The sequence below is a fragment of the Astatotilapia calliptera genome, chromosome 15 (assembly GCF_964374335.1).
Source record: "Astatotilapia calliptera chromosome 15, fAstCal68.1, whole genome shotgun sequence".
Taxonomy (NCBI): domain Eukaryota; kingdom Metazoa; phylum Chordata; class Actinopteri; order Cichliformes; family Cichlidae; genus Astatotilapia; species Astatotilapia calliptera.
Genome location: NC_137436.1, coordinates 19,191,602 through 19,335,780, shown reverse-complemented (window position 1 = coordinate 19,335,780; position 144,179 = coordinate 19,191,602). Strand labels below are relative to the sequence as shown.

General features: G+C 38.1%; 2 protein-coding genes and 1 long non-coding RNA gene across 4 annotated transcripts; 2 read left to right on the top strand and 1 right to left on the bottom strand.

Annotated features, from left to right (window-relative positions):
- Positions 1 to 12,094: 12,094 nt before the first annotated feature.
- LOC113006472 (sterile alpha motif domain-containing protein 12-like) lies at positions 12,095 to 17,969 on the bottom strand. 2 transcript variants are annotated; one of them, XM_080289546.1, is made up of 5 exons: positions 17,840 to 17,943; positions 14,141 to 14,224; positions 13,554 to 13,680; positions 13,277 to 13,417; positions 12,095 to 13,012 (listed from the first exon to the last, which is right to left on the bottom strand). In XM_080289546.1, exons 3-5 carry the CDS (start codon positions 13,672 to 13,674, stop codon positions 12,996 to 12,998), a joined length of 279 nt encoding a protein of 92 aa, XP_080145672.1. In that variant the 5' UTR covers positions 13,675 to 13,680; positions 14,141 to 14,224; positions 17,840 to 17,943; the 3' UTR covers positions 12,095 to 12,995. The 2 variants fall into 2 exon arrangements, with proteins under 2 accessions (XP_080145672.1, XP_025998250.1); XM_026142465.2 differs by lacking the exon at positions 14,141 to 14,224 and having other exon boundaries at positions 17,840 to 17,969.
- Positions 17,970 to 26,889: 8,920 nt separating this feature from the next.
- Positions 26,890 to 30,011, top strand: LOC145420602 (uncharacterized). Its single transcript, XR_013901929.1, has 3 exons — positions 26,890 to 27,247; positions 27,973 to 28,103; positions 29,408 to 30,011. It is a non-coding gene; the product is annotated as an uncharacterized LOC145420602 (long non-coding RNA).
- Positions 30,012 to 33,568: 3,557 nt separating this feature from the next.
- scara5 (scavenger receptor class A, member 5 (putative)) lies at positions 33,569 to 137,649 on the top strand. The gene is made up of 12 exons (XM_026194496.2): positions 33,569 to 33,779; positions 39,068 to 39,185; positions 49,166 to 49,294; positions 77,258 to 77,457; positions 78,162 to 78,340; positions 78,423 to 78,549; positions 78,637 to 78,805; positions 93,624 to 93,704; positions 99,410 to 99,517; positions 107,414 to 107,479; positions 118,131 to 118,319; positions 137,372 to 137,649. The coding sequence occupies exons 2-12, from the start codon at positions 39,074 to 39,076 to the stop codon at positions 137,503 to 137,505; spliced, it is 1,494 nt and encodes a 497-aa protein (XP_026050281.2). The 5' UTR covers positions 33,569 to 33,779; positions 39,068 to 39,073; the 3' UTR covers positions 137,506 to 137,649.
- The last annotated feature ends 6,530 nt before the right edge of the window (positions 137,650 to 144,179 follow it).

The following is a 144,179-nucleotide window of genomic DNA, read 5'->3' as shown; positions in this document are numbered from 1 at the left end:
TCTTGCTCTTAGTTCCTGTGAAAACTGAAGCTATAGGCGTACATCAATCTGACGGCAGCAGCAAAAAACAGTTTTTTTCTTACAGAGGTTGACGCAAACAGGGGACTGAAGAAGCTCACAAAATGCACCTAGCGGCACATCTATACCTACACTGATAGTATGCCCTATTTGTTGAAGTGTAGAACCTACACTGGTTTTTTGAGTCCAAGCTGACTGACCTCGGAAGATGACATTGATCTTCCTCGCTTGTTCTAGATCTTGCCAACTAGAGTGTCTTCAGCGACATTATAGTCAACATCAGCAGATACTTTTTAAAGACAAAATGTTTGTGACTATCGTGACTATCCAGAGTTGGGACAGGAAGCAGAGTTGTAATCTTACATGCCTTTCTGCAGCTTTTCTCCCCCTGTTATCCTCCCCAAACCCCATCCCCTTTAGAGACCGTGTCAGCTCCCAAACAGACAAAAACAAAGTGAAAATCAACAAAAAATGACTTTGACATAAAAAATAACAAAGAAGGAACAATACAGTATCCACATCTGCCCCAAAGAGTAAAACAGTGAAATGCAGATTATTAAACTTTAGGTCTCTTTTCCAAGTCTCTATTAGCTCATTATTTAAAAATTGACTAACAAATCGATTTACTCTGCCTTACAGAAACCTGGTTACAGCAGGATGATTATGTTAGTTTGAATGAATCAACACCCCCGAGTCATACTATCAGAATCCTCGAAGCACAGGCCGAGGGGGCGCTGTTGCAGCAATTTTCCAAACCACCAGTTTTAATTCATTTGAAAGTCTGATGCTTAACCTTTAATGGATTACACAACAGTGGAGAGTATATTTCATCACAGTAGATGTTTTTCTGAAATTGCTGTAACTAAGTTTAAGAACATTATACACCTATTGTTATCATCTCTCATGTCTCATACATACACCACATACAGCAGGGAAGCTACCTGAACACTATTCCAACAGAGGTTGACTATCGCATTGTCTTACTGTAGCTCCTGTACAAAAGAGAGCCTCAAATCAGAGGTACTTGACTTCCTGGTATAACTTTGAAATGCACACCTTAAAGCAGATGACTCGTAAACTGGAAAGGAAATGGCATGTCAAAAATTTAGAAGATCATCATTTAAGAAGAAGAAGAAGAAGAAGAATCCTTTCATTGTCCCACAAGGGGAAATTTGGTTGTAACAGCAGCAAGAAAGACACATATACAAACAAACTGTACACAAGACACAGAACAGAAACATACACAATTTTTACATATTTACATCAAGGAAAATTTAGCCTAGAAAAATAGTTTGCTGCAGTGGTTTGTATAATATCTGTCTAATAGACTCCAAATTATTCATGTAAATGGACAGTCCTCTTCAAATACTAATGTTAATTATGGAGTTCCGCCTGGTTCAGTATTAGGGCCAATTCTGTTTACATTATACATGCTTCTCTTAGGCAATATCATCAATATATTGATGAGGGATTTTTTTTGAGACTTGTTAACACCATAATCTTATTTAGATTTTAGGATGTACTTAAACTGTCTAATTGTGGAAGTTTGGCTGCTTTAGTTACATTTCTTGCAGTCTTTTGTGTCTTGCCACACCTCTTACGCTTTGAATTCGGGTGGCTTTAGTCCCATTGCCACAGGCATGTTTGTGAAAGAAACTTTAGAATGACACATTCTTTAGAATCTAAAGCATTTAGGAACCGCAGCAACTCAGCCATAAAGCTGAAAACCAGGTAAAGTTACACAGCAGTGTCGCAGAGGGCAATAGTGCGTAAACGTTGCCAACACACTGACTCAACTGAAGAGTTCCAACTCTGCCAATAAAATCAGCACAAACACTTCGCAACAGCAGCCCAAATGTTATGTAAAAGCTTATTTCAGCTTTATTTATGAACCACCAAAACACAAAAACATGGCAGATCAACAGGATCAACTACTCTCTTCAGCTCTTTTGAAAGTGAAAGCAGGGAACTAACATTAAGCCAGTAAATGTATAAACATGACCAGTGTCACTCTCATGCATATGAACTCCATTTTTTTTATAATTATTCCTTCGTAAACAAATACTGTGATCTTTAAACTATTCAATTTAGTTCAAGGATCATAAGAATATATACATATCCATCTAACATTTTGAAGTATACATCATGCTGATGTCTGCTAAATAATGCTCCCACTGCTTTGCCTATGTCATATTTATGTGGTAACTGCAGGTGATGTTGTATCTCTATTGTATAGACTCATGGGAAATTAGGCAAGTTGCGCAAGAAGATACCATATTCTGAAATTTATCTTAGATGACTCTGTAACACAACATGGACACTGACACCAGACTTCAGGGATTTACTTCAGTTAATGCATGTGGTAAGATAGGAACTAGGGGGATGTGTCACACCTTTTTAGGCATGAAAAGGCAATTAAGCCCATACCCCATCCATATACTCTAGCTACTCTTACGCTATAGGAGTTGTCAAGACCATGTTCTGCTTTTAGAGAAAATCCTTGTTTAAACAGAGCTACAGGTACAAGTGATGCAAATCCCCTGCCTTTTTCTGCCATGTCTGAGTGAATGCACTGAGACCTCGTTTCTTTCGACTTTGAGGTGACTGTTAAGTTGAATATTTTCTCAGATAAATGAATCCCCTCACTGCTTCCTCATAAAATATTTTCAACATTAATGGCTTGTGATGGAAGTTGTAAATTCAAGTTAAAATGAAGCAGCCATCTTGAGGTTTTGGCATTTCAATTATCCACAACACCCTGCGCAGTACACTCTGTCATTCTGTCAACTTTAATGTTTTAATATTCTGTTTTAAAGCCTGCTCACAAACACACACACAAGCACCAATGCAATACATACATATAGTGCACGTACTGCACCAACACAAATATTGATTTATACTCACAGCTATGCCTCAGCGACTAACCAGACTAAAATATTTATGTGAAGTCAAATGAGTGACGGTCTCATACATTTTCAAGTGAGTCTGAGAAGAGGGATAATTTAGTAGGTAATCCATTTGAGGAGCAAGCAGGCATTTGGAGGCCATGCATCACAATACTGATGTTAACTATAATGTTGGATCAGCTTGATCAACACAAGAGCTACAATTACACTACTTTCATTTCACACTATTATTAGTTGTTCTTTTTACATTTTCTTTATCCAAACTATGACAAAAAAAAAAGAGTATTAACAGTAACCAGAGCATTTGGCTTCCACATGATGATTAAAAGCATAAGCATAAAGTTTAGGCAGCTGGATAGTGTAGTGGTAACAGTAGCACCTTTATGCTTAATAGGCTGGGGTTCAAATCCTAAACTTGAATTTACATAGCGGTTACTTATGCCTTCACTCATGATATTTGAACTACTTCAAGTATCATTGGTTAAGTGACCAAAATGATACAGTGAACACTCTTGAAGTTGTGGTTCAGAGTTCGGATTTTTAATTGTAGCACTGCTTGACACATAGCATTTCAGTACAGTACATATATGTTTTTACCTTTACATTTTTTAATATATTTTTTGAGCTGACTGAAATGAAATTAAAGTGTTTGGGGGCATATTTAGGGTTTAAACTATATAAATAGACATTTAAATACATTTTTTAACCACATTCGAAAATCAAGGTTTTTCACAATTCGCAGGTGCTCTAGGAAACTTTTGGGGTCGGCAGTACAGGGGGACCCTAGTCCTTTCTAATATAAATATAAACTACATAATAAAAAAACCTAACTGCTTCTGTGTTCGTCACATAGGAAGAAAATATGCATTTATGCGAGAGAATCCATCACATATGATGGCATTCATTCCTAGAAATCTAATTCAAATAAGAAAAGCAGAAAAAGTATCGACCAGTGAGCAGAACATAATAACTAAAGCCACAGGAGGTAACCAGAAATAAATGAGCATAAACACAATACATCTCCACTCTCAGCCCCCTCCAACCATAAATTAGTCTTAAAAACAAATGAGCATCGGTTCCAGCCAAGAAACACTTATTTAACTTCCACTCACCGTAATTAGCTTACTCCTCATGTTCTCTTTCATTTCCTTTCTCAATGTTTTCTCAGTTTTCTCACCAGCATCAAACTTTGCAGTATGTTGTTTGAAAGCTAAGGGCTGATTGATTGCTAGCCAAAGCTATAACTTTAGCTACTATACAGTCAGGCAACTTTAACAAAAACACTGATCACAAGTGAAAAGACTATAAGATACTGTTACCTGATAATAGGCAGGTAACAGTATCTGTGGTGGATGTGGAAACTTTTTTGTGTGGAGTCTGCATGCTCATCCTGTGCCCAGTCCACAGTATAAAACCATGCAGGGATTGATTTATGATTATAAATTGTAAATTTGAGCTTAACTTGTTGTAGGTATCTTTGAGATGTTCTTGTGATGGACTGATCACCTGATCATTCTCGCACTGTGACAGATGGGATAGACTTTCTCAACCCCTAATGAAGAAATTGGCTTGATGCTTTATATTCATTTCTGTTTTTGTTAGCCTTCTCTCCTTAATAACTGTCTTCACCGCTCTCATCACTATTACCTTCGGGGCGATCGTGGCTCAAGAGTTAGGCGTTTGTCTCATAATTGGAAGGTTACCGGTTCGAGCCCCGGCTCCGACAGTCTCGGTCGTTGTGTCCTTGGGCAAGACACTTCACCCGTTTCCTACTGGTGGTGGTCAGAGGGCCAAGTTCAAAATGACAGAAACCACAGGCCAAGTCATTAAGTTTCTGGCTCAAACATTTGAGATAATAATCCCACATTTTGACTCATGGATAGCAAAAATGTTGTTTTTCTGGGGCAGAAACAAGCATCCCTACTGAACTTAATGTACTTGTTTTTAAATCAGAAATTATGCTGTTGGTAGCATAGCTGTTGGAATAATTTTGGTTGTAGATTCCTGTTAAAAAACACCCGGGACAGGTCCCTTCAGAGGATCAAAAGATAAATGTTTGTACTAAAATGCACCCCAGATGATGGAGAGCCACCATCTGTCATTCTGAGAACAGTTTTTTGCATTTACTGTTTGATTTTTTTTTGTTCTGATCAGAATCGCCCCTATGTAAGGTTCATTTAGTGAAACATTTATGCTCTTTCTGTGGTTATTCGCACAAAACGTAAAGGCAGCAGGAGTCCATCCTCCCCACTTTCATTGCCCTCCCTCCCTTTTTCACTCCATTGCTTCCAATACAGAGAAGATAAATCAAGTGCCACGAGTCCATTGATGTGAGGGGAAATAGATGGGCCATTTGTTGACAAAACTCATTTTCCCACTTCCAGGTAATAAAGTACACTGTGTTACTTTTTTCTGGCTCTAGCTGGAGGTTTGCCACCCCATCCGCCTTTCTTCCTGTGTCACTCGTTTGTCTTGACAAATGAGTGTGTTCGGTAGCAAGCGGTCATGCTGACTGAACTTGTGCACACACACAAACACACACACACACATCCAAACATTTATGTTCTGTCTGGCCATGTCTGAGGCACCTGGTGTAGCTGGTGAACAGGTGCGCTCTGCTAATAAACTCCAACACACCAGTGAATCTGCTTTTATTTTGCTGTCTCTATTATCCTACTACCTATTTCTCTCCCTCTTTGTTTATTCTTAACCAGAGGCATTCAAACTCTAAGCCAAAGATTTGATTCCCATTCCTCCATAATTAACTCCAGAGTTTCCAAAATCACATCTGAATCACAACATGATTTAGCTGTTACAAATACCAGTGTAATTAGAACAAACATTAGCATCCATCAGTGTCAGTACATTTCAACAGTGTATACGAGGCGTACATAGGAAATGTCATCCTGCTCCTCCTGCCTTAACACTATTCTTTGTTTTGTTTTGTTGTTGTTTGTTTGTTTTTTGTCCATGCATATCCATTGTCACCTGGAGGGGTGGTTTGAATGAATGTGTAGACAGTTTACTGGTTACAAGCCAATGATCACTGCTGAAATACAAAAAGTCTCAGGAGGGGGAAGCTTGGAGGGGGATGTCTCTCTTTCTGCTGTAATTCGATTGCTAAGAACACAAGTTTGAATCCAGAGGAAAACAAATCACTATGAGGGCCACAGCGGAATAAAATTAAAGTTGTTTATGTATGTGCATGCATATCAATAATAAACATCAAGCGCCACGAGAGTGCAAACCTCCACCAAGGCAGCTCTCTCTCTGGGCAGTAGTTCTATATTAATTCATATATTAATTATATATGTTAATCTTTAAAGTACTTTAAAAAATTTGCAGTAAAAATCAAACAAAGGTAGGATGACAGATGTTTACTCTAATTATATAAACATTATGTAGGAGTAGGAAATGGATAATAGGTACCGATTTGTAAATATCAACATGAATAACTTGAGCTTATTATATAAAATTATACTGTAGTATATTTCTAACTAGCTAGGAAGCTCATTCTGTTTAGCCTGACAATACTTTCTTTAACAGTGTAACACATTCTTGGGTCAACTTGTAAAATGTAAACATGAAGTCAGAGCTCAAATATTACATCATATTTGGATGCCACTGATAATGTGATATCCCCATATGAATGATTTCCTAAATGTTGTCAATACAAATAAAGACAGCAAAATTGTATGCATAGTTTAAAAAATAAAAGACATTTTATGAATGTTTGACCTCATTTGAACATGAACATGAGGTCAGAGATCCAAAGCAACGTGACATTTAACATTCCCATATATCATTCCCCACATGCCTGCATGTTGTCAGTGCAAACAATGGCAGTATGAAACATAGTTTTAAATAGCTCTGTATAGCCTAATTATAATTTGACCTTCAGATCAATATAATGGCCCGAAGAAGAAGAGGTCAGAGGTTAAATGTGACATGATCTTTTAAATCTTTATAATGATGCAATCATATCAATTTTGGACCAACAAATCATGAAGTTAAGACCTCAGTGGATGTAAGCCAGGTTTTAATAGACTATTAACATGACCCCACTCTACACCCCTACAAAGTTTTATCAGAATTAATTCAAAGTATTTTAGTTATTTTCTTTACTAACAGAATGATGACATACAAGCAACCACTACCAAAAACATAACTTCCTTGGTGGAGGTAAAAACTTTACAGGGTCAAATGTTTCTAATCCAATCTCTGATTAGAGTGTATACTTAATAGAAATGTTCTTTTGCTTTGATATCTGGGGAACCACACTGGGCTTTCAAGTCCACAGTTTGCTGAGAAGATTAATACTAGTCCCATGTCTGTGTGCTAAATATGAAGCTGGAGCCAGAAGGGGATTAACTGGAGACTGGAATCAAGGGGAAGGAGGTTAGCAGCCATAGTTTTGGCAGTGCAGCACCAACCAAGGGGATTGTCCAGATACGGTTTGCATTGAATAGCTCCAGTTTTTGTGCTATAGTTCAGTTTGAATAAACAATTAAGAAAGATGTAAAAATCTCGGCTTTTATAGTGCAACTTTAGTAATTGTAATATTACAATTCAGGCAGAAAATAGGCTAATAGGTTAATTCCTTGTTTTTTTAAGCAGATAGGCTGAGCTGACCTTCATATGGCTCTGGCTCCATTTCTCTACTAAAGGAAAATCAAATCAAATGCATAATCAAAATTCCCTAAATGTCAAACTGTTGCTGTAATAAAAATAACTTTTGGGTCTTCCTAATGTTATTGTCTTCTCCAGGGTAGGGTCAGCTCTGCTGCAGCCTCCCCCTTATAGCTGGTAGAAATAGTTGTGCTTAACAACTTCGTATCAGGATTTGACACCTCTGGGAGCTAAAGCCTCACTTTCCAAAGTTACTCCACCACCTACGCATTCTGCACTCTCACTGGAGAGAGGCAACAAATAAATGTATATTTGAAAGCAGATATTTGTCAGGCATCATGTTTCACTTTTTGTAGCTCTACGGTTGTTTTCCTGGAGGCTGTTGTGGCCAAGTAGTAACCTTATAGGCAAACACAAACTGAGGGAATATTTAACAAATGTGATGTGGTGTTTTGTTGCTGTCAAGTGATAGTTCCACTTTTATTGTAGAAAAAAGCTGCATGAGCACGAAGCAGTCCTACACACACCGGGCAAGATGTTTGGATATATGCACACTTACTGCTCAGATGCATATTTTCATTTACATATGCCAGAGTGTGTAAACAGAAAGCAAAAGGTGGTGTTTTTGTGCAAAATTTCAGAAGAGCAGCCGTTCTGGTTTTTACTCTCAGGTAACCATGCAGTCCTTTATGTTCTTGATAATTCAGAAAGGTTTTTTTTTTATATGAGAGTACAGTTTCTCCACAATATTTGTACAATATTATTCACAGTCAAGCATAACTAATAACACTAGCCAGATAGTATGGAAATGATGCCTTAATTTGCACAAGTTAAAAGCAAAAATCAGAAAAGCAAAGTCAGTATTTTACACAGGGAATATATAACGTATGTTCCCAATGTCCCGCACTGATCAAACCACCCATACATGTACCCTGCATATATACAATGAGACAGGGTTTGGTGGCTGCACTGACAGCTTGAGCGTTTGTCAAAGCCAGAGTTTTAACCCACAGTTGGTTTACCCTGGAAGGATACCAAACATCATTCTGCTTGGGTAGGCCAACACTGCCTATGCCACTGAGGGGTTGTAGCTTCATGAGTGGGCGTGGCAACATGTAGGTTGGCAACAATGTTGAGATGAGTCAAACATTTACATAAATATCAGAGAATTCCCATCAGAACTTTGCAACTGCATATAAAATAGTAAACTGACACAGTTACAGTATAATCTGCATAGATTGCAGCGGGAGTTACCTCTAGGAATAAATTAGTTAAAGCTGATGATAACACCATTGTTTTATGACTTTTCTACTGAGCAAACATGTTGTATATTGTCTCTTTGAATTGTATGAGTTTAATGTCAATTAGGTTAGCTTTTGCTAGTAGCTAACAGCTCAATTCCACTACTGTTGACTGTTTTGGCTGATAGCTAAAACGAAAGAATAAATAACTCTCTTATCCATAAATTGTTCACAAAAAAGTAGGCTGATGTTTAAAGATATGTTGAATGCCAGTTTTCATAGCATAAGACAAACATAATATGACAAATCACTTGTCTCAGGGCGTCATACTTAGAGCTGGTAATGCTGGCTTCTGAATTATTGCTGTTTGTATCTCAGCACTGCTGTGAAGTGAGCAGCAGATTTCTGTCATGACCCTCTGAACTTACAGTGAACTTCTCTCTTTTTCTTCCTGTCCGAGTGGCCTGCTGCTAACTCATTTTTCTCTCACAAAGTATTGATCTTTCTCTACCCGCTGCAGCTATGAATAAATCACACAAACGTGACAAAGGGACTGCTGTGGCTGGCAGACGCTGAAGGACTGAAGAGTAGGAGGAGGCTCTCAGCTATAGTAAGTTTAAACTGGGCTGTTTGAAGCAAGAGACACCCGGTCGCCATAACAGCTGCAGTGTTGGCTTGGTTAGATGGAACAATGGGGGAAAACATTAGACATTTTTTAATATAACAGCTGTGCTTGAATGAGGGTTAATTTCTTGTGGTGCTTCTCTGTAAAAGAAACCATCACCAAGTGCTAGTAAATCAATTCAAGCAGGCGTTTTCACATTTTTACTTTTCTCAGCATGTTTCATGGGAATAAAATCCAACTGGATTTATCTATAGATGAGGTGGGATGACTTTGACATCAGTGACTTTATTCCTGCCTGAAACACATAGAAGGGTAATCTTTCGTGCATATTATTACAGCTGCAACTTCTCTACTTTTTCTCTATGATTATTTTATATTTTGACACCATAAGTCATTTTTAAAAGCAAATGTCTAAGTAATAAAATAGGAAAAAAAGCCACCCAGACAGCAAGATCTCATAGTTTTTACGTCATAGGCCTGGGAGCTTGACAGCAGTATCTTTGCTGTTCCTAGAGCTTCTGGGCAGACATCTTGGATATCATTCCGGAATTCCTCTTCTTTTTTCTTGTGTTTCTGCTGTCTGAGATATTCACTAAGCGCATAATCAGTTGTGCCCATCTTCCTGATATACTAATGGATCTTTGCCATTTCATCCTGAATAGTGGTTCTGACACTCACTAGTCCTTGACCTCCTTCTTCCTGCCCAGCGTACAGTCTCAGGGTGCTGGACTTAGGGTGAAACCCTCTGTGTATGGTGAGGAGCTGTCTCATTTTGATGATGATTTCTTGATTGCCCAGATCTTGTTCTTCCCATTCAGCTGACTCCTCAGGACTTGTCTTATTCTCTGCAGGTATTTGATGGTTGCGGCTTTCCTAGCGTCCTCTTCATGGTTTCTATTTGCCTGTGGGATTCCCAGGTGCTTGGAGCTGTCTGCAATGTCTGCAATGTTGCGTTCTGGTAGTTCAATCCCCTCAGTTCTGACTACCTTCCTTCCACTTATCATCAATATCTGGAGCATCATCTGAAGCTTCAACAAGACTGGATATGGGTACTGATATATATCAGTATTACCCACAACAAAAAAACACGATGATAAATATGTGTAAACACGGAAATTGCGATTTAATTTGAAAAAGGTATACAAATCAGATTATTTTACCTGCTTTATCAAACATATATAAGAATATAAGTAGATTCTTTAAAAAAAAAAAGATTTTGCATTTTGATATTTTCCACCAGACTTCTCATTTTGGTGGCCCTGTCACCGGGGTCAGCTGTGTTGTTTATCATCTGCTTCAGTCTAGCAGAGAGGTGGATTTTTGTTTGTGCTGAGTAAGCACTTCCACAGCCACGCCCTGCCAAATCAAATGTCACACCATCTCCTGGGGTATTAATCACACTCCGACACACAAACACACACTGTCGGGCCCAGAAACATAAAGAAAGAGAGAGGAAAGGTCACACGAGCCCTCAAGTTTTCATAAGCATTTCATGCCTTTAAGAGTAGTATTCAGTCTTTGCATTCCAGTGTATGAGTGTATACGTGTAATTACATACATACTGTGATGCTGAAGTCTATACAATGCTATCATCTTTTTGACTTTTAACTGATTTTTTTTATTTTTACTTTTTTAAACTAAGATTTTTACTTTCAGTTAATTAAAAAATTATGCATAATTGTGTTTAAAACAAGGTTTCGTTGACAGTCTTACGTTAAGGGACTGTGTGCTTTGCCTTACTGCCCTTTCAAATCCAGCGTATACAATTTCAAAGCCTATATTATATCTTTCTTCAGGTGAGAAACAATCCTACCTCCCAAATGATGTTTTTATTCTGGAATTTTGATTGACATTTTTTTCTTTCCATTAAAAGTAAACTACCATAAAAATGTTAGACTGTTCATTTCTTTGTAGCTCCCCTTCCTGGCAGTGTGGTATCTGCTTTAATCAGCTCAGTAGGTTATAATATTAGATAATAATACTAATATAATACATAATATTAGCATCCTGGATTTGATCTTAGATCAGGTCACAGTTTCGTTAAATCACACAGCTGCTGAAGGAATCACAAGATATTAAACAGGACTGATTTAAAGTCTTGGCTGCCTTCATCCCCCCATTTCTATGCGAAAAACTATATATAGCCTAGCTGCAAGCAGTAGCCTATTACTATCAATGCACTTTCAGATGCTCAAGGAAAATGCGCAACTGCCAAGCAGTGAGAGGTACAACCACACTGCTGCGATATGTAGAGAGGAGCCTGCTTGCAACAATTATTTTCAAATGTGTTAATGCGTGACTGCAATTACAGATCAATAGATTCCAGCTAATCATAATATATCCAGGTTATACCCATGAAGGTGACACACCTATGATTATAGCCTTTAGTTTTAACAGTCCTGGGTCTTTCACAGCGATCTGTCATAGAGGGATTTTCCACACAGTAAAAAGAAGATTTTTAGGAGGAACATGGATATTAACAGGCTGCAGCTGTAAAAACAGAAATTCCTTACTATGTTTACACCATAGTAGTCTTTACCAAAAAGAGAAATGATTAACAAAAACACTTTAAATTCAGTGCACCAAACAACAAAGAGATGGTCAGAAGTAGGAAACTTGTGCAGTCTTAGCGATGCCTACAATACACATTTAAAGGAGGCAATCTCAAAGTGGCAGTCGCTTGAAACAGATTTAATGAAACTGCATCATCACAATCAAATCCAGACAAACTGACAGTTCACTTCAAAAAACAATGAACTTGAAAGGAAACAGCAGCACACCAACATCTGGTTTGTGAAAAGCAATTTTAGTCAGAGAGAAAAGCAAACAACATGACAAAGTTTTACAGCTTTGACTCAGCTCTTCTGATCAGACGTGTGAAATGTTTAACCTTTCCACCCAGGAAATACTGAGGATAAGCAGTATCTGTTATTAAAATACAATCTGTTCCTATTTTGAGAGCAAGCTACCTATTACAATACTAGTAGGATGAAAATGTGTGTAGGATTTGATATTTGTCATGGGGTCAAGAAGGTAAGTAAAAAATCTCTCATAAATCCACTTAAATTTCCTGAAAAACTGCAGTCAAAAACACAAATTTAAACCAACAAACTCAACAGAATGCATCCCCTGGGAAAATCGGTGAGCAGATTGTTTCATTTTGGCTTTAAATGATCTGCTGATTGGCTTATATCCTAAACCTCTACACATACTGCGACTGCATATTTGGTCCATAAAAACTTTTGTTCGTATGTTTTATAATGCCATGGTTGGCAAACCCAGTGCAGGGACAGAAAAAACACGGAGATTAATGGACAGTAGGATCAGAAAAAGCCACTCAGACAGAAACTAATCTCATCCATCTGCACAGGTCAGATTTCACACCGGAAATGGGTTTCCTTCTCTCTTCATTCCTCATCGATCCTTCTTTCTATTCACTTCTTGTTATTTCCATCAATTCCACCTTTCTGTCTCCTTCACGTGGATGAATGGATGGTTGGGAAATTCAAAAAAATAACAAAAAGTCAGCCATGGTTCTGTTTTTTTCTTTGGCTTTCTGAAGATTTTCACTGTGATTCATGGAGAAAGAAACTCTGGAGAGTATATAAGAAAGCAAATAAAACAAAAATTAGGAACTATTTTCAGGAATTAAAATGGTAATACTCTTAATTCTTTTTTTTCTTTGAACAAACTTAAATTTATGACTTAGTTTTAATTAAAATGAATCCTGCACCATTGTTTCTATGCATAATTGTTGCATTCCAACAAATATGCCCTTATCAATGCAACTTTATGACTTTTTTATTACATATATAGTTCAGCCGTGAACTGAAGATGAAGTCATTTGGCAGGCTCACCAGAGCAGATGTCACTAAGTTCACTGATTTCTTCCTGAACTTTGAGAAGAAGGAGGTCCTGCAAAATTTCCTGCTGCTGCTTCTCATCTTCCACCCCAAGAAGCTTCAGCTGATAGTCCTTTAGTCTCAGCAACACACGGCCTGCAGATTTAAACAGGATCCCAGTGATTTGTTCAAGTATATAAAAAGAGATTCAAAATAATGCGAGGAAAGCTAATAATGACTTGGCCTGTTAAATTCCTGCCACTGAAGCAGGAATACCATGCATGTGTTGTACCTGTTATGTCATGTTTGATTACGGCTTTGTGGAGTAGGGTCATCTTAGTCGGATACTGTTCCTGAATCCACTCCAGCACTTCTTCCACTGACCATGATGATGGCCCCTTTGATAGTCCCATCGCCCTCTGATCAATAAAACATAAGAAGAGAAATTAAGAGAAGTGCAGAAAAAGTAAATGTTTAGCTTTTTGTCTTACAGTACAAAATAATTCACTGTACCAAATGCAGTTAAATTCAGTCTTCACACTGAAGAAAGAGACAAATGCATGCTTGATATTACAGCAACATCTCTGTCTGGCACTAACCTTTACCAATTTGTGAGGCAACATTTGGGCTCCATTACATTACAGATTGGATTTTATATTTGTATTTTATATTTATTTACGTTTATATACGGTACCCAGTTCTCAGGTTATCTTGTTCTTGTTCTTGTTGTTGTGGTATCAATTTGAAAATCTTACATCACCTCATTCTCGAGTTCACAAACTTGGGTGTCCACACCGCCCACCTGCTTGGCAGGGCAATGACAATACCCTATCAACCTTTTATGGCTGAGTGGTAAAAAATCTTAAAAACAGAGTTTACCTTAAAATATGATGTGGTGAGGGCTCGTGTACGTGGATTTGTTTGTCACAATAGGCTGCAAATGTTCACACACGCTCTGAATGACTGAGAATGAAAAGAAATGAGGGGATTTTCTTAAAATTGTGTGGGCCCCTAGACACACTGGTGACACATAATTACTCTAAAAAAATGAAAATGGATTTGACATGTCTCCTTTAAAAGCAGAAAATAAGCTCAGCAAGTCAGCTGCCATCACTGAGGACATGCAGACAACCCTTAACAACAGCTCAATGAAGTTTTGCTCCTGGCACATTAGCTGAGGACATTTTTGTCTGCAGTAGACCTTCAAATGTGAGAAAATGTTATTTTCTCTTGATATTTGACGCTCTGGATCACCTACTGGCTTCACATAAGCCTATTTTCCGGTGATTAATTCAACAACCCCCTGAACATGATGACAAATAGTTTTGAATGGCCGATGGATTCTTGTACTGCAAGGTGAAATCAACCGAGTATGACACTAAGAGGTCAAAAAAAGTTGTGCACTTTTCAAAAAGCTGCCTTCTGTTCATTTGGCTTTTTTCCTAGCCATATCCTCCTGGGCTGCAATGTAATAGGGCAAAAATTGCTAAACAGTTGATGTGACCTTTTCAGCAGGCCAGTCTAGTTATTAGGTTGTAAATATAGGAATGTAATTTCCTGAGTTAATTAAGAGGGATGCGTGATTGGCTGAGGCGGTAACGAGATCCCAGTGGAGTAATTGACATACAGAGAGTGACCGAGGTAAAAAGACAGCAAAGTTCCCTTCAGCGCCAGAGTGAGCTGAGAGTAAAGAAATCTAACTGAGGACAATAATGTGGGTTTTATGCCTGAAGACAGCAGCTCTTAAGCCACACAGCTCCTGAATTGGGCCCCAGTGGTTAGATTTTATAGTGGCATAAAATGACTGTATATACAGCTTGTCTTATTTGCTCTGAACCATTTCATTTAGTTTCATACTGCCAAGTTACAGCTAAACCAGGACCTGTAAACAAAAGCAATATGCAGTGACAAGCAAGGTGGAAAATTGGATTTTTGTAAATTACTGATTGTGTGCAAGACTTTTTTTCTCTCTCTCTAGCTGACCAGATATTTTTTATTATTCAGCTCCCGGCTTTTGCATCTAGTATCACCATTTCATTGAGCTTCAGTTTAACATTGTTAAACAATGTGGACCGTATGGCTCGATCCAAGGTCCAGATCAACATCTCATGCGCTGTGACAGGTGTCTGCTGTTTTAAGAATATAAGATTCATACACGGATTATCTACTATAAATACTTTTATAGACCTGTCATGTCTTTTTCTGTCCTGCACTTGTTCAGTTTTCACAAGGTTTTTGCAAGATTTTTTAAGGATTGCACACCATGCTGAGACATGCCAAGTTTTTGGAAATTACATAATGATGAAGGAGACTTTTTATACGGACTCACTGTTCAGACTTTTTTAAAGTAGGTCAAGATTCTCTCCAAAGGATTTGTTTGATTTCCAAGTGCCTCTTTAGCTCACTATGCCCCATATTAGCAATACCCAACTTCTCCCAACAGACAGTTTACTCAGGCGCAGCGCTGATTGTAGATCATGTGCACTGGTAGTTAATTATAGTTTGCTCCAGACAAAAAAACTGAATCACTTTCACCCTTATTAACCTTTCATTTGAGGCCTTTGATGTGTCATGCTGTCATAATTCCCATTGTTGAGGAACTTCACAGATGGACTGAAGTTTCCTTTGACCATCTGAGGTTTTTTAGTATTTCTTAGGGGAAATGAGTGTGTATGAAATACAGAATGACTAAATATTAGATTAAAAATTACAAATTGCAATCATAATGTAACATCACTGGACTCACAGATTTAACTGTTTAACTAACACCCATGAAAATCCTAAACTCTGTAAAACTCCCATTAGTACCCTGTTATGTGACAGCTTAGCTTTGAGCAGTGCAAGTGAGGTTTGCTCTCTAGCTGTATGCCCTCACTGATCTGCGAACACAAGCCCGTGTGCCGAACTCAGCTCAGGTGAAGCTAGTTCTCATGTAGCCTCAGTTTGTTAGCTTTTCAGACAGTACTGAATGGTCTTGTTACTCGGTAAGTTAGTCAGCACTTTGGTCAACCTGTGTTGTTTTTAAATGTCCTCATAAATAAATAGATTGAATTGATTGATAGATCATTGCCTATTTGATGTCCATAGTCCATATTAGTGTTAATAGTTGTTTTACGTTTTGTTATGGTGTAACATGTATGGGAGTCCTAGACGTTTTGTTTGTTTTATACTGTAATAGTCATACTGCAATAATTACACTGACATTATTAAAGCGAAACAATTTTAATTGCATGAGTTTACAGCTAATGTAGTCTACAGCATAACATGTGGGGAGAATAATCAAGCATATTGTTTTGTGTTGTACTATTTCACATGCATCATGTTAACTGAGTACTTGGCTCTTATTCCCAAATAGGTGTGCATCACACAAAACCTAACTCAGCATATACTCTATACATCCAGACTCACTCTACCAATCCTCCAAAGAAAATATTTTTCCAGCCTAATTCTATAGCTTTAACTCACTGCAATTAGTGCATGTTTAATTTCCTCACTCTGTCTTGAGTGTTGATATCTTCCCAACCCACAATGGCATGCAGGAGATCTTGAACTGTAAATTGATGGACGACTATTATCTATATCTTTAGTTATTTTTTGGTGTCTGGAAATTGGCTTAATATATAACAGGATTTCATAATATATCAGAGTTGATCTTAAATTTTAGACAGACAATCTTTACATTCAACATACTAATGGTCAGAAAACGATTGCCTATTAGTATCTATATGCATACATTATGTTTCTCTGTATTTCTTCTTGGAAAGAGAGCCTGCAGATTTATGCCAGACCTATGATATTATGATCAAATACAGCAAGGAATAAAGAAAACGTCAATGGTCAAACACACATACACAAGCTGCAGGCTGCAGCATCCTTCATACATTGTAAATATAATCCTACCACCTTGTGGTGTCTTGCAGAAGTACATCTTCTCCTGAACAAGCTTTAAAGTTTGTTTTAGGAAGAAATAAGTGGTCCAACTTTTCCATAACCTAGTTCACAGAGATTTCAGCTCTCTAATCCGCAGCTTTGCTCCATTTACATTATGCAATGCAGCCGTTTCGGTTCTTTATTCAAACAGTTGGCGCTTTATTGTGTGTTTTCTTTCAGCAAATGGTAAAGCATGCCCTAAAAACGCACTGAGAGTTTTGCACAGCATTGCACAGATTCATTATGCATCACCTTGCCAAAAAATATTTACCGCTGCAGTTTTTCTCAGCTGTGTTAAAGCTCAGCAGAATACGCAGACTGGTTACAGTGTTAAAATTTTTACTTGTTTTAGGCGCCTTTTCTTGTTGACAGGCTGATGCCGAATTAAAGCAGTGTACCTAAAGGTTATGTACTAATTTGTACCAGCTTGGTATGTATGTCTGAATTTAAGAGACCTCAATTAAGCGTATATGAATATTTTGAGTAGAATTTGGGCTGTTGTACAGGACTGAGCCCAACCCATCGACAACAACTGTCTTTCAACAACGTCAAATAGCTACAACAATACTGTAGGTAAGCCGCTTTAACACTTGGTTATCTACACAAACTTTATGTAGGTGTTTAGTTCAGTAGGAAGTTGATATTTACCTCCAGCCCGCTCCCGTTCGTAACGTTTAAATGGCGACCCTATTCGTACCTTTACTGAAGTGTTACAGTAGGTAAGTTCATTTCACAGGCCCCGCCCATTACCCCTGCCACGTGATGCATTCAGGTGCCGTGGTAACATGTGTTTGGTACATAATGCTGCATACTATTAATGAAGTCTGTAGTATTTCCAGGTACACTGGTATCTGTGCATTAAAAAGAAAACATGTATACCTAGCCCATTTATTTATATTATGTACCGGTATGGAGTTAATATGGTTCACAGACAATTAGCTGTGAGGCCACCTGTCCTGCAAATCCATATTTGTTAACTTAATCCACTGCACAGAAGTGTATTCATCTATTTGCAGAATATAATTTAATAGTGATAGTATAAAAACTACATTGCGGTGGAGAAAAGGACAAAAGAGGGCCTCATAAGCAGTCTGAGATCCAGGTCTTAGATTTTTGAGTGTACAAGGTGCTCCAAATTTTCGCAAATTACCGCACAGTAACTGTCATTAAAATTCATCTTAATCTAGAAATAAAGATGTATACAGCTGCAGTTTGTGGCTGCACATTTTGGTATGTAAAATGTGCTTAACATGACATTCTTTACCTAACTGATAAGTTCCCCCGACCTTCCCCTATTTGTCCAAATACTCCTTTTTTATTTATAGAACTATTATTATTATTATTGTTATTTTATATACGTTACATAATTAAGCTTGTTATATTATACTCTAAGAAATTACAAAAAATAATTATGTTTTATTAACTGCTTCCAACAGATGGCGCTCGTCTACAGCAGGTGGGAGTCATCTTCAGCTCGGAGCTTCCCAACTTTAGGTGGAGCAGCCTTGTGGTCACGTGACGTTGTTACGGGTATATTACTAATTTGAGTGTAGGTTATTTTATTAGTTTGCTCTGCTCTACAGATCTGCTAACTCTTTTCATATCACTGGCAGAGGCTGGGCAATTTCGCCATTACTTTTTTGTCGTTTTAATGATACTCTAAATGAAGAAAATTTCACTTGAATCTGCATCTGGCTCATCTGTCATTCCCTTGAAAAGGGACGTTATGTAACATGTATATACAGAGGATCCCTAGTATGACGCACATGATTGTATAATTAGTGTGATAATAAGTTAATGCCATTTCTCCCTTACCTGTAGAACTAACTAACTATGACTTTTCGACGTTGCATGTGTTTAATTTTTTATTGCTATTAGGTTGAATGACAGTTTAATTGCTGCATACAATTAATTAGAGTGCAGTGCCACAAACGGACAGGAAACCCACACATAAAGGAACTCATCCATCAGAAAATCGTTGCTTTGTGTTTCTGCTGTTATGGAAGTATCTCTGCTTTTAATTTGCCCACAAAAATGGGCTTATGTTTCACGCAGTTGGCTGAACAATGGCATGGGATGTTTGCCTACTATGATGCTTTCAAGGGCTCCAAGTTCAGACTTTATCAAATAAAATAAGCTGTGAGCATTTATTTCCATTAATAAATACCATAGGGGATGTTTCTGTTCATAGTGTTTTGTGTTTAATTGTAAAATGAGTGGAAGGATGTGAAAAAGAAATTATGTTTCAGTCAAAAACTTCGGGCGAGCTTTTGTATTTAAGTAACAAACAAAGTATTTCTTTGTTGCTCAGATGAGAACAAAGTAAAGATGTTTGGCCATAATCCACAGCACCATGTTTTGGTGAAAACCAAACACAGCATGTCAGCATAACTGTCAAGCACAGTGATGGAGGGACGATGTTTAGGCTTGTTTTGCAACAACAGGACCTTGGTACCTTTAAGACATTGAGTTAACCATGAACTCAAAGCTTGGCTTAAAATGGTTCATGCAAGAGGAAAATGACTTATTTTAACATCTTCTGATAACCCGTGGAATTCGGAATTCTATGTTAATGGGGAAAAAAATCCAAGAATTGCAGTCAAACATTTGGAGAGTAACCCCACCAAAACAGCTTTGGGAAATATATGACTAATCCTAAAACCAAAACTGTCATTCATTGAGCTTCTTTCTTTATTGAAAGCACCACTGAGTTGTTAGTAAAGTGCATTGTACCCCTTACAGGACTTCTGTATAACAATTTTCACAATATAATTTGTGCTGCATGTTATAGCACCATAGCCTGCCAGCCGAACATCTGAAAATACTGTTAAGCAAGCAACACGCATAACAGGAAATCTCCTATATCTCCTATATCCTATATATAGAGAGAAACTATGCCTCCCTATTTTTCCATACAAAAACATTCTGAACTCATTACTAATTGTGTCAAACTTTTTTTGCATGACAGCATTATCATTTTTTGTTTTTATAAAAGTCATGCTCACAAACAACCAAAGAAAATGTGAGTTACAAAGATGTTATTGCACTTGTGTAATATCCAACAACATCATTACTGAACATAAAAAAGTCCCATATTTGGATACACATGTTTGTACAGAGCAGAGTTTTGCAACTCAGTCAACATCAAAGGTTACAGTACCACAACACAACAGGTTGCACTCAACACACAACACGCCATGTTATTACTTCAGTAAATGAGACCTCCCATGATTATTCTGAAAATAAATAAATATGGATTTTAGTTTGCACTTAGTCTTGGGATATGGTATCAGAGTTTTTATTGAAGTCCCAAATCCCAATAAAATGTATTGACCTTTTTAATGCATTACGGGATTCCAGTATTGCAGTTTCCAACATGACTCAATTTTGGGAGGAGAATGCTGAAGAGGATGAGGAGGGGAGTATTATAATATTGTCCGGCTCCTAGTTGGCTCAGAAACTGCTCACAGGGTGGTTTGTAAATTATTTGTAGAGATACCTGGCTGTCTCAAGCAAACATCTCAGTCACTGTGTGGTATCTGCAATTGTAAATGCATGTAATGCATTAGTAAATCTTGACATACATGGTGGAGACAACCCACATGAATTTTTCAGCTTTGCAAGTTTGAAGAGTAGGAACCAGCTGTCGGGTCCGTGGCTGTCTTTCCCCCCCCTTTTCTCTCCATGTCACTCTAATTAGTCAGAGGCATGCGAAATTTCAACAGAATTAGGATTGCTTCCTAAATGTATGCCTGTTTTTTACATTATGGATGAAGGTGAGAATTTGCTCTTCAGTACACATGCACATGTAATTAATCAATAATTGAATAATGTCGTAATGGTGGCAACAGTCTGTTGGAGCTCTTTACAAAAAATTTACAGGGAAGCTCATTAAATAATCTCACAACAGTAAAAAAAAGGAAAAAAAAAAGATGCAAACATAACCTAGGTCAAATTCAAATTCAGATTTTATTTGTCACATACACCATCATACACAGTATGACATGCAGTGAAATGCTTGTTGCTGTGCAATGCCCAACCATAAAACTACAGTAAAAATTTACAAAAAAAACAGCAATAATAGTTACATAATAGATTTTAAAAAATGAACATCAAAGAAAGGTCTAAAAGATATAAGGAATAAATTAAGAATTTAGCCTAAGAAGTAAAGTCTGGACTAAGAATTAGAGTTAAATTTTAAAATAAAGTGTGCAAATAAACAGTGTGCAAAGGTCAAGACAGAAAGTTGTTTTCCCGTTTACTTCTATACTATAGGAATGAAGTCTTTTTTAGAACTACAGCTATCGCCATCTGGTGGCCTTCAGATAGAATAGAGATTTAAGGCACTTTCACATTGGCTAAATTTTTCCAACCTGACTGCTTTATCCATGTTTTGTGAGTGTTTTCTCATATAGCAAAATAAGTATATGTGCTTGCAGAGTAATGCTTGTTACATTGCAAGTAAATTGTATAAATTAGCATTAATAGCTTGACAGTGCAGTTGCAGTTTTCATCAGTTAGCAAAAAAAGTATTGTTACCTCCAAATGTTTCCATTAGACAGACCATGTTTATTTTAGAAACAATGCTCAGATCAAGCAGACTCTTTCTTTATTAGGTGTTAATGGTGTAAGGGCTAAGTTCTATGCTTTTAATCATTTAATCATCATTATTATCAGCTTCATTTACCACTGTCTTGCTTATTCCTTTTCCTCTTTTTTCACTCCCAGAAGGACAACTCCTCTTCATTTTTGCTGAGTGGTTTTTGGTTTTCTTGGTTTTCTTCTTGCTTGATGGGACCAAACCACTTCTGATATGTTCTACCTTAGCATTTAAAATTGAAAAAACACTGAATTACATTTTTATTTTATAGCAATCTTCCCTGGGTAATTTCCTGTTTACTTGCACTATTGTCATATAGAAGAGGAGGATTCAAAACCTGGACTGGATTTTCCAACAACTAATTTACCATGATTTCCAAAGAAGGAAGCACACAAATGATGTTGCTCCTCTCTGTGCTGAACTTATTAACATTGTGTGTCTCTAATGAACTGGATCTATGAATTATGTGCAGTGATATTTAATTCTATTGCATGCCATGGATCATGCACATCCAATGGGACTCATGGGATTAAGTCTTTAGCTGTGCCCATATTCTTCTACTTTGTGGATTTTTAGTTTTCCTTAAACAGACCCAGTGATTTTATCCTTATTGTTTTATCTGGGACTGTTTGCAAACATCTCAGAGAGAGGAGACACCAGCATCTGAACAGAGACTCAAACCAGCAACCTGCAGCTCCCTGCTTGGCTGCTCCAGTTTTCTCCTCACTCATGTTGCCCACCAGTGATTTCTAGCTGCCCACCCACACAGCAGGCTAGAATATGCGCTGAGCCTCAGCACCCAATACTTGGACATGTTTTCTTTATTAAATAATGAACCAGACCCCAAAAAGTAAACAGCTGTAATTGCTAGGCAACGGGAGCAGCATTTGGTGATGCAGCACCTGACATTCCTGACCATGTGGGCGGAGCATGCATGGAATGGAACGTTTAGTAGAACTGTGCAACACAAGCACTTAGTTCCAGCATGTTTCATTGTATCCAGACACAGCTAGAGACACATCTACAGCAGCATCTCTGTGCAGGACAAACGACAGTTGACGAAAAAAACTTAGAAAACTTCACTTCACTCCTCTACAAAACGTTGGTTCCTTTGTTTAAAAGGCCAAAATGAATCAAGGGAGAACGAGAAGAGGATCGGCGAGTGCTTCACCATACAATACAGTACAGCTGATTAACCTGCAAGAAGAATTTCAAATGATGCAGGCTGAAAATGTCAAATTAAAAGAAGAGGCAGAAAAATCAAGAGGAGAAGCTAAAAATTCAAAGTTTGAAACTGAAGTAGTATTGCAGGAATTACTGCATGTGGGTCTCAAACTTAAAGGAGAGAAAATGGGAAAACAACAGGCAGAAAACGAGAATGAAAACATGAAGAAAGAACTGTTGGAAGCTCAAAAAGCATTGGAGGAAGAGAAAAGCACAGCACAAGAAGCCAAAAATAAATATCAAACTGCAAAGAAGGAGGCAGGAAATGTGATGCAGGAATTACAGGAGGTGCAGGAAGCTTTTGAAGAGGGAAAAAGGAAAATGCAGTTGGAAACACAAGAAGCTGCAAATGTAACGGCTGAAGCTGAAAAACTAAGGAAGGAATTACTGCATGTAAAGCAACAACTTGAAGACGAGAAAAATCGTAAACATGAGGCAGAAAATGAGATTGAAAATATGAAGAAAGAATTGTTGGAAGCTCAAAAAGTGTTGGAGGAAGAGAAAATGAAAATACAGGAAGCAAAGAAAGAAATGGAAGATACAAAGACTTACACTCAAAACATGAAGAAGGAACTGATGAAAGTGAAAGAAGAACTTGCAGAAGAGAAAATTGAGGTGAAGGTATTCAAGAAAGAAATGACCGGCTCTGCGGTGACCAAGAAAGACTGCAAAGACGCACTTAAAGAAATACGAAAGGACAAAAAGGAAGCTAAAGAGCTCCTCAAACAGAAAGTGAAACTGGCCAAACAGCAGCTGAAAGAAAAATTTAAAGATGCCGAGGAGCAGCTCAACAAAACCTTAAAAGAACTGAAGGCAAAAGAAAAAGAAAAGAAAGCCGAGGACAGGAGGGGATTCTGGAGCAGACTGCTGAGAAAGAACTGACCCAGCAGCATCGAGTTTGAGGAGATCAATAGTTTCTTCCTCCTCTCTCCACCTTTCTTTCACCCCATCCTTCTTCTTGGGATGTTTGTTTGTTTTTTTAAAAACTCTAATCTAAATACATGTACTGAAATACACAAATAAAATTGCCATAACTTGACCTCATGTTGCCTGCTTCTTTTCTTGTGTGTCTGTGGATGTAAAACAGTAACACACTTTCTGCTCTGTGTGTCTTTAATTGTAAATAAATGTTTTCATTTTAAATCGCAGTGCAAAAAACTTCTGCTCTAAATCTTTTTGTTTAGCAAAAAGCTTTTTTTTTTGCCTGTTGTGGAAGTTTTCCATTTAAATAAAGCTGCAGACGAGCGGTGAGCAGTAGCTAACATTCTTTAATCAAAACACACAAAGAACAGACAACCAAGCTTGATGAAGTCCCTGCATGACCGCGGGGCAGACGGTCAGCAGAGTCTCCCTGAGCCTAGCATGGCTCTCAGTTAAATACCTTCTCCAGGAACTAAAGGCAGTACACAGCTGTTTCACACCTTAAGGTTCACACTCACTTGCTACCTACCAGAGTCCTCGAAGAGACAAAAGATTCTTCCTGTGGAGTTGTCTGCTTCCCCCAACTTGTCTTACTGTATGAGTGTGAGTGTGAGACATGTTAAAATCCAGTGGCACCAAGGTATAATACAATAAAATAATGTGATTAATACATAAGTAAAAGAAATTCCTATGCATGCCCCTTCCTGATTTCTTATGTTTTAAAATAATAAAAAATGAAAATTTCTACAAAATCTTTTAAACTGAAGTGATTCATTCTTCTGCTACTACTTATCTCTGGGAATGTTCAACCAAAACTTGGTCCTGATGTTAATCCAAGGTTTAACACTCCTGCTGATTTTAAATCTAGATCAGGTCTTGGTTATTCACCAGACATTATTGTTTTGTCTGAAACACAATAAAATCTTTATCTGGTGATAGTACTGGTATAATGGTTCCCCCACGAAATGACAAGGCTGACATTCTCAGTTGCTTTACTGAGCATTTTATAATGTCTGGTACACAAATTGAAAGTCTTTCTTATGAGCACTCCTGAGCTGCATTCTCTGATAATTTTATGGCTAGCCACTCCTTTAATTTTAACCCAAGCCCTAAAACATTTAGATACTAGAAAACCAACAGGCCCTGACAATTTGGAGATTTCCTTTCTAAAGCTAGCTGCTGATTTTATTGCCCACCAGTTACTTATCTTTTTAATCTTTCTTTGGATACAAATAAAATTCCAACCATATGGAAGTCTGCTTTTCTGTGAGGATCTGTAAGTTTTAAATAATTATTGGCCAGCTTCTACATTATCTGCTTTTGTTAAAGTTCTGGAAACTCTTTTTAGTGAACAGCTGAAAGATTTCCTGACTGTAAATAAGATTTTAAGTGACTTTCATCAGGCTTGAGGAAAAATTACAGTACAACTACAGCAGCCTTAAAAGTGATAAATCATCTAATCGATTCAGTTGATAACAAGAAACACTGTGTAGCCCTTTTTATTGATCTAGCCAAGGCATTTAAAGCAAACACTTGTCAGTTCAGGGTTGTCTGAAAAAACTGTTTCAAAGTTATTTATCAGGCAGGTCTCAGTGTGTACAGGTAGGAGTCACTTCTAGCTTGCTTAATGTAACCAAAGGAGTGCCCCAGGGCTCTGTTCTTGGGCTGCTGTTCATTTTTATGCTGATGATATGGTGATGTACTCTTCTGCACACACTCCTAGCCAGGCTATCTGTCAGCTTTAATCAGCTTTCACAACAGTACAGCCTAACCTGTGGGATTTAAAACTTGGTTTGAATGCTGACAAAATTAAAACGATGACGTTATAATAATAATAGTAATAATAATAATAATAATAATAATAATAATAATAATAATAATAATAATAATAATAATAATAATAATAATTTATGGCTTAAATTGGCATTGAAACACTATTTGGCGACCTATCCTCTTTTGTGCACCAAGTTTAAAAGCACAAATAAATAGTAGTATGTTTACACAGGCCTATATGTAATTTTCTCTTTAAAAAAAATGTTTCCAGGTGTCCCAGTCAACCGGCTATTTTGAGCTGCAACTGATCTCCGTGGAGAATGTAAACGGCGAGTTGGCAGGCGGGGAGTGCTGCGACGGCCCCCGGAGCTCCCAGGACCTGGGCTGCACTGAAGACGAGTGTGACACTTACTTTAAAGTGTGCCTGAAGGAATATCAGATGGAGGTGGCCACCACTGGCTCCTGCACGTTTAGAGCTGCATCTACGCAAGTTCTCGGTGGAAATTTTTTTTTGCCAACAATAAATCCAGTAAAATTGATGACGCTAACACGATTGTCATTCCCTTACTGTTTGCTTGGCCGGTGAGTATTTCCTGCTCCAGTTACAGTGCATCTGGAAAATATTCACGGGGTTTCACTTGTTTCACATTTTGTCATGTTACAGCCTTACTCCAAAATGGGTTAAATTCATTTTCACCTCAAAATTCTACATGCAATACATAATGACAGTGTGAAAAGTTTGCATGAAATTCTTCCAAATTTATGAAAAGCAAAACCCCAAAATTTAAGATGTATATGAGTATTCATAGCATTTGCTTTGACAGTCAAAATTGAGTTTCCGCTGATAATTTGTTTTCAAATTACCTGTGGTAAATTCAGTTGATTGGACATGATTTGGAAAGGCACACACCTGTCTATATAAGGTCCCATAGTTGGGAGTGCATACCAGAGCACAAACCAATCCATGCTTTGTCCTGTGTGTAGACAGGACTGGCACATGAGGAATCAACCTAAAAAAAATCTGAAAATCTCAAGGAAATTGGTATATGCCATAATGGGTATGTAGCCACTGTTATAATATCATAAAATATAATGTAAGGGGAAAAATTATTACATAAAAGAATTTAAATAAGAAGACAGATCAATCTTGAATCTTCATGTAAATGTTAACAACATAGACATGTCATGAGTCTGCAGAGCTCCCAGATCCATGGGGAGTGTTACATGTTAAGGACCCAGATAAAGAGTCTGATTTTTTTTTTTTAAATTCTTAAACAGAGTGATTGTGTTGTTAAGCAAAAAGGAGTTGCTAAATGGGGCATGTTTATATAGCTGTTCATCCCAAATTTGAGTGATGGTGAAGGCTGTTGTGACTATATCATTAAATGGGCAACACTTCAACACTTCGTTCAGGAACACATGTATGCACTGAAATATTAAGTCCTAAATGTCATGTGACTGGTTGTTTTTCCTTTTCCTCAAGCGGACATACACTTTGACTGTAGAGGCCTGGGACTGGGACAACAACACACACAACAGTAAGTCAAAACTTCACATACATCCAATGCAGTTTATATTGCAGTTTCTCAATAAGATTTGCTTATGACCAACACTAAAACATTCATCTGAGCTTGTCAGCCATGTCCACTCACTTATCTACATTTTTGGTTTAAAATGTGAAACGACCTCCAAACTGATGACCCATTCCTATGGCACAAATAGACACAAAAACCTTCTGTGAGATTTAATTTATAGAAACAGTTTCTAGAACCCAAACATTTTATTTAGTACGTCTTGATGCATTCTCAATCATCCAAGTGACTTCTTCAGTCTCAGCTGACTGACCTGCAGTCAGCTGAGACTGAAGAAGTCACTTGGATGAGTGACGAAACGTTTCTCCCACAAAACACTACATCTAGATGAACAGAATCAACTTTTGGAGATTTTATTTAGTAAGACACATGGACAAAAAGAAAGGATCACAATGTTGATATTTATCTTTATTTTTTAATAACCTACAGATTTGTTTGAGATGTTCTGCTGTGAGCTTCTGAGAAGTCATTTAAAAGCTTTGTCAAACAAAAAAGAAACACTAAAGAGGGTTTATTTACCTCTGTTATCGGTTAGCTGCTATTCTGGATCACGATCATGTGGAAGTAAGTGAGGAAAAATAAACACCAGATACAGAGCATTAGAACAAAGAAGAGATTTTAAGGCGATGACAAAGGGAATGTATTCATAGTTACATATTTGTGTTCGGCAGATGCAATTATGGCTGGCAGGGAGAACTTTGTAACGAATGTTTGACTTATCCTGGATGTGTCCATGGAACTTGCAACATGCCCTGGCAGTGCAACTGTGAGATGAACTGGACAGGTCTGTTTTGCAACAGAGGTATGACTAAAAATTTCTTACATTTTAATCACTTCTCTGCCAAAACAGTATGGTCCCTGCTTATTCAGTACTCGTAGTAAAATAACAATGAAAAATAACCAGTAAGTCAGTTGATATCCACTAAAACAAAATGGAATGACTTCAGTATTATCCAATTCTCCAGTTTAAATGTAGATATAAGCATGTCTTCAGAGGAGAAAAGGGTAGGATAACTCAGGGAATACTATTACAAAAGTACAAAAGAAAGTTACAAATAACAATTCAACACTGTGATTGGCAGGCATTGCATCTTTTTTAAAGAAAAAAAGATTTCTGTGGGTATATCATGCAATTTGACCAGATTAAAGACCCTTAGAGAAAAAGGTTCCAGTTCTCCAGTTCATGCAAATGCATAGAGGTGGCATGCTTTACATCACTCCATCCAAGGCTTTGCACTGCACTTGATAGTTTAAGGTTTGGATACAGCTGCTCGGACATTGAAACCCATTCCATGAAGCTCTCTACGTATTGTTTTTGAGCTAATTTGATGGTTACATGAAGTTTAAGGGGCTATAGCAATTGACTGCAGAAAGTTAATGACCTCTGTGCACTAAGCATCTGCTGAACCCACTCTGTGATTTTACATAGCCTACAATTTCACTGTTGAGTTGCTGTCATTTTCAGTTGCTTCCACTTTGTTATATTTAATCCCCTTTTGTATTTCCTATTCTGCCCTTCCATTCTTGTCTCTTTGTTATCTGATGTGTTTGTGTCAAGAGTTCAGTTTGACCCCCTTTGACAGATTTTGTTTACACAATAACAATCAGCTGTCTCAGGTCATTTAACATGGTTGCATTTCCTGAATCACGATCACGTCTACAAGGCTGACATCCAGTTATTTGAGCAGATCAGTTGCAGAACTATGTTACTGACACAAATGGGTGCCAATCCAGTCAGTGGGTTTCATTAAAGCTCTTTATTTTTGCTCAAAACATTGCATTTAGTATGGAATGGGGATTTTGTTTTCTCTCTCTGCTGCTCCATTTAAAGATGCTGATCAGCTCCAAGTGCTCTAAACACGTGTTAATTATTGAGATAATATTGGGATAAATAAGCATGTTTATACATGTTTTCGTGTTTTAGAGTTTGAATTCAATCTAGGAGAATAAGACTTGAGGAGGAGGAAACGAGTGGCATTTTAAGACTGTCTCCTTCTTTCCTGTCTTAGACACATTTTAGAAATGCATTTAATATCAACTGTTTGGAAAGTATTTTCTATTGAAGAGTATTTTGTACTTACATGCTTTTTCCTTTCACTATTTCAGCAGCAGTTTCACCTGACTCAGCTTAAAATCTATAAATCAGCTCCAGACTGTGCAGCCAGCAGACCAAGTGACAAGTGAGCACATTGTGCTAGTTTAATCCTTTTTCCGTAGTCTCCCATGATTTCAAATCCTTTAAAATTTGTCTTTTAAATCCTTATAGCATCTCCATTAATTACACATATCTTATTCATGTATAAGCCAGATATTCACGTCTTTATTTCTCCTGGGAAGAAGCTAGTCTTATTGCTCATTCTTGAAGTGTACATAACTATTGCAGTGCACCTTTGCATGTGTTACCCCACACCTCTACACAGCAATTTAAATATAGCAATATGAGAGAACAATAAAGTGTATGAAGTGATTTATGATTGAGCAGAAGCTTTGTTTTCTTCAGGACTTTGATGGTTTTTTTGAGTGTACATATTTTTCTGAGGTTTCCATATATCATAATTTGAGTTTTTCTTAAAAAGTGATCATTTGTTTTTTTCAGACCATCTTTTTAGTTTTGTCATTTCTTGTGTCGTGACCTGCAAAAGCTGTTGCAAATTCTCTCCATGACAAAGAATATATGTATCATCCGCAAATAAAAATGAACTTCGACATATCTGCTGCTCTGCATGTATCATTTGCATATAAGATGAAGAGTCTGAATGTTGAAGAGTCCCTGCTCTCTAAATGCTTTTCACCCAGTCTAGCGCCACCCCTCTAATACGAGGTCTTTCCATTGTATCATTTAACATCTTGTCATCAAATGTGTCAGAGGTTGTTTTCAAGTTAAAAACTCCTGCCGCTTACTTTGTTTCATTGACACAATTTGTAACTTCTTTAAATAATTCAGTTAATGCCATGGATGTTGATCTGTTTGATCTAAATCCGAAAAATCCTGGTAATATTTTGTTTAGTTATAAATGTACACCGTCTATTAAGTATTTTTGAATAATTGTGGGAGTAGAGAAATGGGTCTGTAATTTGTGAACAACAACATATATGTGCTGTTACTGAATATTTACTTATTACCTATGACTTATCAAAGTTTTGACTCTCACAGGCTGCCAGAGATTCCTGCAGGCTTTCGTGCCCTCCACCAGTATGGCCTTGAGAGGTGCAGGTGCTATTAGTCTTCCAACATCCTCACGCCAAAAATAAGAAAAATCTCAGTCATTTCTCAGTGAACAGAACATACATAGACTGAAACATACACAGATTGAAAGCCAGAATGTGTGTCTCTGGCATTGGAGCTGAATGCTTTTTATGTCCAGCATCCACACCAACTAGCTGACTCTGATGCAGTTCATCAATACAGGATTTAATTCATTTTAAAAGTTTAATTAATATTGCAAAAACAATTTAGCTACACAGAAATGTAACTTATGTAAAAGAAAAGCAATATTATGGACAATGGAAAATCCTATAATCTATGATTATATACTTCACATATATTAGAAAACAAGAGGGAAAGAAAATACATTGTTTTAGCCCTCCGAGTGTTAGCAAGGGATACAAATTGTGTTTATTGGAGAATTGTTCAATATTAACATTTCTCAGCAAACTATGCATGTCTTTACAAAACTATTTAAACTAATTCAGCACTCGCAGACCCTCTAACTCTAAAACAGAAACTGAATTTGGTTTGGATTCCAAAATTGACCGACATAGATGGAAGTGAGGCAGAAAATAAAATACCAAACTGGAGAAACTTTAAAAAAGCTTGTTTGCAGCTAAAATTACACAGTTTTTTGTTTTGTCTATATCATGTTAGTATACATGCAGTCACTTTTTAATATCTATAACACTTTAAGACACAAACTCAAATGGTAATTGTGTGTATAACACTGTTGTTCATGTGTTAAAAACTGAGAAAGACCTAACAATGTAACAATGTAATGTATGAATAATATTCTTAAGTTCAGCTAAGGAAACCCTGTGTCGCAAAATGTTTGATGCATGTGAGTCAAACCTCAGAGACGAATCCAATATTACTCTGATTTTGAATGCTTGATGTAGCAGTTGAAGAAAAAGAAGCCAGTCCCTGACTGATTTTAGGATATAGTTCAGTCTTATCGGCATTTAAAACAAGGAGTCTCTTGAGCAAATGCAGTTTTCTCTGTCCTTTCTTAAAGTTCTCTTCCATTATATGACCAGTTCAGCTTATTATTAAAAGAACCCCCAGGCACTTCTCAGAATTCATCTCAGTGTCTCTTCACTGGATGTTCTCTGGTAAAGGAGAAGGTTTGTACCTGCAGCAGTCGTCCACCAACTTTTCCCAGCACTGATCTGGAGATGGTACTTCTGGCACCAGTTCACAAACTCAGTTTCAGTACTGAACGCAAAGAGAATACAGGTAAACACAATGCAGTTTCTAAAAAAAGTGAGTGCCCCCTAAACTTAGTAACTGGTTGGACCACCTTTAGCAGTAACAACTGCAGTCAGGCATTTGTGATGACTGGCAATGAGTGTTTTACAGTGCTGTGGAAGAATTTTGGCCCACTCATGCAGCCATATTCAAGGGTTTTTGAGCATGAACCAGCTTTTTAAGGTCATGCCACAGCATCTCAATCTGATTCAGGTCAGGAGTTTTACTAGACTTGAAAGTCTTCATTTTGCTTTTCTTAAGTCATTGAGAGGTGTATTTCTGGTGTATTTTGGATCATTTGGATCAGAGGCCAAGTACGCTTCAGCTTGAGGTCACAAGCAGATGGCTGGACATTCTCCTTCAGGATGTTTTGGTAGACAGCAGACTGCTGTTACCCTTATGCCAGATGTAATGACACACACGCCTTCCAAAAAGCTCAACTTTGTCTCGTCAGTCAGTTTTTTCCCAAAATCTTAAGGAACATCAAGATTTTTTTCAGCAAACCTAAGATTTACATTTCAGTTCCTTATACTCAGCAATGGTTTTTGTATTGCAACTCTGCCACGCAGGCCATTTTTTCCCAGTCTCTTTCTTATGGTGGAGTCATGAACAATAACCTTAACTGAGGCAAGTGAGGCCTGCAGTTCTTTGGATGTTATTCGGAGGTCTTTGTGACTTCTTTGGTTAATTTTGGTCAGCCAGCCAATCCTGGGAAGGTTCACCACTGTTCCATGTTTTTGCCATTTGTGAATAATGACTCTCGCTGTGGTTCGCTGGAGTCCTGCAACTTTAGAAATAGCTTTATAACCTTTTCCAGACTCAGAGATGTCACTTACTTTGGTTCTCATTTCTTCCTAAATTTCCTTGGATTGCAGCATGATGTCTGACTTGCAGGTTCTATTTAAGTTTAAGATTTATGATTGAGAGCAGGTGTGCCAGTAATCAGGCCTGGGTGTTGCTAGAGAAATTGAATTCAGATTTCCAAATATGGGATACGCCAGTTAATTTATGCTAAAATTATGGGTGTTGGGGTGGGGGGTCACTTTTCCACACAGGGCCATGTAGGTTTGGATTTTTTCCCCTACTACTACTTTTAGAAACTGCATTTTATGTTTACTTGTGTTATATTTCTCTAATATTTAAATTGTTTTGTTGATCTGAAACATTTAAGTGTGACAAACATACAAAAAATGTGAAATCAAGTGAGCAAACACTTTTATTATCACTGCATTTGTTCATTCAGACATAAAATGTTTTATGTATTTAGTGTTGAAACGAGGCAACTCATCCATGGTGCTAACTTCTGTCTCCAAACCACTCAACATGAGTGGCTTGAGTTGTTTACAAAGTTATAGGGGCATGACAGCAATGGTTTGGACATGTACAGAGGAGGTATTGTGAATAGCAGCTCCATATTCAGCATACAAAAGATGCTGAATATGGAGCTGCTAGTCAGGAAAAAAAGAGGTAGACTGCAGATATGAACGATGATGTAGTGAAGGGGGACATACAGAAGGCTGGTGTGCCAGATGAGGATGCAGGAGATGGAAGACAGAGGAGATGAAAGCAGGTGATTTGCTGTGGCGACCCCTAAAGGAAGCAACCAAAAGTGGAAGAAGATGGGACACAAACTCACTTTGTTTTATTACCTCCATCCCACAGAGGGCGCTCGTGTACAACAGGTGAGTGTCATCATCTTCACCTCGCAGCCTCTGTCCCAGCTGCTCGGCAACTTCAGCTGGAGTTTAGTGATGGTCACATGACGTTGTTATGGGTATATTACCCCAAAATGTCACAGTTTGCGCTCCACTACAGAGCTGCTGCCTGTCTCCGCAGCACTGACAGAGGCTGTGCATGTCCCTGTACTATTAGAAACTTTACCGATTACTTTTTGTTTTGTAGTTTTCATTATTTTTTTGAGAGCTGAGCCACTGAAAAAAGGAAGCGGGAGCAGAATTTTGAGGGCAATTATGAAAAACGCGGAGCAGTGAATTTTATTTCCCGTTGACAGCTGAAAAGGTGAGACAGGAGGACTCGTGCTGCTTCTCTCCTTCAGGATGTCGCACAGGCTTAGCATTATCTGAGAAAATATGTAACGAATTTTGACTTAAATATGCATCTGTCTGGTCTGTCATTCATTTGAAAAAGGGTATCATGCAATGTGTACACACAGAGGATCCCTAGTATAAATCACATAAGTAGGCTCTCGGGAAATCTGCGTAAGAGTAACAGATTTACCAAGGCTTGGTAAGTTAATTAGTGCGTTCATAGGTTAATGACGTTTGTCCCTCATCTGTAAAACCACCAACTGGGCTGTTTCGACCTTTGTAGAGTTGCTGATTTATTGACATGTGTTCCACTTTTATTGCTATTAGACTACTAGGCTGAATTGCTGCATACAATTTATTGGAGCTCAGCGCTACACAAGGACAGGAAACCCACACTTAATGGAACTCATCCTCAGAAAATTGTTGCTTTGTGTTTCCGCGGTCATGGATGAAGTATCTCTGCTAATTAACCGAGAAAAATGGGTTAATGTTGCACACGGATGACTGAACAATGGCGTGGAGTGTTTGCCTTACTGTGACGCTTTCAAGGGATCCAAGCTCAGATTTTATGGAACAAACTGAGCTGTGAGCTTTTGTTTTGATCACAGGGATTGTTTTTGATTGTAGTGATTATTTATTGCGTATTGAAAAGCAGTTTGACATTGGGTGTTATGTAATGTTTTGAAAATATATATTTATTCCAATTACACATGCACTCATTCATCTCTGTCGATGTACTTAGACTGTCAGGAGAGACCACACGCGTCGTGTCCCTCTGACCTCGCAGATGATCAGATTCTCTGCTGAGGGCAAATCTCACAGAGCGACAGTGCATGACAAGATAATTGCTTCCTCTTATGCTACTAGAATTGAGAGTGGTCTGCCTGCTGTGCTGAGTGAATTCCCATTCACTCTTTGTGCATTCATCTTCAGTGAAGTTGACCAGAGCAGATATTATAAGAGACACACAGAGAATCCTGGATTGAAATCTATGGAAAATCAGCAAAAATAAGAAATATAAATTCCACAGGTTCAAGTCAGTAAATGCTTTAAGTGGTGCTTATCATGTTATTTGAATGGTGATTCAATACAAATCACAAAACACTTGAAAAAAGGTAATTAATTAAACAGTAAAGATAATTTATGTGTTGTTTCAAAATAAATGTCCAAATAAATCCCCTGGCTGTTGCGGAGACAGTCATGATGGCAAGGTAACTAGATTTGTTTCTATTACTTTTATCAGACCCAACAATTTGCTATTAACAGCAAAGCTTTTCATTTTCTTTTCATTCAAACTGTGGCCAGTAGGCATGTAATTAGTGGTCTCTTTACATTTTGTTGCCAGGTGCATTATAGACCCAGAGCCAAAATACAATATAGACATACTATAGTGATTATGACAAAACAAATGTGCTTTGGAATCTGCCCTGCAACCAATCACTTAAGCAGGTACTGGTCACTGTTATGACACTACGAAGACATTTTTTTTTGTATTGGTTGAAAGAACTTGCTGGATTTTAGATTTTTTTTTTAATGCAAAAGTGCTTGTCTAAAGTGGATTTACAAGATCTTTGTAGTTCAAAATGAAAAGCAGTATGATTATCCCGTGGGAGCTAACATCTTTTCCCCCAATATATATCTACTTAAATGTAAGATGATTCCCAAAACAAGCCTTTTCACTCATAATTGTGGATGGTGTTAGGAGGATCAAGTCTGTGTATTGAGTAGATGTGCCCCTGATCCCAATCTCATGGAGCAACAACATGGCATGACCTGGTTACTACTTGAATTTTCTCCTTTTGGGTTAGATCTGAGCCCTGCCTCAGCAGAATGTGCAACAGGAAGTAGACAGGATACCAATGTGCTTTGCTACTGTATTAATTCGCCAACAAGTACCCGCACTGTTCTCACATGGACATCAGACATCAAACAGACTGCAATTTGGAGCTAACAACAGGAGGGCCGCGACAACGGCCATTTTTGACGTTAGGAAATTCTCACATAAATCTCTATTTAGGATTCTTTGATTGCTGTTTCTCTGCTCTAATTTCTCTGTAATTACCTTGTATGTGTACCACAGAACTCTGAAAATTTGTCTTTTATATTACTATAATACACAAAATCTTTGTTGGTTTGCATATACAAGAATGTCAGGAATCAACCAATCAAAACTGGCAAACAGGCATGTTTTAGGCCACTGAAGGTTCTCATCTATATCAGATATGATGTCATCACACTTTCTAGCAACCACCTATAAATGAACACCTTATGAAAGCATTGTAGCCTTTGAATTTCACAACACTAACATCTTAATTTGTATCCACTGCAACGTGCATGTTTATATTATAGCATCATTTTGTTGCCTAGCAACCACATAATCAGCGATTAAAACACACACAGTAAACAAAACTGTAGTATGGGCATGTGTGTAGCTATCTCATTCATTTCATGCTTAAAATTCTCTAATATTCATGTGGTGTTTATTTTAATTAATTTTTTATGATCAAATCCAGAAAAAACAAAGGTCTGTAGTTGCAGAGCTGGAGAGGTAAAACACTAACTGCTTGGCTTTCCCACCATCCTCTGTTGGCACTGAGCGATTAAAAGTGTTATATCCCACCAGACGCAGTGTAATTAGAAGATAACTCTCCCCACACGCACAAACACATGTATGGGAGTGTGGAGTTTTTAGTGGAGTCACCTAGCAACCCTAATGGCTTCTGCCTAGTCTTAGTCTAAATGTCAACCTGACCCCCTATCCTATCTTTAATGAGAGACTTGACTGAACGCTTTTTAATGACTTTCTCAAATACTCACAGATCTGCCACTAGGGTTTGTGGAAGTTTAAAACCCACGACTCCGTACTACAGCAGATTTCATTTTATCCCTCCGAGGTGTCTGACATAACCTCTCTATCCCTGTCTTATTTGTCCTGTGTTTCCTTTTATATTATTCATATTTGGTTTGCCTTATGCATACTGTGGGAAACCCTGCCCAAGCTAGAAAAGTAAACATGCTCGACGTAAAGTAAACAGTCTGGTGAACGAGTTCATGCTATTAGAACCTAAACATGCATGCTAATAAGTTCCTCGTTTTATTTAAGTCCTTAAGACTTAAATAAAATGTAAACCTCTGTGTGCTTTTATTAAAACTGAGTTACACAAGAGGTCATGTAACTCAGCTGCTTGATGACACTGTCAACCTGGTGCTCAAGGTGGGATTACTGCTTCCAAGAGAAGGATCTACTGGAATCCATAAATAAATCTGTTAAAATGCTCTGCATTCCTCACCTTGGGTATTTGAGAGAAAATAGAAAGTCAAACAAAATGCAGTAATGAATTTTGCTAATATAATTTTTTACATTTCACAGTGTTAGAATTTTTTTCTTCGCATTTTCTTCTTTAGTTCCACCAATATATTTGGAAATATTGAGCAGTCTGCCGGATTCTAGTTGTTCAAGCTCAAAGATACACTTGAGCTAATGATTAATTAAATCATTTATTTTTAATGTTATCATAAGTTATTACTCTTCAAATTATTGCTGGAATCTCAAATTAGAAATGGTAGTGTTCATATGATGCTAAACTGGCTGTAATCCCCAGCTTAGTTACTGGTAATTAAGTCATGTTTTCAATCAAGGGTTAAATTGGAATTACAACATGGATCCTTCTCATTCCAAGTACTTGTGTTTACCTAGGTGTCTGGAAAAAATGCGTAATTAAACAGTGATTATTTACTGGTTACAGTATTAACATGTAAGTGAAAACTTAATTGTCTAATACAATCTAACACAGTACATTCCCATGTTTAAAACTTGCGTTGTCACATGTTTAAAGATATGAAAACAGCATATGTGTAAACTGGAAATCTCTCAACAGTAGTATCCCATCTAACCAAAAATCCAACATCCAGAAAGTACAGAGCAAAAACTGCTTTTTATTTTTGTGGGCAAAATTTCTTGTTCTGCTGCCACTGCAGACTCAATATATTTCAGAAAGTGGTTGTTAATTAGATACACTGTTCATCAGATAATTTATAAAATTGAGTATGGCTACCAGCTCTATATTTACTCACTTACCATTTCCACTTGGGCTGACATTCAAATACTCCACCATGTTTTGGAAAACTGGCACAGAAGTTAAACCAAATTGCTTGAGAAGCAGAAGTCACTTCCACACACTGCTCACTGCCAGTTGGTATGAAAGGTGAATAACTCCTTTTCTCATGGCCTATGACTGACCTTTCATAATGTTTTATGTGTTTTCATTCATACCTTTTCTAAATGTTGCTTTCTAAAAGCAAAAAGACTAATGTAATTGGGCTGAAACATGACTTCTCTCCATCTCTGCTGGCTGAGGAAACAAATCGCATAACACTGGCTTAAAGACTGCCATATCATAAGCGTTTCCTTCTGTTTAGCTTGGAAATGTGTGTTTATTGTTGTTTAAAGCTGATCAGCGCTCCCACAGCTGCTCTACCTCATTCGCAGTAATAGAAGGCAGTAGCTCACACTTACTTTTTAAGGACCACCTGTACTTGTGAGATGCTGACAGTGTGGACTGTGTAGAAAGAAAGATGGAAGTTAAAGTCAGATTGTGGAAATCTATGGGGGGAAAAATGTCGACTCCTTTGATTCATGCCCTCAGTAGACAGTTTGCTGTTTACTTGTAGTCAAAAGGTATGATAAAGAATGGTCTGGTTTTGTGCATGCCTACCTTGTGATTGACAAATCAATCCTGTATGAGCATGGCTCTTTTAGTTTCCTACTAGCAGAAATGCACTCTGGTTTCAACACACAAAGGTGGCAACAGAAAAAGCTTCCCACTGGGACTTCAATAACCAAAAGGTGACTCTAAGGTGGCTGTGCCCATATTTTGCATATAGACAGTGGTTGACAGTCACTGAAAAAGTACATTCAATAACTGCAACCATTGCAGTCACAACGTAAGTAGTGAAAACTGTACATTTAATCTTCAGTTAACATCACATACTGTTTTTAGGATGAAGAAGCTGTGTCTCTGCTTGAACATTGTATAACAGCATGGTTTCTGAGCAGATCATTTTAAATATTAGCATTTGAGGCTAACCAAAATAAAATACTGAAATGTAGCTAATATACAGGAAGCGGACTGATCCAGATTTTGGTTTCCATGTGCGTGTAAACTCACTCAACATTAGATTAAACTTTCAAATATTTATTTTGGTTTTAGACAGATTACAATCCTAAAATAAGCATATGTATTTTCTCTGTTCTCTCAGGAGGAGATGGAGAACAAGGCCATGTATCTGAGCACAAATGAAGAGAGAGAGAACGTCTCGCTTTATGAAGAGGCCTATGATGGACACAACTTGTCCAAACTCAACCTGTGTGATGAAGGTAGGAGGAATAACTGAGCTGTGAAAGTGCTGAGTTGAACCCAAGGCTTGCTGCTTTAGTTCTTTTAACTAAAATGCAGGCTTTTTCCAAAGGAACAACCTCGATTTAACCTCCCAGCGCACCCACTGCATGTCCTGCTGCAATAAGTAGGTGATCACAGATGTTTGTAGTGAAGGGTGTTCTCTAATGACAAGGGCAGCTCTGAAAACTTACCGGAAAAAGCAGGAAACAAAATGGAAAAATAACTGATTTTCAGGACCTTTTATTCATATATATACAAAAGCCACCCACACGCTGATAACAAAGACCGGATCTGTCAAGTGCGCTAACACACAGGCACAATGCTGTCACCCTTTGGCTCTCACGCTGCTCTCACTGTGGTCATCTATAGAAGCCAGAAATATCCAGGAGCAACATCTGTATATGTGTGTAAATGCAGGTGCAGCTGAATGAATCCGCAGTTGACCCTGTGGTGGTCTCAGGTTTCAGTGCAGGAACGGCCAGTTTGTTGGGAAAGACTTATTAAATGTCAACTTAAGAATTTGTTGACATTTTAATGGAAAGTGGACAATGGCCGTACAGATCAGAAACTGTCCTCGTCCACTTTTACTAATCCAAGAACACTTTCACACCTCATTCAATTAAAGAGAGCATTTCTACCAAACAGTTTTAAAGCACAAGACTGACAGAATTTTAAAAACAGAGGTTAAATTAACCAGGCAGATTGCCCAAAACTCTAGTTTCTCAAATGACAGCTTGAGACTAACTGCTACACACTTACATGTTAAGATGCCAAACTTTTACTGAAACATGCTCTTTGGCTGCTACTCTTCATCTTTGGGACAACTGAACAGGGGGTGATTTGTTTATAACACGCCTATTTAAGTTTCAAGTTTGGCTTACAGTTAACATTAGTGAGGTGTTGTTACTTTAAGTAGTGAAAACCAAAACGGGCAGTTACAGTTGTTAGCTGTGTGGTAAGCTTCACCTCAGCTTATTTATTTAAGTCACACAGACCTAGAGATGGTTTGGTGGCTCCTGGCAACAACCTGTGACTAGGGGAAAAATGTGTATTTCCTAACTGGCTAGCGAGTGGTTGCTGTAGGTTGCTGGCTGACTCCAGATAAAATTAGTCACAAAAGCTATACAGTCTTTTGGCTTCTCTCTTTAGGGGTCACCACAGCAGATCTGCCTCCACCTCACATTATTTAAAATATCCTCCTCTGTCACAATAAACATTTTCCTTTTCCTTTACATTTCTGTTAAAACTACGTTCATGAACTCTGTGGTCTTCCTCTTTTTCTCCTCCCCTCCCATGACATATTTTGTTTGGGATACCCACCATCCCCGCTCTGTACATGTCCAAATCATCACAGCATTGTCTCTCTCTCTTGATCTGAGCTAATCTCGTCCCTCATGCTCACTCCCAACTAGCAGATTGCTGCAATCACCCGTAGTTAGACACTGACTGGTCTGCAAACACTTGCCAACTGCTCACTAAGTGCTAACAAAACTGTGAAGAGTGTGAAGCCACTCAGAAACAGGGAATGTTCACTTGCATTTAACATATATCAAAAGTTACATCCTCTTTGTGACCAATTTCACCCACTGACAACAACCTCCAGCAGCCATGGAAAGGCAAGTGGTTGCTGGAGGTTGGTGATTGCCAGAGATACACTAACCGGTCTCTATCCCTGTGTGACTGAAGCCTTACAAAGCTGGATAGAATGTACTCATGTTTATTGTGACAGAGGAGGATATTTTAGATAATGTGAGGTGGAGGCAGATGATCTGTTGTGGTGACCCCTAAAGAGAGAAGGCAAAAGAAGAAAACAAACGTGTAGCTTTTGTGACTGATTATATCTGGATTCAGCCAGTAACCTACAGCAACCACTCGCCAACCACTCAGGAAATACACATTTTTCCCAATTTTTCTCTGTGGAAGGCATTTGAAACATTTGTTAATGTAGTTATGTGATAAATAATATATCTTGTTCTATCATTAATTCCACTAACAGCAGAGCTGATTCTATCCTGTCCTCCAACCCACGGGTCAAGGTGTTCCCGGGTTATCAATATCTGTGATAATTATCTGGGCACAGAATGCCAGAGCTTCCTCAAACATAACTTATTTATTTCCTATCAATTGTTTAATTTCTATTAATTACCTTGGTCATATCACACTGTGTTGGTTTTTTTAATAGTCACAAATAGTCACTTGTAGCACATAAACGATTGGTTTTAAAGGGACCATAATGATAACGCTGTGGAGATAACGCTGTAGGTTATCGCCACAGGCTAAAGATGGAAAAGTCATCAGCATCACTAATGGAGCAAATTTTGCTGACTGACTGGCCAGGTTACATCCACAGATGACTGGTGTACTGGACAAGAATTTGAGGCTAAATTATGCTCTGTTTATTTGCTGTTTATGTATCAGAATAACTATTTACTACATTTTTATACTTTTGAGAGATATTCCCAGATCACAAAGGTAAGATAACAGAGGCGGCAAGTATTGGAAAGTCTGAGTGCTCTTAATTATGTCATAGTTTGGCTGTTTTTGTGCACAGCTGGGATTCTTGGTTTGTGTCTTTGGCCGGCCTTATCTGTGGTTCGTCATATATAAGAGAAGCCAGTGTGTCACTGCTTCCCCAGTTAATCAACAAAATCATCGTCAGAAAGCTGAGATGCTGGGGTAAAGTGAAGATTACTAGGGCTTTAATCACTAAGAGCACCGTAAGCACAAGCTAGCAGGGCAGTGAGGAGGGGACACATCAGGCTCGAGACCAGAATAAAGCAACTGAGCCTAGCGCGAGCACACCCTAAAACTGGATTTTTTTTTTTTTAAACAGCACAAGATCTAGCAGCAAATTCTCTACAAAAAATACATAATGCAAATATGATTTACAGAGAAGAGTCAAAGTTAACACAGTTTACCCAAGCAAATGGAACATGCTAATTTTAAATGATGTTGTCATTCATTGAGGGAAAAGGTTATCCAAAGCTACCTGGCTCTTTGTGAAAAAAGTGTTCGCCTAGAGGGAAATAGCAAAGACCCAGCAAGAACCACAGTCAAGCAGGAATAACTGGAAATGCATCTTTTCACATAGCCGTTTTGGCCCACTCTTTTACGCAGAATTGTTTTAATGAGTCCAGCGTTATTGGAAGGTTTTCAAGGATGAACGACCTGTTTAAGGTTATACCAAAAAGCATCTCAACCTGGACTTTGACTAAGCCACTCCAGAACTGTCGTTTTGTTTTTTAGAGCCATTTGTTTTATTATTGTTGAATCATGAACCTTAACTGAGGCAAGTGAGGCCTGCGATTCTTTAGATGTCGTTCTGCTTTTTTTGGGACGTCCTAGATGGGTTGTCGATGTGGTCTTCGGGTAATTTTGGCAGGCCCGTCACTCCTTGGAAGGTTTGACACTGTTAGAAATTTTCTCCCTGTGTGTAATGGCTCTCACCAATGTTTCACTGAAGTCCCAAAGCCTTGGAAATGGCTTTGCAATCATTTCCAGACCGATAAATGTCAGTGACTTTGTTTCTCAGCTGCTTCTTTCTATGTTTCTTTAGATGATGTGATGCTTTTTGAGGTCTTAGCCTGCCTCATTTCATCAGACAGGATCTATTTCACTGATGTTTTGATTCAACAGCTCTGCCAGTAATCAGGCCTGGGTGCAGCCAGTGAAATTGAGCTTAGCTTTCCAAAATTGTGGTTAATTGTTTAATTCATGATTTAACAATGAGGACAAACCCTTTTTCACAGCACTGTAGCTGCATTTCCTTTTCAACATTTGCTCATAATCTATAAGCACAACCTAATCTACTTTTATCCAGTCATAGAACGGTTATAACACCTCCACCAGCTCGACTCAGGAGACATTATGTATTTGTGTTGGAGAGTCTCTTTTATTTTGGAAGAAAAATCCTTGCTTGGTGGTCTTATAATTTAAAGTGTCATTAAGTCCCCCCCCCCCCCCCCCACAGTCTCATGGATGATTAGGAATTATAATAGCACGCTATTATTAATTTGACGTTCACATGTTAATGGTTAAACGTGCAAGCTTAGAATGGGGTCTTTAAAAAAAATCACCTGTCAATTACAGAGACCTACAGAGTGCCAAGTGTTTATGGAATCTGTTATACTTGCCAGACAGCATGTGTATTTGATCTGGAAAGTTACATTTAAAAGAACAGCAAAATTCAGCCATTTTACCCAAGCGCGTGTACATACCCAGACTCACACTAACTCAGCTGGAAACAAACAGATTCTGTAGATTTGTCAAAATCAGTAGGATTTTTTTGTTGCTTCTCCAAGTTTACTAATAAAGGAAAGCTCAAAGTTTGCTAATTCCAGTCTAATCTGTTTATTAAACAGTGCTGTATGCTAACAACATATCGCCAAAGACACGTGAATCAAAAACATAAAACAGGACGATAATATCATTTCCAAATGAGTCGAGTTACTTACTGACTGGCTTCCTTTGCTCTCAGATGTCAGTTGAAAAAGAAACACTCTTAGTTAAAGTCACCAACTCAGGCTTAGATAGTATTCTTTTTTTTATAAAACAGCCAGTGCAATGTAATCATGCTGAAGAAAATCATAAATGTAGGAGTTTTTAAAAGACAGTGTGGTAAATAAGATTAGCTGTCTTTTTTTGGTCTCCACCACCTGTGCTTACAGTAGCCTGTGAAGCTTGTGAAAGGGGGCAACTAGTCTAGCTTAGTATAAAGACTGAGGGGGAAAAAATCTGGCTGTCCAAAGTTTAATTATATGCCTCCTACTACCTCTAAACTGTTTATTTAAGTCATACAAGCCCAGTTAAAGGAGTTACAACTCATTTCTTGTGGGGAAAAAACCGTCACATATTCAATTTCCAGTGTTTATGCTAAGTTAATCACCTCTCTTGCTCCATACTTGCATAATATACAAACATACACACATGTATGCCATGGAAACGATTTTCTCATCTCGTATACATCCCAAACTGTTAAAGGTCCAGTAACGCATGTCTCACAGTCACGCTGAAATGTTTGATAATGTTTCCCTCGTGATACATGTTGTTATGAAAATGTTTGCTGAGATTAAAGAGCGTTACGTGTCATTGTTTTCAGTTTAGTATTCCAACATCACTTAAAGAGGCAGACTGGCTTAGAGGACCATTTTGGTTTCTATACACTCCAACTATGTGACACGTACATACATCTAAGCCAGCTGTGTTTGTCTAATGCTGGAGGTGTGTGTGTTCTTCATCATAAAGTGTGTGTGTGTGTGTGTGTGTGTGTGTGTGTGTGTGTGTGTGTGTGTGTGTGTGTGTGTGTGTGTGTGTGTGTGTGTGTGTGTGTGTGTGTGTGTGTGTGTGTGAGAGAGAGAGATGGATTGTCACGGTCCAAATGAAACCCTGCTGCAACATCATGACTGTTGACAGGAAGATGGACTCTCATTATAAACTCGTGTGAGATTTTTATCACAGCGTTCATGTTTTCCCTCGGATACCTACGGCCTTTTTCCCAAGACATTTCGGATCAAGCAAGATCGGTGGAAAGCATGCCTCTGTACCCTTTGGAGACTGACTGATCCATGTATTTGATACAGTTATGTCGTCAAATGTATTTAGGTAATCAGATTCTGAGAAATCATAGCAAATTAATCCCATTAAAGAGATCAAGATAATGTTAACATTTCACATTTTTCCATGTGGTTTATCTTAATAAGAATGTTTAATATTTAGCTGTAGTTTTCCGCTTTCCTCTTGATATGTAAAACAGCTGTCCACAAATAGCTTTTCCCTCTTGATAAGAGTTGGAAACTTAAGTGCATTTGTAAAACGAAATATATGCTTTATTATACTAGGCTTAACTATTTTTTTTACTATAAATGGAAATTGCTTATATTTTAAATAAGGCAATGTAAGCATTGTATTGTTTATTTGTCCATACTAGTTGTATTTTAGAACCTTTCTAATTTACCAAACAACTTTGTGTAATATTAAAATTAATTATCCAGACAGTGAACAGAAATTAAGAGTAGCTAGCTAGTTTAATTTAATCAGTTCAGTGCTGGCCCTCAGTGGCTTTAATTCTGACTTCTTTATGAAATCAAGAACTTATTTTCCAACAAAAAACAAAAACCTTACATTTCAAATCAGAAATCTTGCTTCTGTATTCTGTTCAGAAAGCTACTTACAATCATAGCCACTTCACTGGTTGTCCAACCCAGTACTAGAAAGAGGCAATCTATTGCATAAATGCGTGCTAACATTACACAGTAGCTGCAGATTTGTCAGATGCACATCATGATATGAATCAGCTGCTCCAAAACCTCCCGAAGGTTCTCTAATAGACTGAGAATTGTTGACTGTGAAGGACTGTGTATGATAGCCTCCTGGAAACTACTATTAGAAGTAGTGCTGCTCATAAGCATTAGCAACAAAAAGTCACGTATGCTGTGACATTTAAACAATGCTAAATTGGTACTAAGGGACCCAAAGTGTGCCAAGACAATATCACTAAATCACCATCAGCCTATAATGTCAGATGTTGCTATAAGGCAGGATGAATCAGTGTGTTTATACTTTTCTGACCCCACTATCTGAATGTTGCAGCACAAATTAAGATACACAAACCAGGGAAAGTTTTTTCCAATCTTCAGTTGTTCAACATTGGTGATTCTTAGCGAACTGTAGCCCCAGTTTCAAGTTAGTTAACAGGGGGTCATTTTAACCCTGTGTACATGCATAAATACAGTGAGTTACTGCCAAGCATTGGCTGAACAGATATTCACATTAACAAGCAGTTAAAATTAGTAGTGCAACGGATCACGGTTGATCCGAAATCCGAACCGATCCCACTCCACGGTTCGGTACGCACGTGATCCGAAGATTCGAAAAAGAAAAGAAAAGTATGTGTAAGGTGGCGTGGTGGGTCTGTCAAGCGATAGTTATGGCCAGCGCTAGCGGTCCAAGTGGCGGAGCAGAGGAGTTTGCGGCATTTAAGCAGCACTTTGCTGCCCAATCCGACCGGGCTAAAGCTATTACAAAAGCTACTGGTGTTTAGCTGCAGACGGGAGGCCATATTCCGTTGTGCAAAACAAGGGGTTTAAACTGTGATGAACGTGCTTGAGCCACGCTATGATATCTCGTTGTGCGTCCATTTCAGTGTGACAAGGTCGTTCCAAGCATGTATGAGCAGGAGAAGTATAGGCCCTGTCTCAATATGCGTACTTGTGCGTACTTGCGTACTCGTGATACGTCATCAGTCGGAGACCAAGTACTGTTCCAATTCTAAGTACTCATCAAGCCGAGAACGCGAAAAAGTCCTGGATGTGTTCTCGCTCCGCCTGTTTTATCGAGCATGCATCGGTGGTGACTTGTGTGGACTTGGTACAGCTAAATATCCCAGAATGCATTTCGTCCAAAACTCAAACAATGGCGGACAAGCGGGGCTGAAAACTTTTAAATATTACTCTTTCTGGGTCACAAAATAAACTTTTAAGTTATTTTCAAGCGAGAATGTAGCTGTGTAAACTTCAAATATCTGCTCGATTTATCAAGATGTCATATATTTCCAAACGTGCTCCGATGTTTTCGGAGACGTCTGTGACCCACCAGCTCCATAGCAGACAGCGAGGTCGAGGATCACTAGAGCCGGCGAGAACAGCGGACTCCCGGCACATCGTTTTCAAACCCCCCACGGTCTTTTCGCTACTCAGGTTAAACAAACCCCAAACCCCAGCAGCTGTCTATTGTACTAAAATAAAAATAAAGGCGTTCTAACATCACATCTGCTTGTTTTTAAAAGTTATGGCTGAACTGTCCCAGGCATCTTCTGTTGCCCTAACTACAAATGGGTGGACCTCCAGGGCAACAGAAAGCCACGTGACCATGACCACTCGTTATATCACAGCGGAGTGGTAGATACAAAGCCCTGCACTGCCCTATAGATTACATTAGATTAGATGAAACTTTATTTAACCCTCGGGTGGGTTCCTCCGGGAAATTCAGTTTCCAGTAGCACAGCACCGACAGAAGTTTCAGAATGTGAGCAGAAATATACCATATATACACATATATAAATACAGAGTATACAAAAGAGATAAATAGAATAAATAGGAATAAGAATACAAGGGAACAGCACATTTCAAGTATTGTGAGTTTATTACACCGTTGGATATTAACAAAAACTATTGCACAGTGAAAAGGCACTACAGCTTACTTGTTCCCCCCTCCTTTGTCCCCGTTTCCCCTCCCTCTCCCCTCCAGCGAGGAGTTAAAAAGTTTAATGGCGTGTGGGACAAAGGAGTTTTTAAGTCTGCTGGCCCTTGACTTTGGGAGAAGCAACCTCTCACTGAACAGACTCCTCTGGTTGTTTATGGCCGTGTGCAGAGGATGCAGAGGCTGCCCAGCATGGTCCATAATGTCCATATTGCACCTTAATTTGTTTTTATATAAGTGTGTGGAATGAGTCTTCAGTTGAATGTTTTTTAATAGGCAAAAAATACTTAAATAAGTAAACGGCGAGTCGAATTTTTGTCTTTTTTTTCTATTTTTGCTGATCCGGAAATTGATCCAATCCGTGACTTAAAACCGTGATCCAATCCGAACCGTGAGATTTTTGATCCGTTGCACCACTAGTTAAAATGGTGTACTTAATGAAGTGCCCAGTGAGTTTATAGTCATATCAGCTGCGCTTCAAATCTCATAATTACGTCTTGTTGTTTCCTTGAGACAAAAATGACTTTATCTGTGTGTAACACAATAATCTTTGAATTATACGTTTAATGTCTGAAGAAAACACATAATTCTCTTTTCTATTCCAATATCTGATGAAGAATGTGACTCCTTAGAAAATCTCTTCCCATCCTCTTGACCTAAAAGGAATGTTCTCATCAGCAACATCAACTGCCTCATTGCTGCTTCCTGCCAAGCTGTCTGACACACACACAGATGTAGAAGGGAAAAAAAAGTTCATTACTCATAAACGGTGCTGTGTCAGTTTTATTAAGACTAATTCTCAAACATCTGTTTGACCTTGAGAGCAGTGCTAAGTGCTGACATGCATTACAGCAAGAGCTCCTTAGTGAGACCATTTGTGCAGTTCATGCTGTGTAACGTAGTCCACTCAGATGAATTCCCTTATAGGAAACTTTGTGATGTATGTGTGTTATGATGTACTATAAGTTTAAATTTATTAACTGTTTCCGTTGTAATAACCCCAATGTTTCCAGATATGATATAAGGAATATACAAGTAATTTCCATCAGCATAACTTTGTGCTGAACATTGGGGGGGGGGCAAGATCTCTATTTTGCTGGTAATAACTGAAATGAGTAAAGAAAATCAACAGCCTATTTATACAAGATAATTCATAACTTTATTGGGGGGGGGGGGGGGGGGGGCGGGTATATTGGTTGGGTCTGATATTTGGGGGGGTCAAAACCCCCCTAACCCCCCTGAAAATTACACCCCTGGTAATTTCCAACCAAATGTAAACTTGTCATCATACAATTAAATGGTTTTGTAACCAACTTTTTTTAATTGTTACTTAATACTACTAAATATCACTATTTTCACAATTTTATTGGCAACTTCTTGCTTGGTTGGACCTTGAATGAAATAGAGAGCAGCTTTGTTTTTCTGTTTTTGCACAGGCAATATTATTATGGAGTATTATGCAAACGTGATCAAATACCTCTTGGGTTCAAAATGAACTTTCAGTTAGCGTGATTGCTGAGTTTTGGGCGTCATTCAGAAGTTCAAAGAGGGAAAATATGGATGTTGGGAATCTTGGATTTTCTTTTACAGTTATTATCAGCAATAAATCTGATTTCCATTATGTTCACTGACTTTTACCTCTGTTCTTTCACAACGTAAGAGACATTTAGCCAAATTGTTGTTCTTACTAGGAACAACCCATGGTTAATGATTTCGTTCAGAATGCCATTTGCTGGTATTTATAGTAAATCCTTCTTTTCAGTTTCTACAAAGCGTCGCAGGAAGCAGGACCAGTGTTGCAGCCATCTGAACTCCCTCTCATCTATCAAGTACGCCATTGTTTTCCTCTACATCCTGGTTCTTCTCACCATATTTGGACTTTGCCTTGCAGGTAAGGTGTGTGTGTCAGTGGATGACTTTGACAACAATTTATGATGTTTAAGAAGCTCTTAGGAGCCTCAAAACAGACACTGAACAGTGATCTAAGAGAAATCTTTAAGTCAAAGGTTCAACTTTATCTCTTATGAAATCAGTTGAAAGCTATTAACTTCAGTTCAAGCCACTAACACTACATATTTTGATAATCTCCTTATAAAAGATATAATAAAAAGAATGACATAAGGTCACATTTTTCTGCCTCCGTCTCACCCTACCCTTTATATCCTGTTCTTTCACAGCAATCCTCTGAATGTCCTCTCTAACAACATCCAAACATCTTCTCTGGTGTATATAGTCTTCCTCTTCTCCTCAAGCCTGGCAACCCCACATTCATTATTCTTTGCCCAATTTTTCCAATATCCCTCCTCTGCATGTGGTGACCTATTGTACAGATACTCAAGATACTGTGTTTATTTGGAAACTCTGTTCTATTGGAAAAACTGAGAGTTTTTCCTGTGGAAGTTGAGCAAATCTGCACTCCTATAACTCCTGCTGTGCTTTTGTTCTGATGTTTTGCTTGTGTGCATGCAACGAGGTGTTTATTTAAAGTGAAAACCGTTTAAATAACACAGAGAAGGCAGTTTTGTTTGTTCAGCTCGCATGAATAAGGTTTGTGACTGACTGGATATCAAATGATCTTTCAGCTGTTCTGGATCAGTTTTTCCAAATGCTTTTGCCAGCTGAATTCAACTACACTTTTGCACCAACCATTATGTTTCAAATGCAATACATCCTCATAAATGGCAAAACAGTTTGTTTGTTTGTTTGATTGCCTTCACATTTGCAAAGACAGGATCTCTGCTCTGTATAAAAACCTGCAAAAGTCAGTTTTGATACGTTTTTACATGTAAAGAAAAAAAACTTGCTTTCTTTAGTCACGGAGTAATTTGTTAATTTGGGTAAAAATAGGCCATCTTATAAGTTTGATGACTTAAGAAGACCAACCTTTACTATGTTTAGCTGTTCTTCTGTTTTCTTTGTTGTGGAGTGGAGTACACATCTGCTTCAGACCTTTCTGTAAAGTCAGATTTTCTTTGCATATGTTCATTATCATTATCATTGGCATCAAAGTCATAGTAATACTGGGCTTTTAATCATTTCTTGAACAGTTATTTTTCCAAAAGACATAGAATGATTGTACACCGTACATCTTTAAATATTTAAAAAAAAAAAAAAAAAACACGGATTGGGTGCACAGGAATTTCTTTTGGAAATCCGCAGAGGTTTAAAAGTAAACATACAGGGTCAAGCATATATTGCCTACTAACTTTTTGTTAAATTTGCCTTAGAGAACTGCTCGACCGGATGCTTTGCTAGTCATCAGTACACTTCTGGCATTATTTTTGGGGGATATTCTGACCTTGACAAAATTGTTAGTTAATTAAAATTAGTCTGTGTGCTAGCAGACCTGGCTTTTGCATAGTCTACAAAATCTTCAGCTGGGAGATCTAGGATTTGGGAAGCCCATTCCAGAAGCTTAATGGCTATTTATTAAAAGAAACAAAGGAAGGAAATTCTAAGGATCATCACCACTTTGCCAGGGTCATAAAAAGACCCAATCGGTTACACTCAGATCAAAGGAAATTTCTTAGGATGCTCAGAAACAATGCAAGAACCATCAAGGCTAAACCTGCCATGAACTGTAAACTGCTGGAACACCAAACTAACTAGAATGAGTCTTTTATCACCGTAGCCGACCACGAAAGAAGCCCCTGCCGTAAAATCCACATCTTAAAGCTTGACTGAAACACAATTGGCTGCTCCAACAGGACAATGAACTGACAGGACACCTATTAACAATGGTTTTGGAAAAAAATAGCTTGTAAAAGTTGGGTCCATGCCAACAAAGATCAAGTATTCAGTCAGAATTATGCCAGAAGCTTGGTGATAGCTCACAAAAGCATTTGGTCAAGTTGTAACTGGTTAAATCACATTTAAATAAATATGAATATAGAAATTTTGTATTTAAAATGTTAGTACCAATGGCAAGGTTGCATTGGTGTTTACTTGGTGTGGCAGAGGTGGACATTTCAACAGATATGCTGTTTGCATTTAATTTGTTGCTTATAGATAATCATTTACCCATTAAATTTGATTAGTTTTCAAACACACTAAATTAGTATTACTTAGTGAGTCACTATTTTTATTGCTTTGTTTGCTTGTTTTGTTTTTTCATATTAGATGAGCAACTCCACAATCTTCCCTTTGTCACTGAAAAAGTTCTGCAGGTTGGTAACGGCTGCTGTAGATGAGACACATTTATCCTCAGTTTGTAGAAAATCTGACAGAGAGGAAGAGAAAAGTAGAGCGTAACAAAATGTGGCTGTAATGTCTTGGACACATGAAGGAAGTGATTTTATTGTCCGTCATTTACTCTCTGTCATGTAGATTTAAGGTTGAATTATAATGTAGGACACACACACACACACTTACACACTTACATCATAGAAACCCATTTAGTTAGCTTTAAGTAACACTTCGGGATGCAGTCTGAAACTACTCCCTCTTAAACTGTCTGATCTCGTTAAGAACTGAGAACATGCATGCACAATATGAATGAGCAGTCATTTGAAGTACAGCCAATGTCCAACAAAGTCATGATGCTGATTTTATTGCCTCAGTTCATTTGACAAAATTTGATTTTTAGTTTGTACAAATGTTTTTGTGCCAAATATAGTATCAGTTTCTATAACATTAATGCAACTTTTTCTGTCATCTTCTAATCAGAGTTGTGAAGTCATTTTTTTCAAATGCAATATAAAGTTGACCTTTAGCCCTCTCCGGCGTCTCTGCTCCTACTGCAGAACTCGACACATGTGCGACAGGTTTAAACCTAATTCCCACATGTGACAGCTCTTCTAAAGAGATAAAGCAAGACAGTGATTTCCTTTGACCTGTATGGTTCCCATATTGCCATTAATCCACAGCTGTGCGTTTGCACAGAACTCCACTATATATATATTCTGGGTGATGATAAACAGCACCACCTTTGAACTGGAGTTTCAGCTTTTTTTATTTATGACATTGTATCCTGTTCTTAGCTGGCAACTGATGTGGTCTTCTGTGGTAAAATGTAATCTTACAGCAAACAAAGAAAGTTTAATTTTACCTCAGATGTTGCTGGATCCCATTTTCTTGAAACTGTAGGTTATTGTGCTTTTCTTGGAAGATAAACTCATGCACAAGCTCAGTGCTGTTCTGTAGCACACCGATTATCAAATTTACTTAAAACGAAGAAGTTGAAACTAGAATCCCAAACGTTTCTCTGGCAAAAGGCTCTTTCATGTTTCTTCTGATGAACAGCCAGTGACCATCATTGGTACAACATGTAGCGACGAGGAGAGATTAGTCATTCCCTTACTCACCAAAACATCCTCCAAGCTTACAAAGCTAGAATTGTCTTAAAAGCATAACATGTTTTCATGATCGGCACAACATAAGCGAAACAGAACAGTGGAAATTTGGACGTGTGAATTATGGGGGAAATTAGCATGAGCTGTTGTGACTTCATATCAGGCAGTCCTGTAATAAATTCCAGTATCTTCTGAGCTGTAGTTCCACCTCCTCCTGGTTAATTTGCCGGTGGAAAAAAAAACAACCCACTGGCATTGTGCCACAGCGGTCACATGGCCAATTCATTTGTATGTGTCCGTGAATGAGACAGCCTTTAGAGGTGTGTCTAACTTTATGACTGTTACCTTCTGTGAACCCTGCTGTGGCCTCCTTATAAATGTCAGCTCAGCCATAACAGGAGAGGAAGATACAGACAAACAGAGACTGAAAGAAGTTGTGAGTGCAGAGGAATAAGGGGAGATAAAGAAGATAAAGAAGAAGAAGCAACAGATCAAAAAGTTTGCTGTCTGGCTCCAAGTCAGCAGGATCCTGGCGGAATCGACTGCTCACACTAATCCTAATTTCATTTCAAGGCACTGCTCTCTCTGAGCCACCCACTCATGCCGTAACCACACAACTGATGCCATTTAATAGATGTGGCTCTGTGTGTATTCCCAGGCACAGAGATGTAGTTAAGAGTTTGGAACTGCTTTGCTGTTGTCACTGAGGTATTTAGTTATTTAAAGCTTTTAGATGAAGTTGTTTTAGAAAAGCAATCAAACCAGGCTTTTCAGACGACCTCTCCTAAATTAAATGCCGCCATCCAAAAGCTAAGTGGCTCCAGCTAAGTGTACGGGAGGCCCCTTTGCAGCACACATACACCAAGTGCACGTACAGACACATTCAAAAATGCTGCCAGTTTTCTGTGCAGTCCACATTCTCTTGTTGCTTGAATTCTCACTTGACTTTGGCTTCTCTTTTTTTTCCAGCGCTTATGTTGCCTTCTTGGCCTTTTCCCTCTGAAACAAAAAGCCTCCACTGTCTCCTGTGCATTCAGACACATTTATATTTGATTTTCTTCCGGACTCATTATGCATTATGCCTTGTCATTGAAAACATCTGCATTATTGTCATAAGTATAATGTAGTGTCTTCTGTGTCAGCGCTTCTAATTCTAAATCTTACATTTGGACAAGTGAATGATGGAAGGGTCGCAAACAGAAACAGAGTCGAGTAAAAGCCAAATGAAAGAGGATAAAAGAGCCAGATGAATCCTGCTCCATTTATTATGTGGTGAAGAGCTGCCTCGTCAGTTTTTTACTCCTACAAGGTTCCATGCAGATAGCAGAGACCTCTGTCCCCGCAGCATGAGAGAGATGGGTCTGCCAAAATGTCCAGACTTTTAGCAGATCAGAGAAGTATGTTAGAGAAACCTTTGTCTATGTGTAGTCACTTATTTTGACTGACATGCTTCAAGAGCAGGGTAGATTCTTGAAAGACATGCTTGCCTTTTGAGCTGAACTTGGCTAATGTGAATGTATGTCACTCTAAATGGTGCCAAGATGGGAATTGATTTTTAAGACTTTTGTTCCCAAAAGTCCAAAGAAGAGAGGGTTGTGGAGAAGTGGTTCTCAACTTGGGTGATGTGACCCTCGGCCAGATAAATTAGAGCGCTTTCCACATCATTAGCAGGATACTAAGGAGAAACTTTCTCTTTCATACATATTGCAACATTTAATTTATTTTGACTTATTTCCTGTCTTTCTTTTCAGGTTCTCGTCTGTAAAACAAAAAGTGTTAGAAAGTGTCCAGGTGAAAAGGTCCCACCTTAAATCCCACACATACAAGAAAGCTTAGTTAACATTTTAAGAATGGTTAGGAAACACAGTTATTCTTAAAAGACTTAGTCCTTGGTAGGAACTGAAGGACCCTAAAGCAAACAGTTCTGTGGTCATAGTATTTTAGAAATAGACCCATTAATGATCCTTACTTGACTTTGAGAAGCACTGATTGCATTTGTAAGTTTTCGAAAGATAAAAAGAATGAGAATGAACATAAAGCCATCTTGCATTCTTGCTAAATAGTGTTAAAAAAGTGGGGAAAAAATATTGATCTTTTCAGAAATCTTTTTGATTTTTACTGTTTTTAATTGTCTGACATGTAAGACATAGGCAGCATATATCCTCAGAAGAAACCCTCTTTCCTCTGTGTGAAGGACTGGGATGTTTTTGGTTGCATTTTGGCCAGACAGTGCAGCAAATACCTTGCTCTACATCTGGAGTCAGTTCTTGGCTGACTTCAGATGCACCTAACAAACACATTTAATAGCTAGAGATTGGCCCATATATGGACTTGCAAACAGAACCTAAGTTGATAACTGTCAGGGTGTTTGAGACAAGAGTGTTATGCTTGTTATGCATAATCTCTGTTTATGAGCTTGATAGGTATCCGACCATCACTGCTTACTATCATACGCACGACCATGAAAAAACATTGCAGAACTGCTGTATGGCATATTTCTGGGTCATTTGATTAAGGTCAGTTTATAATTTTATTGCATGCACTAGTTCACTATTGCAATATATACAACAGTTCCTACAGCTGTAGCATTTAGCATGTACTATATGATGGAGAATTGGCATAGATCATGAAAACTGAGTCATATTTTCCAGTTGGTAAAAAACATGGAGCTCACAGGTTTCCCTCCAGTGGTCCCGTTTTCCTTTGCTAGTTAACTGCTGGAAAACATGATGTTATGTTTGTTGTTTTTTCTTTTAAGCCATGAAATCTTGCAACAAGAGTTTGAGTTTTTTCGCTGATACTGTTGGTACTACACAAGCATGTTCTTGGCAAGTGGAAATGGGCAATAGGCCTCATGTCCTGAAACAGCTGTGGTTTATTTTGGTTTTTCGCCTTTATATTAATTGGGTTTGGTCATGGTTATGTTATCATAATTTTGTGTTTTGCATCAGTTTTCCCTGATGCAGCTAAATTGTGCTTGGCCTTAAAGAAAGTAGATTATTGATGGAAAAATATCAACTGACAGCTATGACCTGCAAGCAGAGGTTTGCCTTGGAATGAACATTGGAAAACTGGACAGAATTTATCATGATCATAAATCAACAATGTTAAAATATTTTGTATTTTCATAAAGTTGCTTTTCACGACAGAGCGACTATCCTTTATAATCATAAATCATTTCATTTAAGTTTCATGTTAAAAGTAATGTTTTGTTTCTGTGTTATCCATGGCTGTGCAAGATCACAGATACAAACAGTGGAAATGAGCTTCCTTCAGAGAGTAGCGGGGCAGTCCCTTTAATGATAGGGTGAGGAGCTCAGTCATTTGAGAGGGACTTGGAGTAGAGCTGCCAATCATCTACATCAAAAGGAGCCAGTTGAGGTGGTTTGGGCATCTGGCTAGGATTCCACCTCAAGTCCTCCCAATGAACTAGTGGCGGTGGCCAGTGAGAGGGAGGTCTGGGCACCTCTGCTTAGACTGCTGCTCTCTGTAACCTAAACCCAGATAAATGGTAGAAAATAAACTGACTACTTTACTTGCCTACTTATTTTAGTGTGTAAGTAGCTGCCTGGGTTTGTGGAATACTCACAACCTCCAGTATGTTAATTCATGTTTACAGGCATTAATTTAAATTGTAAATTAAATTTTTATTGATTTTTCATATTCATGAAAACTTTTTTAACCCACCCAGTGTTTTATGTAATAAGTCACTTTAGTGTTCACAAAATTAATACTTTCTATGTTTGAAGTGCAAACACAGCTTTATGTTGAACTTAATTATTTTATCACCACACCTGAGACCACAGTTCAAGTTGCAGCAGTTAAGACTTCTTTTCAAACTCTGTTTTATTCGTTGGCCCATTAACCCATCCTGTCTGGGTAAAATATTTGCTACAGACAAGTCATATTGTCATGGACTTGCTGTGTGCTAGGCAGGATGTAGGACCCAAACGCAGGACTCATAACTAAAAGAAATAAAAGAGGCAGCTCTATTTTGTCTGTAAATAACACACTTCAAATACAAAAAACTAAACTAGACACGACGACAAGGACTAAAATACGCAGGCAGGATAACGAGAGGATGGGGAACAGGTGGAAACACAGCTGGAACTAATCAGAAATAATGAGACAAGGGGAAAGCAAAACTAGACCCACTGCACACAGGACAGGGACTATCAAAATAAAACAGGAAACACACGGCAGGAACAGAGGCACGGACTTGACACTGAAACGTCAGGAACAGAGGGAACACGGAGCACAGGGACAGGAGTCACAAAGTGCGACATGAGATACGAGTGACTGAGGAACAAGAAAATAAACATGAAGACAGAACTAAACCTACACTAAACATGAGGGGCACACGAACAAAACTCAAGGGTCATCGACCCAGAACCATGACACATATACATCCTGTTAAAATACTTTATTTACAAAGTAGTGCTAACACAAAAAAATACATGGCAATTTCTATCCATGAACCACAAACGTATACAAATGTGCCTTCTCATGACTCTATTTGATGTTACAAATATTTTAATAACATTCAAGCTCCTGTGATAGTTGCTGAAAGTACTAGAATGAGTTTAACTGTGATTAAGGATTTCTTGTGTGCTTTATCCAACTCACATTTTTCTGTGTTGAAGGTCCCTTTCTATTCTGTTTATAGCCGCATGTTTTTAAGTCCTCCATATGAAGATATTTTTGCCCAAATTTTTCTCCTGCACTAACATAAATTGTGATCTGTGGGACACAACTGAGGCACAGGATGCCAAAAACCTGACCGTTAAAAAAAGAGAAAAAAAAAACAGTGACCGGCTCTTTTTAGCCCAACCACAAGCTTTAGATTACTTTAGCTCTTCTGAGGATATTTAAAAGACACACTCGTAATCTTTATTATTCAAGATTTTTTAAAAAAACTGCCTTTAATCTAGACCATATGTGTCAGACTAAGTTGGTCAGTATAAAAACTCTCTGAGGGTAAATCTGACACCACAAACTGCCACTCCTAGCAACTTTAAAGACAAACTTTAAAGGTCTTAAATCCCTTTCTTGTGGAAACAATAAGCATTCTGGCTGTGGAAGATGAGGTGTTTCTGACCTCAGTCTGTTTATGTTTTACACGTGTAAGACATACTGTTCCCAAACACACATCGCATGCAGGAGAGTAAAACCTCCATCACATTGTACATAGTTATGACCGCAAATAACTACATGAGTAGAAACATAGTACATTTAAATATGTAATAAACTTTATCATAGTTATAATATAAAACATGCATAGTCTTTCCAAATAATACCACAAACATATTTGGATATAGAGTACTATACACTTACAAAAATGTATGCAGTAACTAGTGTGTGTGGAAAAGTGTTTGCCCTCTTCCTGGTTTCCTAGGTTTTTGCATATTTGCCACAATTACATGTTTCAGATCATCAAACAAATGTTAATAACGGACAGAGATAACCTGAATAAATGCAAAATGCAGTTTTAGGAGGACGATTTCATTGTTTAGGGTGAATAGTTATCCAAACCTACCTGTTCCCGTGTGAAAAAGTAACTGCCCCTCTTGTTAAATCATGCATTAAATGTGATTAACCAGAGTTCAGTTTCACTAAACACACTCAGACCTGTTAAATCAAGAAACCACTTAAATAGAAGGAGATGAACCTCCCCAGGAGTGACCTCCAATTACTCCAGGAGCACACTGACGACTCATCTAGGAGGTTGAAAAAAACTCGAGAACAACATTAAAGAACATCAGGCTTCACAAGTCTCAGTTAAGGTCTGATTTCATGATTTAACAATAAGAAGGAGACTGAGCAAAATTGGCATCCATGGGAGAGTTCAAGGAGAAAACCACTGAAGAGCAAAAGGAACACAAAGGCTCAATTTACATTTACCAAAGAACATCGTTATGATCCCCAAGGGTTTTGGGAAAATACTCTGTGGATTGACGAGACAGAAGTTGAACTTTTTAGTAGGTTTTACATCTGGTGTAAAAGTAGTATTTCAGAAAAGGAACATCATACCAACAGTATAATATGGTGATGGTAGTGTGATGTCTGGGGTTGTTTTGCTGCCTCAGGACGTGGAGGACTTGTTGTTGTAAATGGAACCATGAATTCTGCAGTCTACCAAAACATCCTGTAGGAGAATATCCGTCCATCTGTTGGTGACCTCAAGCTGAAGCACACTTGGGTTCTGCAGCAGGGCAATGATACAGAACACACCAGCAACTCCACCTCTAAATGACTTAAGAAAAACTGAAAAGTTGTGGCATGACCTTAAAAAAGCAGTTTGTGTCTGAAAATCCTTCGATGTATCCGAATTACAACAATTCTGCAAAGATGAATGGGCCAAATATCCTCAACAGCACTGTAAAAGACTCATTGCCAGTTACTGGAAACACTTGATTGCAGTTGATGCTGCTAAGGGTGACCCAACCAGTTATTAGGTTTAGGGGGCAATCACTTTTACATTTAAAAAATAAACACATTCATTTAGAAACTGCATTTTGTGTTTTCTTATGTTATCTTTGTATGATATTTAAATTTGTTTGATGATCTGAAACTTTAAGTGTGACAAACATACAAAAAAATAGGAAATCAGGGAGGGGGCAAACACTTTTTCACACCACCGTACGCATGTATCTGGGATTTACACACACTCTGGGTGCCCTTAAATTGACTCTAAGAACATAAAGCCTTGTTCTAATGAGTTGCTGTTCTCTGGCCATGGCCCTTTGTGAAGAAAAGAGTCTGGAAATGTTCCAGCATTCTCAGTAGGAGTCCATTATTGAAGGAGCACGCACACCCGCACTTGTTCAGACCAAAGAGGAAGAAAAGTCAGTCAAGACGAGGAGTCCAAAAAGTCAGCAGATGACCTTATTCAGAGAGTCAGACACAGGCCATTAACATGTCAGGGATAATTGGACCAGATGTCTTTCTATTCTGTGTCCTTTCTGAATACTGCAAAGAACTTTTTTTTTTAGTTTATTTTGAGGCAAATACATCCAAGAAATCCAGTAGTAATGATTACTTGCATAGTTGCATCGATATTAATTGGTGGGGTGTAAAATTACTAAACAAATTATATTTATTGCACTTTAGCTCATTTGTTTGCAAGTTTTGATTTCATTTTTATCATGAAACATGGCAAACATTACTGACAACAAAGATAAATCTGCCAGCTGCAAGTGAGTGTCTGTGATATGCTCTTCTGCTCAAAAATTAAGGAAACATCATCACAGTATAACAAAAGGTCAGTAAAATCTGTTCAGTTAGGAAACATAAACCACTGTGATTCGATTTTGCCTGCTTTGGTGCAAATGAAAATGGCAGCACTGGAAGTGTACTTTTATACTGAATAGTTTTTCAGGCGATGATCACATCGAGATTTTCTTTTTGCCTAGTTTGGCTTTTGGCTAGTATCCTTGTCATCCTTGTTATCGTTGTCAAATGGTACCTGCAGCCTATTCAGGTTGCACAGGTAGTCCAGATCCTGATCTGAGTGTCTCACATGTACTCACAAATAATTGTGCTGCACCAGTGAACTCTAACAGAATAGCAGTAAATGACTGGGATAAGAATATATTAGCATTTCTGTGGCATCTTAGACTTACTATATAGACACACTTGTTATATAATATTTATATTGTGTAAACTTACCTTCTCACAGCATCAGTCTTGTTTCATTTTTTGGTTATTGTGTGAAGCTGCAACTCTGTTCATGTTCATTTTAAACAGATCTTCTATGAAGTATAAGGTTTTCATGGTGGCCCTGGAAATGCAAATGCACTGCAACTTCAGAAAACAAGAGTAAATACAGAAGTAATTCAAAAGCACAGAAAACAAAGTAGAAGGTGAATAAAATACAAAGGAAATAGAAAGAAACTGCCACAATCACAAAACAAAAAGGGAAGTGTTTTGGGGAAGGATAATGTGATCAAAATGAGCTATATTTTTCTTAAATTATACATTTATTTTTAAATTCCTTTTATTTATTTAACATTTGATTTATTTTCTATGTTCTCTTGTATGTAAAATATGGGTTTGATATTTGCAAATCATTGTATTCGGTTTTCATTAACATTTCCATTAACTACACAGAAAATCTTTAAAAATCATCTTTTTTAATGATTAGTTGTTCAGGCCTTACTGTTTTTATCTTTTAGAAATGTCCAGATGTCATGTCCAGATGACAATCTCTCCTTGTAAACATGTAGAACTTTACATGTTTACAGTTCAGATAAACAAGGTCGAGAGATGCAATAAAATGAAACACCGCAGTGTGTAAGTGACTCCAACACAAATAAAAACACCATGCCTCACTCCTGCTTGTCTCCATAAACAGCTATAGGGATTTTATAAATCTGCTGCAGTGGGAGGGGGGGATAAAGCTTCAGGGATTTCAGAGTACAATAGCAGGCGTCCAAATTAGTCTTCTACGTGTCTTTTTTCTGTTTTACTGGCAGACTAATTAAGCAGCAACAGATTCCAAATAGTTTTATGCTCATAAACAAACACACTGCATGGGTTTGATCTGTCTTAATGCGTGCTGGAGCTGATGTCCAAAGAGGCACACTTTGTACAGTTATGAGAGCTGGCACCCAAAAACTGAGTAGTTATTAGTTTCCACTGTGTTTGGTTGGGCGATAGCTTGGAACTAAAGTTTTAAACAAAGGATGGAAAAGTGAGCAAAAGCATGTAGATAGCAATGTCTTTAAAGTTGCAATCCACAAAATTTGATGTTAGTTTGTTATAACCAGAGACTGTATGGAAAAGGTGGATTTAGTCACCATGATGTAAACCAATGGGGCTTCACTGGAGCTGGAACTGACTATATTATGATTAGGGGGTTAAGTGCTAAGTTACAAGCTAATGCAAGAGGGAAAAAATAACTATACACTTGTTCCAAGTTGTTTGCCCAACACCCTGGTCTTCTATCAGTCACATGTCAAAGAGCAGAGGTCTATCACAATGTGCGTGAACAACCAGAAAACCAAAAAAGAATAGTAACCTCTCAGTTTCAACTCAAACTTGAGTTATTGTTAACTGGATATACATCCTCCTAAAACGTAGGCCCTGTACAGATTTCAGTGAAGCAAAATTAATCCTGCTTCCTGAGGCAATAGTCAACTGGGGCCACAATATGGCAGTAAGCTATAAGCTTTATGACAATGCTGTGTGAGATCAAAAGAGAGAGATCACTTTCTTTGGCATGTTTTATGATTTCTTTTTTTAGATTTCACTAGGCAAGCACTGCCTGCCTTGCTTGCCCTGATTGGATGATATCTGTCTTACCTAGTTTGCATGCTGTTAGGACTTTTCTTCATTCATGTAACACCATGTTGATCAGAAAAATAACACTGATCTGTTGGCAAGAGTATGTTGATAAACTGCACTCAAACCACACTCAAACCTGTCTCTCTAACAAACAACTCTAATGTTGACCACAGAAATGCTTGAAATGTGTTGTTGTTTGGTTATCATACCTCCCACTTTGTGTTTCAGTGTGTCTTACGTTTCCTTTGTTCTAAACTGTTTACTGCCAAACATTTAGTATTTAGACATTAAATCTGTTTGTGCAGCTTTCTGGAAAAGAGCATTAAGCTTTTTTCACATTAGTATTTAGAATCAAAGCAATTGCCCATGAAATGAAGTATTTTTACTGCTTTGTTTGCATATATGCTTCAGTTACGTACATTTTTTGGCAGATGTAAACCAGAAGAACTGAGATGAGGAAACAGTTCTTGCAGCACAAACCACAGTCAACTTAGTGGTAAACTACTCAGAAAGGAAGAACACCAATAAAATATCAATAATCCCTGTCAGCTGTGCGACTAATGGGGAATATGATTAATCGCAAAGCAGATTTCAGAACTTGGTTTGTCATTTTTAAGAAATAGCACTTGAAATGTGTCAGACCTTCAAAGCATTGTGAAAATTTTTTGGGATACTAAACTGAGAAAAAGTTACTATAATTAATTAAGCCACCTAATATAGTTACAAATTCACAACAAATGCAGGGTGGGGCAGTAAACTCACAATGTCAGCATGGCATGTGGAGTTACTGGAAGATAACAGCACAATTTTAATAAACAATTTTTTGGATAAAAACGTGTATACAGTATGGTTTAGATGGCACCACGCTGATGAAGGCCTATCCACCAACAGCCCTGGATTTATCTGTACTGTTCATCATTGGACATTTTATGTAGACTCAAAAAGAGCAGTGTGGTTTTCAGCTTTCAATCCACTTTGTCAGGTAGGCCTGTTCAATTGCTCATCAATGTAACTATATAATTAGCCAATCATATGGCAGCAACCCAGTGCGATTAGGCTTGCAGAGTGGGGAAGACAGGTAATTTAAGTACATTTAAATACTGCGCCAGGCAGGCTGTTCTGAGTATTTCAGAATGCAATGATTTATTGGGATTTTCTGAAACAACTGTCTCTTAGGTTTACAGACAAGGATTGGAAAAAGGGAAGACATCCCATGATGCCTTGTTAATGGCAAAGGTCAGAAGAAAATCTCCAGACTTCTTTAAGCTGATAGGAAACCAATAGTAGCTCAAATAACCACTTATAACCAATGTACACAGAAGAGCATTTCTGAGCATACAAAATGTTGAACTTTAAAGCAGTCTGGTTACAGCAGAAGAAGGCCACAGTGTTGCATTGTATTATTAATCAAAAGGTTTTTAAGATTTCTTTCTTTTTAAAAAAAATAATAACTCATTTAATCCATTCAGGAGGCAAAAACAGGTACTTCCTTTGTATGCGCACTCACAGACACACATCCATTAAGTCATTTGGCCTTTCACAGCAAGAGCTTCACTTTGATGTTTGCCACATCAGACAGGGCCCACGCTTAGAAATCAAACAAACTCCACCGCTGTCACTTCATTTGGACATTCCTGCAGCTGAGTTACAGCTGGCTGATTTCCACACAAAATCTCCCCCAGAGAGACACTTCAACACAACTGCAGAGACCAGAGACATTGTTGGTGCATATCAAAATAAATAACAAAAATCCCACAAAATTAGACATTCATTGGTCGCATCTCCCACTTTTAAGCTCTTGTTTAAAGATTTGTCTGATTTAATAAACAAAGTTAAAAGGCAAGTTTTAAGCATATATATTTTTATTCCATCTATTGTAAACCTGTGATTTTACAATATGGTTTACTTATCAGCAGTATGGCAGAACTGGGTCCTACCTATAAAAGCTGCAGGCATGAAAGGATCTATGGATCTAATATCATGTCTTTGCACCTAATTATATAATTTCAACCATAATATATATATTTGTAACTTTATCCATTTCAAAATTAAACGTGACACATGTTAATTGAAAATTAGATGACAAGAATTCACTGACAGCCTGTATGACATAAGTGGTTTTCTAAAATAAGCAAAACAGTTCCCATAAAACTTGCCTTCTTTGTCTGCCGTGTTTAATTCCTCTGCTGTTTCTGTCGAAGGAGATTACTTTGTTGATAGTTATTTTCTTTTTCATCAGTTTATGTTACCAGTAAACCAAACTTTTAAAGCTTTATTTCCATTTGCTCTCATAGACCAGTGTCCCTTGCAGCAGGTTTTCCACCAAACCGATCTTAGCAATTACACAGTGTTGAAATAATCAATAAATAAATGAGAGCAAAAGCTGTTTGTGTACCTTTAAAAGAAAAAGAACCACAATAACAAAAACTTGCAGTTATGTTAACGCTGTGGTCTGTTTTGTTTTTGTATTTTGACCAATGGTCAGAAAATCAGTTGCTCTTTGTTTTCTCCTTTAAGGAGCTTTTGAGCTAAAGAATTGTCTGCTGCTGAAAACAAGGTTAGTAATATACCATAAAGTGCGTTTGTGCATTTCTGGTCCTAAAACCAAAACAATGACCAAAGAGATGTTAAGTATGGCCTCATTTCTGCAGTTAATATATAAATAAATAAATAAATAAATAAATAAATATATATATATATATATATATATATATATATATATATATATATATATATATATATATATATATATATATATATATTCATTTGATTTACGATAACATGGCTTTAAACTCTGTTTAAAGTCGGATATGCTGTATGCTGAAAAAGAACGACATAGTGCCCAGTAAACAATCAAAGGCCATTTCTTCCCTGCAGCTGAACTCTTTGGACCTGTTAGTGTTGTGTCTGGTGTGGGATGTGGTTTGTGTACTGTGTTGTCCAGTATGCGGTGGAATTATTTATTCGTGGCGACCGACCGTGGCTGACTGAAAATCTGATTCAGATTCAACCCCGTGATAAAGGTTTGAGCAAGAAACATAAACACAGTGAAACATGATTAATTTACTGTGACGTTCCCACATATTTTATATTTTAATGTGTCATTCCAACGTTTCAGTGTAATGTTTGGCTCTGTTGTATTTCTCCTCATTGGAACTCAAGCTGCTTTTACCTACATTTTTATTCAAATTAAAATGTTTTAATGCTTTTCTTTTACTTTTTGTTTGTTTCATCTGCACCATTTCCAGCAGCAGTAATTTTCTGTTTATTGTAGCTGATGTATTGATGAACATTTGAGGCTGAACTCATTTTAACTTCTTTAATAATTATTTACATAGTAAGAAATTGCCATTACAAGTACCCGGAGCCTAAAGAAACACCTTCAGTGTTTTGTTAAATCACCAGTCCAAACCTCAAAATTATGAACCATAAATTAAAACTTCATTTAAAAAAAATAAAGGCAGCAAATCTTCACATTGAGAAACATGAATAATGAAATCTGGGACATTTTACTGTATAATAAATTCTGTGAATAAATAAATCAATGTAGCAATGTTTCACTTCTATAGACATTTGGTTTATTTGTAAACTGATGTATTTTGTATGCTGTGACAGATGAAGCCTAATATCTCCTTCTGGGAATGATGGAAGGAAGAAAGGACAAAAAGCATTGTTCATGTGTTTTTGTCCCGTCTTCCACCCCTAACCGGTCACGACAGATCGCTGCCCCTCCCACAGCCTGGTTCTGGCTGAGTCTCTCCTTCCGAGTGTTGCCAAATGCTTACTCAAAGGGGTCAGTTGATAGTTGGGGTTTTGTCTGTATTATTTTAAGGTATTGTCCTGAATTCAAAAATGTGGCACAAAAACAAACCAATGGAGGCCCAGTAGAGTGCAATCAGATGAAGAGTTTATTAAGAACACACGCGTGGGAAGAAGCACACAGCATCACATCAGCGGACTTCTTTGCCCAAAATACACAGACAATGGCTTTTTATAATGTCAGGGTTAACACCCCTTCACGCGTTATAAGAACATTATTTGCATCTTGAGAACATTATTTGCGTCGTTTACAGACAATGATCAATTTTTAGAGCTAAAGGCAGACACAGAAGTTCCTCTTTCTAGCATCTTTTCCAAATATGGCGATGACTTCCGGCCCTGAAGGCCCCCGTGGACTTGTCCTCCTCTCTGACACATCTTCTGTCACATGTTACTAAGCAAACTCAAATGCAACGGGTTGCTGAATACATTCAGGCCTTTGCTCAGGCCTGTTTCTAGATTGTATGTGTTTTGTAGGCGTGTATGCAGTTTTAACCTTCTGTAGCTCTAAGTCACTTACACAATAGATCGTCCGGACATCGCGCCGAATGATATGACCTTTCCTTAATTGACTGAACTTTAACTCTTTAATAAGCACAAAATGCAATGTGTGTGTACAATTATTATGGCTGCACCTGTAATAAAAGGTTAATGTGAGGCCAGTGGCCACTGTAGTGTGATGCTAAGGTAAAAAATTTATATGAAGTAATCTACTAGATGTATATGTAGGTTTGAGTTTCTTTACAGATTCTGTTCATCATTTTTATGGACAGAACTTTTACGAACAGCTAAGAGGCAGAGGGGGGGTCTGTTGGCGACTTCCAGCTTGGCCTTGAGCAGTTTGCAGGAGAGTGACGTACCTAAGAAATCAATTAGCACTTACAAATCTGTGGCTTTGGTTCTCATATAGTTAAGGGTGGAGTAAGGACTCCACCCTTAACTATATGAAGTTCAAGTATCTCAGGTCATGAGTGAAGCAGGAGACTGGCAGATGAATACAGTTTTGCAGATTTTGTGGTCTTTTGTGGTGAAGAGAGCTGAGCGTGAAATTGACTTTATTTTTTGATCAATCTATGCTACCTTGATCTATGGCAATTATCTGTGAATAGTGACTATAAGAATGAAACTTAAGCAACAAAAAAGCTTCCTCCAAAGGGTGACTTTGACCACCTTCAAAGACAGGTTGAGGATCTCAGGCATTTGAGAGAGTCTGACTAAAACCTCTACTTTTTAAAATAAAAAAGAGCCAACTGAGCTTTTTTTGGGAAATTAACATGATGCCTCCTGGATGTCTGCTCGGTGAGATCTTTTGGGTATATAAGAAACTTCCAGGCAGACCTAAAACACACTGGGGAGATTATGTCTCTTAATCAGAGAGATGGCTGGGTAGAAAGAAGGCTTGAGATTTGCTACGTCCATGAACCAAACTCATGTATACTGTTAAAAAGGAATGGGTGGAGTTTCCTTCTGTCACTACTGCAGCACCAAACTACACACAGATATAGTTAGACCTACACTATTTGGACAAAAGTATTGACCACACCTTTTTGAAGCCGGGTGTTTTAAGTTTCATAGTAACAGAGTGTTTAAAATCTAGCCATGCAGTCTGCCTTTAAAAACATTTTTAAAAGAGTGGGTGGTTCTAAAGACCTCACTGAGTTTGAGCACAGTAAACGAGTCAGTTTGTGAAAAAGAAATGCCTGGAAAGAATTTCTTGAAGGGGTTTCTGGTTTAGCTGGGCTGTGAATTTAACAATCACGTTTTTGGTCATACATCAAGAATTTATACAAAACTATGTCACAAATTCAGGATAGTGATAACATTTCATATCCAAAGAGTCAAAGATCAACTGTTTTTACTCAAATTTGCCAGTAGATGTTATATGTAGTGATAGTAATTTTAGTTTCCTTGTTTCTTTCTGTTTATTTTATTCTGATTCTCTGCAATTGTTTAAAAAAAAAAGAGCTGTCTATTTTAATCTTTATCACACTCCAGTTTCATCAAAGCAGTAACTAAACTTTACTCCGGATATTAATCCAACCTTTTGTTTTTCTTCCTCTTCAAATAAAGTAATGTCTGTCTTTTTGATGTGAGCTTAAAGAAGGCAGGTTGTTCACTTTCGGATTTTAAGATCCTGTAATTTCATTCTCATTCACTGCTGGAAGGCTTTCAGGTCTGCAGGTCAGTAAAAGACTCTTTCTTCTTTATTTCCTTCCCTCTTTCCTGCGTTGGCATCCCTTCAAAGTCAAGAAGGATGTTGGTCAGTTCTTGTCTGACTACTGGCCGGTCTTTTTTAGTTTTTAACACATGTGAAAAACAGTGTTATACAATAACGTCTGAGTTTGTGTTTTAGACACACTGAAAATCGCCTATTTTTAGGTGAGAAACAGCTGTTTTAATGGTTCTCCAGTTTGCTATTTTTCATCTGTCTCACAGGTCAGATCACTTTCATTGCTGGTTGGTCAATTATGAAATCTGCACCAAATTCAATTTCTGTTTTAGAGCTACATTATATGGTCTGTGAATGTTGAATTAGTTTAAGTTGTCTACTGAAAAATTGTGTCAATATTTGATTAATCTTTTTTAAAGAAAATTTGCATCTCTGCCAGCTTAAATGTCTCAATAGCTAAACTGTTTTCTCAGTTCTGTTTTGATTTTTTGAATGAATAAACCAGTTCCAGCCTCAACCTGCTGGAACTGGTTGTTCTGGCCCTTCAGTGTTGCTGTATTTGGGTTGGATAACTGGTGAGCCCTGATATGATTCAAACACAGTGCTCTGGTTAATGTCAAGACAACACCACCTCCACATCGGTGACTGATCAGATGTCTTTCCTTAAAATGAAAGTCTGTATGGAGATGGAAAGGTCACCATCACAGAAGGAGCAGACAAGTGGAGGCTCAGAAGTTTTTGTCACAACTCTATCTGCCATGTCTGACTCCTTCATGGAGGTCCACTGATGAAAACCTTGTGAGCTTCAAACTTTTGCTTTGAGGGGTTATACCATAAATTGCAGTGTAGGAGTTTATTTATAGTGAAGCATAGGTCTGCATAATGAATAGGTGGACGGGTATCATCATAGAGATTATATTTACATTCCTACTTTTATTCTGTGGGCAACAAAAATCACACTTGTGATGAGAAGTTTGAACAGAAAACTCAGAACCTGCGTATTCAATGCCACACACATGATCCCAGACTGACCAATGTAGTGTATACAGAGACCACACTAACTAGGAACAGTAGAAGTTGGTGTGGTCTTTGTATACTTAGCTTCATATGCACTGCAACTACAACCATCTTTGTATATCAAACAGCCTCCAGAAAGCAACTCAAACTGATTCTGGGGCTATAAAATAATTGACATGACATATTGCAGCTGCAAAGAAAGATAAACAGTACAGAAAGAACAATGAACTCTGCTATAAGAAAAAAATTATTGCTTGTCTGACAACTTCATTTACCTTGTTTACTCGTGTGTGTGTGTGTGTGCATATGCATGTGTGCGTGTGTGTGTTTGCATGTCTGTGTGCTGGCATTCATTACCAAACTGCATCCAAACATTGAGTATGTTTATTTTTATGGATGATTGTTGCTGGATTTTCCATGCCAGAAAGAAGCTGGAATATAGGATCAAAGGCAAAATAGTACACAATGTATACGCACTGGCTACTTCATTAGATATACCTGTTCAACTGCTCATTGATGTAAATATATAAATCAGCCTATCAGATGGCAGCAAGTAAATACATTTAGGCATGTATGGTCAAGAATACCTGCCGAAGTTCAAACGGGACCATCAGAATGTGGAAGAAGTGAGAGAAAGTAATAGTTTTACTAGAATATATATTATTTTGCTCAAAAAGTTAAGAACAAATATACAGATTTAATATTTTGGAAAATTTTAATTTTTTTGGAAGCAAAAAAATTGTAAATAACATTTGTAGACAAACCTTTTAGACAATAAAGGCACAGTATTTTGAGAATAATGTGGTAAAAACCGTGCGCTGTGTACAACTGAAACAAAAAAAGCACTATTGAAACTCAGTTGTTTGACTATTTGAAAATAGGAATCATTGCTAATGTTGTTCTCCAAAGCACCCTGAAATATATCACCATGTTCTACAAATTTGTACAAAAAAATGGATAATTGAAGTCATTCACTGAATCTGTTTGTAATGGTCCTTAAAAGAAGCTGCTTTCATTTCTTTGACACACACACACACACACACACACACACACACACACACACACACACACACACACACACACACACACACACACACAGAGTGAGTGAGAGAGACTTCCTGTGTATTAAGCAACTTTATTAAAAAGCCTGTGAGAGAGCTAAACAGGGAGATTAGTAACCATGGGTGCAGGCCAGAAGACAGAGCACTGCAGGACATTTGACTTGTACACAACAGAGCAATGGATGATGAAAGACCTGCAGCTCAGAGGGGCTGTTTAATGAGAAACTGTTTGCCTTTCACATTAATGTGCAGGAACGGACATAAAATTAAACATGCAGACCTCCTGCAAGTTCATACCGATGTTGCGTAAAACTAATTCAATTACACTAAATTCAATTTAACTATCAGGAAATTAGATTTTAACTGAAGTGAATAACAAAATATATGATAATCAAAGAAAGGCGCTTATGAAACATGATGTGAACAAAATTATAACTTTCAAATTATAAACACCAAGTATTGTGACATGACAGAAAAACTTGTTTGACACAAACGTGAAATGGGGACTGTTAGCCTTCAGAGTAAAAGTTACAAAAGGATGGCTTGCTGTGATAACACAAAACTTTTACTTCGGAGGTGAACAGTCTCCGTTTCCAGTTTGGGTTGTACTTTTTCTAGTTTCACTAGCTGGTGAACACTATAAACAACTTCTTTCGCCATGTAGCAACTGCCAACAATCACTCACCAGTCACATTTTTCTCTAGTGACTGAAAGTTGTTGATGGGCTGCTGATTTGTCTCTAATCCTATGTGATGAGGCCTAAAATAGACCACCAAATTAGGAGGGCATGTAGTTACGTTAAGATAGTGATGCACGCCAACTTTAGTTGCCTGCTGGAAGTAGCTTGGAGGCTTCACTTCATTCACTGGCTCTGTTGTCAGTGGCGCACACCCATATGAAAGAAAAACACACCAAAAAAGCAGAAATTAACAGTTCAAATGCTTTATTAGATCCAAAGTAACTTTTGGTTCTTTTGTAGCAACACATTCTGTGGATGTAGTTTGACACCAGACATACTGAAGCATGTTTCACAAGATACAACTTCTGTAATTTTAGCACATTCCACACAGAAAACCCTCAACTGTAACTTCAAAGATGGCTTTGCAGGTCTGTCTCAACATCCCAGAATATCTTCACTATCCAAATAATGCCTTCCCAGTTTGAAACCTCACTGTTCAGTTTAGATTTCAAAGCGGAATTGGAAATGATCAGAGATCAAAATACCTTTCGAGGCCACAGGACAGACCTATAAGCAATCAGAGCATTGAAACACTGATGAGGACTGAGAGATGGAAACTGTAAATGGAATACAGAGATGTCAGCCATCAAATCAAATACAAACCATATCAGATAAACAGTTGTGATTGGCTCGGCAAAAACGAGGCCAGGTCGAACTATGTTTCAACAGGAGAAGAGCCAGATGGATTCTGCCAGAGCAAAGGAAACATGAGCTCTCAGATTTGCCTGATTCTCAGGCTACCAAGGTCGAAAACTCAGATCGATCACTTCACAGGACATTGCACTGACTTAAATTCATTTCCTGCAGACTTATCTTGACCGTAATCACCACTGGCCAAAACCTAACTATTACGTTGATGTTGGATTTTGTATCCAAAAGGAGGGTGAGTAACCATATATATGTTATAAAAGTATGCACACACACACAAGAGATAAATGAAGGCAACATGTCGGCTTTGGCTTTGCTCACACAGGAGTGCAACTCTGATAGACCTCACTCTGTCTCCCCTCGCTGTCAAACAATGTCAAACGATTTTCTTTGTTCGTGTGTGTGTGTGTGTGTGTGTGTGTGTGTGTGTGTGTGTGTGTGTGTGTGTGTGTGTGTGTGTGTGTGTGTGTGCGCGCGCCTGTGTACATAGGGAAATACTTTAGGTTTTTCACGTACATGTACAAACATTTAGAACTTACCACTAGGTCTCCAAGGTATCTACGTGTAATATGACACATAAGTTACAGGCAATAACAAAGTTGCCAGATATTTCCAAAATCAACACAGCCTCTTATTTCTAAAAGTACAATACTTTTTTTTTAGGACAAACACAACATCTTACACCCATCATCGTCCATACCATCACTGTAAGTGGTACGCAGCAAATGTTGTGATGCAGTATTGTCTTCGCCTTTAAGTTCCTAGTCCTCTCTGATCACCCTGCTTTTGTATTTATAGATATAACTAACACGAAAGTGCTACTGTAGACTTGCATGAATCATAACTGCATTGCACACAATCTTTCCACTTCAAGTGATTTTTTGATTTTTTTTATTTTCACTTCCATTTTTGACCAATTTGTTAAAATCCGAACACCCCTAAATCTGTTTGGTTTTGATATTTTAGAGCCCATAAACGCTCAGTATAGTCTTATATCTTATCTTATGCCTATTTTCAAATCATCTGTTGCACCTATAAGCACATTAAATGGGATGTCATAGTGCACCTGTACATCACTGGATCAGGGCTAATAACATTTTTAGGGATTTTGAAACCTAGTTTATGGTTACCACATTGATTGTGTTGTGCACCAATGTTACCAAAATCCTGTCATCACTTATACTGGTGCTTGAGGTGTCCCAAACTCAAAGCCTCTGGTATAGTAAATTTATGTACAAGGCCTCCTTTAGCTATGGACCTGGATGCACCAGGTCATGGCATTAATAAGGCAGTTCTATAATTCCCAGTTTGTGACATTTTAATCCAGACCATGATCTTTTCCTAAAGTAAAAAGCCAGGAGGGGAATGTGTACACTGAACTAAATTCACATATGTATAACCCGTGACCCGTTTAAAACCAGTTCACCTGCACAGCCGTACTCTACTGGTAACAGTTACATCTGTAACCTCACGCTGGTTGTTTCTTTTTAACGAACCATCTAAACAGGTTTTGCTCAGAACAGGGTGGTTCGCTTCGCTGAATGCAGATGATACCTCAGATCATCTGCACATTCATATATACTGACAAAGTGGGACTCTTCCGCATTACACAGAGAAGCCCAGCTGTTGAGCTGGCCTGTGCTCCCAGCATTTGATACATGAATGGATCAAGTGTCTGCCTCCTCTGTGTCTCGACAGAAGAACTCAAAGACCATGAAGCTGTGAATATGGGGCTAATCTGTTTTGAATATTTCTGCCATGCCACTGTGTGTGTGTATGTGTGCTTGTGTTCTTGTGTGAAATACACAGCAAAGAATAGAAGGGGGTTGGAAAAGAGACAAGATGACTTTCCCATCCTACAGAGCTGAGCTTTAAGAGCTTTGAAATGGATTTGTCAGGCGTATGTCTCAACTTTCAAGCCATTTCTCATCAGCTTTGCCTGAATTCACAAATGCACACCTTAAAAACTGAGAGGACCTTAATGATTGGGGTTAATGACTGAAAGAGATGTACAAATACAAAAGTCTTGAAACACCCTTCATTTCTTTCTATTTTACTTCCAAGGAGCCAGACTTTATTGTAATTTTTCAAGCGGTATTGAACAATAGTTCTCCAGGTTTTCTTAATGTCTTTCTTTTTTTCTTGTTTCTTTGGACATTTACTGCTTCATTTTGTGAGAATTTGTTTTAAGCAGAAGAACTTTGGCACTTTGTTTCTAGCACCCTGTAACAAAAACCCCTCATTTGTATCTATGAAAAATATCAATGATAACATAGTTTGACAGATAGAAACTTTTAGACCAACAAGTTCATTCCTAAAGAGCTATTAGCTGAGAACTTGGTATATCTCAGCATGGTGTGCAGTGTGTTCCAACAAAATTGAGAAAACTGTACAAGTGGAGGATAAAAAGGAAATATCAATCCTAGAAAACTGAGCAATATTTAAAAGTCACATGCTTAATAAGGGTAGACAGAAAACACCTGACAAAGGACCTGAGACATGCATCTGGACCTTTAGTTAATCCATTTACTGCTCACTGAAGCCTCATCAGCGATGGTCTCAGTGGAAGGATGGCTCTCTAAAAGCCATTCTTCATGAAGGGAAATGGGGAGAAAGCGCTGAGGTATACTAAATTACAAACTGGACTGAAAATCCATGACAACAGGTCTGAGGGACCAGTGAATCCAAATATCCGCAGCCATGTGTAATATCACTGTGAAAACTCTGTTTGGGTCTGCATCTCAACCAGTGGTGTTGATGAAATCTTCATGCCATATTTTTCATAGCTCATTAATGGAAGGATCCATTCCCTCAACACAGGGCCACAGGTCAGACAGATACCCATCCAACTGCCATAAAACACTGTGGCATTATCTGGACAGGTCACAAGTCTTGTATAGGGTCAGCACACAGAGACAGACACCCATTTGTGCTCATATCACAGACCACAGACCAAACCACCAGTTAACCTAACATGCATGCCTTTGGATCGTATGAGCACTGTAGAGAGAACCCACATACACACAGTGAGAACATGCAAGCTCAAACCCTGGACCTTCTTTGTGTGACATCATAATGCCTGAAACCATAAGACAACATCCAAGGTCCTGCAAAACATGTGTTGGCAGATCATGTTTAATTGCAATAATAATATTTATTTATAGAACACTTTCAAAACTCGGCATGTACACAAGCAGCATAGAATGAAGTAAACAGTGACTGACAGACTGTAGCGCCTCATTCTCTGAAAGCTGCCCAGTGGAGCAGAAACATTTGGTCTCAACATGCAACTGTTGCTATGTCAGAAGAAATATTTATGCACCCCACATTTAGTTAGCTGACAGCTAATGAAAACTATGTACAAGCTACCAAGGCCCTTGTCAATATGTTAAGTTTATGCCACATCTTTCTATAGGCTTCATACTGTTGAAATGATTTTGCATAATTTATAGAAACACAGCAGCCTGAAACTGGCATATATATATTTGTTTCATCAGTGTCAACGTACTTGTTGCAGATGTAGTTATGAGTTTCGCCCTTCTTCTTTCATCCTCACATCTTTTTTTTCTTTTGACTATATTCAAGTTTCTGTCTGTCCATTTAAATGCTCAGTTTTTCAGTTAGAAGTATGTAAAAAAAACTCCAGTTATCCTGTTGTGGTTAATCCCACTTTACTACAGCTTTTAAGCAATTTTAAGTTGTTTTACCAGTAGATGGAATTGGCAAGGAGACACCTTCATGCAAACCAAAGTCAGTGGAGAACCATAAATTGTTTCCTCCTTCCTTTTCCCTCTGGTCCTTTAAGCAAATATGACAAATAAAGCCAAACACAGTTTAAAGTAACATAACAAGAAATAAAAGTAAGTCAAAAATCCAGTAAAGTGATGCAAGGTTCTCAGATAGCTTGTAAAGAAAAGGTTTAAAAACACCAGCGACTCTGTTGACCTGACCTATTAACACGGGTTATTTCCCAGCTTCCCAGCTGTGACCGGAGAAGCTGTGTTACCTCAAGCTTTTAGCTTCACCTCAAGAGTAGATAACATATAAATATCAGGCTTTGTACAGACTTGTATAAGATTAAGATGTGTATATAACGTTAAGAGAGAAACTCTTCACAGTCTGAAACTGCTTTTTAGTTTAGGCAGGGGAAGAAGAGTGAAGATGACCGATGTCTAAAATAGTCTTTGAAAGATAATAACGATTACATTTTCAAAATAGTTTTAAGACGATACAAACAGTAACTTTGTGGTGTATACACCAACATTTTTTTTCTTCTAACATTCTCAGTGTTTTCAAATGGGGAACCATAACTGGCTGACTTCTACATCTGTCATCATTCAAGCGTTTTTCTGATCATGAGAACCAAACTGTGTAACTTGAGCTTTGCATTTCTACTCATGGTACCTGTCCCAAACAATAAGCACAACTGCAAACAAGATTAGCCTGTGCGATTATCCTTCTCCTTCTTCCTTTGCTCTATTTTTCATCACTTTTTTTCTTACCTCCTCTTCTTTTTCTTATCCTACAGCTTCTTGTTCATGTTTTCCCTTCTTTGTTTTCATGTAGAAGTACTCCTGATACGCTCCATAGTGTCAGGTTCTGCTGCTGCTGACAGACCATCATTTAGCAATTAAGCACCCTGTGTAGTGGACAGATTGCAGCTTATTTAGTTTTTCAGGTCATTAGGAATAAACCTAACACACATAATGAGATGAAATTCAGATGGTTTGTTTGCAGTGCTGCGGCTTTGCAGCACTTTTCTTTCCCTGAAGTCATGCTGCTGATTCCTGGCCACAATGCAGGAACATGAAGCCACACATGCAGAAACACACTGCTGTCTTAGATTCGTGGTAACGGGAATATTCAGAGTGTGTGATATCGAGCTGTTTGGGGCATTAGCGTGTCGAGGAACATGTGTGAAGGGAATAATCTGCTTCCTCCCATTTCCTCAGTTCGTCCATTTTCTCCTTTTGAAGGTTTTTCACACACTGGTCCTGCAGAGAAGAGGTTGCCATCGTGGCACAGCGCTGAGGATCTGGTTTCAAAATATCTGCCAGGCTATCGAGCTGTTACTATGCAGCATGCTTTCAACATAACATAAAACCATGGTGGTTTTTCTCATTAGATACGGTACAGAAGAGAGCGAGGCTTGAGAAGTGACCTTTATGCAACAAGAAAATGCAAGACGAGAAATTTTCCTCTGCGCTTTAACCATCATCAAATGCGATGTTACAGCTAAACAGCCACTGCTTAGATTTAACCATGTCTCCAGAATTGAAATTCATTAATAGAAAGGATTCACTTTGGTTTTATATTTAATGTAGAATGACAAAAAAAAGTCCTCTCGTCCTCAATTTTGTACTATATAACCCTTGTAGGTGTTGATGTCAGAACACTAGGTAGACAGTTAAGAAGGAGGGAAGTATGTTTGAAATGGAATTTTTATCATAGGAAGTCAATGCATCATACCTGTGAAACAAAACTCCAAGCATTGGATAAATACCGGCATGCAGAAGCCAACTTCAGCATTACTCAAAATGAAGGCAGAATTTCCACAATGTCATGTTATATATGCACTCCAAGTAAAGAAACTCGTAAAACTATTTAGGTCTTGACTTAACCAAACAATACATTCAGCATAAATAGACAACCAGAATCACAGCAGGCGCCTGACTCAACATCTGCTCTACATTACAGTGCTGGCGAGCTCCGTGATTGATAGTAAATGAAACTCGATTTGGGGACTTTTGCTTTAGCTGAGGGATCGTTGCTTCAACACTTAGAACAAATCTCTGACTCTCTTCCACACTCTTTTCCTCCCCAGTCTCTCGCTCCCAGGTGTCTTCTCTGCGGCAGGAGGTGCTGACGGAGAATGCGACCCGGATGTCAGAGCGCTCCCAGCTGCTCCAGCAGACCCTGGGAGAGGAGTCCAAACAAGCTGACCTGCTGGAGAACATCTGGAAACTGGAAAACCTCTTCCAGAACCACAGCAACTGGCTGCAGAGGCTGGAGATCTTCATCAAGGTACAACACAAGATATCTGGATGCCCCATTTTATTGTATCTTAAATGTTTATAGAGGAAAGTGTGATTAATGAAGGTGGCCCAATTTAAACAGGAATACTCAGAAATGGTTCACCCCAGGCATCATTGAGTGTTTTGGTGCTTTGATCGTTAGAGACAAGCTTGTCTCCCGCATTTGACCAAAGAACAGATGCCCAGCCACCCTGTAGTGTTTTTAAGAATACTCTTTAGGGCTCTTCTATTCCACACCTCTGCTGTTAGCAGGAGCTTAACTGACTGGCCTGGGATCTGTAGCTCACTTGATTGGGTTCACTGTAGGCACAACAGTTGGTGGTACTTGACCTTTTTTTTGCTTATGGATCTCCTCTGTCTGATCTATCTAGACAGTGATTTAGCAAAAACATTTCTTTTTTGATGCCTCTGATGTTGACACCAGATGTGTTGCAGAATTATTTTAAGAATCTCTACTGCAACCCTTTCTCAACCTTCAGCTGCCAGTGGGGTTGCATTGGTACGGCCACTGTTCTGAGGCCATGGCTCAGTCAGGGGCTTCTGCAAACTGGCTAGCTGGTGAAAAGAGAAGTGCCAAAGGGGGAGCATTGAAGGGCAACAAACCAACAATGCTTAATTAATTTAAGTTTAAGGTTGAAAAATAAAGGCTGATGATAGAAATACTACCATTAGTCAGAGTCCTTTTCCTTGCAGGGCTTGGAGGTGGAGCTGAGGAGCATGCAGGCTCACTCTCTACAGTCAGAAGGCTACCTGGTGCAGTTGGATGACAGGTTGTCCTCGCTAAGTAGCTCCGCGGGTCGGAACCTGACGAGCTTGAGTTCGGAGGTGGCCCGAGCATCCACGTGGCTTCGTGATCATGATGTCCTACTGAGGTACACGTTTAATACAGTTTTTGTAGTCTACTGCATTTAATAACATTCAAATGGACTTCTGTGGGATTCTGATTTACTTTAGGGAAACCTCGAGTCATGTGAGTGAACTGAGGGAAAAATTAGACGAGGTCAACTGGACAGTGGGAGCTGTCAACCACACCTTCAGCAACGATGTCAGTATTCACCATTTGAAGATACGTGACTTACAGGTTAGATGTTCATAATAGCTTGCACAAAAGTTACCTCTACATCAGATCTACTTTTCATAAACTGAGTCATAAACGTCCCACATTCAGATCCAGATCAGCAACATAACAGAGGACACCAGCAGTTTATGGGTGACCCATGTCCACACGGAGGCCCAGTTGAGGAATGAGATGGAGATCCTGAACACAATCACAGAGGACCTCCGTTTGAAGGACTGGGAGCACTCCACGGCTCTGAAGAACCTCACAATATTAGAAGGTGAGCAAAAAGATGTTGTTTGTTCTCATCAGCAAAATATGAATAGGAATGAAGAAGAACAGTTGGAGTATAGCATTAATAGAGAATAGAGAAAACATTAATACTTTATTAAAAACTTGAAAGAAGACTTCTAAACTGACACGCAACACTCAAACAGGTCATTTGGTTTAAATTCTTTGGAAATATGTGCTGATAGATTCAGTTAGTAAGTAACTAAGTAAGTAAAATGCATTTTATAGTACCTTTCACAGATAAAAATCACAAAGTGCTGAAATTAAAATATGACACATCATAATAATGTAAAAACATAGAACATAAAAGCATTAGCGAGAATGGCTTACATGGTACACTTACTGAATTTGCTGAACTTTGCTCTTCTGTAGAGTTATTCTGCTACATTGTCTTCTGTGATCACGTAATACCCCATGGCTTCATTATATTGAGACTGTGGCTCTATAGAAGCTGCACCATCTGTTGCAAAACTCCTTGTTCTTCATGTAACTGCGGCTTGCTTTTCATTATTATCATTATGGCTGTATAGGTGAACAGTCAGATCCCTCTGAGAACCTAGAGCTTTTGCATTGTACTGTACAGCCAGTGTGACCTTTGCAAAAATAAAATGTACCATATATATCAAGAGAATACATTAAAAACATGCAAGAACATGAGAACTTTACATCATAGTATAATTAATCCCTTTGGGTGGACCTTAATGCCCCAAAAGATCTTTAACAACAGCACATCTGAGCCAGTGGATGCTTGTAGTGTGATTAAGCACAAGTGACCCTAGCATGCAAACATGATTTTACATTGTGGGAATATTGCCCAGGGCTTTTAAGCAGCTCTGAATGTTCTTCCTCCAATTTGTGCAGAACTGATTAGTCCCGACGTGGTATGACTCTCGCTGCCAGTGCACCAAATGACTTCTCTGGCTTGTTAAAATCAAAATAGGTATGCCATGATGTAATGCTGGCAGGGGACACAGCCCAAGCTGATTGATGACAACTGAAACTGAATGAGACCCATGATCTCGTGTCTGCTTCACATGTGGGTGGGATGCCATTTCTCCTGAGCCTGGAAACAATTGTGGGTTAAATTTAGACTCTACATACAGAATGAAAACTCAATCACTCTGCTCTGTCATTGGTTTTAGCGCTTTAGCCCCATTTGTTTGTTGTTAACTCTCAGTCACCTCGGCCAAAAAAGGTTTTACATCTCTATCCATGTTTACCCTCCTTTTTGCTCTCATCTCTTTCCTCTTCTCTTCTTATTCAGTTCATTTGTCTTTAATTTCTCTGACTTGCTGTGATCTTCGTGCCACACATGGTACTTGTTGCATTAATAACAGAAACATGAGAAGTTGTTTAAAATATCGCTCCAAGACTTTTTTTGATGACTGATGCAAAAACTGTATAACTTACGGTAACATCTGCCTGCTAAGGGTAAATACACTAGATGATTTTAATTATGGCTTCCATATGTTAGTTCAGCCAGACAAGTCACATCTGAAATGAGTCTTTCGTTACAGCAGAAGACTACGGCTAGAGTTCGGTGTCCAGGCACCAGAGCTCATCACTCCAATACGATATACAAATTGAGGAGTGACAAGTAAACATCCCATCAAAGCCTACAAATGGATGGTTTGGTTCATCAATCAGGGTCAAAACAGCATGGTCAAAATAGCTTGCCAAACTGGGAGGTTGTGTTTGGTAAATGACGTGAGGCATGTTATTGTGTCTGATGCAATGCAGCTCGAGTTGCTTAGTGAACTGTTTTGCAATCTTCCATCCATCCATCCATCCATACATACATACATTCATGCATACATACATACATAAATACATACATGCATAAATACATATATGCATACATGCATAAATACATTTTCTTAACCGCTTGTCCAGTTGAGGGCCATGGGGGTCCCATGAGTATCCCATGTACAGTGAATCATGGGATACACTAGACAGGTCATCTGCTACTGAATACAGGTAACCATTCACAACCACATTTCATATGATGTAATGTCCTACAACCCTAACCCAATCTTTGCTGCAGGGGTCTTGCTTCACAACATGTTCTCACTCCCAAAAACTAATATTTTATGCTAGGTGACAATTCGTCAACATATTGCGCTTCCAGGCACCTAACACGTCCCTAAATGATGAGATCGGAAAAACGAGGAAACATGAAAAACGTTTGGAATCAATCTACACGTGTTCGTTCATTTTACTTAAATCCTTTGGAAAACACTGTTTAACGTCATTATAGTGATGGTTAAGGCTAGGGATAAGGTTATGGTTAGCATTAGGGACAAGGTTGGGGTTAGGGCTAGAATACATGGCTGGAACGCGTATTACCTCAGGACCGTGATTGTACTGGATTTCACCCATAACTCGGCACGTAGCATAAGAACGCGGAAGGTCACCTTTCGCGTTCCTCAGGAACGCCGCAGGACTTGACCAATCGTCGGGATGTTACGCCTTGGGAGTGAGAACGGGCTGTGCTTCAGGGTATGGGTTGCCAGCCAAAGAGAAAGCTCAGGCCCCTCATTCCAAAGGTATCCCAATGGTAGAAATTTGGATTTTAATGTGATAATGGCAAAATTATTAAAACTAAATTCATGTCTTTACAGATAACTGCAAAATTCTGCTGTAAGAATGTCTGACCTAATGTAAGGAAGGTCTAGCTGTAGTCACACAGTCTCTAAGGCTGATTTGATAACCAACAAACCCCAGCAAACGTCACTACAATGAAGCGAATTCTACAGTTTGAATAATATAAGTTAAGAATTTTTGTTAGGCTGTCAGTGTGTGGTAAATCTACAGCTCATTCTTATTCAATAATCTGATCTAATGTGATCTTTAAGATTGATCTGAGCTAACCCAAGATTTGCCACACGATACAAAAGGAACTAAAGACGAAGATGCTTTTTTTGTTAAACGGTATTTTCAAGTTCAATAATGAACTTTCAGTATTTACTTCGTGGATTCAAGTACGAAGGATATGGAAATGTGGAATCTATATTCTCGTGTTAATTCTCTTTTGATTTCAATCATACGAAACAACAGAACATTTGTAACATTTCAAAACATTGACCAGTGGAGCTTCTGATTATTGTTCCTTCAAACTAGGTGTAATGTCTGGAGTTCAGTGAAGGTGAACCTGATGGAAGAGACATTTATGGGAAATATGATCAAAATTTCTGGTTTTATTTTTGCCATCTTAATTGATTTTGTAAGAAAAAGAGGTCAGTGGAACATCAGTACACACACATTTTCCAGCCATTAAATCCAACAGTTAGGTCAGAGATTTTTTTCTTTTGTTTTTGCCAAATAAAGTAGCAAAACTCAGGCTGGGAAGTTTTTTTTTTTCTTCTTCTCATATTCATTCGTTACGTTTAAAAAAATATTGAATCCTTCAGTTTGCATCATGTAACTTTTTCATTAGTAAAGTGTGTGTAATTGTGTTGAGTGCATAATTCTTTCATACTCCACAATCAGCTTAAAAAAAACTATTTTCTGTGAACGCGTTTCAGTATTTAAACCTGATCTGATAAGAATAATTGTAAAAAATGTCACTGGGGCTTATCACCACATGACTTTCAATCAAACAACATACTGACATTTAAATGAGTTACATTTCTCTCACAGATAATTCATTTATGGTTATACAAATACACCTTGTTTGATCAGAGCTATCTGTGTTTAATTACAGTTTTAGGATTTAAAAAAGAAAAACTAAAATTTCTTAAAGTTCACATTAAAACCTGTCTGACTTTTTTTCACTCTTGTGTGTTAAATATCTTTTCATAATCTGTATGAGCTCATAGGTCTGTGGAGTCTCCACCTTAAGAGATCTAAACAACAAAAATGTAAACATATGTCTCAGGATTATAAAGAAAATATTCTAAGATTGGTGCAATGACATAACTTTATAACAGCCTGTCTGTGCCCTTCAACAGCGGCACTTTCCTCTCTTTTTTGTTTTTTCACGTTTTTTTTTCCATGTTTTTGTTCCTAATCCCTCCTCTCTTGCTGTGTCATTACAACTTTTCTCCACTCTCGGTTTCTGTGTATGTTACCATGTATTCCAGCCGTGCCAGTGTTTAATTGGCATGAAGCAAGCGTTGTCTACTTGGGTTTCATAACTATCTTTCACTGTGACAGCAGTGTGCATGTATCTTTGTGTGTTTTCACATGTTACCTATTTGACTTCACTCTGTTAATGTGTGTGTGTATCGTTGCTGCTATTCATGAGCAGCCCCACATTTCATTGCTTAAGGACACCACCAAATGAGAGGTCATTTGTAAAAGCCATAATAATGTGACTCAGTTTTCTGAGGTGCTGGAACTCTAGGCCACATAGTGTCTGTAGTTTTTTTTAAATTATTATTAATATTTACTTACATTTAGCTAACAATAGATCACCAAAAGACTGTTCTTGTCATAAAACGCTTTGTGGCAGGCAGGAGATGAGGACTCAAAATGCAGGACTCACAGACTCGAGGGTGAACTCAAAACCACAGCTTTATTTGCTGGTCACAGAAAAACAAGCATACAAAGTAAACTAAACTGGGGAATAACACACTAAACTCACAGGGAGATCCACACAGCATGAGGAATGACACGACACTGACTCAGAGAAACACAGGGAAGTACACACACTTGGAAGTAACGAGGGGAATGAGACACAGAAGGAGAGCACAGCTGGGGGAAATCAGAACTGAGGAGACAAGGAAGCGTAAAGTGAACACATTCACATAAGACACTGACCTTCAAAGTAAAACAGGAAGTAAGACACAGAGACGCGAACTTGACACGGTGGAGACAGCAACTAAGAAACACAGAGATGTAAACCATAAGACAGAGGGCTCTAAGAACCGAAAGCCACAGAAGGAAACTCAAACATGCAGATACAGACTTACACAGAACAGAGGGGACCCAGAGAAACATGAAGGACAAGGGATCAAAACTAGAAACCATAGAATAACTCACACAAGTGCAATAATACAAAAAATCACAAAGAATTAACACGCTGGGTCAGGAGACCCAGTACCCTGACAGTTCTCCTCAGCATGCCAATAAATGTTGTCCAGCATTGGATAAACATACTCAGGATCTGAATGGTTAGTTGTTGTTGGGGGCCTTTTTGTTTGGGTTTTTTTAATCTATATAAATACATAAGCTTTGTGGCAAGGTGCCATAATAGCAGTCCAACAAAAAATGTCAGCCAAATCTGTTTGTTTTTTCCTGTGTTTTGGATTAAGATCTTGTTTCCTTTTCAAATTTTTTCACTCTCACTTTGTCCTTCAAGGCCAGTGTACTAAACATATGTTCCAGATAAAGTAGGAATGATACAAAAATTTATGAAGCTCCATATTCTTGATGAAAAGTGTGATGAAAGAAATTCCCAAATCAAATTCCTTGTTTACTTCAATTAATGTTCAACATAAAGCAAGCATGGGAACAAATAGAGAAGGCTCATTATTCATACTTGTATTAAATTCAGATATATTTTGTACTATATCAGTGTAGTATCACTGTGTAATAGTCTAGACACTGTGTAGAAACACTTTGGCTCTTAAGCCTCCATCATGACTCACTTCTTATAAAATAATCCCATCCACTTACATCCATACAGCCACTTTCTGCAAACAGATCTGTCTGTTCTTTGCTACAACATCCTGTAAGGCAAGGCAAGTTTATTTATATAGCACAATTCAACAACAAGGTGATTCAAAGTGCTTTACAGAGACATTAAAAAACAAAAACAAATAAAAAGCATGATTTAAAATTGATTACAAAAAACAGTAGGTAAAATCAGAACAGTAGATAAAATCAGTAGTTAATGTAAGTTTTGAAATTTAAGCTTAAAGTGTGGATTTGGTGCTTTATTCAAATGCAGCTGAGAACAGGTGAGTCTTCAACCTGGATTTAAATAAACTGAGTGTTTCAGCTGATCTGAGGCTTTCTGGGAGTTTGTTCCAGATATATGGAGCATAAAAGCTGAATGCAGCTTCTCCGTGTCTGGTTCTAACTCTGGGAACTGATAAAAAAAAATGGATCTAGATGACCTGAGGGATCTGGAAGGTTCACACTGGGTCAGGAGGTCACTGATGTATTTTGGTCCTAAACCATTCAGAGCTTTATAGACCAGCATCAGAACTTTAAAGTCTATCCTCTGACGGACAGGCAGCCAGTGTAAAGACCTCAGAGCTGGACTGATGTGGTCCACTTTTTTGGTCTTAGTGAGTACTCGAGCAGCAGAGTTCTGAATGAGCTGTAGTTGTCTGACTGATTTTTTAGGTAGATCTGTAAAGATGCTGTTACAGTAATCAAGCCTACTAAAGATGAATGCATGGATTAGTTTTTCCAGGTCCTGTTGAGACATCAGATCTTTTATCCTTGAAATATTCTTGAGGTGATAGTAAGCTGACTTTGTTATTGTCTTAATGTGTTTATCTAAGTTTAGGTCTGCATCCATCACTACACCCAAATTTCTCGCCTGGTTTGTGGTTTTTAGATGTATAGATTGAAGTTCTCTGGTGACCTGTAATCGTTTTTCTTTGGCGCCAAAGACTATTACCTCAGTTTTGTTTTTGTTTAGCTGGAGAAAATTGTGGCACAACCAGTCATTAATTTCCTCAATGCATTTACCAAGAGCCTGTACAGGGCCTCGGTCTCCTGGTGACATTGTGATATATATTTGTGATTCATCTGCATAGCTGTGATAGTTTATTTTGTTGTTCTTTATAATCTGTGCCAGTGGGAGCATGTAGATGTTAAACAGAAGGGGTCCCAAGATGGAACCTTGGGGAACTCCACATGTGATGCTTGTCTGCTCAGATGTGAAGTTACCTATTGATACAAAGTATTTCCTGTTTTCTAAGTATGTTTTGAACCAGTTTAGTACAGTTCCTGAAAGACCTGCCCAGTTCTCCAGTCGTTTGAGTAATATGTTGTGGTCAACAGTATCAAATGCTGCACTGAGATCCAGTAAAACTAAGACTGACATTTTTCCACTGTCTGTATTCAGACATATGTCATTAAACACTTTGGTCAGAGCGGTTTCAGTGCTGTGGTTCTGTCTAAAACCTGACTGGAAGGCATCGTAGCAGTTATTCTGTTTTAAGAAGTAATTGAGCTGTTGAGAAACTGCTTTTTCAATGATCTTACTTAAAAATGGGAGATTTGAGATCGGCCTGTAGTTGTTCATTTGTGTCTTGTCAAGCTTGTCCTTTTTCAGTATAGGTTTAATTACAGCAGTTTTTAGTGATTCTGGAAACACGCCTGATATTAAAGAAAAGTTGACGATCTGTAACAGGTCTGACTCTAAAGTCTTTGAGACCTTTTTGAAAAAACTTGTTGACAGGACATCTAAACAGCAGGAGGAGGAGTTCAGTTGACCTAAGATGTCCTCCAGGTCTTTGCTGTTAATAGGGTGAAACTGTTTGGTGGTGTTTGAACAGTTTTTCGGTGGACACAGTACATATCCTGGATCTGCTGTTGATGTACCAGTTGCTTGTCTAATCTTTTGGATTTTGTCTGTGAAGATTTGGCAAAGTCATTGCAGGCCACGGTCGAATGAAGTTCAGCTGCCACTGACACAGGAGGGTTTGTTAGCCTGTCAACTGTAGAAAATAAGACCCGAGCATTATGACTGTTTTTGGTGATGATGTCAGAGAAGTAGGACCTCCTTGCACTCCTCAGTTGTAAATTATAATTATGAAGTTTCTCTTTATAGATGTCATAATGAACCTGGAGGTTTGTTTTTCTCCATCTGCGCTCAGCTTTCCTACACTCTCTTTTTTCATTTTTCACTAGTGTGGAGTTTCTCCATGGAGACTTCTTCCTTCCAGAGATAACCTTCACCTTAATGGGAGCAATAGTGTCCATTACATTTAACATTTTAGCACTGAAGCTATTGACGAGCTCATTGACTGAACCTCTGGACAGGCCAGGTGTTAATGGGAAGACCTGGTTAAAGATCTCACTACTGTTTTCAATTATACACTGTTTTGTGATCACTGCTGTTGATATATTTGTGTGGGCTGAGATTTTACTTTCAAAGAAAACACAGTAATGATCACACAGGCCCACATCAGACACAGTAACCTTTGAAATGCTCAGGCCTTTGGAGATCAGTAGGTCAAGAGTATGTCCTCTATTATGTGTGGCCTCTGTTACATGCTGAGTCAGCCCAAAGTTGCCCAGAGTGTTACTCAGGTCTTTAGTCCCTTTGTCCTGAGGGTTGTCCACATGGATGTTAAAATCCCCAACAATAATTACACAGTCGAAATCAACACAGATCACAGACAGCAGTTCACTGAGATCACTAAAAAAGTCTGTGCAGTATTTGGGAGGCCTGTAAACATTAAGAAACACAGCTTTGGATGGGGCCTTCAGCTGTAAAGCCACATATTCAAAAGACTGAAAACTTCCAGGAGATAGCTGCTTACATTGAAATGATTCATTAAATAAGACAGCAACCCCTCCTCCTCTCCTGCTCACCCTGGCCTCACTGATAAAACTGTAGTTAGGAGGCGTCGTCTCGATGAGAACAGCTCCACTGTTACTTTGGTCCAACCAAGTTTCAGTTAAAAACATAAACTCAAGGCTGTGCTCAGTGATTAAATCATTAATTAAAAATGTTTTCCCAGCTAAAGATCTAACGTTTAATAAAGCCAACTTAAGTGTTTTAGAGGTATTACTTGTCCCCTCATGTTTGGGAGCAGTCTGTGGCACAGAAGGTATGTTTACTATGTTTAAAGATCTTTTAGAGTGCAGCTCTCTGTGTTTTGACCAGGCCACATGTCTCCTTCTGTCATCTAAAAGTACAGAAATTTTAAAACCTTCTAGTAAACAGGGTCCCAGCTTCTCCTGGGAAAAGTCACCACTGCCATAATCCTCGCAGCCCGGACCCTCCACACATCACACATCAGACTGTGGAGACAGGGCATGAAGAGGAACTAAGGGGGGCGAGGCTCTGCAATGTAACTTCGATTGCTCTGTTGAGGGCGGGGCTCGATGGCGAACCTTTGGCTGCTCCGGTGGGGGGTTTATGGGGGACAAAAAGGGATTGGGCCGGGGGGTAGATCTGAGCCCAGCATTGACCCGCTCCATCATCTCCTCAGTGAATTTCAGGTGTGGGGAGGAGGGAGAAAGGCAGGGGGAGGAGGGTGATGGCCTGTCAGGGGTTTGGGGGACTGGGGAAGGTCGTGGTCCCTGGTCCTGGTCGTTGGTGTTGTTGAGAGAGTTGGAGGCAAATAGGGACCCCTCTTCTTGCCTCTGATGTCTCTCCTTTCTGAAGCTCTTCTGGGGTGGGGGCAGATGAGGATCCTCCTCAAGGTTTCTGCTGGGCTTTGTCTGTTCTTGGAGTACTGTTTGTTCCTCTTTATGAGATAACTCCTCGTTCATCTCAGCCTTGGCACCAAGCACAGATGGATGACGTATGGAATAAAACAAGTTGGAGGTGAACAGTTTCACCCCTGACTTGTTAAAATTAAATCCATTTGCTTTAAACAGATGCCTGCGTTCCCAAAAATATTAAAATTCTTGATAAAATGCACTGAGTGGTCAGTACATGCTGATATAAGCCATTTATTCAGTGCAAACAACCTGCTGAATCTCTCGTCCCCTCCTGAATCTCTCGTCCCCTCCTCTGATGGGCGGTACAGGTCCACTGATGAATACAGCTGCATTCAGATAGTTTACAGTACTTAATAATCCAGTAAAGTCCCGTTTCAGAACCTCCGACTGTTGTTTGGACACATTGTTTGACCCTGTATGCAGAACAAGGTTTGTCACAGTTGGATATTCATCTGCAATTTGAAGAATTCTCTCCTTCAGGTTCTTGACCGTATCCTTAGGAAAGCAGAGGACTTGTGAGACAGAGTGTTCTTACCGCACATCCTTTACATCCTTTATGGCAGAGTCACCCACAATCAGAGTTTCAGGCCTAGCCTTTAGCATTCCCTGTGGCCTTTCACTTTTCAATAGATTTTCAGACCTTACTTTGCTACTTTTAGATGGATGGTTGTCCGATATAGATCCAGGGTCCTTTGATAGTGGAGCAAATCTGTTCTGCATTTTGACATTCAGTTGTTTTGGAGGTTTGTTGTTAACCTTCCTATTCACGGTTGTCCAGTCCTGTTTCCTCTCGTATACAGGGGTAGAAGAGCTTCTCTGTCTCGTAGGAAGTGAAAGCCAGTCAGTTTCAGAGATTTCAGCTCGCTGTGCCCTGCTTGTGATACGTCCTCCCCCTTCCAGGAGACATGATTTATGTCTTGGTTTTGCACCAAGACAGTCCAAGGGGGGATCATCGCTTGAGGATTTATTATAATGCACAGTCTACTTTCTTGGTCATGTTATCTGTGCTCCTTAGCTGTGTACTAGCTTGCTCATCACCATTGTTTTGAATCAAAGGCAAGGTTGTTTCATTTCCACACAGTCCATTTACCTCCACGTTTACTTCTAAGCGATGAATTTTTGTCTCCAGTACTGCAATCTTCTGCAGGAGGCTGTGGTAGTCATCTGTGGAGAGGGAAGGCATCTTGTTGCTAGTTAGCCTAGCGGTTAGCACCTTTCCAGGCTATTGAGGCTGTTCGGTGCCCAGACGCTGTAATCAGGCTTCAGCTGTGTGTAGGCCACAGACACACGTTAAGAACTGTTAAGAACACTTTAGTCCTAATGATCTATAAGTGTCCAGTGTCCAGAAGCTATCGCAGGTAAGCTCATACGGAAGAAAGATAAAAAAATTAAAGGAAAAAAATTAAAATAAATATCAATAAAAGAAGGAAAGCAAATCAATAAAAGAAGCAAAGCATTCTCAACTAACATCAACACAGGTGATGCCTTGTGTCATTTGTTATTGTGGTAAATTAGATGATCTTTTTTCTGGACTGTACATGTGTAGACAAAACAAAACGAGCTGTTGGGCCACACTTCAGATTTGTAACAAGACTGGATATTGGACGGAGGCGCCTGAACTCTTCACTGGAATTGCATTCTTGGACCGAGCTGTCAGATGTTTTCAGGCTGATCCAGGAGGGGCCACTGGGCTTGTTATTGTTGAAACCCTGTCAGCTGACTAGTGTCTTCGAGAGCCAGAAGATTATTAATGTGAAACTCTGCTTAAACAAACTTTTACAGACCACCAGAGTAAAATGTCTTCTCAAAAGATTAGGCTTAAAAGCCAAAAGCCTTTTGGCTGGTGTCAGTGCATTTTTGTTACTATGAGTGGATGTGATGGGGATTCAGACATGAGCAGCATGTCCTGCTCAGATGTACTTCCTTTCAAATGTATTGATTTATTGCTTACTAGCCGCAAATCTTTCTATCCCTATAAGGTCTGGGCCATCATATGTAATAAACCTAAACTTAACCGAACCTAGAAAGGCAAAACTGTCTCAGTCATGTGAAAAACAAAGTTTTCACAAGACTATACAGTGAAATAATCGTTTATAACATCTTTTTAAGATTGCTTTAGTTCATTGCCATTGCAGCATCAGTTTATGCAAAGCTCTCTGAAGGTCCTGCTATCCCTATTTTCAGAGTGGAGATCTGGACTGTGGGCCATTGCAACAACTTGATCCTTTTCCTCTTTCAGTCATTTTGTTGGCGATCATTGTCCTGTTGCTGGTGTCGGACAGTTGGACTCACATTTTACTCTGGAATTCTTTGGCATGTAGAGGAGTTCAAGATTGACTCAATGACTGTATCCAGGTCCTGGTCATGTGGTTGCACAACAAGCCCAAATCTTCCCCTCTCCACCACCATGCTGACATGAACTATGTGCTTATAGGCTGTGTGCTAGGCATAGTGGATCTTCACTTTGAGTTTGTTCTGGTAACACTTCCAAATCCGCCTTAATTTTACTTAATTTTACTGTCATGAACTTTAACATTTAACATGGTAACTGTGGCTTATAGTGTCTGAGACGTAGCTTCTGAGGTTTTAGCAGTTTCTCTGAACATTGCAAAGTCAGCATGCTGCTTCTTACCTTCAGTAACTCCAATGGAAGCAATAAGGTTGTAGTTTGTTTTTTTGGGGGGGTTTTTTTTAAAAGGACTGTACTCTGGTTGCCTAAAGCTGAAGTAAGCGTTGGGTTGTCAGTATTTTGAAAAAAAAAAATACATGTGTGTGTGGGTCCAAAGAAAAATTGTGGGATTAAAGAAAATTGCTAAGGAATTACTGACTGAGTGAACAGGGTATTATTTATGGCAAATCCAGCTCGGGACGTGTGCACAAAGGCTTTAATGGAAACCTTTTCTGACACATCACTTTCTAAAATATTTATGTACACTTGGTAGATTCAGTCCTTTGCCTAATTTAACAACTACTGCATTTAAATATAGTTTTTGTTACAGATCAGTTAGCCAATTTTTCATCATTCCAATTCATCATTTGGTCATCTGCCTGTCATGACTTTAAAATGCCTGATGTATTTTTATCAACTGTAATCAAGCCAATTTAATTTATGTCAGTTTTACAACTAATTTAATGGTGTCAAACTCATTTTGGTTCAGAGGCTGCACACAGTCCAGTTCAATCTAAAGTGCACCCGTCCAATTAAACTATTCCCTAATAACCTATTAAGAGGTTTAAGTACTTTTTAAAAACATTTACATTTCACATTCAGAAGGAAATTCAGACTCTCTTGAGATGGAAGTTCAAAATACATGTCCTTCTTGGCAATTTTCACAATTAAAAAGCCATAAAGTCGACTCTTTTGGCCACGTTTGACTTTGCTGCTTTTGGCACAGCTGATAATGATATTCTAATTAAGAGACTTAAGCTCTTAATATATTCGAGTATATCAAGAGCTTTTCAGTTGTTTCTTCTAATTTTGTTTCCACTCTTGTAACTTTACTTTGTGGTGTGCCCCAAGGTACGGTTCTGAGGTCTGTCTTGTTTGCTTTGTATATGCGTCCACTTGCACACATCCTGAATACCTCTGAAGGCATCTCATTGTTACACAGATAATAGTTGTACATTTAATTTAAACCCCAGAATGTAGCCAAATTTTCTGTCCTCAGGACTGCATCCATGTTATAAAGAACAGGATGGAAGCCAAACATCTGTCTTTAAATACTAACATAAGAACGAAGGTTCTTATCTGTGCCCCTGACAACTTCATTTCCACACTTATTGAGAATTTTGGACGCATTTCATGTTCAGTTCTCCTGACTGTGAGAAATTTGGGTGTTACTTTTGATCAGGCATTGAGTTTTGATAAGAATGTTGGCTGTATTATATAAATGTGTTTTTATCATCTGCAGAACATTGGCAGTATTAAGTATATTCTGATTACACATACTTTTATTTCATCATGCCCTTATTATTGTGATTCATTATTCCTATGCCTGCAAAAATCATCCCTGGATCACTTACAAATAGTACAGAATGCTGCTGCAAGTCTTCTCATCAGGTGCACCAAAAGTTTCCATGTGACACTGATTCTGACCTCTTTATGTTAAAGTTTAGGATTCAGTTTAAGATTTCGAGGATCACATTCAGATCTGTCCCTATATTAGTGATCTACTACATCTATAAGTAACTACTAGGTTATTCAGTGCTTGTTGCTTGTACAAAGGTCCAGGTTAAGGACAAAAAACAGAATGCAGGTTTGTGATTGTGACTCCCAGGTTGTGGAACTCTCTCTCATTGGACCTAAACTTCTTTTTAAAGGTATCGACGGTGTCCACAGATCGTAAGAGTAACTTGTGAAGGCTTGCTTTTATTTAGTTTTATCCATTTATACTGTTTTAATTGTTGTATTTTATTTTATATAGCAATTTGTCATAATTGGGAGACAAAAATACAAAATCCTCAACCCACTAGTTGAGGATTTTTTGACCGTGTTTTTGCAGCTTATACCTATTCTTTAAATCAGAAATCTGCAAATTAGAGTCATGAAGGATCAGAATCACAGGACACTAACAGGTCCTCAGATTTCTCAGCTTTCCCACAAGCCAAGTTCTGGTCCACATTGTTTAACATGTGGTTTTCATTGTAGCCATATCTCTCCTCTCGCTCTCCTTCTCTCTTTATTTGACTTTTCTCACTCAGTCTCTGGAGTCGTCCAAGTATAACAAATGCTTGGACCGAAGCCCTAGCCCAGTTGTAAGACCCACTTTGGCCTTCATTTGCCAGATATGTCACTTTTTGTGTGTGATAGGCTCTGTAATAAATATAAATATAGTTTTGTGACATGAATAAAGTTATTATCTGCCTGCATTAAAGGTCTGGTTCCATGTATTAACTTCTCAAGGGATAATCTACATGTTCCTCATCCAACATGCTAGATAATAATAATGAAGGCACCATAAAGCATACTTTTAATGTATAATTAACCCTAATGCACTTTCTATAAATCAAAAAGCTCTTATTTAATCTCCAAGAAAAGATATTTCCTCAGCAGGTCATCAATAAAAAAGTTATTTGTAGCCTTTTTCAGACCTCAAGATAACAGGTGACTTATTTTCATTCAAAGTTCTGTTATATCTTTTAGTAAAGCAACAGAAACATCACATGTAGACACAACATGAAAAGCATTATTTATATTACTTAAATCTATGTTTCTGACTCAACATCATTACAAAACAGTTCTGTTTTAAATGGGATTATCTTTGTTTGCATAATAACATAAACATAAAATCACTAACAAACTGATGATTTGTCTCTTTGTCAACATATTACTTAATTTTACATTTTAAAAAAGAGAGAAAAGCTTTAAAGAAGTATGCCTCCTATTGAAGACAAGTTGTCTTGCAGCATTCAAGTTATTTATTACAATTTTTTTTTTCTTCTTTATACAGGACCTCCAGGGCCTAAGGGAGAGAAAGGGGACACTGGAGAATTGGGCCCCCCTGGGGTTCCTGGTTTGACTGGCTTGAGAGGTGAGTATGACCAGCCATTTATTGAGAAACATTTCATAGTGAAGTTTTCAATTACTGCTCCAATAGAAAATTTGCGGATTAGTTGGGTGGCACGGTGGTTAGCACTGTTGCCGCACAGCAAGAAGGTCCTGAGTTCAATTCCACCATCAGGCCGGGGTCTTTCTGTGTAGAGTTTGCATGTTCTCCCCGTGTTTGTGTGGGTTCTCTCCGGGTACTCCGGCTTCCTCCCACCGTCCAAAGACATGCAGCTTGTGGGGATAGGTTAATTGGATAACCCAAATTGCCACTAGGTGTGAATGGTTGTCTGTCCCTGTGTGTTAGTCCTGCGACAGACTGGCGGCCTGTCCAGGGTGTACCCCGCCTTTCGCCCTATGACAGCTGGGATAGGCTCCAGCGCCCCCCGCGACCCTGAAAAGGATAAGTGGAAGCGAATGGATGGATGGATGAATAGAAAATTAGTCCGTAAAAGGTGTCACAAATCCCATGACGATTAAATAACTTGATTCCGTAATTCCAGAAAGTTGATTTTGTTTATTTGGATGTAGTGTTTTCAGTGGGAGAAAAGTTTGACTTCTTCAGGAGACTGAAGAAGTCAAACTGAAAAAGTCAATTGAAAACACATCCAGATGAACAGAATCCACTTTTTTGGGATTTCCTTACCTGGATGATTGAGCAGGCATCAAAACAACTTGATTCTAATGTTTTATTACTCTGGCCGTTTGGTGATTTTCCTACATTGTTTTTTATATCCTTTTGTCTTGACCAGCTTTTCTCCACATAAGAAGTTTCTAACCTGAGTCAGATTGATAAACTCTCTCTAAAAGCACATATTGTATATTCATTTTGAACTGTTTAAGCATTTAAAATAGCAACTCAGAATGTGGTGATTTCAGGATGTTGAAAAACATTTAAACATGCCTGTGAACAAAAGCAGATAAAAAAAACTGTTCCCTCATGAAGATATGTTGAAGTTTATTTTTATCTAGTTAAAATAAACTTATCTAGTCCTTATCTGTATTTTATCTAGATTAATCTTCCTTCAAGTAGAAGGTATAGAAATGTAAAAAATAGATGGATTTAATACTTCATCCTGATCTGCTTAACTTGTGGGAGTTGATGTAGTTTCCCAGCTTTGGAAGACGCGTGCAAATTATCTGAACACAAAAAAGAAAGGAGGGTAAGGAAGGGTCTTGGCGTGAAGGTTCCACAAAAAAAGTTCCATATGATCTATAAAATATTGCTAAACTATATATGTGAATATCTCAAATTTAAGAGATACAAGACTTTTTTGGAATACCAGGATTTATGTTTGAGTGACACGAAAGATGAAAAATTAGACACTTTCTGTTTTTAAGCTCCCTCTGGTTATGTTACATGCAGTTGCATTCATAACACTATGAGTGGAAAGAATTAAAGGTCATATAAAGCTGCTTAAGAAAACAAAGTGCAGACTTTGGGTGGGGATTTATTTTTACACAGGGCCAGTGAGACGTGTCATCTGTCTTAGTCTTGCAGGTAATTCCCCCAAAAATACAGCTTAAACCATCATGCATTCACAGTGAGCAGCTCCAAAACATGACATGGCTATTTTTCATTGATATGGTGTGATACAAACAATAACATCATGATTCCAGATGTTCTGGGTCCCCCTTTCAGCCTGGTACCTCTTGAATCATCACCCCTCAGGTTGTCTCCTGTCATCATCCATCCACATTCCCTGGCTGAAAATGAACATTTCCAAGAAGCATTATCTTCCTGTTGAAAGGGGACCCCCCTCCCATCTCAGCCCATAGTTCCAGGAAAAAATGAAAAAAAAAAAAAAGAATTGCTAACGTGAGTGTTTACAAAGGCCTAACATTTGTAAGAATCTAGCAAAGTGAATGGAACCAAACCCTCTGCAAGACCAAAGCAAAGACAGAAAAATGAAATCCCTAATGTTAACTTCAGTGAAAAAGGGCTTTTTAGAGGGGAGATGGTTTTTAATCAAAACAGTTAGTAGCAGTAAGTCCGTTTGGGTTCAGCTGTTTTTGTTTGACTCAATTAAAGCTATTTTCCTTAAATTCTTAACATTTCTAACAACCAAGAATTCCTGCAGGTCATACCAGACCACACCAAATAAGTCTAAGCAATCATAATACGATGTACAGCATAAAATGGAAAAACATATTAATTCAGATTTAATAGTCCAAAGACACAAAGACAGGATGAGAGCTTAGCGATACAGTCTGCAGGTGGTTTTCACTGAATATGGAAACTGGTCAACTGAGAAAATATACTACGCTACTACTATCCTGCTACATACAATTTTACACAATTTAATCTGTTATAGGAGTATGTGTTTTTGTCTTTTATTTATGTTCACATGCTTCTCAATGTTTGGTTTTGTTGATTAATCTAATATTGTATCAGCCTGTCAGACTATAGAGGAAAATTAGCTTGTGTGGCTAAATCTGACATATGTGCATGATGACTTTAAGTGCTTGTTAACATGCATATCCTTTTTTTTTTTTAAATAAATACAAACATAAAGAAACTTACAAAAGACTATGAAAATCCAACCTGAACAGACCAAAACAGTGTGGGAACATCTTCACCAATTAAAAGAGGACAGTTAACAACATGCAGTGTTTCTTACCGAAGCGGGCTCTTTGCATCCCTGAGGTCTAACAAATCTACTGAATACATTTTCTGCCTCCCGCTGTGTGAGTTTTGCTGACACGTTACTTCCTTCCTTCATGCGTTGCACCCACTGACTACTTGGACTACCAATTAGACAAGATGACTGTCAATCAGCCTTTGTTAATGTTAGCAGTAATAAAGCACAAAACAAAAACTACAGTTTAACTGTCATGAATGACAGTTTTGTATTTCAACAGATGGAGTGGTATATGGATTATTCTAGTTCCCAAAAAGAATGGTTTGCAAGTGACATAAACCTATATGTTATTAACAACAGAAAACAAATCAAATGTTTAAGCTAAGAAAATGTGCTGGGTTTTTTTATACCACTTCCTTACATGTTACTGCCATCAAATGGAAAGTGACATTTTTTTCTTAAAATTTTAGATTTACTCAAGCGAAACATTTAATATGTTATCCGTGTGAAATAAATACTTTCAGTATATCCTAAACCTGCCATTATCTCAAATTAGTTTTAAGAATAAAAATGAATAGCGGGAGTTTTATTCACAAACATTATTATCAAAAACAAAATATGTACAGTAAACTTAAGTCAACTTACAGCTTAAAATTTATTTTGAACAATTTCTGATTCATACTTTATGATTACTACTGTAGCACACACACAATCCTGAAAAACTAGAGATCATCTTGAGAAAATAGACAAACCAGTGGCCTATACATAAAATCATTGCTGTGTAGCACTTCTGGTGGTGAAAACGGGGAATTTTAATCATCTATTTCACCAAACACTCCTGAAACACACATTTTCTCCCTCCATACTATGAAAATAAATATTTTTTATGCATGTGACACAATCTGATGTCAAGTCTTTATGAATCCCATTACACACATTAGCTCTTTACAGGAACTTGGTGTCTTGTAAACTGAAGCTTCCCATAACCTTGAATCTTGGTTCAGTTCTGCTTTTCTTTTACTGTGTTTACCAAGAAGAAAGTCAACCACACAAGCTTACAGGTCCAATTCTGAGGCTGTTCTTCCACTAAGAGAATGTTAATTCTGATAAATACTTTCGCTTCTTCAGTCAGATGCAGTACTTTCTAACTGTAAATGTATTAAAAATACGTGAAAAAATATTTTTAAAAATTATTCACAAAGATTACTTAATATGAAGGCAATAGGCAGAGTGTTACAGGCATAGCCCTAAAGAATGTAGCCTCATGGGCAGTGTAGTCCGTGTTGCAGGGAGAATGGACTGCCATACCCGCTATGTGTCTGTGAGCGCGAGGAGGGAGAAAAGGGAGAGTCGAAAAGTACGAGCTGTCATCGAGCCGAAACGGGAGCTGGAAGCATGTAAATATAATAATAACCACTGCAGCCAAGAAGACTGCCTGACGAGCCCAGTTGTAAGTAAGCTATTAAGACTCGACTGTACACCGTGTTCGTGTTTTCCTCCGAAACAATAAGTTCCGTTGGAGCAGTCTTTCAATGCCTCTCTCTGTCTCTCGCTAGCAAAGTTGACCCAGACAACAAAGTAAAGCTAATTTTCGGCTACGAACCGACACAAACCCGACTTATTAGCCAGAGGTCCCTTTACTATGGTTCCGAGCCCCGGACCTGTTTTATATATGCGCAAAATAGTTTTCTATAGGAGATCGCTGCAAAACGTGCAGCCTTAACTAATGTCCACCCTACTGTTACTCATTTATATTAAGATTTAAAAATCTATTTGGTATTGGTATGGCGAATATCATTCAGTAATAGTAATAAATCACACAGCAATAGTACATTCATGTAGTTGTAAAAAGCTTGATAATATATTAAGTAATCCAAAGTATTCAGAATACGTTACTCTCATTGAGTAAAGTAACCTTCCCAACACTGCCTATTCTTCAAATTTTTTTATTTTTTTTTTGCCTATTGTTCAAACTAATGACCTTAGCAATGTTAGTTTATGTTATCTGTTTATTTTATGTTGACTGTTGTTTCCAGTTCTAAAAAGAATAATCAATTCTAATAACCTAGATCTACACATTGTGTTTATATTGTGCTACATGGAGTTCTGTTGCTCCACTTGCACCGAAGCCAAAGGAATGTGTCATCACATCCAGCAGGACGCTTGACATGTGGAGCAGTCCAGTTGGACTCGCCTGCAGAACAAAAAGAACATTTCTGCCCTGGATCCCAATTATGATAGATAGCATTTTCCCAGTGGGTTTTTGAGTTGAACTGAGTTATATGGCCTCATCCATCATCGGTTTATTTTGCGTTTCTGGCTCTAATGCCTAATTATTTTATTCTTATTTCTGAACAGTCACAACAGTGTAATCAGAGCGTGTCAGAACACAGCGACATTTTAAAAAGATTTCTCTCACCTCAGCAGCGTAATCAATAACTCATTACCACACTAATTTTGAGACATTTCACTGTGCTTACTCTAAACAAATGTTCTCATTGTATGCCACAGGGTATGGAGTGGATATGTTTTAGGAGCAAAACGAAAGATGTTTTTCGTGTATTCCAGATGGTGGAACATGAGCAGGACTAATATTAACAGGACTTCCAAAACCTTAATACACTTTAAAGAATAATATAGAGTTTGTTTGCTGTGTTGGAATGACATAGATAGGACTGGGAGACCTGATGACTGGACCCTAACAGAAATTCAGTAATTGTTTATTTACACCATGGATCCACATTACAGCTAATGAAAACCATGATTAGATCAAGTATGTTCCAGTCTGGTTCAGTTAGTGTTGACACTCAGGCGATAAAATCTTCACTCCCCTCTAGAGTTTACAATTCTTTTCATCCTCATCCATTCTTCCACATCTTTTCTTTTTCCACATGAATTGCAGTACAGATCTGCAAGCTGAAGAATCAGTGTGTCATCAAATTTGCCTGTCTGTTGACTCAGTAGCTCCATTCTGGCTGCCAGTAACAGAAGAAAGTGTACAAAATAGTCCATATGAGTGGGGTCTCTGGCCTTTTTAGAATGGCAGTTGCAAAATACAGGCAGGTTTTGTTTTTTTGTTTTTTTTCATGATTGTCTGTTTGTGTTTCAGGATTTACTGGAGAAAAAGGCAACCAGGGCCCTCGGGGAATGAAAGGGTCTGGTGGGGTTGATGGCATGCCGGGAGAAAGAGGAGACGTTGGACCTGCCGGGCCTAAAGGTACATTTGTGGTGCGAGTCGTGATACTAATAGTTTGGAGTTTAATACTAATTAACTTGGCCTGGTCTTATGAGCTCACTGATATTTATGCGTGCAAATATGAGAAAGCCAAGTACTGGAAAAGCAAGAGCATACAATACAGAGCTGCTAGAAGGTTGCCGTCCCTTCGCAGGTAACGGTGAGGGTCATATACCAGTCAGAAGGTCAATATATTGATATCACTGACTAATTCAATCTACGTATCAAAGTATCGAGTGGCACCTGATGCCCCCGTGTATGTGTTCAAGTACAGCAAAAAGGTGAATGTGTGGAAAAGGTCATTCCAAGCATGACACAGAAAGAAATCTAGGCAAGTATCAACAAATCAGAGAGAGAGATTCAAATCAAACAATTAGATGGTGACATTCAAATCCACCATACCTCATCACTTTTCATTGTTGTGTGTGAAGCAGCACTTACAAAAAGCACAAGTTACCACTTTCTACTTTCTTTGTCACTTACTTTGAAACTGGCTTGGCACTGCTCTCTCAAAACAGCTTTTAAAATCTGAATCATATCAACCGGGTTTAAAAACCCTGAGCATCCTGAAAATCTTCTCTGCAGATCTGTGTTTATTTTTGTTCCTTTTTTTTTTTTTAAAGCGAGTCAAAAGAAGTAGTTAATGCAAGAACAGCTAAATGGCACTCTTAGTCAAATGTGTACAGATCAACCAGCATAAGGTGTCTGCTTTTAAAAAGACATTGTTTGGAAGAAGATACATTTTCCTTCAATTTTATTGTAAAATTATTCCTATACAGTAAAAATTGTGGGCTTAGCAGGTTATTTCTGCTTCTTGCTCTCTGGTTAATCTGTTCGCTCTTGTGCAGAGAGAAAGAATTTTTTTTCATTACAACAACATAGAGTGTAATCTTTGCTTTAAAACTATGTAGGCAGTTGTGTGTTTGTGGAGCAACAGCAGTAGCCACATTAAAATAAGTTAGTCATACTCTCACACAGCAGCTCATCAGTACGGATGTCCTTTTTCTCCCTGTAGTCTTGTATAAATCACAAATTAATCTTAACAACACTTGCCTACTGAAAGACTCAGTCCTCAGATGACTCCATGACTTGTTGACCTTTATGTCACTGAAAAAGTTCCGTACCAGGATTTATCAGGAACACAACACTTCTTACATCACCAACAGGTGCTACTGTTTGCTTTTTGTCTTTAGCCATGGGAGCTATATTCGCTTATACTCTCCCATTTATTCAAGCAAAACACCTGTCTCTACTTATCTAATAGGTTTTCCATTCAATGAAATGCAAGAAATTATTGGATGTTACCAGAAACCGTGATTATCAACTAAACAGCTGGAAAGCAACAATATTTCTATATTATTAGCTCCAATGGAACAACTGTCAGAAAAAGAGAGGAAAACTTGTTGATGCGTGTGTACGTACTCATTTTCCAGTATGCACTAATCCAGCCAGTTTTTCTTACTGCCCCCATCCATCATGTTGTCATGACACAACCCCTCCAAATCTACCATGGAAATTAAGATCCAAGAAGCATGCACTTAAACAAATTTCAACCACATTCTGACACAGAAACCTGAATAACATATTTAAAGGTACTTTTGAATAGAACACACACACCTTTATCATTATAATAGGATCATATTTTATATGTGGCAAAATCCATAATGAAGAACTAATACTGTCTGACAACTCAGTATATCACTATATACAGTGTGGGGAATTTACCAGTAGTTTTCCATTCCACTCTGTAAATGTTTTTACATGTTTTCCACAATGTGAGAACAAGGATAAATGCCATCTTTAAACTTGGATAGTGTCCATTATGTTGTTATTTCTTATTTGCTGTCTTTATACTCTCTCATCATCTCTCTAAATCTACATAAACCCCATCGGGGGCTGGACAGCGCCAATGATAACAAACACACACTGAGATAAACACAGCTCTGAATTAATCATAGCCGTGACTAATATGATAAGGCACTGCAGTCTAAGAGTTTCTTGTGTGGACATGTCACTGTGTATGTATGCGTGTAATGTGTCTTTAGCCGACAGCTGTTGCCAATCAGATCGGGGTTTGGCTGAATTGTCCAGTGTTAAGTCCCACAGTCCAAATGTTGGCCGGTAGCTCTTGAAATCTTGGACCTGTTGTCTCCTGCACTTAGCTGTTATGACTCAACTCTCCCTTTTTTTAGACATTTTTACATAGTGTAAAATAATGTGCCTTTTCATGCTCATTTTATACAAATGTAAAAGACTGTTTTTATTGTGTTTACTAGAAGAAAGATGCTAAAGCACCAGGAGAATAAGATAAAATGAGACAAAAACCAAATATCTGGTGGCAGAAGGGTCATAGTGTGGGGTCTCCTAATAGACCCCATTGTTAGGACTAATTCCTGGTAGAAAATTCGAGTTTGAAAGCACCGGACACTTCATCAGCTTGAATTATACCACAATGCAACACAATAGTAATACGGATAATGGATATGCTCGATGGCAATCGAGGAGATCTACCTTCAGTTCTTTAAATCAAATTTATAATGAAGTAGGCCATATGAAGAGGATGCTAGGGAAAGGGCACATAATGCTGTTGTTACTCCTTAAGGCAGGAGTGGGGGAACTCCAGGCCTCAAGGGCCAGTGTCCTGTGTTTAGATATCACCCTGGGTCATCACACCTGAATCAAATGATTAGTTCATTACCAGGCATCTGGAGAACTTCAACACATGTTGAGGAGGTAATTTAGCCATTTAAAACAGCTGTGTTGGATCAAGGACACATCTAAAACCTGCAGGACACCGGCCCTCGAGGCCTGGAGTTCCCCGACTCCTGCCTTAAGTGCACACCAAAAGTATTAAAATGTAATGTAAAGATGTAAATAATCTCACGGGCGATCGTGGCTGAAGAGTTCGGAGTTCGCCTTGTTTTCGGAAAGATTCCCGGTTCGAGCCCTGGCTTGGACACTCTCGGTCCTTCGGCAAGACACTTCACCCGTTGCCTACTGGTGGTGGTCAGAGGGCCCAGTGGCGCCAGTGTCTGACAGCCTTGCCTCTGTCAGTGCGCCCCAGGGTGGCTGTGGCTACAATGTAGCTTGCTATCACCACTGTGTGAATGGGTGGATGACTGGATATGTAAAGCGCTTTGGGGTCCTTAGGGACTAGTAAAGCACTATACAAATACAGGCCATTTACCATTTAATCTTTGGTCAGAGGATGAAATCAGCAGTCATATCAGATTAGAACAATTCTTCCATTATTTGTTTTTCCATAGATTTCAGGAGTGCCACATCTCCTCATTATGTGATGTCTCTTTAATATAATGTATCTGTAGTGATAGCAGACATGTTCCACTACTGTTTTACTGTAAAAAGTGACTCTATGAAGAGTCCTTAAACATGGGTTTCACAAAAGCTGTTCTTATACATATAGCGTGTCATATTCTACCACTGCCTGTCACTCATGTCTTGAAAGTAGAGGGAATTATAATTTATTGCTAAACATGTCCTGTATTTTAATAGTATGACATAAGCCTGATTGAAGCCATTAGAAAAAAACTCACTTTACATCCATTATGACCAAGCAGGCGTGAAAAGATTGTCACCTACAAAAACTCTGGCATTGTCTGCATCATTTGATTGACAACTTAGTTATGTAGCGAGCAATACAAAACATCACACCAATAACCATTTTACACAGAAAAACAAAAATTAAGGTAAAGTGAAGGACACAGGAAACTTCACATCTAGATCCCGGTAGTTTGTAGTAGTGTGTATTTCTGCTTTACGCGTCTGTGGTGCAGTTTCAGGTTTAACAGACCAGTGAAGGAGGAAGGCTTTGGAGAGACTCGGCTATGAATGGGGCCTCAGTATAAGACAGTCATCCAGGAGGGAGGAGGGAAAACAAAAAACTTGTAAAAACAGCACTGGGAAGTCTCATGGTTTTTTATAGATGAACGGTGGGAAGAATATATAGGGACTGCAGAAGGTGTTGGCTGTTCCTTTGGTTGTCAGATCAGTTGTGGTTGCTGACAGTGTTTTATGGTATTTCTGGGTGCGTAAAGCTGGACTTTTTTTAGCCACTGGGGGACAGTAAAAAACTGACAACTCTGAAGTGCTGTGACATTGTGAAGTGTTTACTGCTAACGTGTTAGCAAACTGTTTAACACACAAAGCAATTTTAGCAATTTGGCCCCTGGAGGGCAACTTCTTTCAACTCTACTTTGGTTCCTACCAACACTTACGGAAAACCGCTTGGGTCTTTAGTCTTATATTTTCCCTGTCTAGCTGATATTTGTCTTTGCTTTTTTTTTTTTGCTGATATACCATACGTTTCTTTCCTTTCATGCTGGTGGAAAGAGGAAAAAAATGTATACCACAAGGTTGACTTAAACTCGCATCCTGTTGCTCCCTTATGCTACTTTGCTAACTGTGCATCACATGGTTTATAAGGCTGACATAAGGGGCAGTCAGACATAATGCTTTTAACAGTCCGACATGTTACTGTAAGTTCACCGTACAACAAATGAGACTTCAGTCATACAAATGAAAAGAGTTTGAAGGTGCTTATATAACACCTTTCTCCTCAGTTGACCATTTAAAGTACTTTTTAATAAGACTCAACCACCTGAGCCACAGCCAACCCTGCACAACATTATGTCAGGGTCTCTTTAAGCCATGTTTGCTGGGATTATGGCATCTGTGCCTCTGTGAATTAACCTTATGGGAATACCCATATTATTTAAATGCATCATTGACTTGCACCTTAATCCACTGGCCAGTTGTCACTAGGCTTGAGAATTTTTCTGACATTAACATTTTAACATTTTGACAAAAAAAAATGAAAACCACAATGGGTCACATTGAACATAAACATTATTAAAAGTCTAGAGCCATTACTTACTGGAATGCAGTGATAATGAATATACTGATCTTTAGTAGGTGTTGTGTAGCTGTGACAGTGGACCATATTGGTTTAGCACACTGGAATGCTTGAATTTGCTCATTACCACAAAATAGTAAATACAGCTGACGCTCATTTGTTTTTTATTAAAGGTATTTGTTCATAAGCCAAAAATATAAATTAAGAATTTACTTGCTGTTGGCACTAGATGAAAAGTGTGATGCTAATCAAAGTTATGACAGTTTATCCTGAGGGTTACCATAAATATTTGTACTAAGGCTTCAAATTACCTTACAAAATTCCCCTCATCTTACCCTTTGCTGCCTTTCAGGACCACCAGTATGCAGAATTTCTCAGTGAGGGTTTAAATCAGATGCATCTGTTGTCTCTTGTGGCTCAGCAGTAGCCCACCACTGTGTTTAGGTTTTCCCTGCAGTGTTATTTAGTTGTTAAGGATGTGGTCAGGATAGAAGTGACACTGAAGGCTGAGGACGTCACGTGGAGGGTGTGTATAAAGGGCTAGCTGCCCTGCTTAGACACACACACAGGCTGTAACGCATGTGGCTGAGGACCACCACAGCTTGCACCTACACTGTGGTCAAATTAAAGGTGGGATAAGTGCCCATTCAAAGCCGATCCTCTCGTTGCTTCATGACAAAAACAGACTTGTGGTTTTTAAACCTCATGGCTGAGAGTTAGCAACTGGCACTGAAACTGAAATGCTCTCCAACTTTGGATGGCTAATTCATGGGAATTTGTAATAACATTATATTTTGAAATGAAAACAAATAAGACATAGTCGTATCCAAGCTTCTGATTGGGGAGAGGTGTCGTGCGTAAATGTACTGTAATTTTACACAAACCACAAATGCAAGGATTTTTACTTGCAGTAATGTCGCTGTTTTGTATCCCATTAACTTTTCCATCCATGTTGTAATAGCCTAAGCAATTACCTTAAAAAGATTTTTGTCAGTGCATTTTCATTTTGTTTTTCAGCTCTTCTCTGCATTAATATTCACATATACACCACAATGTTTAGAATTTATTTAAGAAGAGGATTCAGGGCGTAGCCACATGTATGAGAAGTCAATTACAGGCCTCATGATTTAAGAGACATTAGCTAAAAATATACAAATGAGAGGAAATGATTGAGAAGTGAAGAAAAGGTTCAGATGTTTTAAGACTTCTCAGTGGTTGAGCTGCTCTCATCTCTGAGGGTTATGGCTCTTGGTCCTGCTTGTTTTTTCACCTCATTTCTGCCCCATTTTGTGCTACATTGCGGTTGGCACTGTGTGTAATTCAGTCTTGGTTGTGTTCAGTTTATGCATAGCTTGCTTCCCTTTTAACTTTAACCAGGATTTTATTGGATATTATGATACAGACAACTCTCCTTCCCTTTTCACTAAACCAAATTTTGACAAAAAACACTGAAAACGATTTGATTTGTTGTTACAATTTTTACAAGTTTCAGTTATTCATGATTAATCCCTAAACTCATATCCCTGGTTTCTGTTATTTTGTGTAAAGTAGGATGAAAATATGACAAATATCACTCAGTCTAACTGAACAAACAAAACTTAAGTATTTACTATCATTTCTATTCGTAATGACAAATTTACTAACATATTGGTTCTCTAAGAGATCAGTATAATGACTGAATTTACACGCTCAGTACGAAAGGGTGTAAAATTTAAGAAAATACCCCATGTTAGAATTTGATAATAGTAACACACCCCCTCTGCATTTAACAACAGTCTGTAAACATCTGGGAACTGAGGAGAACAGCTGGTGAACTTTTGGGGGAGGAATGAGTTCTCATACTTGTCTGATATCCGTTTCTAGCTGCACAACAATCTTAGGCCTTCTTTGTCATGTTTTTAGTTTCATGATGTGCCAAATGTTTTTAGTTGTCCTGGACTGCAGGGAGGCCACTTTATCACCAGGATTCTTCTGCTATGAAGCCATGCTGTTGTAGCTGCAGTATGAAGTTTAGCACTGTCTTGTTTAAATAACGCAAGGCCTGTTGTCTGAATTGGAGCACATATTGCCCTAACATCTGTATATACCTTTCAGCATTGCTGATGCCTTTCCAGGTGTTTAAGCTGCTAATTCCATAGACACTAATGCACAGCCATACTATCAAAGATGCAGGCTTTTGAACTGAGTGCACATAACAAGCCAGCTGGTCCCTTTCCTCTTTAGTCTGGAGGTTGCAGTCTCCATGTTTTCCCAAACAATTTCAGATCTTGATTCATTGACAGAAGAACAGTTTTCCACTTTGCCTCAGACCATTTTAAATGAGCTTTGGCCCCCAGAAGCCAGAGGCATCTGGATGATCTTCACATATGACTTCTTCGCATGAAGGAGCTTTAACCTGCATTTGTGGATGGCACAATGAGCTGTAATCAAAATGATTTCTGGAAGTGTTCCTGAGCCCACGCAGTGCTTTTCACTACAGATTCATGCCTGTTTTTAATGCAGTGCTGTTTGAGGGCTCAGAGGTCACAGGCATCCAATGATTGATTTTCAGCCTATTCCCTTATGTACAGAAATTTCTTCAGATTCTCAGAATCATTTGATGAATCATGTAAAGTAGATCCCGAGATAGTCAAAGTTGCAATTTTATATCATTCTTGTTCCACAATTTGTAGGTGCTGGGTTTTTTGTTTTTTCAGATTTTTGAACTTCTGCCCACTTTTACTTCTGAGAAACTCTGAGAACTCTACTCTGAGATGCAATTTTATACCCAATCATGGTGCTGACCTGTTACCAGTTAACCTTTTTTGTTGTAAAATGTTCCTCCAGCTGTTTCCTTTTAGTACCTCTTACTGTTCCAGCCTCCTTTTTTCCTTGATTTCATATTTTATCTAAATGTTCTATACTACATCGTGCTTAATCATCATGTACTGTGACATAAAACTCTTTAAAGTAATCATTATCGACATTGTCAGTAAATCAGTTGTCTCGTGCTGTTTTGTCCTCAGGTAACCGAGGAGAAAGGGGTTTCAAGGGAGAGAAGGGTGAACGGGGTGAGCGAGGAGACAGACCAGGTGAGAAAATGATGGCCAAGTCCAGTCCACAGTGTGCAAGGGACAATGTGTTATTTAGCGGTTTGTAGCTAATATTAAATAACCTAAAATGTTATATGTAATATCATTCTGCCTGTTTGTACCAACTCAAGTAGTATAGCTGCAAAGAACCAATCCATACAGGTTCATTTTATCCTGATTTGTATAGTTTTTAAATGCATTTATAATATTTTTTGCACACTATCATACCAGTTTTACAAAAACATTATACTCCTTCTGTTCTTCTACTCTCCTTCTTGATGAACAACTATGAGAATAACAAAAGTTGCAGACCTGCAACCGTTTTATTTGGCCCCAAAATAACAATATCCTTTAAGTGATTCCAAGTCCCTCTCTTTTTTTCAGTAAGTTTCATTAATGTCTTATTGGCAGCAGTAACTGCAGCTTCAAAGTTATTAGATGACCACACATGCATGCAGGCAAACTACTACAGAAACAGTAAAAAAGGGAACATGGTCTGCTAAAAGATTCAACAGGCAAATTAAGTGTTTTATAGACATCACTGTGGACAGAATATTAGATGTACAGTAATCTACCCACTAATTAGTAGCATAACAAACTGCAGATTATTCCAATGAGACTTTTTTTCCACCATCTAATCCAGCAAAGTGTTTTTGGTTGCTTTGTTTTTAAATTAAGCACTTTACTTTGATTTATATTCCTGTTGTTATGTTGATTAGCACGGTGGTTAGCACTGTTGCCGCACAGCAAGAAGGTCCTGAGTTCAATTCCACCATCAGGCCGGGGTCTTTCTGTGTGGAGTTTGCATGTTCTCCCCGTGTTTGCGTGGGTTCCCTCCGGGTACTCCGGCTTCCTCCCACCGTCCAAAAGACATGCAGCTTGTGGGGATAGGTTAATTGGATAATCCAAATTGCCACTAGGTGTGAATGTGAATGGTCGTCTGTCCTTGTGTGTTGGCCCTGCTACAGACTGGCAACCTGTCCAGGGTGTACCCTGCCTCTCGCCCTATGACAGCTGGGATAGCCTCCAGCGCCCCCCGCGACCCTGAAAAGGATAAGCGGAAGCGAATGGATGGATGTTGATTACTTGTAATTTAACCAAACTTTCAGACACAGAAATCAACAAGGTCAGTATGAAGCTGTAAGCCTTGACCAAGATCGATTCCCTCACCATGCATGCTGAAGGATATCTGGATGGTAGCAGTGCCCAACTGAGCTGATTCTATCCATATTTAACCTTTAAATGGTAAAATGGTAAATGGCCTGCATTTGTATAGCGCTTTACACTACATTCACCCATTCACACACTGGTGATGGCAAGCTACATTGTAGCCCACAGCTGCCCTGGGGCGCACTGACAGAGGCGAGGCTGCCAGACACTGGCGCCACCGGGCCCTCTGACCACCACCAGTAGGCAAACATGGGGTTAGTATCTTGCCCAAGGATATTTGGCTTGGAGCAGCCTGGGATTGAACCACCGACTTTCTGGTTAGTGGCTGACCTGAAGATAAACAGACAGAGTTGTTCTATAATAATAATAATAATAATAATAATAATAATAATATAATTTTATTACAAATAATATAGTTTTATTACAAATGACTTAAAGAGCCGGCAACGCCGTTTTACCAATAATGCCAAAGAAACAAAGGAAACACTGGCAGCAACAAAAGAAAAAGCTACCAAACAAATAAGGGAGACACTTCCAGGGCCCACAAGCCCATCTACTCACTAGGAGGCTGTCTGTCCAAAACCTAGCAGAAACTGCATCGCACCACAGAGGGGAAAAACCCATCTTTCTCACAGCTCATCCCCAGCTTAAATAGCCTCAGAGGTGATTGCTGACTGGATTCAGGTGGCAAACGAGGCTTAACAAAAACAGCTGTCCTGGGGAGAGAGAGGAGAGTGTAGGAGTGGCAAGAGAGGAGGAGGCGGAGAGAGTGGGCAAACACCCCACCCACACACACACTCCCACAGCCTCACAGGATGTAACAGCTACATATGGGGATCATTAGGTGATTCCAACCAGTATGTTGGTTCAAGAAGTGATCACAAATAGAAGGCCTAAGCAAGTTTTGCATTTACAGAAATGTTTAGCAAACTTCTGAATTATTTCATTTTTGTAAGAATGTACTTTGAATATTGTAATGTATCATTTCAAATGTTGTACGTGTTTCACAGTCACAGGAATGAAAGTCTGAGTACCTCACATCTATCGGTGCGTGTGATCCAAAATCAACCATAAGTTATGACGTGATAACTTTATGGCTTTCATTCATCTTTGGTTCATTTGATATCAATCACATAGAGCTGAACATGGTTTCAAAGGCTGGTAGGTGTGCATTTGTTTTTAATGTAATCTCACAGTGTACATCAAAAGGATTTCAAAATAAGTATAAGTCCTGTGGCGGTAACCTGAACTCGAATGCAAAACCACAAAGTAGAAAGAAAAAGGTCATTACATCTTTTTTCCATGCTTGTATTTTTCTTTCTTTTTTGCATCACCATGACTGTTCTGCATGTGCTGAGTGATGGGGTGGTGTTCATGTCAAATAATCCTGATCCCTTGACCACATGAATGCAGTTTCTGCCCATTACAGAGCCGTCAAAGATCAGTTCTTTCCTCACGTCATTTACGCGACGCGGATGTTTGATGTTTCAGAGAAGAAAAGACAGACTGAGCCCACATGCTGTTGGCTGTTAGAAATTTCAAATCATAACGTCGTTTGTATTTCTGTCACAACCGACTTATTGTTGGACGCGTGACTTCGATTGTTTTACACTTTAAAGCAAACAGTTCATACCTGTGTAATCACTTTCCAGAACAAGCAAAAGTTTGTGAGGAATTAGTGGGAAAACGGAGCGTTAGTCCACATGTGTTGGGTATTACCATAAAATGAACCTGCTGAAGAGTATGTTATGTCACTGACAGAATCAAATGCTTTCCTCGAAGCTCTGTCTCTGAGTGAAAAAGAACAAATGGAGTCCAGATTGTATGTATTTCCAGCAAAATCTTATGTCCAAGAAGACAGATGAGATTTTTTTTTTCTACTGTATCTGAACAAAACAAATAAAAAGAGTAATGAGGCATGCCAGAAAGAAAAAAGGTAAAGAAAAGAAACAACTACTAGAAAAATAATAAACACATTAATTTAGTCTTGTACTGATGTTATATGAACAACATTCTCATGTATCTTGCTATTTATATAATGCACTGCGCCAGTCTTCCTGATTTTTGTAGTTAATTTTTTGTTTCTACTATATTTGTGAATGCAATGGTAATTTATCCAAATCCTGCATACTGCTGGGTGTTGACTGCATTGTTTACTCCTCATGCCAGCACCGTTGAACACATGCTGTGTTGTAATTGTTGTTTTGCCCATTAGGCTTTAAATTTTTTTTCTTTCTTGGTTGATTGACTACATTTAATTAGCATTGATTACATAAAGACATTGCATAAAGATCTCTTAGATTTACTGGGTTAATTAGGCTACATGCATAGATCCCAAACTTTGCCCAAAAAATGCCAGTGGGTTCTTGCAAATTCACAAACGTCTGGATTTAATAACCTCTTAATCAACAGGCTTTAAAAACAGTTTTTTTATCTTGTATGTATTGCTAGTATTGCATCCTAGCACAAAGTATTTGATTTTTTTACCTATGTTGTATATATTTTTGTGATCAGTTGATGGTAGTTGTGCTTATGTTTAAGACAATGTCCAGCTCAAATTGGTCTTACAACAGTTTGCTGTTGTCTACTTATTTCTGAACATGGAATTCCCTGTGTACCATCCATTTTTTGCAAGACGATTCATCTTTCCATCTCACATGTAGTGATTCGTGGCCATGTGCACAAAATTGTGGAGCAATTAATGTTGCTGCTGACACTAAATGTTTTTCATACTTGATTAAATTTTGTTTTGTTTTTTTAAATTTTGATCATTTTTAATTTAAAATTTTATTCATTGGAAATACATGGTTTCATTAGTTGGTAAATAGTAGATGGACTGATTGTTATACAGCACTTTTCTGTTGTACTGGAGTCCTCAAAGTGCTTTAGGATAGATACATTAGGTTTGAGCAATAAAAACAATTTGATTATGGTAAGGGTAGAAAGGTTTAGACATTAAATCTACTGTTATGTTTACAAAAAGATCTTTAGGTTAAAATATGTCAGCTTTTTTCCCCCCATAACTTTTAACCAACTTTTTCTTAGTTAGTTAGCTGCCTCTTAACTGGCAATGACAGTCGCTCTATGAGCTGGCTGAAAATACGCCTCCAATGTAACATGAAAGAAAATGACAATTTTAAAAGGTATAGCACATTTTAAAAGGAAGGATATAAAGGAGTTTGGTTGTTTTTGCATTTTAGTGTAAAGCTACTTATTTTTAGATGTACTAAAGAAAATGTAAAATCTTGGTCTCTGTTTGATTGCTTGGTTTACACACTGTAAACTAGTGTTGAAAACAAACATTTTCAATACTGTTTTCTATGAATCTAAGTTCTACTGAAACCGATTATCATAAATAGAAATTTCTCACTTGTTTTGATTTTCAGTATTGAGGCAGTGAAAATGCCAAACATTTGCCTGTTACAAATCCTTTGAGATATTTTCCTATGGGCATGTAACATGTAACAAAATGTTCTTTTCATGTAGAGGTCATTGCCAACATTGATGTAATGTTTTTTTTCTTGACCTCACATATTACAACAGCCATAAAATCTGGCAGTTTGACAGCTGACCTCAGGACTCCAGCATTAAGTGTAGTTGTTTTATTGTTTGTTTTTCCTGTGCACATCAGCAGGTACAGAGATCCAAACATTAACGAGTTCAGATTTCTGACTCAGAAACGAGAAATTTGTGTGTGTCCTGGGACTTGAGCTCATGAGAAACCATGTAGTTGAATGTGAAAATCAACATGAAGGAAAGTTTTCATTTCTCGTCAGTGTGGCCTTCCAGTGTCAAGAAATGAGATAATCCAATATCAGAATGTACTTCTCCATCTAAAGCAATGGACAGTGCATAAGAGAGGCAAAGAAGAGAGTACAGGAAGGGTGGAGCGGGTGAGGAAACGATCAGCAAGAGTGAAAGGGATGTTTTACAAAAAAGATAAAGTTAGAGAGGCAAAGTTGAGAGGGTTTGAGTGATATTGGACATACTGGACAGAGGATGTTGAATATGGAGCTGGCAGGCAGAAGGAAACCAGTAAGGCCACAAAGAAGCATCAAGGAGGTATTGAAGGAGGATGTGCAGAGGGTTGGTGTGACAGGATGCAAGTAACAGGGTGAGCTAGAGGCAAATGATTAGCTGTGGTGACCCCTGAAGGGAGCAGCTGAAAGAAGATGTTATGAACAGATGGATCTAGTTAGCTGCTGTCTTGGAGCCATGTAGTTCGATCCAGTACAGATTCTTCCTGCCTGCCAGAAAAACATTAGTAATACTCTATCACTCCATGTTCTGGCCTTCATGTTGTGGTTGCTGCAGCTTATCTGGCCTCAGAGGCTTGAACCACTTGGAAGGCCCCCAGCAGTTGAAGCTCATTTGACTAGTATTCACTGAACAGAAACAGTCATTATATCTCTCAAAGCTCATTTTAATTTCCTTACTTTTACAGAAGCAGTACATGATTTATGTCCAGATTAGATCGCCTCTGTTTTATGATGAATCACTTTGCTGGCTGTCAAAAGTGAATGTAAGACAGAAGCTGTTAGGCTGTACCAATGGCATAAGTTAGAAACCAGGATATTGACCTTTGGTTTAATTACTTTAACTTGGTAGAACCTGGGACCATTTCGTGGCCTTTCCGTTTTTTAATTCCACGCCATTTCCACTGTGTTTAATGGAGTATAGCCAAATTTTCAAACATGTATTTTTTTCCCATTTTATTTTAAAATTTCAGTCTGAGTTTTTTAAATGAGCTTAAATGGCTGAATAAAAGGCATACATCCACTATCGAACCTCGTGGCCGATTTGTGCCCCATTGAAACCCATTATAAACGCTATTTTTCACTGTACAATTATTACCATTAACGTCGTGGCAATGGCTTAACTTTCACTTTCATTCTGGACTCAGGGCCTTAGAATTGTAATTTTTTATTTGGCCACCGGGTGGCGCCCTTGTTCCACATGTGACGCCTGCTGGAACATACACACCTTCTCCAGCGGCCTGCTCGAGACAGATACCCGGAAAAGGCAGACTAATTTCCCGCGTGCAGCAGCAGCTTGGCCCGCTGCTCGTTCCGGACCATTTTCTGCCCTTAGGATCGTTTGAGGGTGCATTAATTTTTTTTAATCAACAGGAAATGACGTATTTGTTTTCACGTGGTAGCGGAAGTGTGTGCTGCAGACACGGGAACCGAACCATATGCTCCGGCGCTGCAGAGGCACTCCTCCCCAGGGGAGCAGAAGCAGCAGCGCCGCCTGGGGACATTTTCGGCTTCTGCAAAAAAAATTAAAAACGGATCGAAATTAATGTTGGTGCCAATCTTTTGTCCATCTAAAGGCCTAATTATAATAACAATAAAATATTACTTCAAATGTTTTTTTTGGAAAATATTTTATGTTTTATGTTTTATGTTTTTGGGGCAAAAAAAGCAGTGCGCTCATGTGACGAAACCGGGATATAAAGGGTTAAAACAATGAAAATATAATTAAAACTTGACATGGATATTTTAAGCAGAAGTAGTTTTAAAAGATTGACTAATTTAAAGTAGAAAAAAATATTGATATATAACATTTTTAGAGCACTTTTGGGGCGGGACCATTTTTGGTCCCGAGGTTCACGAAAGGATGGGATTTTGAGGTTCTACCAAAGGTTAAGGAATTTGAGAAGTGACTTTTGTCTCTGTGAGCATGTGTCAGTAGAAAAAGTCATTACTTATACAAAGTTGAGGGCTTAGTGGGAAACACATTTCAGAGGACTTTTGTCCACCAACCTGTTTCCACATATTCTGATCCAAAATGTAATTAGTGGTTATGCTGACATGTTATTATATCTAGACTACCCCACTTTTTATTTCACCAAATAATGTATTGCCCCTAGTTACTTTGGCTAAACCTGTCAACCTTTCTGTCCTTGTATTGCTCAAAATTCCTAATGACTTAACAACATGTCCTCAGTGTCAGGCAAATATTTGCTTCTTATTTCTAGTCTACAACCATTAACTTTATAATTTCAACAACCATCTGTGGCATATTTTTTGTATATTTTTTACAGCCAACTAGCTATTTGAGCTAACACTCAAAATGCTAGTATAGCATCTGGCTGACTCATTTTAAAACAAACTGGAAAGGTTGCAAAGCTGTCTACATGAGTCATAAAAACAAAATGATATAGACCAAAGCATACAAGTAACAGATGTTATCTGTTATCCTATTCAAAGTGTTTGAATATTTAACTTAGTACTGAGTTCCGTGAACAGGACACACACTAGGCTAAATTGTTAGCATGTTTGTTTGGATGATTCAAACAAACTAGTGAAAGTCAGATTAATCACGTTTCTCAAAGTTTAGTCTCAGAGCTGCCTTTTGACATTTGTGTATTCAATTTTGTTTTTGGGTTCAAAAAGACAACCCCTAACTCCTAGGCTCTTACATACTTCAAATCCTCTGAACACAGCTCTTATTATTGTACAAAATATGAGCACATCTTAATGACCAGTTTTAGCTGAAAGGGTACTATCACCAGTAGATAAACAATGAGTGTGATTACAAATGATTAGGTGAGCATTTTTGAGGGAAGTGGTTAATGTGCAGTCAGGTCTTGTTTTTGTTTGAAAGCATGTCCAACTCTTGCCGTTTCAGAGGCTGCAGTGTTATTCACTGAATGTTATTCATGCATTGCCTAAATTGTACCAATTTTTTTGTAACCCAAAGCACACACATGACGTTGTTCAACTGAGTTCAGCTGTCCAGCTCTCCATAGACTGAGATATAAATCCCTGTGAAGCTTTGTTGTATGGCTCAGATTAGTCTACATGTGGTACCTCTGGAGCGTTTCCTTTCCTTTATCTTCTCCCCAGTCTCTCATTTTCTCCATGGGGATTCTCAAGCTCTTCGAAAGAAACTAATAAAGAGCTGAAACAGATGAACATTAGTGAGAGAAGGATGTAAGAAGATCGTTTTCCATGTCTCGGGCTTTTTCATGCATGCATGCAAAGCTAAAAATGATGCAGCATTTAAGACTTGAGTTACTTAACCTGTCGGCCTTGCTTCATTAACATGCAGTTATTAAAGGAAATGACACATTCCACAAATGTCATTGGCTGTTCTTGGTATCAGGACACTCTCATACTGTCAAATGAGCTGGAAAAGTTCCTGTAAGTTGTGGATGATGTTGTATTATGTCATATAGTAAGAAAAGATATACTTTCCATTAGCATGTGATTTAAGTTTTCCTTTCCAAAATAGGCATAGAAATGTAATATTTAGCAGACTGCATGCTGGGTGTCATTGCTTCAGATTTTGGCTGAGAAGAGCTTTAGGATATATAGTAAACTGGCTGTTTAGAGAAGTACTAAACAGTCACAAGGGCTATTAATCAATGTGATCATTTTTATATGCATGGCAATAGCAAAAATTATATTGTGTTATTGTTTGATGAGTGAACATAACTGTTTCAAGTAATTCAAATGCTTGACCCTAGCTGAAAACGAAACATGTGGTGCTCTACTCTTAACAGTTTGTGGGGTACAGTTGCCTGAAAAAACCTCCTGCAGTACAAAAGTACAACAGAAGGTTGAAATAATATTTAATTTCTGGTTTGAATTTGCTGGTTCTCAGGAGAGAATATCATACAGTGCAGCAGTTATGACAATATAATAATACAGCAGATATTAAATTATGATGGGCTAGTGAGTGCAAAATACTTGACTGTAATGAGAGTTAAATGGTACACAGTTAAAATGTATGATGGTCTGATGAGACTAATATCCTGTCTATATAATGTGTCTGGCTTTACTCTGCGGCACTTTGTCTTAACAGTGATGAGCAGTTCAGAAAAGTGTAGCTGCGAGTGTGTGTTTACCTCTTCTTCTTCTTATTTCCTCTCTGCCCTCTGAAAGGTGATAAATCAAATCAATCACATGAGAACAGCTGCTGCATACTTTGAGGAATACCAGATGAACTGCAGAGCCATGAAGCTTCTGCTAAAACAAACACACTCATTTACACACACACTTGTTCTGTAAGCTCTTACATGCAAGTTTGTGGACATGGCACCCCTGAGCAAGGCTTTCCAACCCTAAATCCATGAAAATGGGGCATCTCTAGTACTTTTATTTACATGCATTCCTAGAGGTTTACAAATTTAAAAACTAACCAGCTTCCTTCAAAAAAGGATGATCCTAAAATTCCGCCCTGTGATAGCTTACACTCCAGGGCCCTGCGACCATATTTCAACCTTTAGATTTTTATTATATTACAGGAGCCAAAATACTCTGTCAAACCAGAACAACAACAATAATACAGAGATGGTTGTTTTGTTCACCTATGTGAGGAATCTTTTACAGAGACTGTGTATAAAAGAATGTCATAAAGTGTAGTCGCAGTGTTAGGTTACGTTTTGAAGCTTTAACATGAATGTTTTGCCTAATTCTCTGTTAGGTTTTTTTGGGGAGCCAGAAGTTACCATGTTTGAACCAGAGCATTGCTGTATCCATTGACCTTATGGGTGCAAGCATATCTGCTAAGTAGTGTAAAGTAAGGACTAATAAAATGCTAAAAGTTTTTGCATCAAAACCGAAGTACAAACATGATCGACATTTGACAGATAAACAAATTAAAATACTTCAAAAGCAACAAATAGCAGAAACAAAGTGGAGCCATCTCAGTCAGTAACTTAAAGCTCCCAGTGTTGCCTTAATCCTCAGTCAAATTTACCACACCCCTACCTTTACAGTTTTTTTTAACAATGTTATAAAAATGTTTTGACTATGCAAAACTCTTAGCCTGTTAGCAATCTACTTTAATTCATCCCTTTGTCTCCTTTTTTACTTCTCATCTTTGATGTCCACTTACAGTTTCTATCTCTCCTTTTATTTATTCACTCACTTTCCCTCCTTTCCTCAGTATTTTTAAGCAGCTGTTAGTCTTTAGTGCTCAAATAAGCTAAACTGGATAAATGCTTGCAGATGCATACTGTGAAGTTCCAAAGTAGGAAGTTATGAATTTCAAAACCCTTCAATGGATTCGCTTCACATCCGTGAGATTGTTGCCATATTATAGGCTTTACAATCACAGAAAACAGTATATTCAGAAAGAAACATACGTCAAAATTTTTAAAGAGGGTTCACAAAAGAACACAAAAAGTTTCCAGGGTATTTTTATTTATTGTTCTTCTTAAATCAGAGTGTTTTTCTGTGGTTTATGGAATTTTTATTTTTCAGCATGTCAAAAAAAAACCCATTCATCTCAGTTTGTTTTCATATTGATGTGATTCACAGAGCTTCATTAAACCTATAAACACAATGAATGAGTCCCTCCAAAAATGAGCGAGGGCCTTTATTGTTGTCTTTTTGGCATAAATAACAATGGAATGCTTATAAACACTCTGCAAACACACTAAATAGTTGCAGCAAAATGTAGGAATCCCTCTGCCAATGCATTTGTGTATCTGGATACAAAGCTTCTGTTTTGTGTGTTTGGTTTTCAGTGGAGGAGACCTTGGTACGGTTGGTGAATGGGTCAGGTCTTCACGAAGGCCGTGTGGAAGTTTTCCATGAACATCGCTGGGGAACCGTGTGCGATGATGTCTGGGATAAAAAGGATGGAGATGTAGTCTGCAGGATGCTGGGATACCAAGGAGCAACTGAGGTTCATAAGACTGGACGCTTCGGGCAGGGTGCGTAACACTCTTATTTCATTGGTGTGTTTGGTGCAGACCTTGCTGTCATTCAGTTCATGTAACACTTACGTGCGTTTATTCAACCTCATATTGTGCCAAAGGATGTAATAGGTCGACTTGGTCCACCATGTCAGTGTTGACAGAAACACCAAATAGGTGGCCATATTTTTTGGCTGTGGCTTGTGTAGAAGGTTAGGCCATGCATTAATTAGTAAAACAGTATGCCAGTTGAAACTAAAATTTCCAATTTTACATCTTCCAGTTTTATATGTATTTATGACATTATGACACCAAAATGTCAAATCTGAATGGTGAAAGATATGTTCCAGAATAATCTGTAAAAGCAGGCTCAGACCACCCCTGGTAAAAACTTTGAATCTATTCATAAACTTCCAAGTGATCCTTTAAATGAAAAAAACAACAACAAGGATATAACCTCCTTCGCAGAGGTAACATAAACAAGATCCTCTTCCTTTTAGCCTTGAATTTCCCAGGAGATTTTGTATTCAGAATAGTATAGTAGGCCTTATAGAAAACCAAACAGAACTGCAAAGGATTTATTAATTTGTACTCACTACATTGTTCAATCAGCATTTACTGTATAATGATTTAAAAGGAGCAGTTTACTGTTGCATGTTGACCATCCTTTACATCAGTGGTGTGATGTGACAAGACGCACTGGTGGGCCTTGAGAAAAGCCAAGATTTGCTTTGGCCATATGCTATTATTGCAATCAATGAATTCATTCATTTAATGCAGCTACACTTGCAAGGTGGGAATTATGAGACTGCAACTCATCAAAGGCCCCTTTTGACAGAAATATGTTTAACAAAGGAGGAAACACATTACTTTCTTACATGTATGAGTCAAAGAGTCAGGAAAAGGTGGCTAATGCTATAATGGTGCCAAGCCAGCTGAGGAGGTCTTGAAAACCAAACATCCCTTTGGAGAGAAACTTGGTTCATTTCAATAGTGTTTGGATCTGAACCAGAGGCAGCAAAACTGCTGGACCGAGTTTAAGTCCTTTAAGAAGATGGGGGTGGGATATGTGTTAGTGCATTCACCGTCAAATACAAATAAAAAAAAGAATTGAGAATGATTTGAATCCAGGTGGAGTTTTTATATCAGATTAAATCAAATCATAACGTTGACACAGTATCCTGCAGTGGACCAGCGAACACATTCAAAGTCTTAAGGCAAGAGAATAAACTGGAAATGTAGCTTTATTTAAATAGATGGAAAATCAAAAATTAAATAAAATATAAGTCAATAGAGGAATCCAATAATTCAGGCAGAGAAGACACAAGAACCAAAAACAGACACTGTGACGATGACTCAGGGGAAGACACTGCTTATATACACACAAGAAAGCATTTAGGGGAAGTGAACACTGCTGCTGTGCTATTGCTGTAGCAATGAGGCTGAACAGCATTGCCTAAATCAACACTTCCTTTCAGAGGACTTAGACTTAGGGGTAGCAGGATCTGGCAAGCAGGTGGCTGTCATTGTAGTAGGTGGGTGACTAGCAGGTTGCACAAATGCACAGTCTTATTTTAAACTGGTGGAAAAACTCTATGTAGAATGAGGAAGACATCGTATACACACAAGAGGGCAATTAAAAGAACTGAACACAAGGGGGCAAATGAGGCACATTTAAACAGAATCTAGGTAACTAGACAAGGTAAAAAAAAAAAAAAAAAAAACTATATACAAACCACAAAAGACAAAGAAGTACCAAAATGAAGCAGGACATAACATAAATGAAGACTTAATGAGAAACAAAGAGACACTGAGGGTGGCCATACTAAACTGAGTCACAGAGAAGTACATACAAATCAATAATTAAGATGTAAAGAGAACCCACATTACACATGTAACCAGAACTTAAAAACTAAAGTCCTAAATGATAACCAAAAATACAAAACTCAATGAACCATAAACTTTGCAAAAGTCAAAACATTGGCTCAGAGACTCAGGACCATGACACTATTAACCACTGGAATTTTAGTATAAGGGCATCACATTGTTGTTGTTTTTTTCTTGTCTTTTCATCACAGCTTTATTGTTGTCATGTGGTAAAGCAGTGCTCATGTTTCAGGAAATGTTAGAATTTCCACAAAATGCATGTTTGGTTTCAGCTCTTCTGCCAAAGTGTCTTTAATGGGTTTTGGTTTGCCACCATCAGCATGTAAGTGTGAGTGAGTGCTGGGGTGAATTAGAAGCACATTATAAACCATTTTGTGTCAAAACACCCATATATCAATGGGTCAAAACCTTATGGCATTATGTTTGTTGGTTACTTGCATGCTACTGCCAAAACAGCTTAGATTTACCAAGGCATGGACTCAGCAAGACCTCTGAAGGCAAACTGTGGGATCTGGCACCAAGTCAGGCTGTTCCCATTTGAACCAGTTGACTAAGTGAATAAACCTTTCACTTGTTGAGTCTGATGTAATAGCAATGTAATCGTCTTTTCTGAGTTTTTAAGCTCATTCTTTATAGGTCAGCGCTCATGATCTGCAATGAGGAACATGGCAATCATTGTTTTTATCTACAATACATATCCATGGTGAAACTTAATGATGGAAGTCGCTCTGATTTTTACTAACTCTGCTTTTTGGATTTGAGTGGCACAACTGTACCCTAAAATGCTGCAGGGATTAATATTAAACTTTTATGGTGAAAGTCGTGCTAGCCAGATGTCGTCAAGAAAGACTCTCATGGGTCATATCCATCTGTTTCTTTCCCCATTTTATTTCATTCAGCAGTCAGCCTGACATCATTCAGAGCCTCTGTCCAGGCTGAGTTGTTACCAATAAGTCTGGAAAATTGAGGGAAATCATGCTTTTGTTCCAGGGGACAACCTCAAGAAAACAGCACAGGCTAACATCATGGCTGGATTCAATTTTAAACTATCTGGAATTCACATACATTTTCAGATGACTCACTAACCTTTCTGATTCCGTTTTAGCCTTTGTCTTACTCATAGCATCTGTGAAAGGACAGAACAAAATAAAATGACTTGATGAGAAAGCCACTCATTTGCCTCCTGACTACCAAAATGACATACAGTATGTGAGTGTTTGCAGAAACGACAGGTGAGTTTTTCCAGAGCTACACAAAATCAGGCACAACTGTAAAAAATACATTCAATTAGCAGTCCAAAGACAAGTCAGGTTACCTTTCATGCTTCATCCCTGCTCCAATAAACAGACCAGTAGTTTTCAGTTACAATTTTCCATCTTTGATTTTAAATAAATTTGAACTGGAGACTTTCTGTGTAATCTCTAAATACCCTGCTTAAACTCTGTACACCCTTTTAACCTCCCAGCTTTCTGTTTTAACGTTTGTCCAAACTAAAAATAACCAAACTTTTTCCAAACTTTTATATTAATTTCGGACATTACAAACCCTGAATTTCTTTAGGAAATACAAAACTGCCCTGAGCCCGCTGTTTTTCAGTCTGCTCACACATGACTGTACCGCCAGACTCAGCACTAACCACATTGTGAAGTTCGCAGATGACACAACTGTGGTTGGTGTCATCACTGACAACGATGAGTCCACTTATAGATTGGACGTGGAGCAGCTTGAAGTTTGGTGTAGATCCCATAATTTCACTATCAATGTGGACAAAACAAAAGAGATGGTGGTCGATTTCAGGAAGTCTGGCAGAGATCACCACACAGACCTCACCACAGATGGATCTGCTGTGGAAAGGCTCAGCAGTGTTAAGTTCCTGGGTGTACACCTAGCTGATGACCTGTCCTTCTCCATTAATACCACAGCAGTTATCAAAAAAGCACAAAAGCGAAACTTGAAACACTATTTTTCAAACTTGTAAAACAAACTATGGACATTTCTCAACTCCTAAAATCCTTAGCTCATTCAGTACGTGCCCTAAACATATTCAAAGAAACATCATATTGATTGCTAATAATAACACACAGGAGTGTTTCTGCTTAGAAAACAGTAATAAAGTTTATATTAAAGTTTATATTATGTATGATGGCTCAGAGAAACCTGAACTCCAGCCAGGAAACTGGGGTTTGTGTCATCATAATTGCAGTAAAAATAAACCCGTCCACAGCAGTGTGAAAAAGTCTTGAGCAACTCCTCATTTCATTATGTTTTGTTTATAAGGAGGCAGACTACTTTTTCAGGCTATCTGGAGGTCTTTTAAAGTTTTTCTTTGGGCACTGGCTGCTTTTTCACTTATTTTTACTTCAATCCTTGTACCGGGCCATTTTCAGAAAAAGAAAGGTTTTTTTTGTTTTGTTATCCACTGACCTTTGAGTCATTCAAAAAAAATAGGCATCTAACTCAAGGGATGAACCAGTGTTTTTTCTACACGTAACGGATACCTTTGAAAAGAACCAGTTTAATATTTTGTCTTTAGGCACTTATTACCAGCCTTATAAAAAAAGAAACATATAAATTTGTTCCAATTTCTTTCTTTCAATCAATGAAAAATACCAAAGATAACGCAGTTTGGTAGAGATATCAACACCAACATCATGAATCCCCTTTTAGCCAAAAAGCCAAAAAGATGCAAACCGCTGATGAGCAAGTCATGTTCTTAAGAAACAGGAGAAAATCCAGCAAAGGCCTGACACATGAACTGAAAGATGTATCTGCACCTTCAGTTGATCCATCTACTGTTCACTGAAGCCTCATCAGAAATGGTCTTCATGAAAGGGTTGCTGTCATGAAGCCACTCTTTAGGAAGGGAAACAGGGAGAAAAGGTTGTGAAGAAGTCTTATGGTACAACAGAGAGTGCCTACACTAGGGCTGTTCGATATAACGATATATATCGGACGACGATATAAACGCGTCTATCGTTTCATTTTACGCTATCTTTTGTTTCATGATGTCGCAAAATAAACTGTTTACGGCAATATTTTTTCATCGTTTAATTTCTTAAAGTTCTCTCTTTCTCTTATATTTAATATAACCACACTACGAACAGACAAGTGACTGCTTTTATGCGTTGTCGTTAGCAACAACGACGGTAAAACCATGGCGTGGCTCCACCGTCCGCTTGTTTATTTTCCACATAAACCTTTCACAATAAAGCTCGAGATCCTGTTGAGACTTTTCAAAATAAACTGAATCACGTGAAAGAGTATGCAGAGTGTTTGTGGATGAGAAGTAAAAAAAAGCGCCATTAGGTGCTAACAAATAAACCTTAGACTCAAACGTTAGAACAGGCTTTTCCCCGGGGCACGCCGTGTAATAAATACTTACAAAGAAAAGGACTGCCGTTACAACTTATGTCTAAAAATGTATCGTTTCATGCATCAGTTGAAATACTTGACTCCAGGTACAAGACGCCCGGCTGGAAACACTTCACGCAAGTCGACCTGCCCGAGATTCATAGACTTTACAGAAAATGTTACATTTTTGTGATTTACATCGTTGCCGAGACGATAGATGTCTTATATCGGGATATGAATATCGGGATATACTTTGGTCATATCGCACAGCCCTAGCCTACACCCATCTGTAATATATTTTGGGGGCTCTGTCATGGTGTAAGGCTTCATCACAGCCAGTGGTGTCAATATTGATGGAATTATGAGTGCAGAAAAGTATTCTCAGATCCGGATCCACCATGCAATACCAACTGGGAAGCTTGAAAAGTGGACTGGAAGTGGATTAATTTTTCAGCATGACAGTCACCCTCAACACAATGCAGAAAGAGCACGCCTGGATTTAAATAAATAAAAGACAAAATGGAGCACTACTTGACAGAGAATTAAACAAAATGCAGCCAACATCTATAGAAGCTTTGAATGTCCTTCAAGAAGCCTGAAGAACTATTCCTGAGGACTACTTAAAGAAATTAGAGAGTGAAATAAGAGAGTTCAGGCTGTGTTGAAGAATAAAGGTGGCCATATTAAGTTTCAACTCTAAAACATGTTTAAACATAAACAATGTACCTTTGCTATTTACATAGCAAAATATAAAGAAATGAGAAGTGTGTAAAATGTTTGCAGAGTACTGTAGTAGATTATAAAAAGATTATAAAACTTTAAAAGAAAAAGATTTTAAAAAGATTAAGGGTGTTGACTTCAACTTTAACCAAAAGTAAGTCACCAGTTTTTACTTGCACTTCTTCATACAGCTGCATTATGCATTATGCAAACTTATGAAAACAGTTTGCACAAATGACCTATCAGGTCACGTTCTAGATATGTGAGAGGTGGGGTGCAGGGTTGTAAATAAGTACTGGCTTATATCTGGCTCCAGCTTTAACAAGTGGAGCCAGAGTACAGTACTCTGTACTCTGTCAGGTACACTAATGGGGAAATTAACCTGGCCTGTTTTTGATTAATTCAGATGAAACCCATGCAAGTAAAAGAGAGAAACTCCTAAATCTATGCAGAAGTGCTCTGATCCAGATTCAAACCTAGAAGCCACTGACTGTGATGCAACAGGGCTACATCACATATGAATCATAAGCTAAATAATTATTATGGTGTGATGAAAAACATCTGTACAAAAAAACACTGAACTTTCTATTAAACTCTGAAAACAGAATTGAAGGGGGCATAATTGTTTCATTTAAAGCCTTTTTTAATACTTATTTTTAATTTTGAATTAGCTACAAGAAAAAGTGTTTTGTTTTGTTTTTATTCATAGTTAATCTTTATTAATCTTAGACTGGTCCTGTGTACAGTCGCTAAGTTTGAGTCTGAAATTAGATGTTTTAGCTCTTCTCTTTTTAAGTTAACTTTCTTCTGGAAGAATACCCTTTGAAAACAGGAGTCCTGAACAGCAACTAAAAATAATATGTCAAAAAATGGCCATATTTTGAGTGTCTGCTCTTATTGACATCAGTGGCTTCACACTTGTTTACACATTTGCCTAGCAAGCAAAGATTCACAATTTGTTTCTGACAATTCAGTTTGTAAAAAGTCTGATAAATTAGACATCCAGAGCTACCTGCTGTGGTCATCTTTAGCTTTGCTTGTAGCTTTGCTCTTACTGACATCATGAAACATTTAGAGATGAAAAATAAATATGAAAACATTTAGAGCACTCTGAAGCCTGAGCTTTTGGGTCACAGAGATTACTTGTACATGTGCTGACCTTATTATAAAGGTCATAAGGTGCTATATTATTAAACTTTGGCCATATTTAATATCCACCACTGTGCGTATACATATATGGCAGAAAAATAACATATATTATTGTTATATAGGCTGTGTGGCTAGCAGAATTGGACCCAAAAACAGGACTTGGAAAAACGGGGAAATAAACTAAGATGGTGGTTTAATTAAACACCAGGGAACACAGCTAAATGGAATCAGAGTAACAAGAAGAGGGGACGCAAAATTAAACATAGCACACAACAGACAAGGCACTATCAAAATAAAACAGGAAGTAGCAAACACTGAGACCGGGACTAACACATGTGGTCTAATTTACTAAAAAAGTGCTTGTTGAATAGAAACATCAGAAGTCTCTGTCTGAAACACAGCTATTATCAGTAATTTGGACAAACTACATTCCACAGAAATAAAATTTGGCTTGATTCATTTCTGCAGACAGCAGTGCTGTTTTTTGCCTGATTACACAAAACGTCTACTTTTCCGTCTTCTAAATCCCTCTCTTGGGTGTTTCCCTCAACTCTCACGCAGTGGTTTGGTGATTCAACTCTTGTTTGTGTGAAGTGTCACAAATTTGGCGTAAACGGACAAAACATGGGCGCGCACACAGTGCTGCAAATGAGTGTTGAGATCCAGAGTAAACGGCTTAAAGGCTCATGTCCGTTAAAGTAAACCCTCAGAAGGCTCAACCGCAGAACAGCTGGAGTATCATGTACAACCACAATGGACCAACTACCTCTGAAGCCTCATGTGTTCTTTCCCCTCTACATACCTTATTTCCATCTTGTGCAGGCCGCATGGAGACACATGTGGTTATGGGGTCCTCCTGCTTTCAGGATGTCAATGCTGCAGCAGTTTATCTTTAGAGCAAGAATGTAGGAGGCATGCAGATTGAATCAGATAGTTGTTTGCCCTTATTATCCATTATTATTCAGTAATGAGCCTTTAAATTAAACATTTGACATAAAAGAAATCTTTATCATCCTGTGTGGATGTGCACATTAACCTCCTAAGACCTGAACTCTTCCACGGCATGGATTTTTAATTTCTCTTTGATATTTGGGCATATTGGGGCCCGATGAATGTAAAAACAAAGAATTACCAGATTATTTTTTTACCTTATTTTTGTTTTTAAGAAAAATAAGAGGCACATATGAGGATATTTGTTTAAAATTTTGATAGAACAGTGGCAGTATAATGTCCTCGTAAGTGGATATCAGGCCCTTGTAGAGCAAAATTGAGTATTTTGGTCTAAATAACCCAAAATGTGATGTCCACATATGTGGACGCCAGGTCCTAGGAGTTTAAGGTGCAAAGTGTGAGTCGTGGAAGCCTGGCACACATAATACACTCATTTCCAAACAAATACATTTTACAGGCATTTCATTTTTAATTTTTGTGATTTATTTAAAAATTGTCAATGAAGATAGAAGATAGTGGGTTGAAATATCATATTTTATAAATGTGCAACACCAGTTAACCTTTGAGTCTAAGACGCAAGGCGAAAATCTTTCTCCTTGTGTTTTTTTTGCCTGAATACAGTCACATTAGAGCACCACTGAAAAATTATGTTGAAGTTGAAATATTATAACTCAGTGATTAACTTTGATTTTAACTCTCTGTTTGGATCACCAGGTTCATCTCAGTTCACTTCATTGCAAAAGTTACAACATTGAGATGTTTTTATATATAATTAGTGCTGAGAGATGAGCCATACTAATCAGCAATTCTTTGATTAAAAAAATTAATAGTTTTTTGTACCCTGTATGTAAACTGACTGGCGCAGTGTGTAACAACATTCAGCACAAGCATTTGGATGTTAATCTGGCTGTTGGTGCCAGCAGTGCTATCATTATCCACACTGATCTGGCCCTGTGTGTTTGTTATCCACAGTTCAAAGAGCTACAAGATTTGAAATACGATTTAATTACTGAAGAATGTGATTAACTCTTCCAAATGGCTCTTACATACACACATAATATTTGTATAAACAATGTTTAGCCTTTTCCATTGAACTGTAAACAGTTTTGAATTTTATTGCTCATACATTAGTCAATTTTTTTCCCTCCTGTCTTATCCTCTGTTTATTGAACTAGTCATCAAGAACATAGCTTCAAGTGAATATTTAAATCTTTCAGAACTGGATAGAAACCAGTTCCCACAACCAGTCAGGGAACTGATTATATATAATACATCTTTCAGGCATAAAACATATACAGTTGTGATTAGACGTTTGAATACACTTATTATTGCCATAAATTTCATGGTAATTTGGGGGTTTTAATGATTTCTTTGACCTGTTCTGATGATTGACCACAACTGGCAGTTTCTCTTTTGCCAACATAAAAAGAATTTGTTTGACAGCACTCAATGGATTGATCAATACCCAGAACAACGGGAAGGTCTAGGGGACAAAGTGAAGATCTAAGAAGGAGAATTGTAGATGTACACAAGCTGGGAGGGTCTCTCGGAGCTATTTCTAAACAACTCCAAGACAATCAGTTCAAACAACTGTACAGCAGCAGAAATACAAGTTATTCAAATGAGTCACCACTTTTCCAAGAAGACTTCAACTCTTCTTTGTTAGGATGTTCAAAAACAACCCAGGACGCACCAAGGCAATGTCAAGCCGGGCATGACCTTAGAACTGCTGCATCACTGTCCACAGTGAAACAAGTTTGGACTGAGAGGGTGTCATTCAAGAAACAAGCCCCTGCTCTAAAATCAACACCTTTAAGCTTAACTGAAATTTGCAGCCGCCCACTTTGAGAAGCCAAATGCCTTCTGGAGAAAGATTTTATGGCCAGAAAAGAAAAAGATCGATGTCACTGCTGGAGCAGCAGTCGTGTGCTGTTGTGAAGGAAGACCCAAGTTGCAGACAATGGTGGTGATGCGAGTGAGTTTATTTACAGTGAGTGACAATAAACAGAAGTGAGGACAAAACTAAGTCAAACTGGGGAAAACTAGGGAACAAACCTGAAATCATACAAACACGGGAAAACGGCACAGAGAGACACTGAGATACACAGACGAAGCGACGATCAGCACAGGTATACACACACTATAAATACACATGGAAGGGAATGAGGAATGGCCAAAACAGGAGGAAGACACAGCTGATCCTAATTGACATCACGAGACACAGATTTTCAAAGTAAAACAGGAAAATTACACAGACCGCGAACAGAGGAAACGCACGGGCAGGAATGACCCAACACTAAACAGGGGGGAGCGCAAAACCTAACTAGGAAAAGCTTAACAGAAAACAACCAGAACACAAGCTAATATTTATTAATACAAAAACCCTGAGTCACAGACTCAGGACCATGACAATCGAGGTGTTTGGCTAAATTGACAGGAAGTATGTTTGGATAAGTAAAGGTGAAGCTTTCAAATGTAAGAGCAATGTACCAGCTGTCAAGCATGGTGGTGGTAGCATCATGCTCTGGGGCTGTTTACAGTGATACTGGTACATTGCCGAAAGTGGATAAAATAATTTAAAAAAGGGGATTACCTGCAAATTCTTCAAATTCACCTCAAATCAGCAGCTAAATGGTTGAAACTTGGACACAACTGGGTGTTCCAACAGGACAATGATTCCAGTCATACATGAAAACCAGGCTAACATTAAGTTTCTGGAATGGCCATCCCAAAACCCCAACCTCATGTTGAAGATGTGTGTGCTAGGCTTAAAACTCTGGTCATGCCATAAAACCAACCAATTTAAATTAACTCTACTAATCCTGTTAGGAAGAGTCGTCAACTTGTGGCTTGTTGATGGCTAACAAAAGCATCTGGTCGAGGTGCAGCTAGCAAAATCACATTTAACCAAATATTAGTGGGAGTCTATGTGTATATTTGAGCTTGTATGTATATATTTGACCCTGTGCAAACATCAAAATGAACCTATGTGAATTACAGAAAATCCAAAATAAACTGAAACTTACGCACTCTGTTCTTTTTATTTATTTATTTTTTTTAATTCATATTTTTATTAAGGTTTCAAAAGCAGGCATTCACAGTATGTACATCATGTAAGCATTCTTCATACTTAGGTTATCTGCCTTAAATACTGAAATAGTATTTTAATTTACATCCAAGTCATAAGGGAAGAATACTTACAACGATAGAAGTAATTGAAACCATCACATAATCCGAAAATCAAAAAACAAAAAACAAAACTAACAAACCTAAGAAAAGAGAAAAAAAAAAAAAAAAAAAAAAACACGGATGTGTTGGTATGGGGTGATCCTATAAATATATATACATACATCATAATTATTGGTTTGTAATAGTAAAATCTGGCCTATGAGGCGTGATATATTTAACCCAGTTTTCCCAATATGATGTAAATTTCTCCAGCTTGTGGTTAACAGAAGCTGTTATCTTTTCCATGTTATAAATTTCCATTGTGATTTCCATCCATGTACTTATGTTTGGGCTCTCTGGGGGTAACCATTTTCTGGTGATATTCTTTTTACAGGCCACCAATAAAATATTTATTAAATGTTTATCATATTTAGGCCATTCCTGAGGTATATATCCAAAGAACATAGTCTTACTCTCGAGAGGTATTTCACGTTTAAAGATATCCTGTAAGGCATTATGTATTTCTCTCCAATAATCCCTCAAGATTGAGCAGTCCCAGAAAATATGGTAATGATTTGCACTTTGATTTCCACAGTTCCTCCAACAAGCAGGGGGGTTATCATCATAATGAGACTTCTGAGAAGGTGTTATAAAGTATCTAATTAGGCACTTCCAGCCAAATTCCCTCCACTTTTGTGAGCTGGTACACATCCACTGATATCTCCATATTGCCGTCCATTCTTCCTCTAATATTTTTATCCCTCCTTCCTTCTCCCATTTTGTTCTAATATATGAAGTCGAATGTGGTTTCAAATCCATTAGACCCTTATAGAGACATGATACAATTCTATCAATAGTTTCTGAGTTATAGCTTTTTATAAACAGTTCCATCAAGCGTGTGTTTATCATTGTTACGTTTCTCATCTTCGTGTCGGCATAGTGCCTTAACTGCAGATATCGATAGAAGTCTTCTTTTTCTAATGAAAATGTTTTTCTAAGCATGTCAAAGCTGAACAATTTTCCATCCTTCATTATACTGCACAGGGCTGTTATGCCCTTACCTGTCCAGTCCTTGAATCTAGAATCCAGTTCATTAGGTTTGAACTCTGAGTCGTAAGCACACCATTTAAGAACTGTAATATTGGTCTCGAGTTTATATTCCTTTATAATAGTTCTCCATGTTTTAAGGGTCCTTTTCACCCACATGTTATCAGTATTTTTTATATAGGTTTGTAAGTTATTGTCAGCTAGAGTTGCCTGAATAGGTATAGACAGCATTTGTTCCTCAATGGTTTTCCATTGGGCAGTGTATGATTGGTTACACCAGCATATTATTGCTCTCATCTGCGCTGCAAAATAATAATATCTGAGGTCAGGGAGGCCCCATCCTCCCTTTTGCTTAGCCAGCTGTAGTGTTTTAAGGCGAACCCTTGGTCTTTTACCTTGCCATATATATCTAGATAACATTTTATCCCACTCATTAAATTGACTTTGGTTAATCTCTATTGGTAGGGTTTGAAATAGATACAAAAATCTTGGCAATACATTCATTTTAATAGAATCAATTCTTGAATTAAAACTAAAGAAAGGAATTAAATTCCATCTTACTATATCTTCCTTTATTTTTTTGTATAAGGGTAGGTAGTTCTGTTCGAATAGTTTTGTAAGGTCTTTCGGTAAATTTATGCCTAAATATTTAAAACACTCCGTTTGCCATACCAGGAGATAACTACATTTTATTTCTTCTGGTGGGCTGTAGTTATATGAGAGTAGCTGGGTTTTACCTATATTAATTTTATAGCCTGATAGTTGGCCGTATTGTTCAAATGACTGCATCAGCTTGGGTAAAGAATATGTTGGGTGTCCAAGGTAAATCAAAATGTCATCCGCGTAGCAAGCCAGTTTATATTGTGTCCCTTTGATAAAAATTCCCTTAATGTTCTTATTTTGCCTGATGGATTGAACTAGTGGTTCCAAGTATAGTGCAAAAAGTAACGGTGACCATGCACAGCCCTGTCTAGTGCCCCTTTTTAGGGTAAAACTGTTGGATAGGCATCCATTAATTTTGATCCTGGCTGTAGGATTATCATATAATGCTTGTATCGTTTTAATAATCATATCATGAAAGCCAAATTTATATAGTACCCTGTAGAGGAACTTCCAATTGACAGAGTCAAAGGCTTTTTCAGCGTCTACACTCATCACAATTGCTTTGATTTTGTGTTTTTGTATATGGTCCATAATGTGTAGTGTCTTTCGTATATTGTCCTGTGTTTGGCGTTGATGTATGAAACCTGTTTGATCATTACATATCAGTGTTGGTAGGAACTCTTCTAGCCGTTTGGCCATGATAGATGTGAAAAGTTTATAGTCCACGTTAAGAACAGAGATTGGCCTGAAAGATCCACATTCCATTTTATCTTTGCCTTCTTTTGGTATAACTGAAATAATTGCCTCCTTCCAACTGGGGGGCATTTGTGCCTTTTTCAAAACCCAATTCAATGTAGGCAGTAAGACAGGTATCAGTTCCTTTTTAAATTCTTTATACCACTCTGCCGTGTAACCATCTGGTCCTGGTGATTTACTTAATTTAAGCCTATTAATTGCAGCTTTTAATTCTTCCTCAGTTATATTCATTGTCATTGCTTGATTTTGTTCTTCATCTAGAGTGGGTAAGTCTAGAGAGTTCAGAAAGCTATCCATCTGAGCTTCAGTCCCGCCCGGGGCTTCAGAGTATAGGGTTTTATAAAATCTTTCAAAGGCTTCCTGTATTTCATTTAATTTATTTTTTATCACTTTTGTACTTGGGTCCCTAATTTTATAAATTGTATTTTCCGCTATCTTTTTTTTCAATTTCCACGCCAATATTTTGGTAGATTTAATGCCACTTTCATATTGTCTCTGTTTCAAAAACATTAAATCTTTCTTGATTTCTTGTGTGGCTATATTGTTAATTTCGTTCCTAATGTTTTTGATGTCCCTTAATATATCCTGTGTTAAGTCCCTTTTATGTCTTCTTTCTAATTCCTTTAGTTTCTTACTCAACTCTTCTAATTTTCTATTCTTATCTTTTTTCCTAAATGAAGCTATTGCTATAATTTTCCCTCTTAGTACCGCCTTCAGAGTATCCCATAGTATGGGAGGTGGTACTTCTCCGGTATCATTGAACTCTAAAAAGAGACTAATTTCTGATTTAATTTGTGCCTTGAAAGGTGAATCATTCAATAGACTTGAGTTCAATTTCCATGTATTATTTTTTAACCGTAAGTTAAAATCAATGGATAAATATATTGGTGCATGGTCACTTATATCTATCGTTCCAATTCCACAAGTATATATTTTATCCTTATCTTTACCAAATGTTATAAAATAATCTATCCTTGTATAAAGAGAGTGTGGGGCAGAGTAGTAAGTATAGTCCTTTCTATTAGGAAAAAGGTCTCGCCATATGTCCATTAATCCTACCTCCTCAAAAAGTGCATTCACTTTGATATATGGAGATTTCATATCGTATGTTTTCTTGCTAGACGAGTCTAATTTTGGCTGCAGGTGTATATTTAAATCCCCTCCACAGATCAAAAGGCCTTCTGTTTCTGTTACCATAATATTAATAATCCTTTGGAAGAAGCTAATATCACTCTTTGGTGGGGCATAAACATTTAAGAGGGTGATCAAATTCCCATCTATTTTCCCTTTTACTAGAATAAATCTGCCCTCTTTATCACCCATTTCAGATACTTTTTCAAAGTTTAATTTGCTTGAAATAAGGATTGCAACTCCTCTCCTATGTCCTGATTTGTATGAAGAAAAAAACAGATTAGTAAAACCCATTCTCTTTAATTTTACGTGCTCCTTATCTGTCATGTGGGTCTCCTGTAAGTAGACTATATGGGCTTGTTCTGCTTTCACTTTAGTTAGGATTTTAGTACGTTTAATTGGATTTAACAGCCCATTAACATTGAAAGATATAAATTTTACTTTATCACTAGCCATATGTAATCAGCGTATGTCCATAAAGCAAGTAAAATTAAATTTATCAGATCTACTCCCTAAACAGACAAACATATCAAACATAAACATCAAATATACTCTGTTCTTTTTAAAGCCAAATAAGATACTGTTTTTGTTTCCATCCTGAAAAAAGCAATTGTTCAAAGAAATCAATAAAAATATTAAAAGTTAAAAAAGAAGTGCTGTGACCCCTATGACCATGATAAACACAACGGTATGCCCAGATCTCAGTGTCATTTCCATTAGCCTGATATTCCATTGATCCTGTAGTTTATCTTTCTCCTGAAGTCTGGATGTGTTTCTGTGAAAGCCTCCTGCTTCTCAGCACGACTTTAATCAGGCAGCAAAACATAAAAAATGTCAGAGGAAGAGGAAACTGGCAAACGCTTTCTCTGCATGGACCTGTTTCATTTATGCACGGTCCATCTGATAAATCTGTGTCCATGCATCGAAAGTGTTCCAGATGAAAAGTGGGAAACAGGCAGTTTGACAGTGTTGTGAAAACATCGGGTTTGCTGACTGAACTGTTATTTTCATTGATCATATTGAAGGTCATGTAAAACAATATAAAAGCAGAATGTGGTATTATGACAGCGCTTATAAATTCAATTTAAAAGCATAATTTAACAAATACACTGGTCCATAATGGAACACTTAAACCTCATGCTGTCATGTTAGTCCTACTGGCATGAAGATTTTTTAAAAGAAATCACGTACAGCATATAAAACGAATGCTTCAAAGGCTGTAATGTTTTAAAATGAATGAGCCCCTTTTGTTTTTGATCCTTAGTTTGCTCACTTTGAATATCCTATTCAGCTAAATCATCCTGAGACTTGGCATTATTATTTCAGTATATTTAGCATTATAGATAATTAATGTAGAGTGCAGCTCCCATACTGGTTTGAAGACTGTGACCCACATTTTCCTTTGAGTTGTAACTGAGAGATGACTTTATCACTTAAAATATAGGGCAGGAATCGTACATACATTGGGGTAACAGCAGATATCATCCTAACATCATAGTCCTATAAAATCTTCTTGATCTTAACAAGCCTTGAACTACTTGGCAGGTATGAAAAGTGGGATTATTAATGACCAAGTTATATATATATATATGTTTTGAGCTTTTGTGATAGTTTTAATCATAAACAATAAATTTGTCGTGTAACTTCTCCAAAAACCTTTCACAGTTTTGGCCAGGTTAAACGTAAAGTTGCGTGGTCTAATTTATGAAATTATAGCCTTTGAGTTTATTGTAATTTTTCACTTTTAATCACTGCATTGTGATGTTTTCTGTGAAGACTCCCAGATGTCCCGGAGTACATGCAGTTTAGCAGCCAAACAATCTAAACAGACAGGCAAACCATGGACCAATATGCTGCTTTCAGGGACATTTGGACAGTGTTTACAGCCCAGTTACCCAAATACTGGCTCCATTGTCATGATCTGTGTGGGGATGAACAGCTGGTAGATTTCAGATGCAGGGGCAGTTTGGGGCAACACGTCTCCTTTTCTAAACAAGCAAATGTGGCATAAACACCTTTTTGCATGATGAACATCATAAATCCATTTGATCATTATAGAATATCTATCACAGATAAAGGAACCAATGGAGCCATTAAGAAAAAGAGCTTCAAAAACATAAAATGACTTTCAGGGTTTAATATGCTGTTCAGTTAAACTGCCCAGAGACTTGTCATTATTATTTCAGTATATTGAACATTATAGATTATTAATGCAGCTCCCATATTGGTGTGACAGGACTGACCCATATTTCTAATTATGTTATGACTTAGTGATGATGTTATCACATTCACTACAGGGCAGCAGTTTACAGTCAGCTTCATATAGTTTTCACACTTTGATTAGTCCATAAGGTCAGAAATAAATTAAGGTAATCACAGTTTTATTATCCTGTTCCCTTAATTTATTCATGCATATTTTAAAATTTAATCTCCAGCTGTCTTTGTCTTGTCACTGTCTTGACCTATTTTCCTGCTGTAAGAAAAAAAGGGAAAGTTGGAAGTGTGAAGGTTGCCTTAAACTTGTTTATTTATTTAACTTTGGCGTTGTGAGCGAGCCGTCCTGAACTTAATTATGTTTCTGTTTTATATGAATTCTGTGCTTGTTTCAGTGCACAGATGCAAAGTAGAGGTGCACATATTTATAACAGAAAATAATTTGAAGATTTATGCCTCTTGTTTTTGGTTCTTATGGTTAAATTGCATTGCATTAACAGTGATGATGAGTGAACCATTCAGATGCCTTAAACCTTTTGCCAAATCTTCTCTCAGAAACCTTGGGATGACTTTTGGTTCAATTCTGACCTTGGATGCTCACATTAAATCTCTGGTTCACTCTTGCTTTTATCAAATAGGACTTATTGCAAAGTCCAGGTCCACTGTGTCAATATCTGAATTGTAGATTGCTATTCATGTCTTTAGTTCATCACCTTTGGATTTTTAATTTTTTTTATAAATGTGCTTAAATCTCTTTCAACTTTTTAAAACATTTTATCTGTATGTTTTTAGCATTTTAGTTTTTAAATTTAGCTTGAAAGATGCCCTATAAGTAAAAATTTTAGTTACTTTTAAGTTTAATGCATAATCTGCATCATAGTGCAATCAAATGTTCACTAACCCACACTTGAAGCCGAGAACCTCCAATCATCTACAATTGTTGAAAAACTAAAGCATTTGGGACTTCCTGAAAGCTCCAGCGATTCCAGTTTTGCAAACAGGAACCAAAGATTATAATGTAAAACAATACTGCCAAATGGTCTGCTTACCAGCTGGAAATGTCTATTCTATTACCGGATACAAACGATCTCATCCACAGTTCTGCGAGGAAGCAGTGTCAGTACTTTGTGTTTCACAAGACACGAATACAAACTTCTTTGGATAGGATGATTTGAGTGATTCTTTGGAGATGAGAAGAATTTGATTAATCCCACTTGTCTCTGAAACTTTTGACTTTCTAAACTTTCTAGAATTTGAAGCACAAACAGATACACAAAGCTGATTTGCAGCACTCACAAACTTCAGCTGGTGATTTAAACTCAGAAGCACAATTTGTTCAGAATTTGTTTCTACTCTTTGGCTCCACTTCTAACATGTGCACATAGACAACAGGGAAAGTGGTGCATAAAAGAAACAATCGGAGGTGCTCTGTTGGTATTTGAGTCCAGATGTTATTTTTCCTTCTTCCAAATATATGATTACGTTCAATCATAAAACCCATTAAATTCCAGGACATGTTTCATGTTTTGACCATTTTTTATCTTAAGTTTCTTCAAATCTATCATTTTAATTCTTCTTACAGCAGTATGAGGAAAACAGAACAGCTTTATAAAAGCAGGTCAGGAAAAAAAGACAACAGGAGAGAAGAAAACCACAGAGACACTAGGGTCTGTGTAGTTCAGAAATTATTAATCAAGCATAGCATTAGTTCAGGCAGTTCATGAAGTTAAGCTCAGCTGCAGTCCCAGGAGATCAGCTCATCTCAGTGCCAGCCTACATTAGGTGATGGTTTGGCTCATAAAATTCTACATATCCATTTGTGAAGTCTTATTTAGAGCACCGTATTTGAGTTGCTTTACATTGCCCATAGTTGCTTTGCTTTGCAAATCGCCTCTGCCACAGTTCCTCCTTTTCATGTAGCGACTGCATTAATTCATTTAATCTCTGATGTCACTGATGTTCTATTCCATGCTGGGGGTTTTGTTTCTGCTCTGCCCTTCAATTTCACCTCAGATAAAAACATCAGTCTCCTTTCTGGATAATTTTTGAAAACATGTCTTTTTTTGTAATGCTTCCTCTTCTTTTCTGTGCAGGTACTGGTCTGATCTGGATGGATGATGTTGCATGCGCAGGGACAGAAGACAGTATTCACCAGTGTAAGTTTTCCGGTTGGGGCAAAACCAACTGTGGCCACGTCGAGGACGCTGGTGTGACCTGCACCGTCTGAACTTTCAGGATCCCAACACTGCTGCAGCTGCCAAGTATCACCCAAACGCTGCCTTAAACTTCAAGTGCTGAAAGCCCTGCCGTGTGCAGCAAGAGTGTCATATTAGTAGTATGCTGCCTACTTACCTATAAAAAAAAGTGCCAACTCACCTGATGCATGAACTTAACCTGCAGCTTGGTTAGAAGTTCATGACTAAACATATCTATATGAGCCACGGGATTGAATCACAGTGCAGCTTTTGCCAACATAAAAGTTATGTTTTCATTAACTCTACAGTATGAGCTGAAGGATGATCACATGACAGGATGCTTCATGAGGCTGAACTAAAGGGCAAAGGTCAGCATTAACAGGAATGGAGGCTCACCACGGACCAGGTTTGCTGCTTTGACACCCACGAGAGGATTGCCGGATCTGACAACTTCATCTACATTTCCACTTACTAAAGCGCTGAAAAGGCATGCAATGGAACTGACAGGACAGTCTCTGGAGAACTGGTTTTCATATGCAGGCAGCTGCTCTTCACAGTATTATTTAGCAATGGCTTTTGCTCAGTATACCACAGTGTTGCCTTATTACACGTTACAGCAATGCCCAAGTAGGTAACTGTTTGGTGGTTTGCAAACCAGGCGATGCCACATAATCAAACTAATTGAACTTTTTCGTTATTTTTTTTTTTGTCTTTTATTTGAATGCAAACTAAAGTACTGTTTATATTCACCATTTCTCAACAAAGCATGCTTTTCTTTCAGATCTGTTTATACTATTCCATTTGTAAAACAGCTGCAAAACGAAATTTTGAATTATTCTAAATGAAGTTTTGTTTACAGCATCCTGTAGATACCCCTCTTTCTGCACTTCGGGTCCAGTAAACGGTCAGAAGTGCTCGTCACATAGTCAAAAAGTCTCTCCACTTTCACGCTTTTCCAGTGTATAGTTATTGAGGTGGAGTTTAAGGCTTAAACTTTTTTATATTTCTGTCACTTTTTATAGTCCTTAGTGATTAAAGCTCTATCAGGTACTAATAGTGATTTTTTTTTTTAAAGCTTGAGCAATCTATCAAATCTGCATTCTGGCAAAGATTTTTAGCTGATTCTTTGAGCTTAAGTATTCTTTTTAGCATCAGCATCATTTCCAGTTGCATGGTGGTAGCTATTTTTATCCAAAAAGCCCAACAAATGTTAAACCTAACAACAAAGAGTAAAACATAAATCAAATAAAACATTTCACAGCTACAAAGTCCTAAAATATTTCCTTCAGGAGTTTGTGAATACCAAAAAAAAACAATCAACACACAATTTGGATGCTGGACGTTTACTCATCAGCTGAATGTTGCTCAGTAGTCGTTTATGTAGCAAACAAATACACAATTTTGAAAGCCAATAATATACAAGCAGGGTCTGTTTTTGAAATGCACAAAGTGCCAAAAAATGTGTTTGTTTCTTTCATGTGTGCATCCTTTAAACTGCAAATCACCAACCTGTGCTTACCGTGGGCTTCTATATTTATGCAAAAATTATAATAATGTCATTAAATAACAAGTTCTGGAAAGAGTTAACAGTCACCCCTGTTGACAGATGAAGTGATGATGAAGAAGAACAGATGAGTATAAACAGATGGATGCATGGAGGCCTGCCCTGTATGATTTATAACTGTGGGTCTGTCGGTGTTTACTGCCAAAAAAATTGGCTTGTTTCAGCAATAACATGCATACACACAATCTCACTCACATCAAAACATCAGACCAACTACAATGGACCTTTCTCCCACATTTTACCTCACTCTCAGTGGAATTTCAGCTTCACGGCTGCTTTCAAATCCAAAAACTTTGTACCTCCCAGGTTTCCTCGTCATTGCTTCGGAGCCAGCAGAAGACATGGAGCGGCAAGCTGGAAAAGAATACACGCAGAAACCTGAACACACCCATGTTTTATATTTGAAGTTTGGAAAGTTTTTTTATCCACCTTAAAAATCTGGCAATCTCACAAACCTCAAAAGACTGAAGTTAAATTCTCTCCAGCCTTAAAATCTGTGAGCTGTCTTAGATTTGTCCCACTTACTTTTTATGAAAATCAATCTGCAAACTTGGTGTCTGGATCCAAGAGAGCAGAGGAAAAAATATTTTGGAGATGAACTTGACTTTGTTCTGCTGCGACCAAAAATGGTTTTCTCTGCCCCATGTCTAAGTGCCTTGGTGTTTGTCGAGGTTTTTGCTTTAAACCGCAATCCTGCCACAGCAAAACAGAAATGACGAACAAAAAGAGGGAGTCTCGGGAAAGAGAAAATGAGGTGATAAACCAGATTCAGCAAACTGATGTAAGTGAGAATGGTTGATGTGTTTTTCTTGTATTTTCTGCAAGTATTGACAGGGTGACTCAGGACTCGTGCATAATCAGGTTATATCAGTGTCCTTTGGCTAGCTGATCACATTAAATCATCACATGTGACATCTGCATTACATTACATACCTCCATCGTGTCTAGTGAAAGGCAATGAAAACTCTGGGCTGCTGGGCTTTTCTTTCATAATCACTTTAATATATGCAACAACATCTGTATTGTTGCTCATTCTATTTAATGATATAAAACATATTAGAGGTCAAATAGTTTGTCAGCTAATCAGTACATTAACAAAAACTCTTCACATTATCTTCTTAAACTTTCTGTGTGACAGGATTTTGTATTTTTTTAATATTTTATAGAAGAAACAACAAAATAATCATTAGATAAATCACTAATGCCAATAAATGTTTCAACAATACAGTGTTCAGACCAAAGTTTTGCCACAAATACAGTTACAACCAATAACTGACATCTTCTTTTGTTGTTGTTGTTTTTCTACATTAAAGCAAAGGTAAATCTTTCAGCTGCAGGTGTGTACAAGCAGCAGTAAGTTTGTACCGCACACAGGCTTTTACTGCCAAGCATGATGGGTTTGTTTTTTTTTTTACCTGTTCTTAAAATATTTGAAATATTGTATTTGCATCACTTTGCATCTTTGACTTTCTATTTACTCTGCATAAAATCAAAATTTGCATAAGTTTAATCTGGAAAGTAGACCATTAGATTGTATATAAAAGTGAGCATTGTGGCCAGTGGCATTACTGTTTTGGTCTTTTTGAAACTAGCCATGAAAAGCATGGGAGGATCTGTCTGAGAAACTCAATGCTGAAGAAAGAAGCCAGCCAACCAAAGGCAGGCCCTGCTTTACTATTTTATTCTCAATGAAACTACAATTTAGAAATTAAAGATTGTGCTATATTTAAAAAATACCTGGTAAAAAGTGTTCACTGAGGTTAAAGATCTGCAAATAGGCTTGTAGGCTTATATTTCCACCCGCTGCTGGCCATTAAAAAGAATGCAGGTTTAAGACTTTCACTTTTTCAGGCTATGTCACTGAATCCAGTTTTTGATTGCAGCCCTAAGCCACACCCACACAAACACTGCCTGCATCGATATCATATAATGGAGTTTGTTTTTTTTTATTGTAGAAATCTCCATAAATAGTTGTGCGTTAAAGAGTAAACCCCTGGCTGGATTTTACAGCAGATTATTTCATTCTCATTCAAATTCTTCTTAGACAGGCAGAAGGATATGTGGAAATTCTTTTTGGAGCACAGAAAGCGATAAAGCAAAATGTGACTGTGTGGCGGCCAGGCCTCTGAGTTTCTCTCATTTATCTTCTAGAGGCGTCAGATTCAGCACTTTGGCTGCAGAGTTATTACTTCCTTTGTAAAACAACAGCCAGAAATAACACCCTCGACTCCTTCCATATTTTTTCTATCTGTTTGTTTGTCATCTCCTTTTAAAAAAACGATACGTTAAGTTAACCATAAAAACAAGCAAAAGCAGGTTGAATTTTTTTTTTGTAAATCATTTTGTACTGGCATTAGTTTTTTAGAAAATAAAGGGCGGTTTGTAGCATACTACAGTATTTATACATGTTTTGTTATTTGTAATTTTAATATGTTTCTTTAATTAAAGTTACAGTATATCATAACATCCAAGTGGCAGTTTCTTCAGCTTTTGTTTCCAGCTCAAATTTTGTGCCATTTCATTTCCAACTTAACAAACAGGAAGTAAAGGGACAAAAAATTGCGATTTTTTTTTTTTAAACTGGGTGAATGTAAGACTGAATTGGGAAAAAAAGCATGTTGATTTGTTCAGATCATATTCTCTGTATTTTTCATCAGACTTAATTTCTTTGGACATTTCTAAATAAAAAGAGCTGCAGATTGGTGACAAAATAAATACAAAAAAACACTGAACCCCATATAGTGAAAGGATCTGATTGTTCTATTATGCATTAGGGGCCATTGTGCTGCTTTTTCTTTGGTTCAAAAAGCTTGAAAATCACAAATGTAGGTATGTTGTGAGAGGAAGGTAGGATGCCCAGACATGCCAGAGAAAACTTGGATGAGTGGCAAAGGTGAAAGGACACCCACGCTTTCTTTGTACCCGAAAAACTGAACATACTGGTGAACAACAGCATCATATACTTTAGTTCAAGGGCATCAAACCGTGGGTGTTTATATAAGTCCTACAAATGATGAGAGTATTTGAGAGCACTTTTTAAAAACAGGTTGAGGCCTTCCAAAAACAGCAACTGCAGAGAAAAGCTTAAATTTACCTCAGATGAATCTAATCTGCTGGTGAATACATTGCAGGCTAATCATATACTATTACCTTATGGGTACAATTTATCAGGCAGAAAATGTAAACCAGTGTCTTCTACTGTGGGCTTTCTTTTCTTGGTTCTGTTTATTTTGACTCAGTTCAAGGTAACTGGCTGAGCTGCAGTGTGTTAGACATCAGCAGAGCAAAACTGTTGTGCTGTGATTAACTGGCTAGTTAGCGACTCCTCTGATCTCAGATAATAGTTTGAGTACAAAAACACCCTCATGTCATTACTCAGAAATACCCTTGGAAGTGACCACATACTGCAACCATCTTGTAATGTTTTCTCATTTTCATTCAATTACATTTAACAGCAAAAAAAAACTGTCCTTGTGGATTGTAATGTCTTGGCTGTGTTCTGTGTATCTTTTATAACACTGTGCTGCTCGTAACAGATAGAAGAGCTTAGGAATTAAAAAAAGTATTTCACCTGAAAACTCACAGAGCTTTTTACTTTGTGTACTGTTTATATGTGCCACTAAAATGCTGCATATGTACTGCTGAAATAATAAAATGTAGATTTGTTTAAACAGGTGAACTTCATTATTTCTGCAGATTTGTGGAGGGGAATTGGAAGCAGGAAATCTCTGCACGTCAGCAGGTGAAAAGAAAAGAGAGGGAGGAAGTTAAGATGGACGTGTGTGTGTGTGTGTGTGTGTGTGTGTGTGTGTGTGTGTGTGTGTGTGTGTGTGTGTGTGTGTCACAGAAATCAGACAGCTGAGGCATGTGGAGGTGTACAGCACATGGGTGTTTTCACTGACAGCTTCTAGCAGTAATCACGTGTATGATTGTTTCCAAATGCGAAACGAATGTAAAAGTGACTGGATGAAAAATCACCCCGTGGCCGGCAGTCGGAATAAAGGCTGTGCAGTCGTGTAAACATGGTTTCAGTTATCTTGCAGGAAAGTAAGACTTTAACTTTTTATTTGATACATCAAAGCATGAAGGTATGCAAGAGGGACTACTTTGACACACATGTAGACTATTGTACTGATGTTTCAAGTAGATTTTTTGTCTCTAACCACACGATCAGATGTTTTCTGATAGTGAGTGAGGGTTTTATTTTTTCCAGAGAGAGCAAATGTTTTTAATATATTGATCATTTTGAGCCATTTTAGTTCACAATGGAGAGATTTGATGAAACTAAAATAATAATTTTAGTCAATTTTAGTCCATAGAATAGGCTGGAAAATCATGGGAATGCCTTTGCCTGTTCACATCTCTGTCTGGTGTAATATCACACCCCGATTGTGCCAATGAGTGTAATCAAAGGATGAAAACTAAGATTTTGTACCCAAAAAACTATTGAGTATGGATGCAGTCATTTTGTAAATGATTTTGGGAAAAAAAAAAAACTTTAAAAATACAAGATAAATTATTGGCTCTCTTATTATTTTTAGTTTTTACATACAGAATAATTACCTAGTTCAATTACAGAGCCAATGCGCAACACCACCCACTTCAAAGTGCTTTATATAATCAGCTAGGCCATACAATGCCAGAGAGAGAAGTCCAAAAATCACTCCTGTTCAATAGGAAGAAACATTCAGCAGAACCAAGCTCTTAGGTTAAAGAAAAAACATAAAAGAAGAAGAAGGATCAACAAAGCGCAGACCACAGGACAGAGAGGGCATTGTAACTGATGTGCAGCGGTGGCACACGTGGAGAGTGGAGCAGAAATGCTGTGCCTATCATGGAAAGGCCTCCAACAGTCTGATGTAAGATGCACAACTAAGTGATGCTTCAAAAAGGAAGACTTTAAGGCTAACTTTAAAAATACAGGGGTTGTCTGTCTCCTATATCCAAAGTGTAAGGAACCTGAGACTTAAAGGCTCTGCCTCTCATTCTACTTTTAGAGGCTCTAGGAACGACAAGCAAGCCTGCAGTCTTTGATCAAAGTGCTCTACTGGGATAATATGGCACAGTGAGATCTGTAAGTTATCATGGCACCTGATAATTCAAAACTTTGTATCTCAGGAGAAAGATTTTAACATTAGAACC

Coding starts and splice junctions, on each gene's coding strand:
- scara5 (XM_026194496.2), top strand. CDS start 39,074: ATGGAGAACAAGGCCATGTATCTGAGCACAAATGAAGAGAGAGAGAAC. Junction 49,295..77,257: donor ATTTGGACTTTGCCTTGCAG/GTAAGGTGTGTG, acceptor TTTCCTCCCCAG/TCTCTCGCTCCCAGGTGTCT. Junction 99,518..107,413: donor TGGACCTGCCGGGCCTAAAG/GTACATTTGTGG, acceptor TTTTGTCCTCAG/GTAACCGAGGAGAAAGGGGT.
- LOC113006472 (XM_026142465.2), bottom strand. CDS start 13,674: ATGGGACTATCAAAGGGGCCATCATCATGGTCAGTGGAAGAAGTGCTG. Junction 13,418..13,553: donor AATCAAACATGACATAACAG/GTACAACACATG, acceptor TTAAATCTGCAG/GCCGTGTGTTGCTGAGACTA.